General features: G+C 35.3%; 11 protein-coding genes across 14 annotated transcripts; 4 read left to right on the forward strand and 7 right to left on the reverse strand.

Annotated features, from left to right (window-relative positions):
- Positions 1-2,954: 2,954 nt before the first annotated feature.
- On the reverse strand, positions 2,955-10,565 carry LOC105213579 (synaptotagmin-4). Its single transcript, XM_011186497.3, has 4 exons — positions 9,403-10,565; positions 6,558-7,813; positions 5,873-5,947; positions 2,955-5,807 (listed from the first exon to the last, which is right to left on the reverse strand). Exons 1-4 carry the CDS (start codon positions 9,443-9,445, stop codon positions 5,688-5,690), a joined length of 1,494 nt encoding a protein of 497 aa, XP_011184799.1. The 5' UTR covers positions 9,446-10,565; the 3' UTR covers positions 2,955-5,687.
- A 6,711-nt stretch (positions 10,566-17,276) lies between these two features.
- Positions 17,277-61,016, forward strand: Gld_9 (glucose dehydrogenase [FAD, quinone]). 2 transcript variants are annotated; one of them, XM_054233876.1, is made up of 7 exons: positions 17,277-17,675; positions 17,759-17,935; positions 43,325-43,710; positions 44,503-44,623; positions 58,819-59,223; positions 59,397-59,728; positions 59,783-61,016. In XM_054233876.1, exons 3-7 carry the CDS (start codon positions 43,549-43,551, stop codon positions 60,593-60,595), a joined length of 1,833 nt encoding a protein of 610 aa, XP_054089851.1. In that variant the 5' UTR covers positions 17,277-17,675; positions 17,759-17,935; positions 43,325-43,548; the 3' UTR covers positions 60,596-61,016. The 2 variants fall into 2 exon arrangements, with proteins under 2 accessions (XP_054089851.1, XP_054089853.1); XM_054233878.1 differs by lacking the exon at positions 17,759-17,935.
- Positions 61,017-65,951: 4,935 nt separating this feature from the next.
- On the forward strand, positions 65,952-66,800 carry LOC105213577 (general odorant-binding protein 84a). Its single transcript, XM_011186495.3, has 4 exons — positions 65,952-66,249; positions 66,326-66,387; positions 66,448-66,574; positions 66,633-66,800. Exons 1-4 carry the CDS (start codon positions 66,021-66,023, stop codon positions 66,746-66,748), a joined length of 534 nt encoding a protein of 177 aa, XP_011184797.2. The 5' UTR covers positions 65,952-66,020; the 3' UTR covers positions 66,749-66,800.
- Positions 66,742-67,938, reverse strand: LOC105213576 (tRNA-uridine aminocarboxypropyltransferase 2). Its single transcript, XM_011186494.3, has 2 exons — positions 67,724-67,938; positions 66,742-67,669 (listed from the first exon to the last, which is right to left on the reverse strand). Exons 1-2 carry the CDS (start codon positions 67,819-67,821, stop codon positions 66,919-66,921), a joined length of 849 nt encoding a protein of 282 aa, XP_011184796.2. The 5' UTR covers positions 67,822-67,938; the 3' UTR covers positions 66,742-66,918.
- Positions 67,939-68,317: 379 nt separating this feature from the next.
- On the forward strand, positions 68,318-69,824 carry LOC105213575 (serine/threonine-protein kinase 16). The gene is made up of 3 exons (XM_011186492.3): positions 68,318-68,647; positions 68,720-69,314; positions 69,372-69,824. Exons 1-3 carry the CDS (start codon positions 68,535-68,537, stop codon positions 69,621-69,623), a joined length of 960 nt encoding a protein of 319 aa, XP_011184794.1. The 5' UTR covers positions 68,318-68,534; the 3' UTR covers positions 69,624-69,824.
- Positions 69,613-70,955, reverse strand: LOC105213574 (G patch domain-containing protein 11). Its single transcript, XM_011186490.3, has 3 exons — positions 70,751-70,955; positions 70,229-70,696; positions 69,613-70,173 (listed from the first exon to the last, which is right to left on the reverse strand). Exons 1-3 carry the CDS (start codon positions 70,792-70,794, stop codon positions 69,870-69,872), a joined length of 816 nt encoding a protein of 271 aa, XP_011184792.1. The 5' UTR covers positions 70,795-70,955; the 3' UTR covers positions 69,613-69,869.
- A 247-nt stretch (positions 70,956-71,202) lies between these two features.
- On the forward strand, positions 71,203-74,166 carry LOC105213573 (nucleolar complex protein 3 homolog). The gene is made up of 5 exons (XM_011186489.3): positions 71,203-71,359; positions 71,431-72,346; positions 72,404-73,103; positions 73,164-73,784; positions 73,846-74,166. The coding sequence occupies exons 1-5, from the start codon at positions 71,351-71,353 to the stop codon at positions 74,081-74,083; spliced, it is 2,484 nt and encodes an 827-aa protein (XP_011184791.1). The 5' UTR covers positions 71,203-71,350; the 3' UTR covers positions 74,084-74,166.
- A 457-nt stretch (positions 74,167-74,623) lies between these two features.
- LOC105213572 (uncharacterized) lies at positions 74,624-75,649 on the reverse strand. The gene is made up of 2 exons (XM_054230952.1): positions 75,408-75,649; positions 74,624-75,333 (listed from the first exon to the last, which is right to left on the reverse strand). Exons 1-2 carry the CDS (start codon positions 75,429-75,431, stop codon positions 74,836-74,838), a joined length of 522 nt encoding a protein of 173 aa, XP_054086927.1. The 5' UTR covers positions 75,432-75,649; the 3' UTR covers positions 74,624-74,835.
- A 4,584-nt stretch (positions 75,650-80,233) lies between these two features.
- LOC105213570 (modular serine protease) lies at positions 80,234-86,865 on the reverse strand. 3 transcript variants are annotated; one of them, XM_054228738.1, is made up of 7 exons: positions 86,622-86,865; positions 83,395-83,683; positions 82,801-83,321; positions 82,581-82,722; positions 82,277-82,515; positions 81,059-81,194; positions 80,234-80,997 (listed from the first exon to the last, which is right to left on the reverse strand). In XM_054228738.1, exons 1-7 carry the CDS (start codon positions 86,713-86,715, stop codon positions 80,484-80,486), a joined length of 1,935 nt encoding a protein of 644 aa, XP_054084713.1. In that variant the 5' UTR covers positions 86,716-86,865; the 3' UTR covers positions 80,234-80,483. The 3 variants fall into 3 exon arrangements, with proteins under 3 accessions (XP_054084713.1, XP_054084711.1, XP_054084718.1); XM_054228736.1 differs by having other exon boundaries at positions 80,234-81,006; XM_054228743.1 differs by lacking the exon at positions 86,622-86,865 and adding an exon at positions 86,312-86,565 and having other exon boundaries at positions 80,234-81,006.
- Positions 86,866-90,013: 3,148 nt separating this feature from the next.
- LOC128919935 (modular serine protease-like) lies at positions 90,014-93,442 on the reverse strand. The gene is made up of 4 exons (XM_054225772.1): positions 93,199-93,442; positions 92,675-92,698; positions 91,502-91,637; positions 90,014-91,450 (listed from the first exon to the last, which is right to left on the reverse strand). The coding sequence occupies exons 1-4, from the start codon at positions 93,440-93,442 to the stop codon at positions 90,946-90,948; spliced, it is 909 nt and encodes a 302-aa protein (XP_054081747.1). The 3' UTR covers positions 90,014-90,945.
- A 5,309-nt stretch (positions 93,443-98,751) lies between these two features.
- LOC128919938 (sushi, von Willebrand factor type A, EGF and pentraxin domain-containing protein 1-like) lies at positions 98,752-109,260 on the reverse strand. Its single transcript, XM_054225783.1, has 13 exons — positions 109,073-109,260; positions 107,990-108,660; positions 107,702-107,926; positions 105,712-105,939; positions 105,428-105,643; positions 105,167-105,366; positions 104,224-104,419; positions 103,913-104,161; positions 101,197-101,448; positions 100,977-101,118; positions 100,673-100,911; positions 99,354-99,489; positions 98,752-99,301 (listed from the first exon to the last, which is right to left on the reverse strand). The coding sequence occupies exons 1-13, from the start codon at positions 109,192-109,194 to the stop codon at positions 98,791-98,793; spliced, it is 3,387 nt and encodes a 1,128-aa protein (XP_054081758.1). The 5' UTR covers positions 109,195-109,260; the 3' UTR covers positions 98,752-98,790.
- Between the last annotated feature and the right edge of the window lie 4,736 nt (positions 109,261-113,996).

A 113,996-nucleotide genomic window follows, 5' to 3' on the forward strand; every position in this document is an offset into this window, starting at 1 on the left:
TATTTGGATGTGATTTTTTTGGGGAAGTGTGCGTGGCCCTGCCCCCAAATCGGTTATTTGTTTATATCTCACAAACCAATGGAGCTATATAAACCAAACTTTCTGCAGTCGGTTCTCTTGCGTATTCCACCACACACCATGAAAATACTTAAAATCGGATAATAACCACCTCCCATAAAAAGCTATGTTGAAAATTACTAAAACTGAGTTAACTCACTAACGAAAAACACCACAAACACTAAATTTTACAAAAGAAATAGCAAATGGAAGCAAAATGGAAAATTGGCATGACATCGCCCACTTATGGGTCAAAAACCATATCTCAGGAACTACTCGACAGATTTCAGTGAAATCCGGTATATAATATTTTCTTGACACCCTGATAACACATGTGAAAAATGGATGAAATCGGTTCATAACCACGACAACTTCCCATATAACTCAATTTTGAATTCCATCTGATTCCTTCACTTTATAATGTATACATAAGGAACCAATGAAAATAGCGGAAGCAAACTTTACATAAATAGTGGCTTCATTTGTGAAAAAATAGTCGAAAACGGGCTATAACTTTTCAAGGAACCAGAAATCGAACATGTTGAACTCAGCGCCTGAGGGTAAATTTTAAGCGAAAATATGGGTATATCTCTTAGATAATTTAATGTAATTCAGAGGAAATTATTTTCTTCTAATAGTGCTCTGTTCCAAAAATTTTTAAAATCGGGTCATAACATCTCCTAGCTACCATATACCTAATTAAAGTTGATCTCCTTTTTGCACGGTTAACTGGGACAGTAAATTACTCGTGTACAAAAAACCGTGCCAAAAAAATAAAATTTTTATATAAAACTCACTATTGGGACCAATTTAAGAAAAAAATCGTGCAAAAAATAGCAAACGTGTAAAAAAGATCTAATTTTACATGAAATTCTATCTATTCGTACAGTGAGAATTTTCACTGTTGTTGTTGTTATAGACTTTTCTGGTATTATATGTATGTACATATTACTGTTAGAAGCAACAAACAACAACTATTCTGGGAATGGTAAAAAAATAATAATTTTCAAAGTTCCGTCATTAATCGCTTCTTTTTTCTTACTTCTTCATACAGCTTCATTTATTTGTTTACGTATTGAAATTTTTGCAACCTTTTCACTGGCTTTCGAATCTAAGATTTGTATTTTTTATTTTAAACCTAATTTAGAATTTATTAAATTCTATTAACGACGATTTGTGACGTATTGACGGATGGCATTTTGATTTTATTGCAAAAAAGTATACAATTAAAATAAAAAATCCGTGGAAAAAAAAAAAAATAAAACCGTGTAAAAATGGTAACTGGGAAGTGTTCAAAAACACAACGAATGAAATCGGTTCAGGAATTACCTCAGCCCTCATATACTATATATTACGATTTTCGTTATTCTGGTAAACTTTATGCCGAATTTATGGCAAAAAATTTCTTCAATAAATTGCAAGGGTATTAAATGTTCGGTTGCACAAGAACTTAGCCCTTCCTTACTTGTTTATGTACAATAAACAACTTAATTCGATTCTTTGTACAAAAGAGTTACTCGCATTTTCCTTTCAATTGGCTTGCAAGTGTGGTGTGTGTGTCGAAATGTATGGAAATTCCATCATCGTTATTTCACGAGTAGCAAAGGATTAAAATGTGACGAAAGGATCACGTGTCAGAGGAAGCCACACTTCAATTTTCATCATCAACTTAGCTCTTACTTTTCTCAACACTCTCATGTTTTGCTTGGTGTTCTCATATATGTACATTGGAACTTTCACAACTCAAACTTCTATAACTCGAAGTTCTCCATAACTCGACCTCTTAAATTGGCAATTGAACTCAAATTTTATACAAATTTCCTCCAATAAATCGAACTATTCGACCAGGACATTGTACAAAATTTAAAATTTTACTATCAAGGAAAAATATGAAAGGATTCCCTATCTCCTCGCATGGAGGTGAACAAAAAATATGATATTACACTTATAGATTTCATAAATCGGGTAACGAAGGCATGAGATACAGACGTCAAGAGCCAAACAATTGCAAAGTGTAACTAACCAAATTACAGAATACATGTTTTAATGTATTTAAATAAAACTTTTTGCGAAGTAAATATGTAACTAAAACTGTGGATAAATATATATATTTTACAGCTTTTTGAAAAAATTAAGTTTTAATGAAAACTTCTATAACTTAAAGTCTCTCTAACTCGAAGATTGTTTGTGGATTATGGTGATTCGAGTTAGAGAAGTTCCACTGTATTTCCATTATTGTTGTGGACTTTTCGTAAAATATAGAATGCCGTTCATTAATGAAACATTTTGGGCATTGGTTTGTACTCTTCCACAGCCCAATAGAGACACATACATGTCACTTTCAACTTTAGAGGAATTTGATGAAAACCCCAGATGCGCCGTTACTCGCTTAAATTGAAAAAAAATATTTGGCAAAATTATTCTGTTTTTGTTAAGTTTATTATTTTATTTACTTAGGTATATAATATATGTATTTATGTAGGTGTTGTGTGTTTCTGTTTTCTGCAACTTCTCGCTATCAATACTGAATTCTCCATTTTTTATTGTAAACTCACATTATTTTGAATGCACATGCATTGCGTCTGTAGAAGTGAGCATGAGTGTGTGTGTGTGTGTGTGTGTGTGTGTGTGTGTGTGTCTGTGTACATAGATATACATATATAATACATATGTATGCATTTAGTGGTGCTAAGCATGTAAACACAAGTAAATAGTCTTAAACTAAGTAACATACAGGATTTTCAGTTTTCAATTAATGAATGCGTTTGGTTGGTTAGTTCTATTTTCTTTGATTAATTATGTTGCTTCGAGGTGGCTTAAATATAGTTCATTAATATATATATTTATGTTTGCACATATATATGTATGTATATAGTTTTCTACACTTATATGCATAGTCTGCAGATGTATGCAACGTTTTTGCTGTGGTATTCACATGTGTGTGTGTGTGCATATAATACGGACATGTAAATATATTTAAATAATGTAAATATTTTACTATAATTTACATCTAACAGAGTATTTGAGAGAAGGAGAACTATGAGTGCTTTGTAAATTATGATTTTTTTTTAGTTTCACTTTCCTTGTTTAATAACTTCTCTAAAGGTGCTTACCGTTCTTAGAAGCACCCATTACTGTACTTGCGAAAATAAGCTTTGATTTGTTAAGAGCTTTCAGAGCATCAGTCACTCAAATTGCTTTTGAACTTAAAGCTTTGAATTGCATCGGCGAATTTTTCACTAATATCTGTTATTCTAATTGCTTAGAAAAAAGATGCCAGTGCTTTCCCATGAACAGCATAAAAGCCAAAGATGTGCAGAATTTGTTACCTTAAATATGTAAGCATTCAAGTATGTACAAAGTCGGGATCAATGCTGTCGCCTACTTGCTTACTTGGTACTATAACCAAAACTAAAGCTTTATGAAAGTTCATTAGCCTGCCACATGCTATGTAAATTTTATCATAAATCCACCTGTCGTTTCTGTAGCTTCAACCGCAAAACTAAATAAAAGTTAAATTAAAAATTGAACTGAATCAAATTTGCATTGTATTAAGCTCGATTCGCAAAAATAAAAAAGTAGAGTTTATTAGAAATTGAGCTAAAATCTGTGTTTTATAAATACTTTTGTTTTTCCTTATTTTTTTTTCGTTTGTTTTGTTTAACACTCATTCTCTTCAATGTAATTTGTATCATTGTTTTTCTTTGATTTGCATTGGTGCGAATTAGTTGATAATTTTGTTTATTGTTTTTATTGTTGTTTTAGTAAATTTTATATTATTATATTGTATATTTTATATACATATATATGTATTATTATTTATATTCAAACTCATCGGAATTATTAAGAATTGTTATGCAACTATCCAACTACATACATACATCCATCTTTTTACAAACATATGTATCTACCAAGTGCATACGTACATACATACATGTGTATATATGGTATGCACATACATACGCATGGTTTCTTTGAGTTGTTTAGATATTATTTAACATATACATATAGCATTTATTGTACTGCTTACGGTTCGGTATCTGTTACGGTTTTGCACACTCACAGCTATTAAACTACATTTTAAGCTTATTTCTACGTACATATTATGTATGAATATTAATGGAACGAATGCTTCATTCTTCAACTAATCGATATACATACATACATGCTCAAATACATGTATATATGCATGTGCATAACTACTATTAAACAGCTATGTATTAAATGTGTTTGCATGCGTGTGTGAGAAAAATATAAATCTGTTATTTGAATGTGAATTTCTGAAATATTGTTGTATGCTTTCTTTTGATGGTATAGCGGTTGGAACATTACAGTTTGACAAGACTATAGATTTCATATTATGCTTACATATTTATTGTGCAAGTTTTGAGCTTTTAAAATTTTTTTAATTTAAAAATAAAGAGATTCTTTTATATGCGTATGAAATACATAAAAATGTATGTAAAGTATATATTTGTTTTAAATGTATGCATATATATAAAATATATATAAAAACTTACAATTTTGAATTTTTGTTAATTGAATCAACTAAGGTCTTACAAAATCAGTTTTATGTGTCCAAATTACATAAAAAAAATATTTCTGTTATCATCCACTTTGGGTTTAACCTTAACATATCTACGCCCTTCTCAGTGTCTCCATTCTAATTGAGTATTCATTTCTTACAGCCTGCTAAATATTCATACCTATACATTTTACACAAGCATATTTTACATATTATGAGTTTAATTTGGTGTTTTCGTTGCGAAACAAAAAATATATAAATTTAGTTTATATACAGAAGATATAGAGTAAGCTTTACTTGTTGAGCAGTGAAAAAGCTTGAAATTATAAAAATTTTTATAATTATTTTATTTTTATTTTTTTTTTTGCTTTTATTTTCATTTTCACAATTTTAAATCGGCTGTGTTCAATTTGTACTTAAATTATATGCAAACAAATACATTTCAATTATAGTTTATGTAATTTAAATTGTCAGCGTCGCGATTGTTGCAAAACATAAGAAGCATATAGGCATCAAAAATAATCATTGTCCGTTACATATTACCGTAAAATTACATTAAATTTGTCTACTAATTGAAATCTTTTGCTAACAAATCCACACACTTCTAGTTTTATTGGGATTTTCTTCATAAAATATGAGTGTGTGTTATTTTTTTTATTTTTCTTGTTTCTCTTTTTTTAATTCAACATTTGATTGTGTGTGTGTATGTGTCTATGCAATTTCTCTGCGATGATAACACACTGAATTATATGCTTATATTACAGTTATAAGTGAGTATGCTGTTGCTCTTTGATAAACGAAAGCTTTTTTTTATATGTAAGTTCTGCAATAATGAGCTTTCGACATTTGGTATAATGGATTTCATTACTTTTTTGATCAAATTACTTTGCACACATTTCCCTTTATACATACATATTTACTTGCGCTTGCATTTATATATGCACATATGCCTAATTGCTTTTGCATTTCTTTAACAAAAATTAGCAGGTTTTTTTATTTCCAGTACAAAATCTGCCCCCACAACAGAAAAACATTTGCAACCGAAAATAGTTTTCGTCTATTTTTCCTTAATTTTTCCGTTATTTGCATGCAATTTCTTGTTGCCTTACTCGTTGAGCTTGTGCCATTCGGCAATTTGTCTTCGTGGTGAATTACACACTTCATTCCAATGGTTCAACGCTGTGCCACCAGAGTTCGGACCGCCAAGTTCCAAACGACCAATTACCTGCCGAACATGAATGAATGTTTCAATCAGTTAATTTGATTGTAAAAAAAAGTTTGGAAGCTTACCTCATTTTTGGTAACACGATCCCAGTCTAAAAGCATCAACTCCAGTGAAACACCATCGAGTGTGGCGCCGATACCCTGAAAACGACAGCAAATTATTGATCCATCACTACTATCAAGCAATGAGAATCGGTATTTTATAAGAAGAAAAAAACTAAAAATATCAAATGATTATTTTTTTATAAAATCGCTTCCCATGTTGACTGACCACTTGTGGCGCGTTCGCTCAATTAGAGCATTTTCATTATACATAAAATTTCCTTAAAATGCGATGATTTTCGGCTGAGATTTTCTTCATATTAAAGTAATGAAGAAGAACTTCTCTCGACAATACTTTTTTATCAAAAAGTTCGACAATTTTGTGTGAATAACTTTTTTTAGATTTAAATGAATGAAATATACTACAAAAGACGCACAAGGACGCCAGCTTTCCTAACGTATGATCCGATTATTGGAACAATGGAATAATATGAATAATTGGACTTTTATAAGTGGCTTTCGGTTCGGTTTTCACATTTTCAAATGAAAATTCTAAGGTGAAAAAAATTCAAATATAATCTTTAAGGATAAAAAATCTCATATATTTCGTATTTCCTGTCTACTTATTCAATATTTGTGAGTTCTTATATTAAAATTAAACATTATTTTTGGATCAATCAATCCTTTGGTCTACGCAAAAAGCACTCACCTCTGCAGCGGGTATGTCGAACGCGAAACTTTCATTGAATACTGGACTCAGTGTGCGCTTCTTGACATGTGTCTTCTTCTTCGCAATGCGTTGTCCATTATACAGCAAATAGATCTTAACATATGGGTCGGCTAAACCGGTCACGTCCATGCGGGGTAAATTGCGGGCCTTTAATAGAACCACAGTCAAACGGCCAGCAGCTGGTTGCCAGCAAAGTGAAATCAACAGCTCGCCACGTCCTTGGGCACGAATCTTCAAACTGCGTGGCTGTATTTCCTTGCTAATAGAGAGTGCCTCTTTGGAGATGTCACCGATTTCAATGGATGATAATGGGCAGACTACCTCACCGATGACGTCATCACGAGAATAACGATCAAAGCTAAGGATGACAAAATGCAGAGACATATTCTGTAGATCACTGATGTTTAGCCCATAAAATGTGAAATCCTCATCGTATACTGGATTGCGAGTATTGCGTACAACGCGAGTCTTCACCTTATGCTGTTTATCGGGCAAAAGTTGAAGTTTCACATACGGATCGGTGGCGGTTTGTGTGCGTCCATTCAAGCCAGTCGGTATTTCATTAGAACCGTTTGCACCGTTTTTATTGCTGTTACTGTTACCGCCACCATCACCACCGGTGCCGGCACCAGAACCGCCTCCACCACCACTCTTACATGGTAAGCCACGGCAACGTATAATCGACACCATCAGAGCATTGCGTTCGGCTAAATAGCGTAGCTTAAAGTAAATTGTGCCCAATTTTCCATACTGCTCGATAGTCAACTCCTTGGCTGTGTCTTCCATAGCACTCATGTGATGGTGATGATAGTGATTGTGGCCATTATTGTTGCCATTACCTACCGGGGTCTGGCCCACAACTGTTGTGTGTGTCTCAATGGTGGGAGAATGCTTTTGCTCGCCATTCATTAGTTGGCGATTGTGTCGGGTCGGTTGTATCTCATCTTCCTCCATGTATTTCATGGTTTGCGGTGCAATCGGGGAGGTGGTCTGATCTTGCATAGGTTGCAAAATGCCCAATTGTTTGGTGCCAGTCGGTGATGGTGATTTCTTCAGATAGTGCGGTGGTTGGCCACTTGGCGAGCGCACAGCAGTCGGTCGCCGTGTTGGCTGAAATGGAAATGATGCGTCATGCTGATTCTGCTTACGGTTGCGTGCTCGTATTCGCTTAGCGCAAATGTACACGACAGCTGAGAGCGCTGCAGCGGCAGCAAACCCCAAAATCGCTGGAATTACTATAGGAAATAATGTAAATAATATGATTTTAATTGGGATCCCTTGATGCTATGTACCATTAATATGTAGTTATGATAAAATTAAGATAAATTTTGTTATTTCGAAAAAAAAAAATCTAAAAGCAATTTCGTTGAATATTTTCCGAGCTTTAAATCCCACAAAATTAAGTTGATCGAAATAACGTGCACTCTGCAGAAGGGTCGTATTGGAATATATTTTTCATAGATATTGTGGTATATCAATGAAATGTGTATTACACCAGTAGCTGCCACACGAGCTCACAATCAAAACAAATCAATGGAAAAAATACTTTAGTTAAGATTCGTACTGCTTGCACAGCTATCAACAGATATAAATCGCCGAAACTGAAACAAAACCAAATACTAAACATACTAAAAAAATTATCTAAAAAAGTTGAAAGACCCCTATAATCGGTGCAGCGTTCTCGATTTGTGTACATATGTTGAAAACAAAACAGAATTTGGATAAGTGCTTTTGCTGCCTATCGTTATATATAAAATTCTTCTACACCTGTGTATGTTACTGAACTCCACCTAAACGGCTAGGCCGATTATACTTTTTTTGTGTATCTTCTGGTTGATACGAGCATGATTTGTAATCATCATTTGGTCCAATTTATATAAATTTTTATATATGCCAAACATAGATAGCGCCATTGTTACTTTATAGAAATCGCCTAAAGGTATATAAAATTGGTTTTGATTGGGATATGTTTTATAATTGTATGTCTCTACTATCGGTGTACCAAATCTTCAATCCAATTATACAGTTGAACTTCCATAACTTGAACTTCCTTAACGCGAAGTTCTCCATCACTCGAAATCTTGAATTGACAATCGTGTTTAGAAATCAAATATCATAAACATTTAACTTCCTTAACTCGAAGTTTTCCATAACTTGAACCCTTGAATTGGCAATAGAAGTAAAATTTCATACAAATTTACTTCCATAAATCGAACTATTCGATCAGTGCATAATACAAAATTTAAAATTTTACTATCGAGGCAGAATTGTAAAAGAGTCCGACCCTCTATACCGTATGGAGGCGAATAAAAAATTTGATATTACACTTATGTATTGCACAAATCGTGTAACAAAGGCATGGGATACAGACGTCATCTGCCGAACAATAGCAAAATGCAACAAACAAAATTACGGAACACAAGTTTTGATGTATGTACTTAAACTTTGTGTGAAGTAAATAAGTAAGACTATGTTTTAATCTATTTTCAGCTTTTTGAAAATTCTATAACTCGATGTCTCTCTTACTCGAAGTTTTTTTTGTGGATTATGGTAATTCGAGTTAGGGAAGTTCAACTGTATAATGAAAGACTACGTATGTTACTAGTTCTAAATATAATAAATAATTAATTACATTTGCTGCTTAAAGCATTGCACTGTCAGTGGTTAAAAATATGTCTATACTATTAACTATCATAAATAAGTAATTTATTGATTTACATAAGACTCTGTCTAAATGTTTAAGATTAGCCTAAAATGATTATGGCACGGCGTAATATTACGGTTGTTTATGCTAGGATTCTTATCTGCATTATATTGCACTTACTTGTCTCCATGGAGCTCACATCTGGGCTGTATTCGTCGCCCATCTTGCTTGCAATAATCTGCTAATACGTCGATCTCAAGTTGTAGTTGTTGTTGTGCTGAATGTTCACCACAATTGTGTTGACGTTGTTGAACAATACGAATTGTTGAACAATACACGAATGTCTGAGCAACCCAAAGCGCAACTACATTTATTCGCAATGAGACTAACTTTTATGAAATTTTGCCTTTGCTTAGTCGCAGAAAATTTGCTTTATAATTGTTGTAATTATTAGTTCTGAGTTTGACTGTGTTAATGCGTGTTGCGTTTGAAAAATTCAACAAACCTAATCGATTTTTCCCAATATGGTACGCACGCTAAACAAGCAGCTGTAATTACTATTCGCTGAATCGAAGAGGTTTGTCTTCGCGAACCCCGAAGTCACCGTCGTCTATGTCGATGTCGTATTTACCTACGGTGTTTTGGGGAACTGCTGTTCCCGAACGAGTGCTAAGTGCGCTCTAGCGTGTTCTTGCAAAATCTATGCTGTGTGTACACTTAGTGGTAGTACTCTTATTTTTTGTTGTTATTGGTGAGGGTGGTTTTATGTCGCGAATGCGGTTATGCGGTTACGCGTTGCCTGCAGGTAGCAAGGATTGTATGAATCACACTTTTTACTATAGGCCGCTTCGTCGCCTACTCCTCGCCAACCAACTCAATGACTTTGTGAGTAAGCCAAGTTGATACTTTTTTCTTCGAAAAAAAAAAACACAAATAGTTTCCTATATTATTATGCTTCACACTTGTTATTATACGGAAAACTGTACTTTTTTTGATTTTATTTTGCCGTTACTCTCCAATTTTTGTCGTATTTGGACTTTCACTATCTAATATGTATGTTTTTGCGTATTACGCGTAGGTGTTCAGCCTACGCAGTTAATAACTGTTTTTACGATTCAGAAATGTTTCCGCACTGTTGCATATGCGGTTCGCAATTCAAAATCTAAAATTTGCACTTTTTTTTAAATACCTAGCATACTTTTAGGATGAATGCAAATGCATATAACAATTTTTAACACTTTGCAAAATGCGTTGGCACAGCGCGCGTTAGCGTCGATATTCCGATTGTAGTCGTCTTCGTCTGCTGCGAATTTACGAGTATTCACTGGTACTACTGGCCGTTGACTTCGTCTTGCTGTGTAGCATGCAGCGAGTACGAGTTCATAAAATCATTAAACTGACACATGCGCAGTGACAGCGCTTACTAGTTAACTAATGATAAGTCCGTTAGCTTTTAACAGCAACGAACAAAACAAATTTAACCGAGTTGTAGCATTTTGTTTACCTAACAATCATTGGCAGCCGATTTAGCACCGAGTAGCCATAGTTGTATGTAGTGGAGACTACAAATCTCTACACAAACCAACACCAATGTACAGTAGTTTTCCGAAATAACGAACACATTAATTGACAAGCCTGTTCATTATATAGAATTTTTCGTTAATTCGAGTACTCATTCTGGGGTATGTTTTTCATTAAAAAAGGAGTTAAATATCCGTAAATTGCAATTTAATACATTGTTTTATTAATTATTTGTTGAAAAATGAAAAATCATAACAAAACAATTTAAATCCAATAAATTCTTCCAAAATGGACCAATTCTGACTAGGGAGGGGCATATTTGGATGTTTTTTTTTAGGGAAATGGGCGTGGCCCGTCCCGAAATCGGTTATTTGTATATATCTCGCAAACCAATAAAGCTATATAAGCCAAACTTTCTGCAGTCGATTATCTTACGTATCCCACCACACACCATGAAAATATTTGAAATCGGATAATAACCACGCCCACCTCCCATACAAAGGTTATGTTGAAAATTGCTAAAAGTGAGTTAACTCACTAACGAAAAACGTCAGAAACACTAAATTTTACAGAAGACATAGCAGAAGGAAGCTGCACTCAGACTTTTTTACAAAATGGAAAATGGGTGTGGCATCACCCACTTATGGATCAAAAACCATATCTCAGGAACTTCTCGACAGATTTCAATGATATATAGGTAATTCGGTATATACATAATATTTTCTTGACACCCTTATAACACCGACAAAAAATGGGCGAAATTGGTTCACAACCACGACTACTTTCCTTATAACTCAATTTTGAATTCCAACTTATTCCTTCACTTTATAATATATACAATGAAGATAGCGGAATAAATCTTTACACAAATAGTGTATATCATCTTGGCTTCATTTGTGAAAAAAATTGTCTAAATGGACAATAACTTTTCAAGGCCCCAGATATCGAACATGTTGAACTCAGCGTCTAAGGGTAAATTTTAACAGAAAATATGGGTAAATCTTAATGTAATTCAGAGGAAAATGTTTTCTTCTTATAGTGTGGTGTTCCAAAAATTATGAAAGTCGGGTCATAACATCCCCTAGCGCCTATATACTAATTATAGGTTTTTCAAAAATAAGGTGGGATTTATTCTGCATATATGTATGTATGGGTTAATATGTGAGATATCTTAGCAAAATTAAGTGAGCGTATAGTCTTGGATATAGTGTACCTTGCTGGTGAAAATGAATGAAATCGGTTCAGGAATTACCTCAGCCCTCGTATCTATTATATTATATATATGACGATTTTCGTTATTCTATTCAACTTTATGCCGAATTTATGGGTAAATTTGTGGGTTATGTAAATAAAATTTCTTCAATTAATTGCGAGCGTATAAATGACTCGGACCATTATCTAGTAGCAGCAAAGATACGCACTCGCCTCTGTGCAGCAAAGAACGCCCGTCAACAAACACAAGGAAGGTTCGACGTCGAAAAGCTGCAATCACAACCGACAGCCGAACGATTTTCTACTCGACTTGCACTCCTGCTCTCGGAGAGCACTCATCAGCATCTCGATATAAGGGAGCTGTGGAACGGCATCTCAAACTCATTGCATACCGCTGCAGCCGAAACAATTGGTCTCCGGCAACGCCAAAAAACCAGTTGGTACGATGAGAATTGTCGTTCCGCAGTGGAGAGAAAACAGACTGCCTACCTCGCAACGTTGCGATCGACCACAACACGTTCGGGGTGGGATAGATATCGAGAACTGAAGAGGGAAGCGAGACGCATTTGCAGACGTAAAAAGAAAGAGGCCGAAATGCGTGAGTATGAAAAGCTTGAAAAGCTGGCCGACATGGGTAATGCTCGAAAATTTTATGAAAAGATGAGGCGATTAACAGAAGGTTTCAAGACCGGAGCATTATCATGTAGGGACCGAGAAGGTAATCTGGTAACGGATGTCCAGAGCACACTGGGATTATGGAGGGAACACTTCTCCGACCTGCTCAATGGCAGTGAAAGTACAACACCAGGAGATGGCGAACCCGATTCCCCAATCGATGATGATGGAATAGATGTTCCATTACCCGACCATGAAGAAATTCGAATAGCAATTACCCGCTTGAAGAACAACAAAGCGGCGGGGGCCGATGGATTACCGGCCGAGCTATTCAAATACGGCGGCGAAGAACTGATAAGGTGCATGCATCAGCTTCTTTGTAGAATATGGTCGGAAGAAAGCATGCCTGACGATTGGAATCTTAGTGTGCTCTGCCCAATCCATAAGAAGGGAGACCCCACAATCTGCGCCAACTACCGTGGTATAAGTCTCCTCAATATCGCATATAAGGTTTTGTCGAGCGTATTGTGTGAAAGACTAAAGCCCACCGTCAACGAACTGATTGGACCTTATCAGTGTGGCTTTAGACCTGGAAAATCTACAATGGACCAGATATTCACCATGCGCCAAATCTTGGAAAAGACCCGAGAGAGAAGAATCGATACCCACTATCTTTTTATCGATTTTAAAGCTGCCTTCGATAGCACGAAAAGGAGCTGCCTTTATGCCGCGATGTCTGAATTTGGTATCCCTGCAAAACTAATACGGCTATGTAAGCTGACGTTGAGCAACACCAAAAGCTCCGTCAGGATCGGGAAGGACCTCTCCGAGCCGTTCGATACCAAACGAGGCTTCAGACAGGGTGACTCACTATCGTGCGACTTCTTCAATCTATTGCTGGAAAAAATAATACGAGCTGCAGAACTAAATAGAGAGGGTACAATCTTCTACAAGAGTGTACAGCTCCTGGCGTATGCCGATGATATTGATATCATCGGAAGCAACAACCGCGCCGTTTGTTCTGCGTTTTCCAGACTAGATAAAGAAGCGAAGCGTATGGGTCTGGTGGTGAATGAGGACAAGACGAAATATCTCCTGTCATCAAACAAACAGTCAGCGCACTCGCGTCTTGGCTCCCACGTCACTGTTGACAGTCATAACTTTGAAGTTGTAGATAATTTCGTTTATCTGGGAACCAGCATTAACAACACCAACAATGTCAGCCTTGAAATCCAACGCAGAATCACTCTTGCCAACAGGTGCTACTTTGGACTGAGTAGGCAATTGAAAAGTAAAGTCCTCTCTCGACGAACCAAAATCAAACTCTATAAGTCGCTCATTATTCCCGTCCTGATGTATGGCGCTGAAGCGTGGACGATGACAACATCCGATGAGACGACTCTTGGGGTTTTCGAGAGAAAGGTTTTGCGCAAGATTTATGGTCCTCTAAACATTGGCAACGGCGAATACCGCAGACGATGGAACGATGAGCTGTACGATTTATACGACGACATTGACATAGTTCAGCGAATAAAAAGACAGCGGCTACGCTGGCTAGGTCATGTTGTACGGATGGAAGAAAACACTCCAGCTCTGAAAGTATTCGATGCAGTACCCGCTGGAGGAAGCCGCGGAAGAGGACGACCTCCACTCCGGTGGAAAGACCAAGTGCAAAGTGACCTGGCTTCACTTGGTGTTTCCAGTTGGCGCCAAAAAGCAAAAAGGAGGAATGAGTGGCGCGCTCTGGTGGATTCGGCTATAATCGCTTAAAGCGGTTCCTACGCCAAATATATATATATGTATAAAATGTTCGGTTACATTCGAACTTAGCCCTTCCTTACTTGTTTCAATTTGCACATTTCTTTTGAATTTTTTCAAATTTTGTTTTTTAATACTGTCATGGTAATGCATCATGGTAAATTTTATTTGATTTTTAACTCTTTCCCCATTTATCTTCTTCACGTTCTTCGTTAAACCGAGTACTAACAAATTACGTTATTTAAGATACTCTTTGTTAAAATGTTGTTCGTTATAAGCGGCTTTCGTTATCGAAATCGTTATTTCGGAAAACTACTTTATTAAGCTCGTTCATATTGCGGCTTCAAATAATTTATTTGATATAAAAAATCATAGCTAACTAAACTAAGATCGCTCATACGCGCAGTTCTTAATTTGTTTTTGGCACAAAACCTGGTCAATCTATTCTCTTTAGATTCCATAACCGTTAAATTCATAAATACTTTATATGCTGATTTAGTATTATTAATTAGAGAACTTGTAACTAAGGAGCTCACTACACTTTCTTCGATACACCCAATTTAATTTCTAGGCATAGTCTCAAATGTCAATCGAACTGGAAATCGATTGTAAACCAAATATCGATCTGAGACAAATTTATATTCGGTTTTTTTACATGATTTATAATACAATGAAGGTTAATGAAAATAAGTATCACTATAATTTTATCAGAGCATTGATAGAACTCTATTTTGTTAGTTAATGATTCTCTTGATGAATTACATGTGTTGCTGCATTTGCATTTCTAGCAAAGACTTCAACCAGTGTTGAAAGCACTAGGTGAGGTGAAATTGGGAGTAAACACAAGTTACCGCACACATGTATTGCTTATTCGTTAGTTTAAGGGATTAGGCGGGTTTCAGAGGTTGAAAACAATGGTATTTTCTATCTCATAAAATTTTCCTCGGAACGATGTGAAATTGTATTATTTAATAAGAGACAATTTTGTTTTTTTTTTTTCAAATTTTGAAACCCACCTGTTTAAATCAAAGGAATAATGAAAAAAAGATTACTTGGCAATATTAAAAATTATATTGGGTCCATCAGCAAATTGTTGGTTCACTGTATACTAACCTCCAAATAAGGTATTAATTCAATCGAAAGTTCGAAAGTCATCAGTTACCTGGGGGCTATGATAAATACTGAACCGATTCCTTAAGGGTTTCTGACAAATTTATCGATTCTTTTGATATACATTCATCAGAAAATGGAGCTACCTATTATTTCAACAATTTTCCTAACAAAAAGTCTTGCAATATGCACTATAATTAACGTTAAATATAATACTTTTGACGTCTAACTGAGAAAACAAGAAATAAAAACAAGTAAGAAAGGGCTAAGTTCGGGTGAAACTAGGCGAAGTTTTGACCCGATTCTGAGAGACTTACATATATGTATTTTCAGTAATTTTTTTTATTTATTATTATGGGGCCTTGAAAAGTTATGGTACGATTTCGTCGATTTTTAAAAAGGGCGATTCCTCTATTTTTAGACTGTATAAGGAAGTACCTGAAGGAAAAGACTCCACAGAGTTTCGTTAATATAGCTTTAGTAGTTGACGAGATACATATGTTCAGAAAACTTAGGGGGGCCACGCTTGCACGTACGAACAGACAAACTTCCGGTCAAATTTACCCGTATCACTTTGGTATATATAACACTATATCTAACTCGTTTAATTTTAGGTGTTATAAACAACCGTTATGTGAACAAAACTATTATACCCTCTTAGCAACTTTTTGCGAATTTTGTTAACAAAAATTAAATAATTCTCAAATATCTCCTTTCCGCGTTTTTGCTCTTTATTCCATGCTTTATAAAAAGTGTTACAGTGATCGGATTTAGTTCAAATATGCGCCGTTTAAGCGCCGAGCAGCTCATAGTGGATGATTCCTTTCCAATCCCACCAAACTCACAGCAAAACCTTTCTGGCCGTCAATCCCGGCTTGGCCACTGTTTGGGACGATTAACCGGCCTTCAACGACGACCGTTTTCGTTTGATATTGTCGTATGTGATCCATTTTTCGTCGCCAGTTGCCATCCGCTACAAAAATGGGTCGAGTTCGTTCCGTTTCAACAGCATATCGCAAGCGTTGATTCGGTCCAAACATCAAGCTTTGTTTGTGTGTATTCAGCCATCCGCAGATGGTTTAAAATGATTTTGTGACTAACTCCCTTCTCATGGGCGATGTCACAAGATGCCACATGCCGGTCTAACTCGATGTTTTCCATGATTTGATCGGTATTCGTCGGCACCGCTCTTCCGCCGGCTAGCTTATCCATGGTGCCGTTTTAAACCGCTCTGAATCGTCGAAACCATTCCTCCACAGTTCGAAGTGATAGAGTAACATCCTGCCTTTAACGAAGGAAAACTTTAAAATAGCACGAATTTCGGCGTTAGTGAACTTTATGTCTATAACTGTTGAACGCAATATCCATACTAATCATGCATAGCGTCGTTTTGTAGATTATATCAAGACCTTTCAAAGATGTATTGTATTGCCAGATAGCCGTGAAATTCAAAAGACAAAAAGGCGGAAGGGAGATATTTGCCAACCAATATATTGTCTAAGATTTATTTATCTTTGCCTGCCAGATGAACCTCATGATCTGCAGAACTCGGTTAAAATTACTTATCTGCTTAATATATACAAGATAGTGCAATAGAAACTCGTTAATCATAAAAATGTAGTATATTTTAGTGCAAATTATTTCAATACAAATGCATAACACCAATCCATGGTCAGTGTTGCAAGTTGCGCACAGTATAAATAGTAGCAACAGCAATTAGTCGCTTGACTGAAAGACTGGCCACAGCTGAGCAAAAGACAACAACAGCAACGCTAATTCCCGCTGCGACGACGCTCTCAGCAACTTCGGCAATGCACACGCGAATGCGTGTTTATAAAACAGCGAAACGTACTGCAGAAGCGGTTGTTTGATGCCGAACGCGAACGCGGAGGTTTGAACAGCTGACCACGGAGAAGTGGCAAGCGAACGGTTTACAGTGCTTTATTCCGCGTTTCACAGAGCAATTTGAACAGAGATTTTACTGCAACTACAACAAAGGTGAAGCAATTGTGCAAAGTGTTCATGCAATAAACAGTGTGTTTAAGGAGCTCTTAAACTAAGCCACATTTTCGGGCATAAGTGAACAGTGCCGCATTAACGGGTCGCGTATTTGGGCGCTAAAATAAAAATAGAACCAAAAAAAAAAAAACAGTTGCAACCAACGATAAACTAAACACGCTGTCAATAATTGCTAGTTAGTTGCAAGGGAGACCATGAAACGGTAAATCGAAAATACGGTAAGACCAAACACACTCATACACAAGAACTGTGCGCACATATATACAAAAGACTAAAGCAACAAACTCGGTTGGCTGTGTAGCATACAGACATACACCGATAAGTGGCAGTTCGAAATCAACTATATCGACAGGTCAACGCATAAATGCCGAAAAGTGGGTGATGCCTTGAAAGAAGCGCTTTTGGAAGCGAAACACATAAAACGAATATACATATGAACACAAGAACAGTATTAAGCAGCGATTTCCTTTTCCTTTAAGTAAGTACCAACAACAAAAACAAATCAAATTTACGCAAAATTACAGTTACAAGGCGAAGAAGCACGGAGTAAACATACATACATATATACAAAAACAAACTGTATTTGTGAGTGCAAAAGTGTATGTATATCGTTTGAAGGTTAAACTAAAATAAAAAGAATTAATTGCAGCAGCAGCTGGACAGTGTTACACATAAGACACGAAATACCCATGTATACTTGCTTCTTACTGATTTCACAAAATTTTGTGAAAAATAGCCAAAGTCAATGTGTCAAAGTTGAGCTTAAGCGTATGTTTTGCAATCAGCGAAGTTTTTTTTTCTTGTTTTTTGGTTGCATTTTGCATTTCCGCATTTACACTGCTCTGTCGATTTTGTAATGAATATCTTGCAGAATCGTATGCTATACGGATGATTTTGTAGTATTCATACCAACAAAGTGTTTAATTTAGCTAAATTGATATTAGCTCTTAAAAGAGTTTCATCACTTACATCGCGTTAAAAATAAAATAAAATGGAATTATAGCTGCAATATTTGATAATGTTGTATGAAAAATTGTCGTACTTTGTGTGTAGAATTAAACATTTACTATTTGAAACCGGTTGGGATACGGGAAATCCGCTGAAACTTGCATTATAAAATTTACAATACTATATGTAAGACATTAAAGGATTAGATAGCTTGAAAATGTATAAAGAGATCTATCAGTAATAGCAGTCGTCTATTTGTATACCCTCACAACAAACGTGGCTTAAGAGTATTATAGTTTTGTTCACATAACGGTTATTTGATCAGGGTGACGAGACGAGTCAAAATCTGAATGTCTGTCTGTCCATCCGTGCGTCCGTCCGCCCAGATTTCAATTAAATTCGGTATATAGCATTTTCTTGACATCCTGAAGACACGTGTGGAAAATGGATGAAATCTGTTAACAACCACGAAAACTGCCTATATAACTCAATTTTGAATTCCTTCGTATTCCTTCACTTCTTAATATATACATAAAGAACCAATGAAGATAGCGAAATAAATCTTCACACAAATACTGTATATGATCCGTGGCATCACTTGTGAAAAAATTGTCGAAATCGGAACATGACTTTTCTAAGGGTTATAAACCGATCGATAAATGGCAAAAATTAAGTTGTGGCATTGACGGAGAGTGGGATAGAACGAAATTAAAGTGACAGCCATATATAAAGTTATAAAAGTAAAATTTGGTACAAAGGCCCTAGTAAGGGTGGCCCCGCCCCCAAATAGGTTATTTGTATATATCTCGGAAACCAATAAAGCTATATAAACCAAACCTTCTGCAATCGTTTCTTTTAGCTACTTCTTAATGCAGTTCAAAAATGAAAGAAATCGGTTAATAACCACGCCCATCTCCTATACAAAGGTTAGGTTGAAAATTACTAAAAGTGAGTTAACTCACTTATGAAAAACGTCAGAAACACTTAATGTTACAGAAGAAATAGCAGAAAGAAGCAGCACTCAGATTTTTTTTTACAAAATGGAAAATGGACGTGGCGTCGTCCACTTATTGGTCAAAAACCATATCTCAGGAACTACTCGACCGATTCGAATGACATTTTGTATATAATATTTTCTTGACACCCTGATTACACGTATGGGAAATGGATGAAATCGGTTCCCAACCACGAGAACTTCCCATAGAACTCAATTTTGAATTCCATCTGATTCGTTATTATAATATATACATTAGGAACCAATGAAGATAGCGGAATAAAACTTACGGAAAAATTGTCGAAATCGGGCCATGACTTTTTAAGGCCGCTGATATCGAACGAAAATATTGGTAAATCTCTCAGGTATCTTAATTTAATTCAGATGAAATCTTTTTCTTCTAATAGTATGTCTCTGTATCAGAAATGGTTAAAATCTGGTTATAACTTACCCTAGCTCCCATATACCTAATTATAGGATTTTCAAAATTCGTTGGTCTTAATAGCTTATAAATCGGTTAATATGCGTTCATAAAGACATCAATTAGTTTCATTAATTTCGATATTTCACCAAAATTTGATTGAGCTTAAAGCATTTTTGAACCAAATAATTATTCGTATGTATTTCTTTTCAACTACTGTGTTATTTTATGTTTATGACTCTAATGTATATATTCCCCCTTTCATTCGTATTTTGATAAGTATAAAAGCTAACTGGGTTGAATCACATTATTCTTTCAATTTATTTAGCTTTATTGTATCGAAATAAGTTTAGGGACATTAATATATTGTTAAGAAAAGGTGTTTAATATATATCGCCTTAGCAACTACAGTGGAAATTCTCTAACACGAATCACCATAATCCACAAAAAACTTCAAGTTAGAGAGACTTCGAGTTATAGACATTTTAATTAAAACATAAATTTTTAAAAAAGTTGTAAAATATAGATTTACCCATAGTTTTAGTTATTTACTTCGTAAAAGGTTTAATTTAAATACATTAAAACATGTATTCTGTAATTTTGTTTATTGCACTTTGCTTTTGTTTGGCTCTTGACGTCTGTATCTCAAGCCTTTTTTTACAAGATTTATGAAATCAATAAGTGTAATATCAAATTTTTTGTTCGCCTCCATGCGAGGAGATAGGGACTCCTTTCATATTTTTCCTTGATAATAAAATTTTACATTTTTTATTATTCTATTGCCAATTCAAGAGTTCGAGTTATGGAATTCTTCGAGTTAAAGAAGTTTGAGTTATGGAAGTTCTACTGTATTTTCAGTAGAATTATAACTTCACATTCGAAAGCTCTCGAAAAGTTCAGCAAGTTGAAAAGAAGAAAACGCTCAAAATCGTGTAAGTTGAAAAATTTAAATTGTGAACCTTAAAATAGTTTTATATTTGCAATGCAGACTATTACAGTGAAATAAATACAATTTCACGATAAAGAATCATAACCAACTGTATCGGCACATAATAACTTTCGGGGGCAAAGCTCGTTTGTGTTACTATTTTAAATAGTGAAAACAGATATTGTATTTTATGGATATAATTAATTGCATAAACTTTTTAAAAGCAGTATAAGAGGGTGAAAGTTCTAACATCTCCCACTCTAAGCCTCATTTGAACTCAAGGTTTTGAAACAATCTCCCATACAAGGATTCATTTAAAAAAAGGCAAAATGATTTCAGAACAATTCAAGTAATAAAATAGAACTAAAAATTGAAAGCCTTGTGAATAAATAATATTTTTGTATAATGTATATGTACATGTACGTACACACTTATATACTAAGGGTATTATTCAAATTGGCATTAATATATTCTGCGTACATATCAGAATTTAGAGCATTAGAGAGTAAGTAGATATGTTTAACACCCATTAGCTATCAGTATGTGTCGAAGTCGTGCATTCAATATGCTAGAGTCGAGCAACCAGACGCTGGTCTGAGACCAAACTACTAGCAAACGCCTGTGTAGGATACATAAGTGTATACATATAGTTAAGTACACCACATGGGTGTATTTCAAGAAAACTAAACATTACAGCTGAAATTGCACACAATTAACGGCATAAAAGCAAGCGCAACCATTATATAATAGTCAGTCATTTTGCACTTAATGCCCGCATACATGCATATATATATATATGTGCAATATGTTTTCTCTTAAATGTGGCATGATTGAACTTAGCGGACAATGAAGTTGCACATTTGAGCGTTCAGTAAAAATCATTAAAAAGAAATATATTTCTTTGTATATAACTAAACTGAAGATATAAAACTAAACACAAATTGCAAATAAAAATACAGTATGAATTGAGTGTGAGTGATAAGCTTGGGTACTCGTGGCGCAAAGCATGGAAAATCATGAGCTATTATGAAATAAAGATATTAATGTGGAGTAGAGCGTGAAATTTGACGTATAAGCAGCAGATCCGTTTTTAATTGTCCGTTCAAGCGAAAGCTGCTGCGATGCGACGCATGCCATGAAAGTTCCCTCCGTTTGAGTTTTATATGTGTCAAATATGTGTATTATGGCTGCGCTAAGTATTCTTAATAATTATTAGCGTTTCCCATAGTGAACTTATTTTAGTGAGAAAAGCAAAAAAATATAGTTTATTTAAGCCCCACTGCTGTTTGTTAAGCAAATTGATATTTTGCATCGACCAAAATGCAAATTGACCCACCCTAATAATTAAATATACACTTAATATACAATCGAAAATCAATATATACATATACATTTTTATATGTAAAACTCGACAAATTCAAAATATGCGTTCAGTCAACACTCTGCAAATGCCAGTCGCTTTATAATTGTGCGATCAGACAATAGTTCAATAATAAAAGATCCATCAGTGCAACCTCAATTTCGCCAAACAAAAATCAATAGCTTAAAACGCCAACGAGTGAAGACTTTGAACGGAAATCGCCGATAGCGAAATAAGTTTCACACAAACAATAAAATGCCCATCTACAATGTGTAAAAATGAAAATAACAATAATAATAACAAAAGGCGAATTGCATTCGTAACACCGTTACGAATATAAGCTCTTCAAAATGACACCAACTCATTGCAATGAGTTGACGAAATAATTGCCGTTGAATGGAACGTCCCAAAAACGCTCAAATTGATGACACACCATTTCTTTAGTGATGCTCGATTTTGTTTGTTCACTTTTATCGTTTGATTTCTCTTGCAGATTTCAGTTTGGTAATTTCAAATGATAATTAAAATGAATTTTATTATATTCAAATGTAAATATAAATTGAGTCAATTAACTAATTACTATATAATTAGCAACTTTAATTTCTTTATTAGCAGCGAATACCTCAATTATAACACATAAAAAATTAATCAGTTGTAAGTTTCGTTGACTCACCATATAAAACCACACTTGATGCGCTCTAGATATGATTATGTTGTGTTCAAAACCATTTTGGAAATTAAGCGAGTAGATGCATTAGCTTCACAGTTATCTAATCCTCAGCATAACGTGATTTACTCGTGTAAATAATTTACATAAAGGCTAGTATGATCTCAAGAAATTTATGCTTGTCTATTTGAAATTGTAACAAATTTGAGACTTTCTTCCAGAATCAAAATTGGGTGAGAATCCTGTATGGTAAATTTGAAACTTTGTTCGAGAATCAAAATTGGTGCAAAATGTTTTACCTGTTTACAACTGGTGTGTTGAAAATTAGAGTAAAATTTAGTTGTAACAAGCAAGGAAAGGCTAAGTTCGGGTGCAACCGAACATTTTATACTTTCGCAATTTATTGATGTAATTTTATAAAGATAACACAATTCGACCCATATATGTATTCGGCATAAAGTTTAATAGAATAACTAAAAGCATCATAAATAGTTAATGGGGACTGAGGTAATTCCTGAACCGATTTCACTCGTTTTCGCCACCAAGATACAATATATCGAAAACTATACGCTCACATAATTTTATATTACCTATAATTAGGTACATGGGATCTGGGGTAAGTTATGATCCGATTTTAACCATTTTTGGTTCAGAGACAAACTGTTATAAGAAAAAAATTCAGAGGGAATGAATTACATTAAAATATCTGAGAGATTTAAGACATGGTCCGGTTTTGACAATTTTTCCACAAGTGATGTCACAGCTCAAATACAGTATTTGTGTAAAGTTTTATTTCGCTCACGTCATTAGTTCCTAATGTATATATATATTATAAAGTGAACGAATCAGAAGAATTCAAAATTGAGTTATATGGGAAGTAGGCGTGGTTGTGAACCGATTTCGCCCATTTTCCACACTTGTCATCAGGGTCAAGATTGTGTTATATACCGAATTTCATTGAAATCGATCGAGTAGTTCTTGAGATATGGTTTTTGACCCATAACTGGGCGACGCCACGCCCATTTTCAATTTTGTAAAAAAATCTCAGTGCAGCTTCTTTCTGATATTTCTTCAGTAACATTTAGTGTTTCTGACGTTTTTCGTTAGTGAGTTAACGCACGTTTAGTCATTTTCAACCTAACCTTTGTATGGGATGTGACATGGTTTTTATCCGATTTCTTTAATTTTTGGACTGTATAAGGAAATGGCTAAAAGAACCGACTGCAGAAAGTTTGGTTTCTATAGCTTTATTGGTTTGCAAGTTATGTATAAAAAACCTATTTTTGGCGGGGCCACGCCCACTTTTCAAAAAACATTACATCCAAATGTGCCCCTCCTAATGCGATCCTATGTTCCAAATTTTTCATAACTTTATTTATGGCTTAGTTATGACACTGTATAGGTTTTCGGTTTTCGCCATTTTGTGGGCGTGGCAGTGGACCGATTTTGCCCATCGAAAGCAACCTCCTCAGGGTGCCAAGGTATATGTGTTCCAAGTTTCATGAAGATATCTTAATTTTTACTCAAGTTATCGCTTGCATGGACAGACGGACATCCGGATTTCAACTCCACTCGTCATTTATATCGTATAACCCCATATCTAACTCTTTTATTTCTTGGTGATACAAACAACCGTTATGTGAACAAAACTATAATACTCTGTGCAACATGTTTCGAGAGTATAAAAATTTCTAGTTAGAATACGAGGCAGAATCATCTTAACACTTCTCACTTGGTCTTTCTTGAATGTTCGCTAATCCAACTTAATGTAATTTCTTGCAAGTAAAAAAGTTCTGCTAATTTCTCCGATATTATCTTTTCCAAAAAAATGTAGAGCTTATATGAAAATAAAGGTAGAAGCAGCTTTTCATAGTTATGACAAAACATGATTCAGACCAGAAATGGTCACATACGCAACACCATTAGCTACAACAAACAAATTGACTTACTTTCGGCAATAATCTGAATCAATTATTCCAATCAACCACTATCTAAAATTTATCTATTCAATAAATGTCAATATTTATACCAATTTGCATATTTATATGACCGACATATTAATTTAGGCAAAACTGTGAAATATCACCCATCCAAAAACTATTCAAATAAGAAACCACATTTATGCTTTCACCCATGCACATAAATCGCATAATCCATATAGAACACAAGAAAAATACAACAATTGTCCCACATAAGTGCGTATGTATGTACTGAAAGTGACGTAAATAAGCATGAGTGAGCGAAAATTTCAAAAGGTGCAAATCAGTTCAAATCTTTAGAATCCAATGCTTTGATTACCGAACTCAGCGACAAACGTTACCAACGATTTCTAAAAGAACAAATGTTTTTTTTTTATTTGCTCCAAAGACATCATTAGCTTTGTCACTTTATTTGCATTTTGTATTCTGCATTGTGACATTTTCTAATTAACGAACCAACATTATTTATGCTCTTTCCGCTGAAACGGTCTTTCACTGGTCGTTGTGCTTTCTTATAACAAGTCTTTTTGATGTCAATTAAGCATGTTTATTAATGAAATTATAATTGAAGAAAGTTCTAAAACTTATTCGCAATAGCCTTTTGTCTGTTAAATAAGCGAAATTTTCCAAAAAGCGAGCTCTTTTATAACTTCACATTCTATTGTATCAGTATAGATGTGACAGGCTATTAATTTTGATAGCGTTAGCTTTACTACTTGTTTAGCTCGCTTTGTCTACTTTATTTTGTTTTTTTCCGAACATTAATTAAGTGAAACCTCGGCACTGTTTACTTGCTGGGCAATTATTTTTACAAATTTATTACACGCTTACTGAATATATGTATGTCATCTATTTAAGTATGTGCACTAATATAAAAAATACATTAACGGCTATACAGCGAGTTGAATAATTATTATTCTCTTATAAATAATATTAATTTAACTACATACAGTTAACTCTTCAGCTGGGAAAACGTCAAATTATTGTAAAGGGCTAAAGTAAATATTTATTAAAAACACATTTTAGTTCTTTTCGGTTACATTACAATTTTATTTTATTATACTCTCGCAACAAAAGTTGCTAAGGGACAAACTATAACTAAAACTATAAGTTCACATAACGGTTATTTGTAAGTCATAATACTGTCAAAATGATCAGGGTGACGAGACGAGTCAAAATTCGAATGTCTGTCCGTTCGTCCGTGCAACTGATAACTTAAGTAAAAATTGAGATATCTTCATGAAACTTGGAACACATATACCTTGGCACCCTGAGGAGGTTGCTTTCGATGGGTAAAATCGGTCCACTGCCACGCCCACAAAATGGCGAAAACCGAAAACCTATCCAGTGTCATAACTAAGCTATAAATAAAGTTATGAAAAATTTGGAACATAGGATCGCATTAGGAGAGGGCACATTTGGATGGAATTTTTTCTTGAAAAGTGGGCGTGGTCCCGCCCCCAAATAGGTTTTTTATACATAACTCGCGAACCAATAAAGGTATATAAACCAAACTTTCTGCAGTCGGTTCTTTTAGCCATTTCCTTATACAGTCCAAAAATTAAAGAAATCGGATAATAACCATATTCACCTCCCATACAAAGGTTAGGTTGAAAATGACTAAAAGTGCGTTAACTCACTAACGAAAAACGTCAGAAACACTAAATTTCACAGAAGAAATGGCAGATGAAAGCTGCACTCAGCTCTTTTTACAAAATTGAAAATGGGCGTGGCATCGCCCACTTTTGGGTCAAAACCATATCTCAGGAAGTACTCGGCAGATTTCAATGAAATTCGGTATATAATATTTTCTTTCTTTTTCTTCACTTTACATAAGGAACCATTGAAGATAGCGAAATAAAACTTTACACAAATACTATATCTATATATAAAACTAAATTGTCGAAATCGGACTATAACTTTTCAATGCCCGGGATATCGAATATGAAGAACTCAATATCCCATGGTAATTTTTCACAGAAAATTTCGGTAAATCTCTCAGATATCTTAATTTAATTCAAAGGAAATATTTTTCTTCTAACAGTGTGAAGTGAGTGAAATCGGTTCAGGAATTACCTCAGCCTATATACTATATATGATGATTTTCGTTTTTCTATTGGACGTTATGCCGAATATATGGGTCAAATTTTGTGTTATCTTAATTAAAATATAGCAATAAATTGCGAGAGTATAAAATGTTCGGTTGCACCCTAACTTAGTATTTCCTTACATGTTTTCCATAGTTTCTGAGTATACATATGTATGTATTAAACGTACTAATAAGCGTTTTTGTGACACGCCTATAGTAAAGTTTTGAGCAATTAAGTAAAAGTCGTGCCTAAAAATGCATCTTTAATGATGTGTTTTCCTACAACTCTGGGTATTTACGTCTCGTTTTATGTCATGTCTCTTTGACTTTTAGATGTTGGCGTTAAAAAATCTACAAAAACTATAAATAACAATAAATCATTGAACGATAGTTGCTCGCAATTCCCGTGAATCAGTAAAGCATGGATTGTCAAATGCATGTAAAGAACTAAGTACCTTGTACAACAAATTGATGACACTGATATTGTATAATATAAACAAATTTAAACATCATTATAATTAAAACATTATATTCTGTTATGACGACATACACTACAATTTCCTCTCTGAATCACTCTGTGGCCTTTGAGAAATTTATCAACTCAAAAAGTTGTATGTGTCAACCTTCAACATATCGTCGAGAAAATCGTGTTGCGATTACAGTATTTTCATCTTTTACTTCTTGACAGCTTCACTGATAGCTCTAGGCATTATTTAACTATATTAAAGGAAATACTTAGGGATTTAAGTGATTTCAAAGCCCCTTGGCTGTATGTAAAAAAATATATGTTATCTCTTTGTCAACGCGCGAAGGCTTTCTTTAACTGCAGTAATCTCTGATTTAAAGACGCTGCAGCTATCTGGTAGTCGGTAGACGACTATGGTATCTAATTTTTCTGAAAAGATACCACCTCACTTCTCCCACTTCTCCCTAATAAGGAAGTCAAAATTGAGGAAGTATTTAGATTTAATTCTAATGGATTTCGGAAATCCGTGGTATAGGGTAGAAACGGGAATTTGCTGAGGATATTAGAATGTCCCTTATTATAAGTGACTAGTAGGGAAGATTTCCTCAGTCGAACAGCAGACTTAGCTGCCATTTGGTTATTAAACAAGTCTATAGGCAGTAAGTAGAGAATATCAGTTAGTGCCTGACTTGGCGTAGTTCTAAGAGCCCCGCTGATATATATAAACTTTCCATACGCTTTATGGCATATTTCCTTTCCATTATTGGCCACCAGACCAATATGCTATATATCATGATTGGCCTTACCACTGCTGTGTAGAGCCAATGAGTTACTTGAGGTGTTAATCCACATTAAAGTCCCTACATCCTTTTACAGGTATAATGTGCACACAGCAGTTTTCTTTATATATAAAATAGTGCATAGCTTATGTTATGAGAGTGTGGGAAAATGAGAGACAACCGCCAGTTATCTTCTGCTGATTTCAAACTACTATTTCTCAATTTCAATTTTCTATAATTTGCATAGAAATAGCTGAGTGGAAGGTCTAATCTCAATTATATGTGCAGTTAAAGGTCAAGAGGGGCAAAATAAAATGCAAACTAAGTTTACTCATCGCTACAATTCATTATGTGGGAAAACAAAAACTGATTTTCATCCATTCACCTAAAAAAAATCGCTGATTCGTGCTTTGGTAAGTTGCAGAAATGGCGAGAAGCATTGCAGCGACGGAAGCAAGCGCAACTGTTGCTTCACCTGGTTGGTGGAGGCGACAATTTGATAATTGCAATAATTTTCGCGTAATTTTCGCTTCAAGTCGGCGGCAAAGCAATTATGCGCAATTGCTTTCTACTCAAATGCAAACTTTTGGCACTTATGCAAATGCTTGATGATATATTAAAATGGTCACGGAATTTCAAATTAAAGTCAGTTAGTGAAATGTAAAAACAGTTAAAATTGCAAAGTAAGCAACTTTTTTCTTGAATTGTTTCTCCCTTTTCATTGATGCTTCAAACGCTTTACCACTTTTCAACGCGCCTTCAGCTGGAGGCCCGAAATTTCGTTACCGAATAATTCGAGAATCGCTTTATATTAACATGATGACAGATGTATATGGTAGAGATATAAAGATATAATTGAGACTTTACTTTGGCTTTATCGATTTCTTAGAAATATGGAAAGAGTTTGTAGATGGACACTTCTAATAGCACTCGTTGATTTTGGAGGTGATATTATTATCTTACTAAATTAAAAAATATAAGAACTTTAATAAGAACTTTCATTTTTTATGAATTCAACTCGCAACTTTTTTGACAAGAAAGACCACATTATATCCAATATTACAAGTTCAATTAATTTTGCCAAGCTATCTCACATATTTCACATAAAATTTTAAATTTTGTATTACGCCCTGGTCGAAAAGTTCGATTTATGGAAAGAGATCTGTATGAAATTTTACTTAGTTGAAATCGGATAATAACCCCGCCCACTTCTTGTACAAAGGTTAGGTTGAAAATTACTAAATAAATAAAATCACTAAAATGTCAGAAACACTAAATTTTACAGAAGAAATAGCAGAAAGAAGCTGCACTCAGATTTTTTTACAAAATGGAAAATGGGCGGGGCATCGCCCACTTATGGGTCAAAAATCATATCTCAGGAACTATTCGACAGATTTCAATGAAATTCGGTATATATTATTTTCTTGACACCCTGACGACACGTGTGGAAAATGGCTGAAATCGGTTCACAACAACGAAAACTTCCCATATAACTAAATTTTGAATTCCATGTTATTCCATCACTTTATAATATATACATAAGGAACTAATGAAGATAGCGAAATAAAACTTTGCACAAATACTCTAGCTGTGATATGATCTGTGGCATTACTTGTGAAAAAATTGTCGAAATCGGACTATAACAATGCACTGGATATCGAATAAGAAGAACTCAGTGCCTTATGGTAATTTTTCAACGAAAATATCGGTAAATTTCTCAGATATCTTAATTTATTTCAGAAGAAATTGTTTTCTTCTAATAGTGTGCCACTGTACCAGAAATGGTTAAAATCGGGTCATAACTTCCCCTAGCTCCCATATACCTAATATTAGGGGTTGCAAACTTTCAATGGACTTTATACTATATATAGTTGTATATGCCGAATATGTGAGTCAAATTGTGTGTTATCTTAATAAAAATATAGCAATAATTGGCGAGAGTATAAAACGTTCTCTTGCACCCGAATTTAGCCTTTCCTTACTTGTTTATACCAATCTTATCTCTCTTCTCTACTATCTTTATCAGAAAATTTAGGAGTTCTGTCATTTTTTTTACGGGAAGTGGGCGTGGTTATAATACGATTTCATCCATTTTCATGCGGTATAATAAAGTGCCTACGGGACATGACTTACTTAAATCTAATTGACAAACAACCAGTTTGTTAACAAAACAATTACACTCTCTCTGCAATCTGTTGCGAAAAAATACAGGTGATAGCTACATATGTATATGTAAGTTTTGAAGTAGTTTGTAACTAGCAGATAGGAATACAGGGTTTGGAATAATCAGTTTACAAGTTGACAAATCTCGAGAACGCTTATATATAATGTCTGAAAAATTTTTCACTGAATTTTTGGAATCGTCTAATACTTTTGTCTCCCTTTTGATGCTGGCTAGCGAATTAAATTTTTGAGTTATGAGTAATATGGATTTATCAGATACTCAATGCACGTTGTAATAAACTAAATACTTAAAAGTACTAAAAACCAATGGTTGCGCACTTATTTAAGCACACCTTACATGTTTCTATTTTCGTCTACATTGTTTAGTTGATATTATAAGCATCCAAAATTGAGGTTGCCATTTGCGGTTTTTAGAGAATACGTGAGCAAATAGTGCGAATCAATAACAATTAAATAAGCATCAGATCATTTAGCGAACGCACTTTAGGCGCTGTAATTAAATTTTACCTTATTTGAACGATTCAAAAACATGCCTGTGATGTACACACTTCAAGCAAACGCGCTTACAATTCAGCTTATAAGCATCCAGCATAATCGTGAATTAAAAATGTGGCTATCCAATGCCGACAAACGACAAGAGTCAAAATGTTGTTGCAAGTTGTTTTAAGCGCGGCATTTGCGATTGGTTTGTGTGTGACATACGCGCACATCGTAAGAGGTTCTGAGTTCAATACGGAAATTTGAACGAGTAGTATTGAAATTGTTGGTATTTTACATTAGTGGAATGGTTCTAAGGCTTTGTATAATACTGATTTTTGTAAACGATTGCCAAAATCACTCTTCCCTTTAATTAATTTTTTAATACATTATTTTTCAATTATAATTTTCAAGAGCCTTTTGCTAATGCTTCCTTTGTGAATACTGATATTATTTTATTTTTTTTTTTTGCCACTTACTATGTTGTAAATTACATGTATGTATGTATGTATGCTTATGCATGAACATATTATATTTTGTGGTTGCATATTTTATTTTTGTTGCACATTGTCTTCTGCCGTTCACTTGACATTTGCAAAAGTTAAAAGTATGGCAAAAAACTAAAAATATAACATTCAGTTCAGAAATAAACTAAGTTCTCTATGAACAACTAAGAGCACATACAAGCGTACACACACTAAATGCCCAAAACAAAAAATCATAGGCATTAAAATGGGCAACAAGAAAATATTTTTGAAACCGAAAACCGCAGAGTTGTTTACCTCGTCGATTCGACTAAGCGCATACTTTAAGGCAGTTATTGCAGCGAGCGGTAACTCGCTAGCTAGCTAACGACTTCTTTAATCTACTATTTCGCTTTGCTTCGTCTTTTTCCCATTTGCGGCTTGTGTTACATTTCATCGTGGAATGAAGTCGTTCACTTTACTTCTTCTGAGAAAAACGTTGCAATGCAAAATAATTTGGCAATTTCGATTGTTGAACAATCAGAAGATTCGCCTAGGCGATCAATTGAGGTGAATTGTTGCATATCTTACGAAATGTTGTGGCAAAAATAAATACACAAATGCAGATTGGTTAGAAGTGGTTTCAACTAAGTTACCATTTAATATATAATTAACCTATAAGTATATGCTTAGTTTTTGGCATAACATCGCAAACTTGTGTCATGCTTAAGCTCCTTATGTATTAAAGTTATTTTAAGACTATCAGAAGTAGTCGTAACGTTTGTATATAAATATCGAGATCGATTATGAACGAACAATCCGTTCATAAATATTCTTTTCGTTCTGTCCGTCTTCAGTACCCAACTTTAAGCTGAAAAGCATTGTTTAAATTTAAAAACCTTTTTGCAAAACGGTAACGCTGCATTACTTTAGGTTACTTCATACACAATTTTTAGGTATGAGCAATTACGACAGTTCTCTGATTCTAGATACATTTGCCTCATAAACGACAAATTCCATTTGATGGTTATATCTTCCTGCACTACATTTTCCATGATTTCATGTTTGGTACTTTTCCTTGCATATGATCCGATATTCCAGCAGTACTCTATTCCCGGAGCCCCTAATTTTTTATTATTCTCCAAACTATCGAGTGATCCAAGTAGAGGTACTTTTTTCAATAGCATATTTTGACAGAGAGAAAGTGTGGGTCGTGTTAAGCTGTCATGTTATTTTTGTTCATGTCATGTTACTTTTTACGCAGTGAAGAAAATATAGCAGCCGTTGCTGAGAGTGTACACGAAGACCGTGGAGAGTCGATTCGGCGCCATTCGCAGCAATTCGGACTGTAGTATGGAACGACTTGTCGCATTTTACGTCGAAATCTTAAATTGATGGGTGTGGTTTGTGTCTCCGTGGAAATATCGGTTCATATTTCTTCAAAAATTATGCCGGCGAGAACGTAAACGTCAATGGCGACCGTTATCGCGCCATGATAACCGACTATTTGAAGCCTGAAATTGAAGCTCGTGATCTCGGCGACATTTGGTTTCCACAAGATGGAGCCATTTCCCACACGTCGCATCAATGAAATGATTTATTGAGAGAACACTTCGGTGAGCAGATAATTTCACGATTTGTGCCGGAAGATTGGACACCAAGATAGTGGGTTATCATAGACCGTTAGAGTTTTTCCTCTGGGTATATGTAAATTGTAAAGTCTATGTGAAACATCACACGTGGAATTGGAAAAATCATTGGAAAAAAATTTAAAATTGGACTCATTGGATGGACCATCTGAGACGAGCCGTGGCCAAAGAGATAATTTTTAATGATAATAAACATTCCCCATTAAAGTTGAATTTTCTGTGTTTTTTTTTCATTCAAAAAGTGGCGAAACTCGAAATGGATCTCCCCTTAATTTAAAACCATCAAATCGCGCATATAAATACCAGTGCTATTCCGAAAATTAAATAAATTCACAGAAAGCACGTCAGCAAGCTAATCGGTCTGTCGCTTTGTCACTCAGTCATTAACTAATTTAATGTGGACAATTTGGCGTTTTAAATTTTATTTGGCCGCACTCATTGAAGCACTGAATACATGAATGAAAGCTGCAAGTGGTCGCATATTCAGCGCCAGACTGTCTAATTGACTGACTCCACGCACCGTCGGCCTTTTTTAGAATTGTGTGCGGGTAAAGAGATGCTGAGGGGATGTATGCAAGCGAGGAGTAAAGTAAGAAGCGCAAATGATAGACCGAAATCAAAACAATTCGCATTGTTGCTACATCAACAGCGGCTGCAGCAGCAACAGCGATTACAACAAAAACATTAAAGGCATTTGCCAGCAGCTTATTACGAGTGCATTTCTGTTCAACATTTCGTTGTGCCGGCGAGGAGCGAGGAGCGAGTAGCTGCAGATACGTACATATGTACATACGTTCAATGGCAAAGCGTAAATGTGACTACAGAGTCATATATATATATACATACATATACATAGATGGATACACATATGTACTAAGTATATAATTTGCTCACTGTGCTGCTGCTAACAATATGTCTGCGCCGCCGTGCAGTTTTGCAGGGAAATTGGCAACATGTCTTGTGTCTTTGTATGTTATTTTGGTTAGTGCCACCTTTTGGCATTCCGTTGCATTGCCAACTTGTCACACATATCTGCACAGCCACGCTCTTTTGGCTAAGTAAAAATTTACCGCGCGTGAAAAAGCGGAAAGTGCGGTAATTAAGTGCGTAGCCGTTAGTTTTGCGTAACTATTTTCAATTCAAAAAATAACAACAACAAAAAATTAAAAAGCAAACACAAAATGCATGAAAAGTCGAACCCCGCGAAAAGACTGAAAAAATGTAACCGCTTTTTCTAATTTCATTTGGCTCCGTTTTTATTTCACCTCCACTTTAAATGTTTTCACTTTCAATTAAAGTTCGAGTTGGCCGGTTCGTCTGCGGCGTTTTTCTTGCTACGTAAATTGAATTTTTGTGTAATCGCTGTTTGCGCGCTGCACACGCATAATTTCTATTTTACATATTTACCACATAAGCCAACATTTGGGGCATGTCTATGCCGTGTTTTCTCGATATTGTAAAATGTAGCTTATGTTCGGTGTCGTTTTATCATTTTCTCATTTACGCAAGAGCCATTGCGTGTACAATGAATTACAGTAATGAATGTCTAAATGTAAAGCAAGGCAATTATGTGTCGTTGTTCGTGTAAAAATTATTTTAAATTGACATTCGCATAAAATATAAGAATGACGAATTTTATACACATTAGTTTGAGACACTTAAAAGACAATGAAATAAACGTATAATTATCTAAGAGCAATGCAACTCGACATTGGTGTTAATTGAAGAGGAATTATTTGTAGAAATGTGCCCGCAAAACGAATTCATATATTTAATTATGATAATATTGGTCGTTAGCTTTTGCTTAATATCAGTGATTTTTCTCTTTCACGCACTAAATTTCTTTCTGGCGAGCCTTCTATTGAGACTGGGGGTTTGAAGAAAACTTTAAGAGGTCAGAACTGTATAATATAATGCTTCCGAAAGCAATTCTGAACCCTTTCACATACGCAAATATCCATGATTGATATGCGCCGTAAGTGTTTTCAATCATTTAAAATAGTTGAAAACCATTTTGTTTACTGTGACCATTTCTGGGTGCCTATATTGGCTTCTTTGCAAGTTTGAATTTTTTACCAATGGCTGCTCCGCATGTCGGAGAACCATGATAAGAATCATTAAGCAATTTTTGTAATCTTCGCGTGAACATCAAAACAAAAACTAAGTAGTTATAATATTAAGAGTAATTGTGATTTAATTTCATACTTTATTTGCCTAAGAACTCAGTTCTCTCTTTGAAAACATGAAAGAGGCGTAGCATATGAAAAGTGAACTTAATTATATAGTAATAGTCTAGCTATTTATATACTTTTTACTAATAAAAACCATACAATGAAGAGAAAAGAAACATCAGCAATGAAAGCGGTAAGATTGTTATACATAAGTCAGAAGTGTTATTATTTTTATACTCTCGCAACAAAAGTTGCTAAGAGAGTATTATATTTTTTTTTCACATAACTGTTGTTTGTAAGCCATAAAATTAAAAGAGTTAGATATAGGGTTATGTATATCAAAATGATCATGGTGACGAGACGAATGTCTGTCTGTCCGTCCCTCCGTCCGTCCGTCCGTCCGTCCGGGCAACGGATAACTTGAGTAAAAATTTAGATATCTTGACGAAACTTGGTACACATGTTCCTTGGGACCGTGAGAGGGTTGCTTTCGAAAAATGGCAAAATAGGGCCACGCCCACAAAATGGCGAAAACCGAAAACACATTAAGTGTCATAACTAAGCCATAAATAAAGTTATAAAAGTAAAATTTGGTACAAAGGATTATCCTAGTAAGGGGAATATTTGGATGTAATTTTTTTGGGGAAGTGGGTGTGGTCCTGCCTCCAAATAGGTTTTATGTATATATCTCGCAAACCAAAAAAGCTATATTAACCAAACTTTCTGCAGTCGATTCCCTTATGTATCCTACCACACACCATGAAAATAGTTGAAACCAGATAATAACCTTCCATACAAAGGTTAGGTTGAAAATTACTAAAAGTGCGTTAACGAAAAACGTCAGAAACACTAAATTTTACAGAAGAAATTGCAGAATCAAGCTGCATTCAGATTTTTTTTCAAATGGAAAATGGGCGTGGCATTGCCCACTAATGGGTCAAAAATCGTATCTCAAGAAGTACTCGACCGATTCTAATGAAATTCGGTATATAATATTATTTTGGCAGCCTGATGACACGTGCTAAAATGGATGAAATCGGTTCACAACCACGACTACTTCCCATGTGACTCAATTTTGAATTCCAACTTAAAGCCCCGAATATCGAATATGAAGAACTCAGTGCCTTATTGTAATTTTTCACAGAAAATTTCGGTAAATATCTCAGGTATCTTAATTTAATTAAAAGGAAATATTTTTCTTCTAATAGTGTGCCTCTGTACCAGAAATGGTTAAAATGGGGTCATAACTTCCCCTAGCTCTCTTATACCTAATTATATGATTTTCAAAAATACGGTGGGCTTTATTCCGCATATATGTATTGGTTAATATGTGAGATATCTTAGCAAAATTAAGTGAGCGTAAAGTCTTGGATAGTGCACCTTGCTCGTCAAAATGAATGAAATCGGTTCAGGAATTTCCTCAGCCCTCATATACTAAATATGACGATTTTCGTTATACTATTAAACTTTATGCCGAATTTATGGGTAAATTTGTGTATTATGTAAATAAATTTTCTTCATTAAATTGCGAGAGTATTAAATGTTCGGTTACATCCGAACTTAGCCCTTCCTTACTTGTTTGAAAATATATTCGATAGATAGAATTAAATTTTTCTTAAAAGAAAAATATAGAATCCGAATTACACGGACTTAAATAAATTTAATATAATTTGTTTTCTATTTCTTTAAACATTATCTTTATATTCATTTTCATCTTTACGTTTATCTTTACCTTTTCCTTTACCTTTACCTTTATCGTTATATTTATCTTTGTCTTTATATATACTTTTATCTTTATCTATATCTTTATATTTACCTTTAACTCTATCTTTATCTTTATCTTTATCTTTACCTTTGTCTCTATCTTTTATTTACCATATTTTCTAACAAAAGACTTAAGTAAAGAACTTCGCTGCCTATGAAAAAGACCTATTGCCACAAATGTTATATTCACATTCCCGCAGAAAATATGCATGAAAATGGAATAAAATAAACATTATTAAAATCACTTACTTTTAATGGCAAAGGGTCAGCCAAAAAAGAGTCAACAAAACAAAGCAGTTGGCATGCAATGAGCAGTCATGGCTTTAACAAGCACTGTAGCGCCATTAAATGACGAAAACAATAAAAGCCAACTACTACAAAAGTGACTCCTCAGCGATAACTTACAGTGTCGAAGAAGTATTTACGGTTGTTTAAAACATCCGCTGTGGCAGTAACAGCAAGCAGCAATAAATGAAAGTGAAAATAGGAAGTGGCCACCACATACGAAACGTACTGTCATTATGGCAAGCGCCAGTAACGGTGATTTAGAAAACAGCCAAGGTACCTTAATATTTTGCAGCGGCAGCTGCTTGCGTTTAAGAAAACGCTGAGTACCTTAGTTGGCAGCAGCAGCAGCAGCTGTTCGCATTGCTTTACTGTCAACAAGTATCTGAGTTTGCCAGCTTCTTGAACGACATGGCAATTTGTACCGATGGAAAAGCATTTCTTTCGCAACTGTTACCTGTTGTCTTGCTGCAAGAAATGCCATTTCACTGCATGCACTTATGCACTACTCGTATGTTTGTCTATTTATGCATTTATAAACTGATGGCTAACCATAATGGCCAGTTGTTACGGTTGCTGTTGCAATGATGCAGGAATCTGTACCACATTTGTTGTACATGCCGCGAATAACTCAGTCGATTAGCATTTAAAGTTGGCGATTAGTTGCATTTTTGTACACCTATTGTGTTTGTTGTTGTTGTTTTTGCTCTTTTAGTGGTGAGTGTTGCTATCAGTATTACTCTACACATTTTCTTTGTGCCATAACTGCAAACATAATTAATCGAATAGATTTACGTGCAGTTTGATAGCTGCTTATTTGCCACTATGCAAGACAATGTCTCCCCTTCACGACTGTTTATTAAATATCTGCCTTTGCAATAGATTTATATTGTTTAAGTCAATTATGCGATGTGTTTGTATTTGATAATTTTTCACTCTTAGACTTACGAGACAATCACGTTTATAATTGTGGGGCAGCACATGCCCGGTAAATCAAAACTTCCCCTACCCCCATACAGCTAAGATATTATACTAATTTGCAAACTACCGATGGGCTTTATATCGTATTTATGAAAATATAAAGGATGATCCAATAGGACCCTGGACCCTACTTTTTAATGAAAAATCACAGATAATTCAAATTTAATTTTATCTTTGGAAAGAACATTATTTTCATTAGCTTCCGATGACTTTTTTTAACTTTCCGCGAAGAAAATTAAAAATTTTCTAAAATCGGGAAGTTATTGGTTGTTGAAGTTCAAACCGATCTGGCTAATTTTAGTCTTGAAATATTCGTGGAAGGCCGGAAAAAGATTAGAAAGTGAGTAAATATGGAAAAATTGCGAGGAAGATATCAATAAGAGAATTTTATTCGAGTTGACAAGAAAAATATAAAAAGAGAGAAAAAAAAAATAATATTTTGAAGGTTGTCATTGTTGCTTTGTTAAAATATTTTTGTTATAGTTCAATTGTATAAGGTTGTGTCGATAGCCCAGGCTAAGTTCGATAAGAAAAGGCTAAGTTCACGTCCAACCGAACATTTTACACTCTCGCAATTTATTGATGTAATTTTATTAAGATAACGCACATTATGACCTATATATTCGGCATAAAGTCCAATAGAAAATCATCATATATAGTATATGAGGGCTGATGTAATTCCAGAACCAATTTCACTCATTTGCACCAAGGTTCCAAGGTTTCCAAGGTTAACGGGAATAGGCACCTGTTAGTAGGCAAACAAACGGCACATTCGGCCTTGAAATTACTCCTAAATTGCAAATGAACGAAACACCAGTCGGCAAAATCGCCAAAAATAGCGCTTTAACGAAGATTTTCCAAATATTCAAGAAGTCGCTGGAGGTACTGCACAGGACTTTAAAAGATCTTGATTGTCGATAAACGTTTTTGGTGGAGCCAGGATTCTGTTCACAGGTGATTTACGCCAGACTCTTCCAATTATTCCTGGATCAACTGTTACTGACGGGCTAATCGCATGCCTAAAGTCATTTAATTTGTGGCGACACATAAAGAATCGCCAATTAACAACTAACATATGAGTGTTTTTGCAACAATATCAAATTACGATTGTAGAAGCAGTTGGAAATGGTAGGGTCACAGTTGACACCTCGATGGATTAATAACATTTCCAACAGATTTCTGTCACTTTATTGACTTGAAAGAGAAGTTTTCCTGACATGAAACCTCAATATGATAACCATAAATGACTGATTGAATGACCTATATTGGTGGTAAAACAAAGATATCGATGATCTTAATGCGACAATTTAGAATTTCGGTCCAGGAGAGTTGACACAGCTACAAACCAGGATGGCGTAGTCAATTATCCCAAACTATTTAAAATTGTCTGTACTATCACCACTCACTGCAATTAAAAGTAGTGTGAGTTGTCATCATGCTGCGTAACATAAATCGACCTCGAGTAATCAATATCGTCGCCGAAGCCAAGATTGGACCAACTTAATTTAATGTATACCTTAGCCACAACAACGTGTGGCCGGGTCTGCTAGTTTTTATATAATTCCTCACTTTCTTCAACAACTTTTATCACTGCTGCAATATTTTTGTGGCCCATTGTTTATTGCTCGAATGCGGATGTTTTTAATATTTTCGAGTTTAAGTTCTTTCTAAACACAAACGTAGTTCACGGAAAGTGTCAAAACTCTCAGCAAACACTTTATTCCTACGAATCAGTCTGCATAAGGCATGTGATATCATTACTACAAACGCATGCTGAAGCTACATTGCAACTCATTAATCATTTACTTTAACAAGTCAAATGCTTATTATCCGAAGTTTTTCAAATTAAAAACACATCAGTTTTAATGGAAATTTCGCCAAAATGAAGGAGAGTAACACTAATAGCGGCGCTTGCAACAGCCACAAATTCAAAACGCATAAATATAATTTGGGCTGCGTTTTATTGGACGCAATGTTGTTGTTGTAACATACAGCAAATTTCGATTTCATTACGATGAATTATTCATAGTTTTTCGCTTTTTCGCTTTTTCATTGTTTTGTTTGTTTTTTGCTTTTTCTGTGGCCTTGAGCCAACAGTAAATTAGAGCTGAAATTGTGGCTGCCGGTAGACATTGTAGCGTTGCCCACAAAAAGCGGCATTGCCAGAGTTGTTGCGCTGCTGCTTTTTATTAATGGTCGTTTTGTGTGTTTATTTTTACGATGCGCCTAGTTTACCGTTAAGGTCATTCGAACTTTAGGAAGAAAAAAATTAATGAATTTCAGTTGATTATTTATTATTTACTCATACAGATTTAGTTTCAATTAAAGCATACTTGGCACGGCACAACTATCTTGTCTTGATGTTAGAGCTGCTTAAGACAAACCTTTTTGTGATCCTCAGAAAATCTCATCAACATTTCCACTTAAAAATTGATTGGCGTTGAACCGTTTAGCCGGTTATAGCCGAATCGATGATAGCGCGCCACTCCTCCCTTTCCCTCACAGTTCGACGCCAGTTAGAGATCCCAAGTGTAACCAGGTCGCTCTCCACCAGTTCCCCTTCCTCGATTTCCTCCGGCGGGTACTGCATCCAACACTTTCAGAGCTGGAGTGTTTTCGTCCATTCGGACAGCATGACCTAGCCAGCGTAGCCGCTGTCTTTTTATTCGCTGAACTATGTCAATGTCGTCGTATAACTCGTACAGCTCATCGTTCCATCGTCTGCAGTATTCGCCGTTGCCAATGTTTTGAGGACCATACATCTTGCGCAAAATTTTCCTCTCGAAAACTCCTAGTGTTGTCTCATCTGATGTTGACATCGTCCAAGCTTCTGCACCATAAAGCAGGACGAGAATGATAAGCGACTTGTAGTGTTTGATTTTGGTTCGGCGAGAGAGGACTTTACTTTTCAATTGCCTACTCAGTCCAAAGTAGCAGCTGTTGGCAAGAGTGATTCTGCGCTGGATTTCGAGGCTGACATTGTTGGTGTTGTTGATACTGGTTCCCAGGTATACGAAATTATCTACGACTTCGAAGTTATGACTGTCAACTGTGACGTGGGAGCCAAGACGCGAATTCGCCGACTATTTGCTTGATGACAGGAGATATTTCGTCTTGTCCTCATTCACCTCCAGACCCATTCGCTTCGCTTCCTTATCCATGCGGGAAAAAGCAGAACAAACGGCACGGATGTTGCTTCCAATGATATCAATATCAGCGGCGTACGCCAGCAGCTGTACACTCTGATAGAAGATTGTATATTCTCTATTTATTGATTCCAGCATCAAGTTAAAGAAGTGAGTCACCTTGTCTGAAACCTCGTTTGGTATCGAACGGCCCGGAGAGGTCCTTCCCAATCATGACGGAGCTTTTGATGTTGCTCAACGTGAACTTACACAGCCGTATTATTTTTGCGGGGAATTGCAGTGGCGAACGCAGGAAAAAAATTTGGGGGGGGGGTTTTAGGTAAAAAGACAATGTTTCATGTTTTTATTCTAATCTTCTTCTACTTTGGGCCATAACATTTAAAATCTCTTCCTTCGTCACGTCTATATCTCTATGGATATTCAAGAGAGCCATTCCATTCAGGCGTGCTTCTCCAGTTTTATTTCTTAAATATGTTTTAAGCCTGCGAAGTGAGGAAAACGAGCGTTCACTTGAAGCGACAGATATAGGGATTGTTGCTCCAATCTTTAAAAAACGATGCACTGTTTTGAAAATTTTTGCATCGCAACAATTCAACGCGTCTAAAAAAGTTTTGTATCTCTCTGTTTGATTTAACCAGTTCCTGAAAATATATTCAAAATTTTAGTTAGAAAATATAATCTGAAGAAATGATTTTTAACATTTTCCACATTCTAAATTCAGCAACGAAATCATCGGGATCTTCTACATCAGCGGACCATTGCTTTTCTAAAACACGAACAGTCTCCTGCATCTCAATAACGTCAAGATTTATGCATTTATTTGGCAAAATGTTTTCAATTTTGGAAAGCAGCTCTCGATATTTTAAAAATCGTTCATTGATTTGGTCCAAAAAATGATCTAAAAACGGTATATAAATTGATCTGCGGTAATATTCTACCGGTTCGCCTTCGAATGCAAAAATATAAGGAAAATGCAAAAACGGCACAAGAACAAAACACACTTACGCACATAATTCATTTGTTCTATTCTTATTCACGCTCTAATCATAAGTGACAAGTGTTGCCGCGAGCTAAAAAAATTAAGTATATGTTACCAAGCAAAAAAAGTATCAAAAAGTATCAAAAGCACAACCATTGTTTTTAAAATTTTCATTTGAAAAACAAATAATAAGTAAAGTTGTGTATCTAATTCAGACCAGTTTTTTCTGGTTGTTTTTATTAAAAATGTAGATATTTTAGTTAAGGCACTCAAGTATTTTTTTGCAATTAGCACAATTTTTTTAATTTAAATTTATTTCACAACAGTTTGCTCATGGAACGAAAACTGAAAGTCATAATAAATGAGTTTTTATTTTTCCTGTATTATAATTCACAATAAACTCTTAAAAAAATAATAGAAACCTTATTGGTGACTTTCCAGTTCAGAACTCATTTTCAAAAGAAGTCCATTTTCGACTCACAATTCCCCTTAAATCTAAAAAAATCCAGTTCAGCAGGCACAGAGTTATAAAGCAAACTCATTACTTTGAAGCAAATTTAAAAAAATGTCTCTGTCCAGTTTATATTTTTCTGGGTTTTTTAATTGGCCTACATTCCCACAACTTTTTAATACTATCCAGATACAATAGGTTTGTTTTTAGTTTAACATTTTCATAGTTTCAAAAAATTAAATTCTATCAGCAGAAAAGTATCAAAAGTATCCGTTGTGTGGCTTTTAACACACCAAAGTTGGAGAGTTCTTTACTTAAAAAAAATATTTTATAATTGAGTTTGAAAAACATTACGAGGATCATGTACATATGAATATAATAATGAAAATTGTTCGAAAAAATACTTGGAAAACAGAGACAATGGATCATCTTTGGCCTATCGAAAAAGTAAGCTGCGCAAAGCCTTACGAAACATGGAACACTTATTTCAAGTCTGAGAAAACCTTCTGAAAAATTCGAAATATTTGATTTGTTGTTTATATGCACATAAATAGCGCTCAAAGAGCGAATTTTGAGCATTACAGATGCAATAATATAAAGCACTTTATCTCTACTCGACAACTACTCTATAACCACAATTTTAAATTCATATTAATTCTTAATTTATTTACGCTCTTATTTGCAGGTCAAGCAACAAGAACATTCGAACGAAACTGGATCGTGCAGAATTGATCAGACTCGTGCAGACAGACGCTTACAACTAGTAGCAGAGCAATAACAAGTGTGGCATAATAACAACAAATACACACAGCGTAGAAAAGTGCAACATTCGTTTTTACTTTCAAAAGTAAGATACTAAGCTAAAACAAACATATCTAAACTCGACGATAACAACAACAAATCGTAAATATGTCAACCGGCCGTTGTGATTGTCTGGTGAGCGTGCCAACCGGTCCCACATTAGCATCTACGTGTGGCGGCAGCGCGTTCATGCTCTTCATGGGTCTGCTAGAGGTGTTCATACGTTCGCAATGCGATCTCGAGGATCCCTGCGGCCGTGCCACGCCAAGGGTAAGTCAGTCAAAACATGCTACTCAAATGAGCAATAACCATGAAATATAGATGTTAACACACACGTACTATTCAAATGGTGAATATTAACTTTTTGTACTATTAATGTCTCTTTCGTTTGGATAATTCATTGATGGAAACTCATGTTTTCTAATATTCATTGAACATATATAAGAGACAATTGATTGTAGGTATAAGACTTTGGATGTTATCGGTAAATCCAGCAGCTAAGTATAATGCAATGGAAATAGACTATTTATTAGCATTTGAGGTTAGAAAGACTGATTTGGTTTGTGTTAAAGATGAAAGATATGTTTAAGATGATTTTTATAGTCAGTTGCTTGAGATGATTTCGGGGAAATTCAATAGCAAATAATGGATTTAGGTTGGAAAACTCTGCCGCTTTAGTATGCTGCAGTTTCGGTATCGTGTAATTATTTTAACAAATAATAAAATTTCAGGAAATATATGGGGTGAAACTATCATACATACTCTATCATACTATTATTTAAAAAGTTGGTACAACACATATGTTCTATGTTACTCGATGATTTAGAGTGGCGCTCGAAATAGCCATTATAAGTAAATCATATTTACTGGCATCCATCAGCTTCCATGTACATACTTACTATAGATGCGATGTAGCTGATAATACCCTGAAAATATAATAATAATATTCGAATAATATTAAATATTGCATGTTATGTTTATTTATGCGATTTTATAATTTTTCCACTAATAACATTTGAGTGTAATAAATATTTATTTTTTATATGATTTCCCATACGATAGTTTCGTTCGGAGCCAGATTATGACTATGATTTTATTGTGATTGGTGGCGGTTCAGCTGGTGCGGTTGTAGCCTCGCGTCTCTCAGAGGTACCGCAATGGAAAGTGTTGCTCATCGAGGCGGGTAAGTGTTGACCAATTTATTGCTCAAATACTATTATAACGACACAATGATGACAATATGAATATGAAATTGTTGTTTTAACATAAAATTTAGTATTTACATTCGCAAATGTCACTTGAGTGAACGTAATGTGATGGTAATTTTGTTATTTATCGCATGAATTTTAATGGTTGTAATCATTCTTGCATTTAAAGCCTAACTTTTGGCGTTATACAATACTATTTAACACTGCCGTTACTTTGTAGTATAATAATATTTAAAGAAACTTTTTGACTTAATATTTTTTTATACTCTACCAACAAAGTTGCTAAGAGAGTATTTTAGTTTTGTTCACATAACGGTTGTCCGTCCTTCTGCCCGTCTGTGCAAGCTGTAACTTGAGTAAAAATTAAGATACCTTAATGAGCTATATAAACCAAATTTTCAGCAGTCGTTTCTTTATACAGTCCATTTCCTTATGCCTTCCTTGAGTCCAAAAATGAAAGAAAACGGATAATAACCACGTTCACCTCCCATACAAAGGTTAGGTTGAAAATTACTAAAAGTGCGTTAACTCACTAACGAAAAACGTCAGAAACACTAAATTTTACAGAAGAAATAGCAGAAAAAATCTGGAAAATGAACGTGGCATCGCCCACTTATGGGTCAAAAACCATATCTCAGGAACTACTCGACAGATTTCAATGAAATTCGGTATATAATAATTTCTTGACACCCTGATGACACGTGTGGAAAATATATGAAATCGGTTCACAACCACGACAACTTCCCATATAACTCAATTTTGAATTCCATCTGATTCCTTCACTTTATAAGATATACATAAGGAACCAAAGAAGATAGCGAAATAAAACTTTACACAAATACTGTATATGATCTCAGGCTTGTGAAAAAATCGTCGAAATCGGACTATAACTTTTCAATGCCCCGGATATCGAATATGAAGAACTCAGTGTCTTATGGTAATTTTTCACCGAAAAAATCGGTAAATCTCTCAGACATCTTAATTTAATTCAGAGGAAATTTTGTTCTTCTAATAGTGTGTCTCTGTATTAGAAATGGGTAAAATCAGGTCATAACTTCTCCTAGCTCTCATATAGCTAATTATAGGATTTTCAAAAATACGATGGGCTTAATAGCTTATAAATCGGGTAATATATGAAATATTTTAGCCAAATTAAATGAGCATATATCTTAGATATAATGTATGTTGGTGATGAAAATGAGTTTAATCGGCTCAGGAATTACCTCAGCCTATATACCATATATGATGATTGTCGTTTTTCTATTGGACTTTATACTGAATATATGGGTCGAATTGTGTTATCTTTATAAAATTACACCAATAAATTGCGAGAGTTTAATATGTTCGGTTGTCCCCGAACTTAGCCTTTCCTTACTTAATTTTCAAATTCGATTACAATTTTTTTGAGAAGTTTAATGAATTTGTCCAAAATTATCTAAAATATATATTTAAAATTGCATGTCACGTTGTGTGTCCGGGATGCATGCCTCAACCACAGATTCGATTTTAATGAAATTTTGCAAACGTGTGCAGTTTGATCCAACTTGAGAGATGGGATAGTTTATATTTAAAATATTAGTCGCAATGCCCTTCCGTCTATCTTAGAAAGACCGTATTTTGTTTGGCAACAAAAATTGTTGATGTTGACTAAATTAACTTCAAGATACAACAGTTCCACATACATTCAGAGATCTAATGTCTTTTAAATCAATCGACACTGTTGTTGATGAAAATTTAAACTTAAATTTTCCATCAACAAGATCATCGGACATACATATTATTGAAGCAAGAAAGGATGTTTAAGAGGTTAGGTGGATTCCATAATTTCAAAATTTGAATAAAAAAAGAGATAAACCCTTTGGAAGTTCCTCCTCAATTTCTTAAGTCGGTGGACACGATATCTCGAAAAGTTATAAAGCGATTTTTTTTTTTAATTTTGCATATATTTTTGAAATAACATTATAACAAATACAACTATTTTTGTTGTTAAAATTCTGTCAAAAATTCCGAATTTTTTTGCATATTGCACTAATTTCTTTGTTTTCTCAGTATGTATGTGATTGGCTTGAAAACCGTTTAACCGGTTATAGCCGAGTCAATGATAGCGCGCCACTCCTATCTTTCCCTCGCAGTTCGGCGCCAGTTGGAGATCCCATGTGTAACCAGGTCGCTATGTCAATATCGTCGTATGATAAAAAAAAATTTCAAAAATACGATTGTGTTCGACATTTGAAAGCCATCAAACCCCTTAAAGAATGAACATGTATTTTTGTCATGTATTGCAATGATACCATCCGATTTTACGTTACCCTTCTAAACGCTACAGTTTTCAATTCGTTTAGCTTTCACTAAACTAAGTCTATTAACTAAGCCGATTAGTATTGCATTAATTTAGAAGTGAAAATGAAATTATAATTCGAAATACCAAATATAAGTATTATTGTTAGAAATCAGTTAATATCTAATCTACCTATCTCAACCTAATAATAATATTATATTCTAATATTCATATAAACTTGATTAAAAGATGATTTGTGATTGACATAAAGTTTATGAAAATGTCTACCCATCATTTTGAAAAACAAGTAAGAAGTGACTTACAACACTTTCGATTATACATATATACTTTTCCTTTTACGAGTATATATAATAAATTGTGGATTATTTATTGTTACTATTTATGGCTTTAATTTTGTGGAAATTGATCGTCGTGCTAGCATACATAACTGCTTACTCCACATGCAAAAAAAACAAAAACAAGTAAGGAAGGGCTTAGTTCGGGTGTAACCGAACATTTTATACTCTCGCAATTTATTTATTTAACTTTATTTATATTATATAATACACAGTTTGACCCACATATTCGTCATATATATTGTATAAAGTCCATTGAAAGTTGGAAACCATAATAATAGGTTAGAAGCACCGAGGTCCTCGTGTTCGATATATGGGGCCTTAAAGACCTATGGTTCGATTTCGGCGATTTTTAGAATGGGGCTGCCACCCTATAAATGTAGTATTTGTGCAAAGTCATCACTAGTGCTTACTTTATATATTGTAATGTAAACGATTCAGACCGACTTCAAAGTTCTGGTATATAGAAAGTAGGCGTGGTTGTGAAGCGATTTGGCCTATTTTCAAAACATATCATTGGGATGTAAGGAAACTATTACAAACCAAGTTTCATTGAAATCGGTGAAGTAGTTCCTGAGATATGGTTTTTGACCCATAAGTGGGCGACGCCACGCCCATTTTCCATTTTGTAAAAAAATCTGAGTTAAGCTTTCATCTGCCATTTCTTATGTGAAATTTAGTGTTTCTGACATTTTTCGTTAGTGAGTTAACCCACTTTTAGTAATTTTCAACCTAACTTTTGTATGGGAGGTGGGCGTGGTTATGATCCGATTTCTTTCATTTTTGGACTGTATTAGGAAGTGGCTAAAAACAATGACTGCAGAAAGTTTGGTTTATATAGCTCTATTGGTTTGCGAGATATGTATAAAAAACTTAGTAGGGGGCGGGGCCACGCCCACTTCCCCAAAAAATTGCATCAAAATATGCCCCTTCATAGTGCGAACCTTCATACCAAATTTTATTTCCATAGCTTTATTTATGGCTTAGTTATGGCACTTTATGTGTTTTCGGTTTTCGCCATTTTGTGGGCGTGGCTGTGGTCCGATTTTGCTCATTTTCGAAAGCAACCTTCCTATCGTGACAAGAAATAAGTGTGCCAAGTTTCATCAAGATATCTTAATTTTTACTCAAGTTACAGCTTGCACAGACGGACGGACGGACGGACAGACAGACATTTGGATTTGAACTCCACTCTTCACACTGATCACTTTGGTATATATAAGCCTATATCTAACTCGTTTAGTTTTGGGTGTTACAAACAACCGTTATGTGAAAACTATAATACTCTCTTTAGCAACATTTGTTGCGAGAGTATAAAAAAACGCACCAATGCTGATAATGTGGGCCAGCTTAAGCTCTGCAATTGACAATTGTCATCAGCAATTAAAAGTGTTAAATCATACGAAAGTAAAAATGAGTATAATTGTTGTTTTTGTGTATGTGCATATGCATAATCGGAATGTTGCACATCAGCACCCGTTATAATGAAACACATAATATGCAACAGCGCACTACTACCGCTAATTGTATGTTAGATAGCGTAATTAAAAATTAGTCACAATCATTGCATATGGCCACAACGAGTGTCTACATTGGTACTTGCACACACATGCATACATGAGATGTAACAAATTAGGACACGGATTATCTATTATGTTTATGCATTCGCTGTCATTGAGCTGCATCTACATTGCGTTCTAGTAGCTTTTGCTTGTAAAAACTTATCTTTGAATAAGCAGAAGAACGCTACTTCTTCCTAGCGCAAGGCAAATTTATTTCAGTGTTAATAGCTAATTGCATGTAAGTTGATAAAATTATCTGTAAATATTATTATAAAATATACCGATGAATTGGGTTTAGTATTACTGATATACTATATTCAGGTAACTATGAAATGAGTGAATTTAAGAAGGAATATCTTATATCGTGTAACAAACTTGATACAATAAAAGTGTGGGATGTGTTATCATTCTCATACATACAACCAATAACCATTACACCTTATGAAATGTCATTAAGACATGTAAGGAAAGACTAAGTTCGTGTGCAACCGAACATTTTTACCCTCGCAATTTATTGCTATATTTTTATTAAGATAACACACAATTTCACCCATATATTCGGCATAAAGTCCAATAGAATAACTAAAATTCCTCATAATATATAGCATTTAGGCAGAGGTAATTCCTAAACCGATTTCACTCATTTTCATCACCAACATACATTATAACTAAGATTTAATTTGGCTAAGATATTTCACATATTAACCGACTTATAAGCTATTACATACATAAGCTATTAAACTCAACGTATACTTGAAATTCATTTCTGATACAGAGACACACTATTAGAATTTATTCCCTCTGAAATAAATTAAGATATCTGAGAGATTCACCAATATTTTCGGTGAGAAATTACCATAAGTCACTGAGTTCTTCATACTCGATATCCGGTGCATTGAAAAGTTATAGTCCGATTTCGACAATTTTTTCACAAGTGATCATATACTCTATGGGCGCTAGAGTATTTGTGTAAAGTTTTATTTCGTTATCTTCATTGGTTCTTTATGTACATATATCTTATAAAGTGAAGGAGTAAGATGGAATTCAAAATTGAGTTATATGGGAAGTTGTCGTGGTTGTGAACCGATTTCACCCATTTTCCACACGTGTTATCAGGGCATTAAAAAATATAATGTATACCGAATTTCATTGAAATCTGTCGAGTACTTCTTGAGATATGGTTTTGATCCATAAGAGGGCGATACCACGCCTACTTTCCATTTTGTAAAAAAATCTGAGTGCTGTTATTTCTTCTGTAAAATTTAGTGTTTCTGACATTTTCCGTTAGTGTGTTAACGCACTTTTCGTAATTTTCAACCTAACTTTGCTTGGGAGGTGGACGTGGTTATTATCCGATTTCAACTATTTTGATGGTGTGTGGTGGGGTAAGGGAACCGACTGCAGAAAGTTTGGTTTATATAGCTTTATTGGTTTGCGAGATATATACAAAAAACCTATTTGGGAGCGGAGCCACGCCCATTTCACCAAAAATATGCCTCTTCCTAGAGCGATCCTTTGTTCCAAATTTCACTTTCGTAGCTTAATATGTGGCTTAGTTATGACACTTTATGTTTTTTCGGTTTTCGCCATTTTGTGGGCGTGGTAGTGCTCCGGTTTTGCCCATTTTCAAAAGCAACCCTCTCACGGTCCCAAGGAACATTCGGATTTTGACTCGTCTCGTCACCCTGATCATTTTGATATATATAACCCTAAATCTAACTCGTTTACTTTTATGACTTACAAACAACCGTTATGTGAACAAAACTATAATACACTCTTCGCAACTTTTTTGCGAGAGTATAAATATACGAGATCAGCCCTTTTTATACTCTCGCAACAAAGTTGCTAAGAGAGTATTATAGTTTTGTTCACATAACGGTTGTTTGAAACACCCAAAACTAAACGAGTTAGATATAGGGTTATAATACCAAAGTGATCAGGGTGAAGAGTGGAGTTCAAATCCGAATGTCTGTCTGTCCGTCCGTCCGTCTGTGCAAGCTGTAACTTGAGTAAAAATTAAGATATCTTAATGAAACTTGGAACACTTATTTCTTGGCACCATAGGAAGGTTGCTTTCGAATGAGCAAAATCGGACCACTGCCACGCCCACAAAATGGCGAAAACCGAAAACACATAAAGTGCCATAACTAAGCCATAAATAAAGCTATGGAAATAAAATTTGGTATGAAGGATCACACTATGAAGGGGCATATTTGGATGTAATTTTTTTGGGAAGGTGGGCGTGGCCCTGCCCCCAAATAGGTTTTTTGTACATATCTCGGAAACCAATAAAGCTATATAAACTAAACTTCCTGCAGTCATTTGTTTTTAGCCACTTCCTAATGCAGTTCAAAAATGAAAGAACTCGGATCATAACCACGCCCTCCTCCCATACAAAAGTTTGGTTGAAAATTACTAAAAGTGGGTTAACTCATTAACGAAAAACGTCAGAAACACTAAATTTCACATAAGAAATGGCAGATAGAAGCTGCACTCAGATTTTTTTTACAAAATGGAAAATGGGCGTGGCATCGCCCACTTATGGGTCAAAAACCATATCTCAGGAACTACTCGACCGATTTCAATGAAACTTGGTTTGTAATAGTTTCCTTATCTCCCAATAATATGTTGTAAAAATTGGCCAAATCGCTTCACAACCACGCCTACTTCCTATATACCAGAAATTTGAAGACGATCTGAATCGTTTACTGTACAATATATAAAGTAAGCACTAGAGAAGATATCGATGCAGAACTTTGCACAAATACTACCTTTATAGTGTGGCAGCCCCATTCTAAAAAACGCCGAAATCGGGCCATAGGTTTTTAAGGCTCCATATATCGAAAACGAGGACCTCGGTGCTTCTAACCTAATATTATGGTTTCCAACTTTCAATGGACTTTATACCATATATATGACGAATATGTGGGTCAAATTGTGTATTATATAATATAAATAAAGTTAAATAAATAAATTGCGAGAGTATAAAATGTTCGGTTACACCCGAACTTAGCCCTTCCTTACTTGTTGTTTTTAAATATAATTAGTTCCTTTTTTCGCACTAATATAGTAATCTTTTGTGTTTTTTTTTTTGACACACCCATATTCGAAGTTTAAGTATTCGAAGTATTCCCAAAATCAAATTCAAATTCAAATATATGTTTCCGCCATTTTTTCAGGTTTGAGGTTTCATATAACAAGCTGCTTAAATCAAATTAGTCAGACAGGATACTAAATACTCAAAATACGCAGCTTTGGCGTAAATATGTATCCATTTGAATTTCGAAATTCCTTGTCGCCACTTATTAATGCTTGAAATAGCTAAACTACAGTGGAAATTTCATTTTGTACGTATGAGTTGTACTTGTAAAATTTATTTTGCAAATAACGGCAAACCAGTTGGTAACTATGTACAGAGTGCTAGTATTGCGTAAGTGAGTACTATACACATCACTTACAATTTGCTGAAATGGGTGACAAATGATGGAACTGCTGCGCTAAGTTTCCATAAAAGTGTATTTTTTTTTGACTCCGCTGAAATCGTTTGGTCACCGTAGATGTTACTATGCTATTTAGCTTTTTTTGTGCAGTAATTTCATTTTTCGAATTCAAATATTTCTTTTGTTGTATGTAGTTCTTCGACCGTCCGTGTGTAGTGAGCACATTTTCTACGATTTGTAAAATTAATCGGCAATTTGGCATTCAAAAACAGTTAGGACGTATTTTCATAGCCATATAAATGTGTTGTTATGCTGCGCCAAGTTCGTGTCTCAAGTCTTTGGTCAAGCGCTTGATTAGCGGCCGTTTGGTGTGCTGCACACAAGCGCTAACATTGGGACCCAATCAACAGAAAACTACATGGAAACAACTGTATATAACACAAAAGTCGCTAGCAAGCAAGTTAACCGTAAATTGTTAATTTTTTTGTGACTAATTTATGACTGAGTCGCTCATTAAGTTTGCGAATTTGTTACTCTCTTAACAGTGAACTCTTTTATTGCGCGTAAGATGCAGCAGTTCTTTTGTTGTTCTTTAGCAATTCATTTGGTTTATATTTTCAAGGCTTGCTGTTGGTATTTTACTACCGTTAAAAACACATACCGGTTTGGCTACATGCTTGTAAGGGTGAATTTCAGTACCTCAAGCGCAAGTACAAGCTTGTAATATCGTCTGCTAACTATTGATGCTGCAGCATTCGAGGCGGATTGCGGAGAAGTCCTTCTTCTCTTTAGGTTGTACGTAGGTACAATAGTTGTAGTTGTAGTGGCTATATTTGAAAACCTTCTCTAATGATATGATGAATATTTCATTAGCAAAAATATTAAATAAATAAAAATTAAAAAAAATTTACACAATCACAAAGCATCTAATGCTACTGCCATAATTATGTAAATGCGCCCTACATCTTTATCTTATCTTCTAATAGTTAAACACAACGAATGTTTTGAAAATTCAAAATTTCTTGTATTCAACATAATTGCAGCGAAAAATAAACTACTTAGTAAAGAGACATCTAACTACAGCAACAAATAACCACAAAACGCACATAAAGCCAACTTGCAGACAATTAAAATGAAAAGAAAAATTAAAAATTCAATTCTCATGATAATTAGTCTTGGAAATATTGTGTACATATTCGCGCACTAAATGAAGATTTTTTGTACTTGACCTTGTTATTGTATTTGTTTTCATAAAGAGGAAATATGCAAAGTGTGCGATGCGTGTGATACAGTTGGCATTGGAAATATATACACCCTCTCTTGGTAAAGTAGCAAAAAAAAAACAGAAATCAAATGAGAAGTGAAGGTGAGAATTAAAAGCTCATCTCTTCAAATTTTGTTTAATTTCAGTTCAGTGCGAAATTTAAATTGTTCTTTCCAAAGGGAAATCCATTTTGAGTTTCGCTACCTTTTTTTTAAGAAAAAACACAGAAAATTCAAATTTAAAATCATTCGAAAGATCATTCTTTGGCTTTTATATTTTAAAGATTATCTCTTTCAAATTTCGACCGCAGCTACATCTCGAATGGTCCATCCGTAGAGTCCAATTTTCGACTGGTAACTGACGTGATCTCTTGCTCCAAGGCCTGAATCGAAGCGGGATTGGCCACTTAGACTTTAGACTTTAGACTTTAGACTTTATTATCTGCTCACAAAAGTTTTCTCTCCGTAAATCCATTGATTGATGCTTGTTGAAACAAATATCGCCGAGATTCCGAGCTTCAATTTCAGCCATCAAATAGTCGGTTATCATGGCGTAATAACGGTCGTCAATGACTTTTCTCTCTGGATTTTCTGGAATCTCTTCAGGTTGCTCTTCGTCCCAAATGCGGCAATTTTGTTTGTTTACATGCCCATCATAGCTATGATATCTTTGATGATATTGATATAATCGGAAGCAACAACCGCGCCGGTAGTTCTGCTTTTTCCCGCCTGGATAAGGAAGCGAATGGGTCTGGAGGTGAATGAGGACAAGACGAAATATATCCTGTCATTAAACACACACTCAGCGCATTCGCGTCTTTGCTCCCACGTCACTGTTGACAGTCATAACTTTGAAGGTGTAGATAATTTGGTTTATCTGGGAACCAGCATTAACAACAACAAAAATGTCAGCAACTTTTGGTGCAACTTTGGACTGAGTAGGCAATTGAAAAGTAAAGTCCTCTCTCGACGAACCAAAATCAAACTCTACAAGCCGCTTATCATTCCCGTCCTGTTTTATGGTGCAGAAGCTTGGACGATGTCAACATCAGATGAGACGACACAAGGAGTTTTCGAGAGAAAGGTTTTGTGAAAGATTTATGGTCCCTTAAACATTGGCAACGCCGAATACCGCAGACGATGGAATGATGAGCTGTATGTGTTATTCGACGATCAGCGAATAAAAAGACAGCGGCTACGCTGGCTAGGTCATGTTGTTCGAATGGACGAAAACACTCCAGCTGTGAATGTACCTGCCGGGGGAAGCCGAGGAAGAGGGAGGCTTCCACTCCGATGGAAGGACCAGGTGGAGGTGTCTTCACTTAGTATTACCAATTGGCGCCAAACTGCCAAAAGGAGAGATGCGTGGCGCGCTGTTGTGGACTCGGCTATAACCGCGAAAGCGGTGTCTACGCCAGTCAAGAAGAAGAAGGTTTCAGAATATCATACGCGACAATTTTAACAGTGCTAAATATTTTACAGTATTCCCAGTTTGAAACTCGTTGACATTTTTTAATATTTCCGTAACATGTTAGAAAAACATGGTTAAAATGCGGATTCATTACTACAAATAAACTGGGTTACTCGGTCAGAAGTCCGGCAAGCAAGTGTTGTGTAGTGCCAATAGGTTACTGGACAATTTTCTCAACGTGTGCATGCGAGCAATCAACCAACGAACATTTGTTCGTTCAAACAATCAATTAATTAATATTTTTAATGAGACCCAAACTATGCGCCAATACAGGTTTGCGTGCGATAAATTGTCGTCAATTATTAGCAACAATTTGCTGGTGTCTAAGCTACAGCCGGCCGAATACTACAGTATACAAATTTCAGTAACTCTAACTACTCTTTGTAAATTACTTAAATTACTTAAGTACGTATTTAAGTAAAATACATATATATGTATGCAGTTATGGTTTTAGGTATAGCAATGTAACTAAATAAGTGTAAAACGAAGGAGCAGCAAAATAATTACTTGCAACGTTCCACTAAATCCATCAACAGCATTGATGAGCTGCGAGCGCTATTGTGTGTGTGTGTGTTATTTGTGGGTATTTAAATATATACAAATATGCTTATTTTAACCAAAACTGAATGATTATGAAAGTCATAATTTGTACACATTTTCTTTGTTCACTTAACTCTTGTGAAAAGTAATTATGTGATTTTCATTTGTTTATTTATTTCCCTGCCTTTTTTGTATACGTGTATATCGTGTTACAAAACAAGCCAAAGATAATGCATTTGTGGATTGAGCAATGCAAAAAATAGCTACTCGTCTTTACAATTTTTTTATTTAATTTTTTCTGGAATTCGTTGAGTTTCCCCACAAAAGCCAGAGGGCTAAGAGATGCCGCGCTGACGCCATCGCGCAATTAACCCGTGAAAATTGCGCCATTTAACCGCATAATTTGATGTTCTCCAAACAAAGCTGAAGAAAAGCAAAAACCAAGTAAAAGTAGCGGTAAATACGTTGGCTTTGAAGTGTCGCATTGCAATTGATTCACTGAAAATTGTTGTAAAGCACCTTTGAACTGTTTCGCCGCACGAACTAGTGGGCGTGAGATGAAAAATAAAAATAAAAAAATAATAATAATAATAACAATAAAAAAAGTTAAAAGTGAAAATAAAACAAGTAAGGAAGGGCTAAGTTCGGTTGGGACCGAACATTTGATACTCTCGCAATTTATTGAAGAAATTTTATTAAGATAACACACAAATTTACCCATAAATTCGGCATAAAATTCAATAGAATAACGAAAATCGTCATATATATAATGTAATAGATACGAGGGCTGAGGTAATTCCTGAACCGATTTCATTAATTTTCACCAGCAAGGTACACTATATCCAAGACTACACACTTGGTTAATTTTGCTAAGATATCTGACATATTAACCAATAATATATGCAGAATAAAGCCGACCGTATTTTTGAAAAACCTATAATTAGATATATGGGAGCTAGGAGATATTATGACCCGATTTTAATAATTTTTGAAACAGAGACACACTATTAGAAGAAAAAGATTTCCTCTGAAATAAATTAAGACATCTGAGAGATTTACCGATATTTTCGGTGAAAAATTACCATGGGGCACTGAGTTCTTCATATTCGATATCCGGGGCATTGAAAAGTTATAGCGTGATTTCGACGATTTTTTCACAAGTGAAGACAGAGATATACAGTATTTGCTTAAAGTTTTATTCCGCTATCTTCATTGGTTTCTTTCTTATGTATAAAGTGAAGGAATAAGATGGAATTCAAAATTGAGTTATAAGGAAAGTAGTCGTGATTGTGAACCGATTTAGAATAGTGTTTATCCGTGTTATCAGGGTGTCAAGAAAATATTATATACCGAATTTCATTGAAAGCTGTCGAGTAGTTCTTGAGATATGGTTTTTGACCCTAAGTGGGCGATGCCACGCCCATATTCCATTTTGTAAAAAAATCTTCTGCTAATTCTTCTATAAAATTTAGTGTTTCTGACATTTTTCGTTAGTGAGTGAACGCACTTTTAGTAATTTTCAACCTAACCTTTGTATGGGAGGTGGGCGTGGTTATTATCCGATTCCAACTATTTTGGTATGTGGTGGGGTACGAAAGAGAACCGACTGCAGAAAGTTTGGTTTATATAGCTTTATTGGTTTGCGAGATTTATACAAAATACCTATTTGGAGGCGGGACCACGCCCACTTCCTCAAATATGGCCCGTACTAGGACGATCCTTTGTACCAAATTTTACTTTTATAGCTTTATTTATTGCTTGGTTATGACACTTTATGTGTTTTCGGTTTTCGCCATTTTGTGGGCGTTGCAGTGGTCCGATTTTGCCCATTTGCCCACTTAACCGCAAGCTAAATAAATACACTCAAAATAAAAACAAAGACATTTGAATGCTCCTAAATTGGGTGAATAGCAGCGCTTTTAAGGCAACTAAAATGTGGAGACAGTCAACTGCGCAAAATTACAAAAAAAAAACATCAAACTTAATTGCGATGATTATTCGAACCGTGGGATAAAAAGCAATGAATGAAATGGAAGAATGTCGAGTTGGCTAACATTAAAACAATGTGAAGAGCTCATAAATTATGCAAAACCGTTAATAAATAACATCACAAATAGAATAATATATATTTAAATAAAGTATGTGGTTTGAAATTTCTTCCGCATCATCACATAAGCCGCTGTTGTTATTGTTGCAGTAACGCCTTGCTCAGGTCGTTGAATTTATGAGCTGTTATTTTGGGGGAAATCGTGGAAAATATAGGGTAGGAAAGCGATTTCAATTTGGTGGGTGGAATGAGTCCTTTGGTATCCGCTTAAAATATTAACAAGCATAAAAGCAAAAACCATAGGTTATGTCAACATTGCTAGAGGAATCCCATTCACTCTTAAACCTAATCGATAGGCAAAGGCCTTCCTATCAGCAAGGTTACCAGTTTTACAAATGCAACTATTAAAACCACCACCAATCGGACAGCATGACCTAGCCAGCGTAGCCACTGTCTTTTTATTCGCTGAATTTTCCTCTCGAAAACTCCTAGTGTCGTCTCATCTGATGTTGACATCGTCCACGCTTCTTCATTGTTGGTGTTGTTGATACTGGTTCCTAGGTATACGAAATTATCTACGACTTCGAAGTTAATATATGGTACTAAAAAATCAACTTTTATTTGCAATTTCATTTAATTTAAGACCTATTCAAATTATTCAGGTTTTAAATAAGAGGAGTGTGTAGTTCCAAGTAAAACTGTAATGCCATTTAGTACGAATTTATTCTTCTTATTCGAGTTTACAACAGCGCACCACTTGTTCTTCCTTCGCGATGTTTGGTACCAATTGGAAATCCCAAATGCAGCCAGGTTCTTCTCCACCTGGTGTTTGCAGCAGAGTGAAGGTCTTCCTCGGCTTCCACAAGCGATTACTGGATTGAACACTTTCAAAGCTGGAATGCTTTTGTCCATTCGAACAACATGACCTAGCCAGCTCTGCCGCTGTCTTTTTATTCGCTGAACTATGTCCATGTCATCGAATAACTCATACTACTCATCATTCCATCGTCTGCGGTATTTTTAGGGGACCATAAATCTTCTGCAAAAACCTTCTTTCGAGAACTCCTAGTGCCGTCTCATCGGATGTTGACATTGTCTACGAATAATGATTGTTAGTTGATTGAAAAGTTTGACTCAATAGAATTAGATCTAAATATTATACGCAGTATATTTCCGTTTTAAGAACGTTTTTAATAAAATTTTTCTCTTTTAGGCGGAGATGAACCGGTCGGTGCGCAAATACCTTCGATGTTCTTGAATTTCATTGGCAGCAATATTGATTGGCGCTACACTACTGAGCCGGAAAGTAGCGCCTGTTTGGGTTCGGAAGGACGGCGTTGTACTTGGCCGCGTGGCAAGGTCTTGGGCGGTACATCGGTACTGAACGGCATGATGTACATACGTGGCAATCCCGAGGACTACGACAATTGGGCTGCATTGGGCAATCCCGGTTGGTCATATGAGGATGTACTACCGTTCTTTATGAAATCAGAGGACAATCTGCAATTAGATGAAGTGGATAAGAGTTTGCATGCGAAGGGTGGATCGCTACCAGTTTCACATTTCCCTTACAATCCACCATTAGCGTATGCGATATTGAAGGGCGGCGAGGAGATGGGTAAGTTATAAATTATATTCTAAAAACTATTTTTCACAAAACCCCAATACTGTGGACTAAAAACGAAAAATAACAATAAATTTCACATACAATTTAATCGACAGCATCATTTACTTTACTTCAATATTTACTTAAACGTCACATACATGTATATTTATAATATCGTATTTTAGGCTACGCGGTCCAAGATTTGAACGGTCGCAACTCCACCGGTTTTATGATTGCCCAGATGACAGCACGCAACGGCATTCGCTGGAGTTCGGCGCGTTCGTTTCTACGTCCGGCACGTAATCGCAACAATCTGCACATTCTACTCAACACCACCGCCTCGAAGGTACTCTTCAAACCCGACAGTAAAACAGTGGTTGGCGTAGAAGTGATCGATCAGTACGGCAGCTCACGTAAAATATTCGCTAAAAAGGAAGTGATCGTCAGCGGTGGAGCGGTGAATTCACCACAAATACTGCTGCTCAGCGGTATCGGACCATCTGATGAGCTTACAAAGGTATAATATTAGCAATTAAAGTGATTTTTATTACTGTATTTTGATTTCATACAGGTCAATGTACGCCCCATACACAATCTACCCGGTGTCGGCAAGAATTTACATAATCACGTCGCCTACTTCACCAACTTCTTCATCGATGATACAGATACGGCGCCGCTGAATTGGGCCACTGCCATGGAATATTTACTCTTTCGCGATGGTCTCATGTCCGGCACCGGCATTTCGGATGTCACCGCCAAAGTGCATACACGCTACGCCGACGAACCGAATGTGCCCGATTTGCAACTTTACTTCAGCGGTTACACGGCTAGTTGTTCGCGCACTGGTCAAGTGGGCGAACTACTGTCCAACAACATGCGTTCCATACAGATTTTCCCCGCAGTGTTGCATCCCAAATCACGTGGTTCCATCACGCTCGCGTCCACCGATCCGCTGGCACCGCCACGCATCATCGCTAATTATCTAACTGATGAACGCGATGTGAAAACACTCATAGAAGGTATTAAATTCGCCATAAAATTATCGCAAACAGCACCGCTCAAGCAGTATGGCATGCGAGTGGACAAGACACTGGCAACGGGCTGCGAGTCGTTAACTTTCGGCACGGATGCATACTGGGAATGCGCAGTACGACGCGACACTGGACCGGAAAATCATCAAGCCGGTTCTTGTAAAATGGGTCCCGCCAGCGATCCAATGGCGGTGGTGGATCATGAGTTGCGCGTACATGGCGTACGGGGATTGCGCGTCATGGATACGTCTATTATGCCACAAGTGACATCTGGGAACACGCATGCGCCAGCGGTTATGATCGCCGAGAAGGGTGCGTATATGGTGAAACGAGCATGGGGTGCCAAAGTTTGACGGCTGGACGCAACGTGGACGCTGCATAGAGTAATTTAAAAGAAAAATTTCGATAAAGCATATATAAAAAAAATTTAAAACCAATTCAAAAAAAAAAGAAAATTAGAAAACAAAATGATATTATTAAAGTATTTTAATATTAAAATTATATATTTATTAGTTAAAACACTATTATTCCAAAACTTAAAATTACCATTTCCTGGCACATTAGTTAACTCAATCTATCCAGTTTTCGACCTAACCTAAAAACTATTTCGTGAATCACGCACAACTCTCTGCCGCGCTTCATCGTTGCCTGACCTTATTCAATACACTCTCCTACATACTTAAGCCTTCAACTCATCTTAACTACGCCTTAATAGTTAGCATAACTCCTCGCTTCAAAACCAACCAATTGCACTAGTATAAATTTTCATTAAAATACTCAAAAAAAAAAAATAATAAATCGTTCAAAGGACAGAAATATTGGACATTTATGGTAGGTGACTGCGAACTCAGCTGGTGTCGGACCCGCTCCAAGTAAATTTAATTTAATTGATGAGAGAATGACCCGACCAAAAGTATCAATTAATCCTAAATCTCAAATACAGAAATAAACAACATATTGACTGCAGCTTTTCAATAAAATATTTCATCTCAAAACGTTAATATTTATATCTGAGTAGTAGAAAAACGTAACAATATCAATCAAATCCTAACCTTCTCAAAGCAGGATTGCATGACTTTGACAGAAATATGTTGTGAAATTTTGTAATCAATTATGTGTTTGTTGTAAATCGCTTACGAGTATATGAAAATAATTATATTTATTATTATTATTTAGTTTAAGCATTTAATGTGAACAATTCTTTTTTACCTTAGCAGAACAGAATGAGTTCTTACTTGTATGAAAATACGTTGTATGTGTAACAGATTAAATACAAATAAATAAATATATGTACCTATAAATATTTAGTTGTTGTTGTTGTTGTAACGGTTATCTATCCCTGCCTGAAAAGAAAAGCATAAATCTAGGTTTCGTCGAAATCATCTAACGGGAGCCCCAGGAAACGTGCTGTTTCGACAGGGTTGGACCAAAGGGAAAGGGGCGTTAGATGAGTAGGGTTCGTAGGGCATGTAAAGAGGTGGTGGTTAGTATCATGCGGGGACTCATTGCATGGAGGACATGTATTTTGTATGTCGGGGTTCAGTCTGGATAAGTAGGGGTTTAACCTGCTACAATATCCAGATCGAAGTTGCGCAAGGGTCACTCTGGTTTCACGTGACAACTCGAGCTCTTCGTCTGCTATAGACGACATTCACTGGAATGGAGTCAGTGAAGGTGTTGATAGCTCCACTGTGAATGGCGTTTAGAGCGTGTCTAAAACTGTTCCGTCCGCAGTCTGGTCGGTATATGGATTGCGTAAGTAGAAACTGCTTTGTAAGTTTTCTTTGTCCTTTCCCGAAGTGCTACCGGCTAGCGACTTGAGGATTTTGTTGGGGCTCTGTACTTTAGTGACTATCGCAGTCGTATGTGGAGTGAAGGAGTGCAGACTGCCAAATGTGACTCTCAAAATCTTGGGATTGTTCACTGTCGGAATTGGTCTGTACTCCTTCGTCCAGTTGGCAAAAAGGGTCGCCGTGGATTTAGTGGATGGGAGTGCCAGGCTCCTCGCAGAGAAGAAGCGAGAAAGTTCGGGGAGGTAGCTGATCACTTTCGAACGCATGTCATCGATGCCAGTGCCCGACGTCATTATCGTACAATCATCTGCATAGAAGATAACAGAAATTCCCTCTGGTGGTTGAGGGAGTTTAGAGATATAGAAATTAAACAGTAACGGGGAGAGGACATCGTCCTGTGGAACCCCTTGTTTAATTTTCCTGAGTTTCGATGTTTTACCTCGAAATAATACAGATCATTGCCGACCGCTCAGGTAGTTCACAATCCATCTCTTCAGTCCCGGAGAAAGTGTTGTTTGCTCGATGTCTTCTAGTAGCGTTGTCAAGTTGACCGTGTCAAAAGCTTTTGACAGGTTCAACGCTACTAGGACGGTTCTCTTACAGTGTGGTTTTTGATTAAGACCATGAACGTGGCGTTTATGACGCTAAGTGCTGTTTATAAATATGGTACTGTGCAATTTACGGAAACCATGTAGATGTTCTGCTAGGTTCAGGTGGTACGTGAGTGTCGGGAGCAGTAAGGCCTCAAGTGTCTTCACTACTGGGGAAAGGAGAGTTATCGGGCGATAAGACTCTCCTTGGTTGGAGGGTTTCCCAGGTTTCAGTGGTGGGTATTTTAAGAGTGGTTAGCGCCAAATTAAATCAAATCGTGCTTGGCGATTTTAACGCCAGGGTGGGTAAAGAAGGTGTCTTTGGCACAACAGTCGGAAAATTCAGCCTCCATGACGAAACATCGCCAAACGGCCTGAGGCTGATCGACTTCGCTGGGGCCCGAAATATGTTGTCTGTAGTACCAGATTCCAGCATAAAAAAATTCATCAAGCAACGTGGCTGTCCCCTGATCGAAACACGCGCAATCAAATCGATCACGTTGTGATAGACGGAAGACAATGTCTCCAGTGTTTTAGACGTGCGTACGCTCCGAGGACCAAACATTGACTCGGACCATTATCTAGTAGCAGCAAAGATACGCACTCGCCTCTGTGCAGCAAAGAACGCCCGTCAACAAACACAAGGAAGGTTCGACGTCGAAAAGCTCCTGCTCTCTGAGAGCACTCATCAGCATCTCGATATAATGGAGCTGTGGAACGGCATCTCAAACTCATTGCATACCGCTGCAGCCGAAACAATTGGTCTCCGGCAACGCCAAAAAACCAGTTGGTACGATGAGAATTGTCGTTCCGCAGTGGAGAGATAACAGACTGCCTACCTCGCAACGTTGCGATCGACCACAACACGTTCGGGGTGGGATAGATATCGAGAACTGAAGAGGGAAGCGAGACGCATTTGCAGACATAAAAAGAAAGAGGCCGAAATGCGTGAGTATGAAAAGCTTGAAAAGCTGGCCGACATGGGTAATGCTCGAAAATTTTATGAAAAGATGAGGCGATTTACAGAAGGTTTCAAGACCGGGACCGAGGAGGTAATCTGGTAACGGATGTCCAGAGCACACTGGGATTATGGAGGGAACACTTCTCCGACCTGCTCAATGGCAGTGAAAGTACAACACCAGGAGACGGCGAACCCGATTCCCCAATCGATGACGATGGAATAGATGTTCCATTACCCGACCATGAAGAAATTCGAATAGCAATTACCCGCTTGAAGAACAACAAACTGCGCCAACTACCGTGGTATAAGTCTCCTCAATATCGCATATAAGGTTTTGTCGAGCGTATTGTGTGAAAGACTAAAGCCCACCGTCAACGAACTGATTGGACCTTATCAGTGTGGCTTTAGACCTGGAAAATCGACAACTGACCAGATATTCACAATGCGCCAAATCTTGGAAAAGACCCGAGAGAGAAGAATCGATACTCACCATCTTTTTATCGATTTTAAAGCTGCCTTCGATAGCACGAAAAGGAGCTGCCTTTATGCCGCGATGTCTGAATTTGGTATCCCTGCAAAACTAATACGGCTATGTAAGCTGACGTTGAGCAACACCACAAGCTCCGTCAGGATCGGGAAGGACCTCTCCGAGCCGTTCGATACCAAACGAGGCTTCAGACAGGGTGACTCACTATGGTGCGACTTCTTCAATCTATTGCTGGAAAAAATAATACGAGCTGCAGAACTAAATAGAGAGGGTACAATCTTCTACAAGAGTGTACAGCTCCTGGCGTATGCCGATGATATTGATATCATCGGAAGCAACAACCGCGCCGTTTGTTCTGCGTTTTCCAGACTAGATAAAGAAGCGAAGCGTATGGGTCTAGTGGTGAATGAGGACAAGACGAAATATCTCCTGTCATCAAACAAACAGTCAGTCGCGTCTTGGCTCCCACGTCACTGTTGACAGTCATAACTTTGAAGTTGTAGATAATTTCGTTTATCTGGGAACCAGCATTAACAACACCAACAATGTCAGCCTGGAAATCCAACGCAGAATCACTCTTGCCAACAGGTGCTACTTTGGACTGAGTAGGCAATTGAAAAGTAAAGTCCTCTCTCGACGAACCAAAATCAAACTCTATAAGTCGCTCATTATTCCCGTCCTGATGTATGGCGCTGAAGCGTGGACGATGACAACATCCGATGAGACGACTCTTAGGTTTTGCGCAAGATTTATGGTCCTCTAAACATTGGCAACGGCGAATACCGCAGACGATGGAACGATGAGCTGTACGATTTATACGACGACATTGACATAGTTCAGCGAATAAAGAGACAGCGGCTACGCTGGCTAGGTCATGTTGTACGGATGGAAGAAAACACTCCAGCTCTGAAAGTATTCGATGCAGTACCCGCTGGAGGAAGCCGCGGAAGAGGACGACCTCCACTCCGGTGGAAAGACCAAGTGCAAAGTGACCTGGCTTCACTTGGTGTTTCCAGTTGGCGCCAAAAAGCAAAAAGGAGGAATGAGTGGCGCCCTCTGGTGGATTCGGCTATAATCGCTTAACGCGGTTCCTACGCCAAATATATATATATATATATATAGCGACAAATTAAGTACCTTTGCGAGATATTCTACACCCGTTGAACCTAGGTGTTTTAACATTAAAGAATTAATTCCATCAGGGCCGATGGCTTTGGAGGTCTTGGTCTTCCTGATGACCTCCTGAGCCTCCCCACTGTTGAAAACAAGTGGCGCGCCGTTATTTCGCATTTTACGCAGCCGTCTGGTGACACGTCTTTTAGCCTTGTCAACCGGGGGGTGCAGTATAAATTGTCGATTTTTTATAAATATTTAGTAAATATTTATGCCCTCATTTGATCTGTAAAATTGCTTTGAAATATTATTAGCGTTGTTCCCAGTTCCCTAATGCTGTGGGGTATTTTTTCTCTTCGAAGTGGCGAGTTTTCTATGTTCCCTTATAATTTCGCAATCAAAAAGTTGCGAGTTAACATTTGCTCCTTCTTATTACATATAAGTTCTTTGCTATAACTGTAACAGAACCAATATTTTTACTGATATTTCTTAGCTAAAGTTTTATACGCTCCCTCCATATGAGTAAACGTATTATGTTAAATGTATTAAATTACAACAATTACAAATGTATACGTAAGTGGATCTTTGTCATATTAAATAGCGTAATCATTTCTTATTATATAGTACTTTAAATAAATAATATCGGCATGAAGTGCTTTAATATTACACTATCATTAACATATGATTAATTTAATAAACAAACTATGCGCTTTCACAATAGTTTACACTTCACTGATCTTGCCATAATGTTACTTACATATATAAAGCGAGTTGGCTCCAACAGCTACGTGATAGTAGTTCCGCAGTTAGAGTTTTTACAAAATCCTCAGTATAATGAGTAACTGTAATGCATTTGTGGCACTTCCGTATATGATAATGCTGCTTTATTGTAGCGTTCGTATGTCAATGCAGGATCGCGCCAAGAACAATGGTGATATTTTTGTGCAACACAAGGAGCAGCGAGAATGTGTTGCACCAATTCTTGTCCAAACGAATGACAGTATCAGTAATGAGGGTGCGGATGTCTTGGATATGTGCAATAGTAGTTTTTCCATACCAATGGGTGAGCGTACACACATGAACAAAAATGTATTTATATTTTCACAAGACAATTTATATTGCCACTATTTTCCACACAGACTATATTGTACAATTTAATACGAATGGCGCCTTATCAGAGACGGCCGATAAAACGGGCATGGTAATATATAGCTTGCTATATTTATGATAAGAAAGAACATTATTTTCATCTGCTATTTAGTGTTTCCTACGCTGCTACTTTGAAAAGATGGGGCTAATTAAAGCCTGGCAATTAAATAAAGACTTGATAATGCAAACTATGCGGCCTATAAAAGCTGATTCAATTGAGTTTTGTGAGCCAACAGCAAGTAAGACATTACTATTCCCCATTTTACACTCTTAAACGTATTGAATGTTCCCTTTTAGAGAAAGAAGTGAATGCTTGTGTACGTACTTATGGAATCGCAAAATGTTTGATGAAACGCGGTTTTGATGATACCTGCAATCAGACTGTTCCACAAAATAGTTTTAGAGCTTATTAGAAATGTTACTTTATTTATGACGCAATAAACTGTTTGCTTAGTAAATATACTACATATTTTTTTTTATTTATATATTATTATAAACTTGTTATGTGAAACTCAATAAATGCGTTATTTCTACATAATATGTGCGCATAGTATATTTCTAAAATTAATAGTTAAGCACTTTTTCACGTTTCTTGTTGCTGTTGTTGCAATGTTGTACCGATTCTATTTGCCACATTCTCCTCTGTCGCCTCGGGTCTACAAATCGTGCTATAATTGAGCAAACGATTTAGACGTTTACCGATTTGTTTGGGATATTGTTGATTTTTTATTCGAAACTCTTTCGACTGATGTTCAACAGCTCCGTTATCTAATTGGTATTTGCATAACGTATGGAGCGGACGTACTAATAAGTGTCGTAGCTCACTGCGTTGCTCCAGAATGGATAATGCTTGTGCAGCTGTTTCAAGAGTACTAAGACATCCTTCGGTGGGTTGTGTGCGTATAATATAATCACTATTGCCCGCAGCTATGAGTTTCACTTGTTGCATACGATGTAGCATGGGACTGCTAGCGTAAATAGCTTTTGCCTGAGGCCAGGTACCATCGATGAGTACTAATGTTAAATGCGCTTTATCAGACGATGTAATTGTTTGCGTGCAAACGTTTTCTATAGGCACAGAATCTTTACTGGGGTAGAGTAGTAAAGAATTTGGCGAGTTTAGTATGGGTTCAAGCTCAGCTTGATTTTTCGTTGAAGGAAAGCGTTTTCCTTTATATACAACACATTTTCCCGGTATTAATCCTAGTTGTAACATTAAAGCTGTGCGCAAGGAACGTTTCTCTTCGGCAGGATGTTGAAGTATAACAATAGAAGACGTAATGTCAATCGGTGGATTCGGTAACGAATGACACCAACAGACTACAGCGGGTCGCCTGCAAATATGTGGAATGTAATTGAGTATGAATTGCGATAAAATGTTAACTTACTTGCACTTATCACATTTATTACGCCTATCTGGCGGATCTAGGCGGATGCTAAATAAATCTTCACAACATTCATCCAACATTAGATTACAATTATCCATTATAAATTTAATACATTTAATAGTCAATTAACATTTACAAAATAGTTACTGCTTTTACAATACAAACGATGTAATACCGAAATAGCTTGACCATAAACAGCTGTTCGAAGTAGGGTGCACCAAAGTAATTAAATGTTCAAAGCTGGTAGGAAAAACTTTCAGTGACAAAAAATGGACTTTCAAAACAGACAAGTGTTCAGTACTCCAATTACGTCAATAAAATTAATTACCTACACGCATTCCTAAGGTTTGCTGATGAAAAGGAATTGTTTGACCACCATAAACACGCGGCTTATGATTCCGTTAATAAAACGTATTAATTCCCTAATGCACGAATCAGTTTTTTCTTTTTTAATTAAAATTATAATAGATTAATAAGATGCTAATTTTGAATTACGAACTAAGTTTAAAAATATTGTAATTAAACATTATCCCATAGATTTAATTGTAAGCCGTAAGTTCATTTATCCTGTCAACCCTGTGTTAATGTTGTGACAGCTAGTTTTGGTCAGCAGCTGAGTGTTTATTTTTTTCACTGTGATTTGTTATCGTCAATCTAAGCTGGTCAAAATTATACTTTTCCTGTTTTCTGTTAAACAATTAGAATTTATTTTTCAAGTAGATAGTCAAAATTTACCAATTTATTTTACAAGTTATTTGTTAAACTTCGGTTTCTTCAATAGTAATTTTCTACCATTTCCAAAAAAAACACTATGAACAGCTTAGGATGGACATTAATAATGAAAAGAGGCTGTCTCTTCTGTTCCAAAGAGACGGTAAACATTAAAGGTACAAAATATATTATACGCGATAGACTGGCTCAAGGGTAAGTTGCATTGCATGCAATAAGTTCAAGCTCAGCATATAAAATTATTGAATAATTTTTTACTCTATACAGTGGTTTCAGTTTGATCGATCTGGCAGAAAATGCCATAACACACAAGCTATATGCGGTGAAGCGCATAACTTGTCACAGTATAGATGATCAAAATATAGCATTGCGTGAAATTGAAAACTGCAGACGTATAGATTCAGAAAATGTAATTAAGGTTATCGATTATGAGCTTAAAGGATCCGCTGATATTGTTATCAATACCACCAGTGACCTATACATAGTACTGCCATACTATAAGAATGGTTCTCTTGCTGATCACCTGAGTATACGCGCACGTAAAGAAGATCATATGCCAGAAGCGCAGATTTTGCAAGTATTTCTGGGAATATGCAATGGTTTAAGAGCGGTACATGAAACTAAACCAGTGCCCTTGGCACATCGAGACCTGAAGACTGCAAATATATGTTTGTCTGACACTTTTGAACCAATAATTGTAGACTTGGGTTCAATGACAGAAGCGCGTTTACAAATTTGTGGACAAAATGAAGCGCAACGACTGCAAGATGAAGCAGAAGAGCGCAGTTCAATAGTCTATCGTGCACCAGAACTGTTCTCAGTGAAGTCGTATTCTACCATAGATGAGCGTACAGACATTTGGGTTAGTAACAAATGTATACAATTATCTGATAAAGTGAATAATTTTAGCATTTTTTAGAGTCTTGGTTGTGTACTTTATGCAATGTGCTTCTTCCATTGCCCCTTTGATTCAGTTTATGAAAAAGGAGATAGTGTTGCACTGGCGGTGCTGAGTGGTAACATCAACATTCCTGAAAGTTCTATATATACTGATGATATGCACGATTTGATCAAATATATGTTGCGTATGGATCCTATGGAACGACCCTTTATATATAGTGTAATTGAAAAAACCCACGATTTAATACATAAGCTTGATGGACGTGTTTAGCGAAATATAACGTATTTTTTATTGTTGTTCTTTTATGAAATGTGAATAATATTTTGACGTAGTTATTGCATTGTGTGAAAACTTTTATATATGATGAAACATTTTAACATTTATAGAAAATGATTTTAGTAAGTTTAGCTTAACGTAATTTTCTATATTTCTTAAAATAAATATAATTACATTTAAGTCGATAAAAATCAATTATTTTGTATTTTATTATTATTTATTTGATTTTGAGAAAATCATTCAATGATCGTCTCGCATTTCCCCTGGACAATTGCTGTTCATATCGTCTTGGTCTTTGTAACGCACCCCACACCAAAAGCAAAATTTGTAGGATGTGCGCAAATAACTCGTAAGCATTTCCAGTTTTTCCACTGTTGTAAATTCTTCCTCGTTGTCATCCACTACCTCACGTTCATTTGGTTCATTCACTTCATCCGGATCTTTCTCATTTACAATTTCATTGCGTTCAGGCCAAAACCAGCAAAGCTCAGCTTCATTGATATCATTCTCCAAATCCAGTGTTTCACAGGTTAACTGACAACGTCTGAAGTTTTATATAATTAGAAAGCATTGTAATTATTTATTAAATTTTTACTAACTTTAAAGCTCCAATTGCAAATCGCTCGTCAGCTTTCTCTTGTACGCGTTTGCGAAATTGTTCGACCGTGACGGTTTCTCCTCCAACTAGACGATTTCGCAGTTGTTGCTCTCTTATTTGTTGTCGACGTTCGGCTAAATCACGTAAAGCTGTTTCACGTCCTAGACCACCTCTATCAGACTTTATGCTAATTCCAATCGGTTCAATGAGTCGCGTTTCTTTATCATTACCAGTATTTTTCTTACCGAGCGCCTGTCCCGGCTTATAGCCCATTTTGGCAAGCATTTGAAAACCTTTGTTTTGGTCCTCTATTGGCTTTTTTAGAGATTCTTCCAAGATTTTATTATTAACAATCCCTTTACGTGTCATGGTTTCCTTCTTTTGACGCTTAATTTGTTCGTTTTTCTTCTCCTCCAATGAAATCTGTCTTTTCTTGTTGAGTTGTTGCACAAGGCTGGGTCGGACGTCACTGTAAGCACATCTTTTAATACGATTTTATATTTATCTAAAATCATGCACTTACCCACAGAGGTACTTATCAGACATATAATCATCTTCGTCAGACATAACGCAGTTAATAAATTTAAATTCAATAAATATTTTAATGTTAATGCAATCCTTGCAGCACAACCTTCACAGTTGCCATATTTTGCTAAAAAGTGTGTACTTTGCTAAAAAAAAACTTCAAATTGTATGACAGAGGCACCCTGCATTGCCCACAGTTGGCAGTAACGTTGTATAATTCCGTTTCGTTACGTTACGTTTGGCAACTATGAGAAATCAGATGTTACTTTTGTTTACAACTGAAACTGTTATAACAGCTGACTATAAAGAAGATGCCACATAATTCGAAAAGATATTTAATATTTTTTTGTTTTTCTTCTTTTAGTAAATAATTAAAATCAATTTATTTGATAACCACATTATTAAAAATATAGCAATTTAAAGTAAAATGCTGAATTATAAACGAATAAAATATAGGTCTATGTGGTATATGTGGTTTCTCACTTGCTAATGCACAATAGTCATTAATTACATAGTGGTAGCGCTACAGCATTCATTCCTGTGCACGTGCGATTATACTCAATTCAATAATTATTTTGAAAACTGATTTGTAAATAAAATGGGAACGGTTTGTATATAGTATAAATTAGTTATTATAGTGGTTGTTTTTTCATAAATATAATATATTTAAAATTTCAGAAAAAGGTGAAGATCAGTGCTGTGAAACGTAGTGCACATCTAAAATCTAAGAAGACCCCACTTACTAAGCAGCAACAACACAAATTAGCCCAACAAAAAGCAGCTAAGGATAGAAAGCAAAATATATTCCGACAGAAGGCGAAAAAACGTGAACAATTGCCACAAAAACGAAAACAAAAAGCTGATATTTACAATGATCCACTTGATAATGACGGTGATGATGAGGATCCATCTGAATTGGTTAATAACATAGCAGACATGTTGGACGGTGATGACTTAGAATATTTACATGAAAAAGGTTTAAATAAGCAACGAAAACGAAAGAATGCTATTGACGTTGCACAACAAAAGGAATCTGTTGGTTTGGAAAAAGCTTACACAAGCAAAGCAGTAGAGGATAATGAAACGAAAAAAGTCAAAATCAATTTATTGCCCATAAAAAGTCGTGATGGGCAAATCATAACTCGTACTGCCGAGGTGGACTACATACCAAAGGCAAAGATAAAACGTGGAGATGAAGAGGACGAAGCAGAAGTAGATGAAGACGATGATGATGATGACAACGTTGCTTATGAGGACAGCGACGATGATGTAGTACATGATATAGGCGAAGACCGTGCACTTCCTGAGCCAGAAAAAAAGCTGATATCCACTACTGATTTGCTAATAGCGCGTCAACAGGAAATTGAACGTCAAAAATACCGCATTGGTATAATTTGTTCCGGTTTACTAGAAAAACCAGAAGATAAAATGCGAAATTTTAACGCTCTCTATGAGCTGATGGAAGAGACAAATGCAGCCGGGACCCCAAATCTACTAACTGTACGAAAATTGGCCATACTGTCGGTGACGGAAATATTTAAAGACATTTTGCCTGAATATCGCGTAGGTCAAGTAGACACTAAGATGCAAACAGGTGTGTATTTTTACAACTTAGTTACTTTATTTCTATTATACCCATTATACTTTATAGTTCGCAAAGCCACTCTGGAACGTGTTACATATGAAAATGCGTTGCTTCAACAATTTAAAAAATTTTTGCAAAAACTTGAAAAGCTTACAGCTATAGTGAATAAACGTGGGCAGGGACGTGTAACCCCACAGGCTATTAAAATGGCTGAGGTGGCTGTGCAAAGTATGTGTGATATACTCAACGCGCATCCATACTTCAATTATGTGCAAAATGTTGCACAACTTTTGGTTTACATGTTGAACTGTAACTATGAGAACATGCGTGAAGCAATCAACAAATGCTTCCGAACATTTTTCGCAAATGACAAGAAACTAGATATGACACTTTTCATTGTGAGGCGCATTAATCATCTTATAAAGACTAAACTCCCAAATGTGCATGTTGAATGCATTACTTGCTTACTGTCATTAAAGATTAAAAACGTCAATTTGGACGCTGAGAAAGAGAATGAGTTGAAACAAAAAAAGTTAGAAGCGCATAGACAACGTTTGATGAGCTTATCAAAGAAAGAGCGCAAAAGACGAAAGAAATTGGTTGAAGTTACCAGAGAATTGGATGAGACGCGTGCCGAAGAAAATAAGCAAACAAAACATTACAAACTAACGGAAATTACGAAAATGGTTTTCACAATATACTTCCGAATTTTGAAAAACGATCCAACATCAAAAGTGCTGAGTGCCATTTTAGAGGGCTTAGCCGAGTGAGTAAACGCATTTTGTGTGTGCTCAAGTTAATTAACATTGTTGTAATTATTTTTTAGGTTTGCTCATGTCATCAATTTGGATTTCTTCTCTGACCTCATCGATGTGCTGAACCGCATATTGGAAGAAATGGATCTCGGTTATCGTGAACAATTATACTGTATAAAAACGATTTTCGTTATACTCTCTGGTCAGGGTGAAGTGCTGAACATTGATCCAATACGTTTCTATCAACACTTCTACAAAAATCTGCTCACTGTGCACGCCGGTAAAAATCATGAAGACTACCGCATCATACTCAGCACTTTAGACGAAGTTTTGGTGAAAAGAAGACGCAATATGAGCCAGCAACGCTTGATGGCGTTTATAAAACGTTTGCTCATGCTTAGCCTGCATCTCTTGCATCATGGTACACTAGCGACTCTTGGCACAATAAAAACGACTTTTCAATTAACATCGGTACTAGACGTTTTACTTGATACGGACACTAGCGTAGGATCAGGTAATTATGATCCAGAATTGGAAGATCCCGAGTATTGCAATGCCTCAAGCACGGCGCTTTATGAGTTGACCACGCTGTCGCGCCATTACCATCCAACGGTACGTAAGATGGCTACACACATTGCTAATGGCGTACCAGCGTCTGGAGAAGGAGCCCTGCCTACCGAAATTGGTAAACTGTGAGTATTAGAAACAAATTTAATTAGGCATATATTTCATTTTGCAACTCTTGCGTTTTAGCACCTCACATGAACTCTACGATCAGTTTAATAGCACACAAATGGTGTTCAACCCAGTTATACCGGTGCCGAAGAAGACTGATCCAAAAATTAAAAAAGGCAGATATCAATTTATCAATTCTGATTTCAAACCCTTTTGCAAAAGCTTTTTAGAAGAAGGAACATCATTGAATAAGTCAAAAAAATCTAAAGGTTATCAATGTTTTAATTTTTATGATGCTTTTGTCAGTAATTGTTAGATTATCATAAATTTAATAAAAAAAAATGGTTTTGTAATACACGGATTAATAAAAAATATCAATTACATAAAATGGTAGATTGATTCAGTTCACTTTTATTTCATTTATTGATGAAAAATGTGTTGAAATAAAATGTGCAAATTTCTACGTTAGATTGGACAAATAACTTCAGAATTATAACAATAAAATAAACGAAGGTTTCATAAAAAGAGTATACTAGTTTCTTAAATATATGTGTGCATATGTATATATGCATATATAGTAATAACATTTAATAAAAAATATATGTATATCTTTAAGTAAAGAAGAAAGTATAGTTATACAAATCCATAATATTCCATATGAACAATATTTTATAGATATTCCATGTTGTCAAAAGAAATTTGGTAGCTGTCCATGATTATGAAATTGTGCTTCTTCCAAACAGATGAAAAGTCTATTGCCATAACGGTACTCAAGCGCTATCGACGATATTTCGTCCACAAGGAATAGAAATTGCGTTTCACCTTGGTTATCTGTACATACTTTGCTGTTTGCAACAATCCAGTGATCAGTTCGCAATTTTGGCATGTGCAAACGGATTTGCAGCAAAAATTTCATTGGATCGTTTATAATGCCTGTATATATTACACTATAACAATACAAGCGGCCAGCACTTGCCTGTAAAGGATATAATGACACGCTGCCCAACGCAGTCCTGCAAACACCCAAATGCAGAAGCATCTTCACAAAGTATGTTTATGAATGTGTTGTTATGATTCATGCTGTAGAAGAGGTGTTGTGTTTTTCTGTTTTTGATATTTTTCAATTGTGTTGAGTATCACCGAACGCATAAATTGAAATGCTTCTTTTGTTATTGGACTATTATTCGTTAATGTTATTTCCGCAACAATAAATTCGTTCGCAAGTTTTTTATTTATTTTAACATTTTGTGGTGACTCCGATTCTATGAGCATTTGCAATAAGCATATCTCGGTGCGAAATTTTACGGCTAGATCGTACAGCATACCCGACAGTGCAGGTATCTGCGGAATATTTGTGTCGTTTTCGATAGATTTCTTGTCGGGCAAGGCTTTAACCTCAGGTTTAATTTTATTAACTGCCATAATAATTGCAGCGCACTGAGCTTCTCTTTCACGTTGACGTAAACGTTTCCTTTGCTTTCTGGACAAACCGACTGTATTAGTTGTATTAATTATTGATGTCCACTCCAGTTGACTCCAGTTTTGTGTTTCTACATGGGATTGTGGCTGTGAAAAAGGGAAGTATTTATTTTTAAAGCTAATAGAACCACAAATCATTTAATTAACGTACACTCCTTTACCTTTTGTAATTGTGAACAATTCATAATTCGCAATAATAAACAGTTTGTGAAAAAAAACGCAGATTTCCCGAAGATATTCTAGCGCAATGCAGACATCCATCCACGTAAAAATGCTTTCAAAATTGTTTTTGTTCAAAAACGGTTATTTCCAGTTACTATTCACAATAATGTGCTTTATATGCGTACCAAACGATCAAATTAAAAAAAAAATAAACTAACTAACTTTTTCAATATATGGCAATTGTCGAAAAAAAGAGATTATTTTATTTTTGTGTTTTAGTGTTATCAGCGTGGGTTTGAAATTAATTTTTTAACTGAAAAACATAAAAATTGACACATTTCATAATTTTTAAACTATAAAGCAAAATTTAAGTGTATGCTTATAATAAATAAGTATTTGCCTATAAGTGCATTTTTCTACTTTCGCCTTTAAATCTTATTAATTTGAGTTCAACTAAAAAACATCTTTATTTTAATAGTCCATAGTATTGCTCTTATATTTTAAAACTAAATGAGCCCCTTAGGCATAGAATTAACCAATGACTGTATAATAGTTATGTCAATATTGGTCCATTCTTGCTTTGTGGTGAATACGAGCAGAAAGGATTTCCCAGAAATGTCCAATCGGATTTATGTAGGTTCCAACCAAGAATAATAGTAGAAAAGACTACGACAAAGTGACGCGCTCACGAATGGGAATCGACAACCGAAGAATTATCAAATGGAAAACGGAAATGTAAAACATAGTCATCTATAAAATGATCCAATATAATAATGCGTATTTATAATTAAAATTATATGTTTTCTTACAAAAAGTTCGCCATTTTGCCAACTTTTTTGTTGGTTGGAAAAGTGAAAAAAAACTCTATATATACGACTTATTTGTACTATTGTTGTTTAATTCCGCCATAGCGGACTTCTTTTTCAAGTTAATACATTTTTCACTTAGAATTTTAAATAATAACACTGTCCAACAGCATTTTTGGAACAGAAGAGCGACCCTATAATTCTGAAAGGGTATGTTGAGTAGATCATTTTTGTAGAACAAACTTATGGTCCAGCACGTCTGAGTTTTTTTTTACAGTGGGTCAAAGTTTTCATTTTTTGGTCGAAGGGAGCATTATACTATATGAAAAAAATGTTGTAAGTTAATGTCTGAGAGAATTCTTATGGTCAGAGTTGTATTGTGGAATTGTATGAGGATTATTTTTGTGGAAGATCTTAACCCTCTAACTGGTTTCTTTATGGATCAGTTTGACCCTTTTTTCGAGAAAATAAAAAAATATCCTTTAAAAAATGACATTTAAGGATTAAAATATTCTACGAAAATGTTTGGCGGAAAATTTCAGTGGGGGTCACCAAAGACACCATTGTTGTAAATAAAGCTCTTTACGATTGATAAAAAAATTATAATTTTGTTTTAATAGTGGTTTATTATAATATGTACATATTTATTTTTTTGCTTCAGCAGTAGTAGGGCAATGGATTAAAGATTAAACTTAATATGCTTTCCTGTATTTATCTTGACGTGAATGTTCCGATGTGTCAAGGTTTCTGTACAAGCCCCATACGTATTCAGCAAGCATTACAGTTTGGGATTTCCCTTTGAATCTTTCTTCCAATACCTTTATATCCTGATGAAACCTTTCACCGTGTTCATCTGAAACCGCTCCAAGGTTTTCTTTAAAAAAATTGAGATGAGAGTGTAGAAAATGCAGCTTTTGTGACATCTTAACGCCAATATTATTAAAACCGATTAGCATGCTTTCAATATTTTCTGCATAGTTTTGTGCTTTTGAGTTTCCTAGGAATTCTGATATAACCAGCTGCATAAAGTCAAATGCTGTCTTTTGCATATCCGACAGATGACCATAAAATTCTTCATCTTGTAATAATTTTCTTATATCGGGTCCAACGAGCATTCCTAGAAAAGGTAGTTTACATTAAATGAAATAAATTATTTCTTAAAACCGTATTTTACCTTCATTTAATTTTGCTGCCGATAATCTGGGAAAATTGTTTGAATGCGTTTGAAAGCATATCCTTGTGTATTTAAGCTTTTAATAAAATTTTTCACCACGCCCAACTTAATATGCAGCGGTGGAAGTATGACCTTATCTTTTGGGACAAGAGATTCATGGATTACATTTAAGTCACCAATAATATTTTCTTTACGTTCTTCGAAATATTTAATATGATATTTAATATTTGTTGCGTCATATGTCATTATCGCGTAGTGCCTTTGGCTTCTACCAAATTTGTAATTTACGCAGAAATGGCATGTATCTGATTTGTGATTTTCAGGTTCAATCCATATAATAGGCGCAGAAAATGGCAGCGCCTTAGTACCGCCTTTGTACCAGGTCAAAAGACCACTTTCGCAAGTAGTACATACAGTTTTTGGTATCCAAGCTTCACATAAAAATCGTATTCCAAAGAAAAGAAAATATGGTTCTTCAATTATAGGGAATATCTTTCTTCTGCTTTGGAGGTGCGTAAAATGTCCACAAATAAAACAAAACCAATCTCTTAATTTGCAAACAGAATCCGCCGTGCTTATTTAAGCTTTAATTGTTCTTTTTTTATATTAATTTTAGTAAAAATCACACCCGATATGTACTGCTTAGTAAGTCAATTATGCTTAATTTTATCACACCCGATTTGTAAGTCACAGCTGACTAGACGCGAGAACTCAGTGTTTGGCCCGGCCGAACTTGACGATGTTTTCACCTACTTTGTATATGTTGGCGTGTAATTTTGCCAATTAATCGTAAAGAGCTTTATTTACAACAATGGTGTCTTTGGTGACCCCCACTGAAATTTTCCGCCAAACATTTTCGTAGAATATTTTAATCCTTAAATGTCCTTTTTTGAAGGATATTTTTTTATTTACTCGAAAAAAGGGTCAAACTGACCCATAAAGAAACCAGTTAGAGGGTTAAGATCTTCCACAAAAATAATCCTCATACAATTCCACAATACAACTCTGACCATAAAAATTCTCTCAGACATTAACTTACAACATGTTTTTTCATATAGTATAATGCTCCCTTCGACCAAAAAATTAAAACTTTGACCCACTGTAAAAAAAAACTCAGACGTGCTGGACCATAAGTTTTTTCTACAAAAATGATCTACTCAACGTACCCTTTCAGAATTATGGGGTCGCTATTCTGTTCCATTCAAAAAGTCTTCATTTGTTGGACAGTGTAATTAAACACTAGCCTTGACTTCAGCTCTTTGTTCTGGTTTTATTGTTTTGTACTAACGTGCAATTTGTCAGTTTTTCTTTCGTATTTTGTTTTGCTCGCATGTTTGGGGGTCTTGAGTGCGTCACTTAACAGGAAATTAAAACCCAAAAAAGCTTACTGTAAATGAATTGCGTACTTTTGTTTTCTATCATTCTTGGTTCCAACTCAATGCTAGCCATTGTAATACGGGAATTTTCGAGTCGTTAAAGAAGTTCTTCATATGGATTGAAGCGTTATCCTGCCGATATGTGCAGCTATTGCCACATGTATGTAAATATTACCAGCAAATTCAATACCAAGAGATCTACATACATACTAGCATTCATTTGAGTGAATATAAAATATGTAGATGTCTTTCCATTGCAGCAGAATGCAGCCCATATCATCAAAGTACCGCTTCCAAAGCATCGCTTGTAGCAGGACCGACATTCCTAATTGGAACAATTCTATTTCTTGTTATTTACAGTCTTAACTTAACTTTGAGCGCTGCTTATTGACTCCGCTACTGCTAGCCGTCGAATCATCCGTTTGCACCGATCATCAATGTTGTTTTCCGTCCGCTCCGTCGCATTGTAGATACCATAATTATTGGGGTTTAAGAAATTTTGATATCTCGGACATTGTGGAACCGCTTTAATGCATTTTTATGATTATTCCTATTATTTTATTTACTATGTAATACCCAATTCACAAGCATCTTAAGGGGTTATATACAGTTAGAATTTTCAAAAAATCGATTTTTTTTATTTCATTTTCTTAATGAACGTATATTTAAGAATACACACAGAAAATTTCATATCGTTCCGGTGAATATTTTCAAAGTTAGAAGCAAATTTGAAAAGGCGTTTCAGAGTGCTTGGAAGTACAAGTACAAACTTTAAACGCGTTTTTCTCAAAATGGTGTTTTCAAAGTCGGTGACCAACATTACTCGAAAACGGCTAGACCGATTAGTCTCTAATTTTAACACGACCTTCTTAAATATATTTTTTAGTAATTAATCAAAGATTTTTTTCTCCGATAAATATTTTTTTTATAAACAATTTAAGGCCGAAATTTCGGTGAAGAATCGATTTTTTTTTTGAGAAACCGCCATTTTGTCAAACAATTTTATTTTGCTTATTCCTTCGATTAATTACTAGATTTAACATTATTTTAACGAAATCTGCTTGGTTTTTTAATTTCAAATGATCCAGTTCCGAGATATAGTGGTCAACGCAAAACGTCTTTTTTGAGAGGAGTTCCTGGAGATCAGCTGTAGCTCTTTTTCAAATAAATATTTTTACTAGTACTAAGTCTTAAAATACAGTTAAAAGATACCATAATATGTGTATACATTTTTGGATCAATAAATTAAAAAGTTTTCTCAGAAAAAATTCTGGAAAATTCACTTTTTTTCGGCCGTCTAACTGTATATAACCCCTTAATGTAACAGTACAATGAACGAGAGACGGAACGAGTATGAAATAATTGTTGCATAGTCAACAACATATCAATCTTTTATTCTACATTCACCGAAATTCAAATACATAGTAACAGTAGACAATATGTATAAACATAAGAAAAACGCAACGATAATTATTTGTATGAGGTATTATTATTTTGTCAAAAAAATTCTAAACATTCTAAAAAAATGAAGTAGTTACGTTTACGTTTATAAATACTATGTCTATGTACATATGTATGTATATAAACATATCGTTGGAGTACAAAAATATTATATCTTAACAATAATTAAGTTTCGAAACGTAACATTGTGATGAATTTTGTAATAATTATAAAATGCATACTCCATGTACATGTGCTTAAGTGTGAACATAGTAAGTTTTAATTTTCAATCTGATCATTCTCTATGCTTTCCCGTATTTTAACATAATATTGCACATTCGTTAGCGCTATAAGACTATCTCTCGCGCAATCGACATTGCCCAATGGTGCATGACTTATTACTCCCACCAAATAATATTGTCCACTGGTACTTTTGACGAAACCTCCACCGCTATCGCCTCGACATAACTCGCCTGAGGTGCCTTTGCGGACAACACAAAACTTATCATATGCCAAGTCAAATCGTTGTGTTGCTTTGCCGTTTAACTTATCATTGCATGAGTTATAGGACAGCGTAGTTACTTCCACTTTCTGAAGGACGTCGGTTCTGTTCTTAGTAGGATCCGGAACACCCGTAGGACCCCATCCGACTATGAAACTATCTCTGCCAGTTTCCACCGTGGCGGCTCCTTCGGTGAGATATTGAAAGCAAATCGGTTTGACTGCATGATTGAATGTGAACGGCTTCTGTAAGGTGATAATCGCCATATCACCGTAATAATTATTATAGGAACTATTGTACCTAAGAAAGATGCAATCAGTTTTTGTACCTTTTTTCTATTAAGCAATCTCACATTTCGGGTATATATATATTTGTTACATCGACACCATCCGTGTTGTAAAACTCGAATTTCTTTTTCGCTGGAGACACCTTAAAAAACCTATTTTCATACGGTTTTGTAATGACTACATCATAGAAACAATGGGCGGCTTTATACAGGAAGAATGGAAATGAGATTATATATTTACATGAATAAATATATTTTAACAAATTGTATACATATAAATAGAGTAATTTCTAAAGTAATATCTAAAATCTAAAATAATAAATTTCTACTACATATCTAAATAATATTTAAGGTTTTGTAAGTTAAAACAAGGAAGGAAGAGCTAAGTTCGGGTGTAACCGAACATTTTATACTCTCGCAAGTATATATTGTTAAGTGAACTAGTCAGATGGGCCTCAAAATCGTGGTATAAGGAAAGCTGGCGTGGTTGCGAACCGATTTCCTCCATTTTCAAATTATGCTATTGGGATGTTACGAACCGAATTTTGTTGAAATTGGTCGAGTAATTTCTGAAATATGGTTTTCAATCCATAAATGAACGGAGTCACGCCCATTTAAATCTTTGTATAGACGTTTGAAAGCAGACCTTTAGTACCATCTTTGCCAAGAAATTTAAGGTTTCTGGTGGGTTTCCTTACTGAATTAAAGCATTTTTATTTCTCATTCATAGCTTTATTTGCGGCTTAGTTATAGCACTTTTATAGCTTTTCAGTGAACGTCATTTTGTGAGCGTGGCCGAAGTCCGATTTAGCCTGTAGTAACAAGGTGTACCACGGTTCAACAAGATATCTCAGCTTTTACTCAAATTACAGCTTGCACAGACGTACGAACAGACAGACAGACATCCTGATTTCAAACGTACTCTTTACCCGATCACTTTGGTGTATATAACTCTATATCTAACTTGGTCTCAGTTTTAGGTGTTACATGCAACCGTTATGTGAACAAAACTAAGCTCTGTGTAACATGTTGCGAGAGTTTAAAAAAAACGGTACCGAAAAACCAAGTGAAATATGTTTTTTGTTTTTGAAGATATAGCTTAGATGGGAATGTTGGTTTATTTAAAGGTTAAGACCACTTCAATGCAATATTTTTTCCGAGAAGAGTCGGCTTATCATTTTCGAAATGGGCAAACTCTCACTAAACCATTTTACTGATAATCGAACATTTCAGATCAGCACTTTTCTCCTACTATACCCGTGTGTCTTCATTTTATAAATTTACCTGACACTACGACGCGATAAGACACTATGGATCCGCCACAAATATGTTTAAAATCTCTTTCATTTAGGTTACTATAAATGCCCACATGCCACGGAGCCTCACTAATTTCAATCGGTATGCCGTTACGTGCAAACGGTGTCGAATATTGTTGCAGCTCTCCACATTTTATTTCGCAGGGTGTTATCGGGTAATTCCACTTGTACTCGTTTGTACAGCTTAAAATTGTTTTTTGACGGACACTAAAATGACAAAGAAATATAGGCTGAGTGGCAGAGAATGACGACAAAATACGAAGAACATATACTTTTTTTGCTGATATCCTATCGCACACTTGATTACAGCAATGGTGTTTGGTTTGATTTTTTCACAAGCTACTGCCGCACTTTCAAATAAACAAGACGCTGTGATCGATTTATCTTCATTCAGCACCCGTGCATCGCAATAGTCTATGAATTAATAAAAAAAATTTTTTCGCAAGTAAGAGATTGTGAATCTACTTGTCAAGAATTTTAAAATTTACTCACTGCGACTGTAACAAACTGGCACCTTTTTGTTCCAACCATCGTCTGTACAGAGCAACGTTTCGTCTCCGTCTAACTGGTAGCCAGGTTGACATGCAAATGTAACCAACGTATTTGTTGACACACTGGAACCGGCGTCGATATTCGTCCTAAAGTTGTTATTCGTGATTATTACGTTGCTAAGATTAGCGGGTATTTGACACTTCTTTTTAATTGGTCGTGTTGTTGGTGCTGTAGGTTTCTTCGTAGTTTTCGGCGTTGGTCGTGCGCCGGAAGCTTGCTTCCGTACTCCACCGCATAAAGCGTACGATTCGTCTGAACCATCATGACATTCTTTGGTGCCGTTACAGGCGGCTTTACCCTCAATGCAAGCACCGTAGGCGCATCTATGGGCGAAGGACTGGCATGAAAATGGTGCACATTTTTCTAATGTCTCGTCATCTCCCTCGGGGCAGTCAGGTACGCCGTCACATAATCTGTCACTATCTATACATTTACCACCGTTGCACTGCATTTTCGAATCACTGAAATATTTAATATCTAACTACTACGTCTAAACGTGTCTGATGTGTGTATAAAGTTTGGTTAAGTACTTACCCACATTGGCCGCGTATTGCCAAATTCATTTCCGCACTCGTCATCTGACAAATAGAAGACAATTCATCTGAGTTATCCGCGCAGTCCTTTTTTTGATTGCAACGATTTTCCCCTGCGATGCAGGCCCCATAGGCACAACGGAATGCAAAAAACGGGCATGTCGTTATCTTACCGTAACAGTTCTCTATAGTCTCATCAGAGCCATCGGCACAATGAATCATACCGTCACAGAGGTATTCGCTATCTAAGCACTCGCCATTATCACAACGCCACTCGCATTCTGTATTCTCTAAAGTTATTAGATATAGTGGGCGTTATTCAGGCAACTATTTGGGAAACTAACATGCTAGCTATGTACATATGTTGATAAGATTGGTTTTCAGTGTAAGTACATAGTTTTCTTTACGCCCGAATTTGAGCTCTTGCACTGAAAAAATATTTCACACTTAAAGTTGTGAAATCATTAGTCGATACTAGTATTCCTCAACGGCATTTCTATAAGTTATAAGACTGGGACAATCAAGCACATATTCAACAAACAAGAATCTTTACAACTATAATTATTACCAAAATACAAAGACTTTTCATTGCGGTATTGATCTCAAGCACCAAAAACAAAATTGCTGTTCATATTTCCGATTGGTTGAGTGTTAAGAAGAGCGTAAGAACTGAGCTTCGGGGCCCATACTAAATTTTTTGTATTTATCTCGTAAACAAAAAATTCCAGAGTCGCTTCTTTAAAGTAGTACCTTATACAATCAAAAAATCGGAGGAAATCGGATTATACAAGTCTTTACAATATCTAAATATCTTTACAATATATAAAGTAATCAAGAGTGAAGATATCGGAACAGAAATTTAAACAAATACTGCATTTATAAAGTGACATCGCCTTCCAAAAATCCCCGAAATCGGACCATAAGTTTCTAAGTTCCCATATATCGAACATGAGGACTTCAGTGCCTCTAATAAATTTTTTACCGAAAATATAAATAAGTCTCTCAGATATTTTGAAGATATTCAGAGGGAATAGTTTTCTTCTAATAATATGTCTCCGTGCCAAAAATGGGTGAAAACGGGTTTTTGAAAATTTCAATGGACTTTAAAACCTATACATATATGACGAATTAGTGGGTCAAATTGTGTATTGTATTAATAAAATTAGATAAATAAATTGCGAGGGTATAACATGTTCGGTTACACCCGTACTTAGCCTAGCTACTTAGCATACTTTTTTATTATATAATATAATTTTTTCAAAGATCCTATTTCGGCCGCTTAAATCATCTGTCATATAAGCGTGTTCGAAAATTGTTATACACCATTTAACTAAGAAGGTTGATTACGCCCACTTTTTTTTGGTAACAGAAGAGTATATTTTTTCGATGAAATAAAACGAGGCGTTCACCGGAAAATCGAAAATCCGAATAATCGATTTCAAAGCAAATCAAACGATATTTAAATTTTTATAAATTTGTATTAACTAATGGGTTTCACATGCATCGTTTACATAAGACGATATATAAAACAAGAGCTATAGCGATAGTTAATTACATGGGAGTAATACTGTAATGTAATTAAAAATTTCAGTAGAAAACATCTTGTGATTGATCTTTGGGAATAGATTTACCGTAGCATGTCTCGTTGCGCTATCTACATATTTTTAAATTGGCAAATAGAGCCGAGAGGAATACGCTCGGATAATGGATTTTCGTATAATCGGGATTCTACTGTATATTGGATGCACATCAGAGGATCAAAGAGTCTTGTACGCCAGAAACACCGTTTTCAAAGATGTGTTTTATATGATAACAAACGATCAAACGGTGTAGTGAAGTCGTATATTGATAGATCTCAAGGGAGTACTTATTCTGTATCGAAGTATTATGGATAACTACAACAAATGATGATATACGTTTTATAATGGTCGGAGAGCTGCAACAGAAATGACATATTTACAATATGAATTCCGAAGACTTTCGCTGAATTGTTGCTTGACTGCATTCCCCAAAGGTAAGGATTATCAATATACACCCTTAATTGCCAAAGTTTTCAAGCTCATTCTCAGGATCTCACAGAAGCAGTGATACGAAAATCAAACATTGTGCTGTTGGCCAAAACTTGGTTAGACAAAGATGAGAACGTCAGCATATCAAACTTCACTTGTGTCGTCAAATATAAGCGACCGAACATTCGAGGAAAAGGTGTTGCAATCTGTTATAATGAATGCGATACACTAAACATTGGCAATCCACATTTTCATATGAGTGCCATAAATTCTACCAAACATAAGTGAGTTTGACTTAAATTGGCGATATCAGCTAGAGTAAATGTAATCAAATCAAATCAGATGGAAAAGAAATTGTCATCGCAGCGATCTACATACATATATTACATACATTATAAGCTACTATGTTTATATATAACACATTGAATAGCTAAACATTTATTGGCCAGTCCCAAATAACGGCATCAAAAGATACTTTTACTTTCAATCCAAATCAGTGGTCGGCACTACTTGGAGCACTTTCAGACGGGTCAACTCCTATTGCGGCAAGTTTAGTTTATGTGAGAGGGGGCGACGAAGAGAGGAGAATCGCCGACTCAGATCACAAGTAAGCTTAAGCTCCATCGTTCAGTCGTTGTCGAACCAGCAATGAATGAGCATCACGCATGGTTGTGACATTTTCCATAAGCCCTGCGCGAAATGTCTTACTGTTATGAATGTCGTTTGATGTTATGTATTATATTTATGGATTTAGGCTGTTTAAAGACAGTAAAGTTCAGGCTTTTATGATCTAATATAACTAAAATGAATAAGCGAGTACGAAAATTCATGTTTTATGAAAAAATGGAAAACATTCTCAAAATGGAAAGTTACAGAGTTCTCTCTGGGTATCCTTTCTTTCGTGCTCACCTACACAGTCACAATTCCTCTCGTGCCGACCACTGATCCAAATATTTCATGTTTGGGAGACCATTTTATCTGAATTTTTGCTCTCTTTAAGAGGTTGTTTCATCAAATGTCCACAAGTACATACGTATGTAGTATGCACATTCAAGACTCTCTTAATTCTCTTTATAATTCTCAAGAATTAGAGATTCACACAAAGGCATAGTAAAACAATGCGCCACTAATTTTTATAAATTTCATTAATATATTTAGAACTCTGCACAAGATAGCAAACACAATCGATAGATTTTTTTTTTACTTAATTTTCACTTACGAAGGTGGCTGTCACCGATAAGTGCCAAGAAAACAATCAAATATATATTCCAATGCCTATTGAATGAAAAATCAACAGCGATAAAGTCGAGCATGATTTATAATTTAAAACACAACTGCTCCGTAATATATGTATGTATGCCAATTCTTTGGAGCTCTCTCTGTTTTCGCACGATAACTTTGAACTGCGCTTCGCATTCGCGACTTGAGACATCATCGAGATCTCGAACACTACTGAAGCTCAGCTCCATTCTCAAATGTACGAAAGTGATTTTTACAATAATATACATACATATGTATATATATATCTATAATGCAACTGCATATGTATGTGTCTTGATAAGCGGCGATATTAGCTTTAGCTAAGAAGGCGCCGTGAGATTTAAGAGAGTCCGGTTGAGAATTTGCACATGCAAATAATTGAGACATATTTCTCTTTTTTGTCTGTGTTTTTGTATTATTTTGACAAGCCAATTGTTTGAGTAAAATAGTATAAACAAGTAAGGAAAGGCTAAGTTCGGGTGCAACCGAACATTTTATACTCTCGCAATTTCTTGAAGAAACATACAAACATACAAAATTTACCCATAAATTCGGCATAAAGTTTAATAGAACAACGAAAATCGTAATATATACTATATGAGGGCTGAGGTAATTCTTTCATTTTCACCAGCAGGGTACACTATATCCAAAATTCTACGCCCACTTAATTTTGCTAAGAAATCTCACATATTAACCAATACATATATGCGGAATAAAGCCCACCGTATTTTTGAAAAACCTATAATTAGGTATATAGAAGCTAGGAGATGTTATGACCCGATTTTAAAAATTTTTGGAACATAGCACTATTAGAAGAAAACAATTTCCTCTGAATTACTTTAAATTATCCGAGAGATTTACCCAAATTTTCGGTTAAAATTTACCCTTAGGCGCTGAGTTCAACATGTTAGATATCTGGGGCCTTGAAAAGTTATATTCCGTTTTCGACAATTTTTCACAAGTGAAGTCAGAGATGATATGTACTATTAAGTTTTATTCCGCTATCTTCATTGGTTCCTTATGTATACATGATAAAGTGAAGGATTCAGATTGAATTAAAAATTGAGTTATATGGGAAGTAGGCGTGGTTGTGAACCGATTTCGCTATATATTCCACCCGTGTCATCAGGGTGTCAAGAAAGTGTTATATATCAAAATTCGAGTAGTTCCTGAGATATGGTTTTAGACCCATAAGTGGGCAATGCCACGCCCATTTTTCATTTTGTAAAAAAATCTGAGTGCAGCTTCCTTCTACTATTATTTCTGTGAAATTTAGTGTTTCTGTCGTTTTTCGTTATTGAGTTAACCCACTTTTAGTAATTTTCAACCTAACATTTGTATGGGGTACATTTGTGGTTATTAGCCGATTTCAACTATTTTCATGGTGTATGGTGGGGTACGTAAGAGAACAGACTGCAGAAAGTTTGGTTTATATAGCTTTATTGGCTTGCGAGTTATATATAAATAACCGAATTGTGGGCGGGGCCAAGCCCACTTCCACAAAAAAACTACACCCAAATATGCCCCTTCCTAGTGCGATACCTTGTTCAAAATTTTACTTTTATAACTTCATTTATGGCTTAGTTATGACGCTTTATGTGTTTTTGTGGGCGTGGCAATGGTCCGATTTCGCCCATTTGCGAATTGCCACAAGGAACATGTGTTCCAAGTTCATTAAGATATCTTAATTTTTACTCAAGTTACAGCTTGCACAGACGGACGGACGGACAGACATCCGGATTTCAAATCTACTCGTCACCCTGATCACTTTGTTATATATAACAAAGAACAAACAAACTCTTTATCTAACTCGTCTAGTTTTAGGTGTTACAAACAACGGTTATGTGAACAAAACTATTATACTCTCGTTGCAACTTTGTTGCGAGAGTATAAAAATAAAATACGTAAGGAAGTGCTTAGTTCGGATGTAACCGAACATTCTATACTCTTGTAATTACTAGTAAGACACAAAAGCAATTAAATATACATATGTAAGTGCTGGCAAAATTGTGTATTAAACAAGTAAGGAAGAGCTAAGTTGGGGTGTAACCAACTCAGGCACACTATTATAAGAATTTATTTAGAATATCTGAGAGAAATACATTGCTTATGCAAAGTTTTGTTTCGATATCTTCACTACCTAAGTTATATATTGTAAAGTGAACAAATCAGATGGATTTCAAAATTGTAGTATAAGGAAACTGTGGGCGTTGTTCAGAACCGATTACCATTGGGATGCCAAAAAAATCTTACGCACCGAATTTCGTTGAAATTGGTTGAGTAGTTTCTGTGATATTGTTTTCGACCCATAAATGATCGGGTGTTGCTCTCCTGTACCACTTCTATCATTGAATTGACGACTTCTGTTGTTTTATGGTGTTTGTGGTGTATAATTTGTATCGAAGTCGTCGTTTGCGTGGACAATCGGACGGTAATTCCGATCAAATTTGATATTAAAAATTCTGGAATAATTGGCATACGTACCAATGCATGTAGGCATAATGCCATCCCATTTGTTTCTTCTGCAAATTAAATAATCTGTGCCGTGCAAAATATAGCCATTTTCACAATTTATAAGTAAATATTTGGGGTTGGAAAAAGAGGTCATATATCCTACAATTTAGCGTAAAAGTGCAGTAATCAATAGACTGACAGCACAATTAGTTTTCTCTTATTTATAAGATAAGAATAAAATCACAAGTGCTTACTGCAGGTAGGAACCCCTTTACTCTGTCTATTGTTCGTACATTTTATGACCTTTACCCCATCTAATTCATAACTATCTTCACCAGCAAAGGATTCATATATATCTGAGTAAGGTATGTCTATGTCAGCCCTGTTTCCAAAGTCATAGAAATATCTTCTGTGGTTTCGATGACAGAGTAACGGCGTTTTGCACGGACTAATCAGACTTAGATTATACAAGGGAACTATTTATTATATAGAATTTAATTGATTTCAAAACTCGCATTATTTTATAACAAAATATAACACATCTTACTACAATTAGGTGCAGCACTACTCCAGCCATTATTCGAGCAAATTGGACTATTCTCGCCATTCAATTTATATCCATATTCGCAGCTACATGTATTCAAAATAAGAGCCTGATTTGGTCTTCTTGTTCTATATGGAATATTGATAGTCATAGAAATTTCATATATTTGAATCCAACAGCATTTGAGTGGTGAACTGAGAGTTCTCAGATCGAATATATCGCGTTGAAAAAAATATTTGTGAAAAATGAAGAATTTTGAAAATGGTTATGAAAAATGGTAGGAACGTTTGGATTATTGTGTGCGCATACTTACCACTAAATGCAAAGTATAAACAAAAGCTAAAATACACATGTAATTATTTGTATGAGGTAATATTTTTTAGTCAAAAATAAAAATTTAAGAAAATTATAACCCAAAACCATTACTGCAATGTATAAATACATATACATAACGCTCATTCACATGAATAGGGTCATAACACAACAACACGATTTTGGAGTTGAGTATGCAGAAATGTGCGCAATTTCGTCGTCCATATTGTATAAAAATTTCATTCCGATGTGTAGAAAAATAAACCGTGAATTAAGAATGTGCCGTTATTAAACTTGGCATGTTGCAATATTTTTTAAACACAATAATGACACATTTGAGGTGTACCAGAATTTGGCATGGTGTTTCTTAAGACAGAAAACATATATTGTGGTACAACACATATTGTCACAGGGTGAATTTGGTTTTATTTTCAGAAAGAACGAAACATTTTGTGTTAAAACGAGATTTGTGAAGAGGACATTAAATTTTTCATGTTGCTTTTTCAGCAATAACGACACATTTAACTTATGACAGCGAAATTGATTTATATTTTTCTCAAATAACATATGTAATTGAAAGTGGGTCACGTTTATGCCTAAGAAAAAGCATTAGTACACTTTATTCGGTCCATTTATGTTCAACATTGTATTCAATATATTACAGGTCACTAGATTTGTCAATAAACTAATGGCATTTTTCTATATTTGCTAAATAAGAGACAATTGAAAACTTTAAATCGCTCTCCTGAAAAATTGACTTTTTTGAGTTGTGACACTATTCAAGTAAATGAGCGATATGCAGTATAAAAATGTTGTTTTTGTACAAAAATATTATATCTTAACAGTAATTCAGTTTCGAAACATAACTTTGTGATGAATTTTGTAATAATTATAAAATGCATACTCCATGTGCATGTGCTTAAGTATGAACATAGTACAAAGTTTGTCACTTTCATTTTCACAGCGGCAAGGTTTAATTTTCAATCTGATCATCCTCTATGCTTTGACGTATTTTAACATAATATTGCACATTCGTCAGCGCTATAAGACTATCTCTCGCGCAATCGACATTGCCCAATGGTGCATGACTTATTACTCCAACCAAATAATATTGTCCATTGGTACTTTTGACGAAACCTCCACCACTATCGCTTCTACAAATCTCGCCTGAGGTCCCTTTGCGGACAACACAAAACTTATCAACTGCCAAGTCATATCGTTGCGTTGCTTTGCCGTTTAACGTTTCATTGCAGGAGTTATAGGACAGCGTAGTTACTTCCACTTTCTGAAGGACGTCTTTATAGTGACTGCTCTCAGTGGGACCCCATCCGATTATGAAACTATCTCTGCCAGTTTCCACATTAGCGGCTCCCTCGGTGTGATATTGAAAGCAAATCGGTTTGACTGAATGATTGAATGTGAACGGCTGTTGTAAGGTGATAATCGCCATATCACCGTAATAATCGGAACCCTTGTATCTAAGAAAGATGCAATCAGTTTTTGTCCTTTATTCTATTAAGCAATCTCACATTTCGGGTATATATATATTTGTTACATCGACACCATCCGAGACGTTATACGAGTATTTCACGTTTGCTGGTGACACCTTAAAAAACTTATTTTCGTACGGCCTTAAATTAGCTTCATCATAGAAACAATGGGCGGCTTTATACAGGAAGAAATTAAATGAGAATTTGTATTAACATAAAATATCTATAATTATATCTACTGCATATGTAAATCATATTTAAGGTTATGTAAGTTAAAAAAATAAGGGAGGGCTAAGTTCGGGTAGTTTATATATTGTAAAGTAAAGTTATGAAAAAAGTAGGCGTGGTTTTGAACAGATTTCGCCCATTTTCAAAATACATTGGATTGAATGCCAAAGATGCCCATTTCAAATTTTATATACTCATTTGCGCAGCTCTGCCCAAAGGAATTGACTCCAGACTCCAAGTTTCGTCAAGATATCTAATTTTTACTTAAGTTACAGTTTGCAGTTTGCAAACGGACAGACATTATTTTGGTAAATACTAAGCTCTGTGCGACATGTTGTGGAAGTCTAAAAAAAATGGTATCTAAAAACCAAGTGAAATATGTTTTTATACTCTCACAACTAAGTTGCTAAAAACTCTCTAGATTCGTTTCCTTTGGACATTTCCTTTAACAGTATAAAAATCGAGAAAAACTAATTATAACCACGTCTACCTCCCAAACAAAGGTTATGTTGAAAATTACTAAAAATGATTTAATTAACTAAGGAAAATCATTAGAAACCTTAAATTTCATGGAATAGATAGAGGGGCTACACTAATCTCTCTCATTAGGAGACAAAATTTGACATAGGTGTGGCTCAGGAACTTCTCGACCAATTTCAACGAAATTCGGTTTGAACCATTTCCTTGGCATCCCAACCTATAGTTTGAAAATGGGAGAAACCGGTTCACAATCATGCCTACTTCCCATATACCACAATTTTGAAACCATCTAATTCCGCTTCTAATAATGCGCGTCTGTGCCAAAAATTGGCACAATCATGACAATATTTCCTCTAGCCTCCATATACCACATTCCCTATATTCGGATTTTCAAACTTCCGGTGGACTTTATGCTGTATATATCGGTTAATATATTAAATATCTTAGTACAATTAAGTGTTTTTTATTGTTATTAGTATGTCCCTAATCATTTTATAAATTTACCTGACACAACAACGCGATGGGACTCTATGGATCCGCCACAGATATGTTTAAAATCCCTTTTATTTCAGTTACTATAAATGCCCACATGCCACGGAACCTCACTAATTTGAATCTCTATGCCGTTACGTGCAAACGGTGTCGAATATTGTTGCAGCTCTCCACATTTTATTTCGCAGGGTGTTATCGGGTAATTCCACTTGTACTCGTTTGTACAGCTTAAAATTGTTTTTTGACGGACACTAAAATGACAAAGAAATATTGGCTGAGTGGCAGAGAATGACAACAAAATACGAAGAACATATACTTTTTTTGCTGATATCCTATCGCACACTTGATTACAGCAATGGTGTTTGGTTTGATTTTTTCACAAGCTACTGGCGCACTTTCAAATAAACAAATCGCTGTGATCGATTTATCGTCATTCAGCACCCGTGCATCGCAATAGTCTATTAATTAATAAAATAAATTTTTTCGCAAGTAAGAGATTGTGAATCTACTTGTCAAGAATTTTAAAATTTACTCACTGCGACTGTAACAAACTGGCACCTTTTTGTCCCAACCATCGTCTGTACAGACCAACGTTTCATCTCCGTCTAACTGGTAGCCAGGTTGACATGCAAATGTAACCAACGTATTTGTTGGCACACTGGAACCGGCGTCGATATTCGTCCTAAAGTTGTTATTCGTGATTATTACGTTGCTAAGATTAGCGGGTATTTGACACTTCTTTTCAATTGGTAACGCTATTAGCGCTGAAGTACTCCTCATCGGCTTTGCTATAAGTTTTAAAACTGGGTTAATCAAGCGCAAATACAACAAGCAATAATTTGTACAACAATCATTTTTACAAATACAAAGAATTTTGATCTCAAACACCAATATCAAAAACCAAGAAGAGCGTAAGAACTGTGCTTCGGGGCTCCGACTTCTTTGCCCTAACCTAACATACATCAATATTAAGGAATTCTTCATAAGGATTTTCATCCATATTGTCAGTGTAACTAGAGAACCTTTTGGATTTTGTACTTTTCCAGCGAACTAATTGCATTTAATGACCGGTTTTCTGAACGTCACACGACTTAAGCTGACGCAGCATCATATCAGAGGCTGGCAATCGCTTTATGCGATTTGAGCGGAGTTTAGGTTTCTAAATTGAGATCCAGTTTTCGACCAGAGTGTCACTGACCTCAGCTCCAAGTTTGCAATTTTCCTCTTTTAAGTGTATTTTAATATTTTTGAAACTGAATGCAATGATTATTGCCAAAAGGTAAATATACATGGGCATTTCCGTCATGTCGAAAGTGACAATCGCACACATTTCAACTAAAAAAATTATGAACTAAAATGTTTTTTAAATTTGACAGTAGGATTTTTAACAGCTCCTTCTTAGCCCTACATTTAGTGTTAAAGTTGATTTTTAAACGATTTTCATTTTCAAGATAAATCGTTTTTCCAGACAACGATTAAAACGCCGATTTCAGCGAATTGTGAGGCAATATTCAAATGTTTTTGATTGTAAAACGTTGTGCATGGATGCCTTTAAAATTGGTATGAATTTCTCCCAAAAATAATTTAAAGTTTTTTTTTAATTAAATATTAACATTAGTAGTAAATGTACCTATTTTTGAATAACATCAATCGAGAAAAACAACAAAAATGTTCAATAGTATGAAATGAAAATGGTATTATGGATATGAAGCAGCTTTTACTTCTTGACTATCGCAATAAAAGAAGTATAACCATTTTTTATCTAAATTATATGATTCTAAGGAATGATTTTCAATCTGATTACATAAAATTCATTTTAAGCACAGTAATATTTGTAATATTTTGTTTTTGAATAGCATTTTAATTTTTTTTTTGTAAAATCAACCCGGCTTGTTTTTAATATAAAAGCAGTTACCATCTAAAAAAATAAATATTTTAGGAAAGCTACTAAAGGATTGCTCAATTTTAGTTAAGAGATCAATCAAGAAATAAAAATGTTACGCGCAGCTTATCACATATAACAGTAAATGATTTTCTCCTGACGAACTTGTTACAATGAGCACTCTTCTTTTGATTCGTAAACCTATAATTTATATTTAATTTATTCTATAACAAGTAATACATTTTTTTTTAAGTCGAGGCCATTTTGTTATTTTTCTTTTTTTTTGAAAATGGTCAACCCGATAACGACATCCTTACTAATGAAGAATCTTCTTGTTTTTGTGTTTTAGACAAGGGTTGAAATCACGTCTACCATCGTCGAATTTTTTTTCTTGCAATTTTTTTACATTATTGAAATGTTAATAAAAAACATAAAAAACATATAAAAAATGGATAGTTAAAATGTTTTTCATTTTTTTTTATCTTAGTTTAAACAAAAAAAACGTTAACTTCGGCTGTACCGAATATAATATACCAGGTGCATTTCTTTTAGTAACTCTTTGCTTAAAGACGTAAGAAAGAGTATGTAAAAAAAAGAAAACATTTTACGGCGGGTTGTTTGCTAGAAACATTAAGGTTATATAGTTAACCGATCTGAACAATTTCTTCGGAGATTATATTATTAGCTTAAGCAGTAATCCATGTGAAATTTCGTGAAGATACCACGTCAAATGCGAAAATTTTCCATACAAGCCCTTGATTCCAATCGTTCAGTTTGTATGGCAGCTATATGATATAGTGAACCGATCTGAACAATTTTTTCGGAGATTAAATTATTTCTATGAGCAATAACTCACACCAAATTTCGTGAAGATATGTAATAAAATGCGGAACTTTTCCATACAAGCCCTTGATTCCGATCGTTCAGTTTGTATGGCAGCTATATGATGTAGTGGTCCGATATCGGCAGTTCCGACAAATGAGCAGCTTCTTGAAGAGAAAATAACATCTGCAAAATTTCAAAACCATATCTTAAAAACTGAAGGACTAGTTCGTATATATACAGACAGACGGACATGGCTAAATCGACTCAGCTCAACATACTGATCATTTATATATATACCTTCTGGGTGTTACAAACTTCGTGACAAACTTAATATACCCTGTTCAGGGTATAAAAATGCCTAGAATTCATGCGTCTAGACCAGAATACCCCCTTAACAATTTTGACTAAAACACAAATGTTGTAGAAAAATCGAAATGAGAAAAGTAGCTCCTCTGCGACTTGGCTTTCGTATATCTCGTAATTGGTTATGAATAAATTTTAAATTTATTTAATATGAACAAATTTAAATATTTTTCTATGAAAAAAATGCAAAAACTTTGTAATTCTAATAATATTTTTTCTGTGGTGGACTTTCTGGCGGAAATGCCCATATACATTGCCAAAGTTTTCGAGCTCATTCTAAGGATCTCACAGATCCAGTGATACGAAAATCAAACATTGTGTTGTTAACTAAAACTTGGTTAGACAAAGATGAGAACGTCAGCATATCAAACTTCATTTGTTTCGTCAAATATAAGAAAAAGAATTCATGTTTGGGAGACCATTTTATCTGTAGTTTTGGTCTTGAAAAATTGGCTTTTTAGAAAAGGTTGTTTTGTCAAATGTCCACAGGTATATATTTAGTATGGACATTAAAAATTCTCTTAATTCTATTTTTAATTCTCAAGAATTAGAGATTCACACAAAGGCATAGTAAAACAATGCGCCACTAATTTTTATAAATTTCATTAATATATTTAGAACTCTGCACAAGATAGCAAACACAATCGATAGACTTGTTTTACTTAATTTTCACTTACAAAGGTGGCTGTCACCGATAAGTGCCAAGAAAACAATCAAATATATATTCCAATGCCTATTGAATGAAAAATCAACAGCGATAAAGTCGAGCATGATTTATAATTTAAAACACAACTGCTCCGTAATATATGTATGTATGCCAATTCTTTGGAGCTTTCTCTGTTTTCGCACGATAATTTTGAACTGCGCTTCGCATTCGCGACTTGAGACATCATCGAGATCTCGAACACTACTGAAGCTCAGCTCCATTCTCAAATGTACGAAAGTGATTTTTACAATAATATACTATAATGCAACTGCATATGTATGTGTCTTGATAAGCGGCGATATTAGCATTAGCTAAGAAGCCACCGTGAGATTTAAGAGCCGGACTCTATCTTTGAGACATGTTTCTTTTTTGTCTGTGTTTTTGTGTTGTTTTGACAAGCCAATCGGTTTGAGTAAAATATTATAAAAAATAAAATACGTAAGGAAGTGCTTAGTTCGGGTGTAACCGAACATTTTATACTCTTGTAATTACTTGTAAGACACAAAAGCAATTAAATATTTGTAAGTGCTGGCAAAATTGTGTATTAAACAAGTAAGGAACACAAACAGTTGGAGTGTAACCGAACTCAGGCACACTATTAGAAGGATTTATTTAGAATATCTGAGAGAAATACATTGTTTATGCAAAGTGTTGTTTCGATATATTCACTGCCTAAGTTATATATTGTAAAGTGAACAAATCAGATGGACTTCAAAATTGTAGTATGTATAAGGAAAGTGGGCGTTGTTCAGAACCGATTGCGTCTATACCATTGGGATGCCAAAAAAATCTTACGCACCGAATTGCGTTGAAATCGGTTGAGTAGTTTCTGAGGTATTGTTTTCGAACCATAAGTGTTCGGGTGTTGCTCTCCTGTACCACCTCTATCATGGAATTGACGGCTTCTGGTGTTTTATGAATTTAAGGCATTTTTCAGAGAATAGAACGGAACGACAGACGTCCGGATTTCAAATCTCCTCGTCGCCCTGATCACTTTGCCAGTATATCACTACATATTTTAGTCGTTCAGTTTTAGGTCTTACAAACAATCGAATACTAACCTCCTAGGAGTGCCAAACAACACGTATACCAAGTTTCATCAAGATATCAAGTCGGTATAATTTGTATTGAGGTCGTCGTTTGCGTGGACAATCGGACGATAATTCCGATCAAATTTGATATTCAAAATTCTGGAATAATAGCATGTAGGCATAATGCCATCCCATTTGCCTCTTCTGCAAATTAAATAATCTGTGGCGTGCAAAATGTAGCCATTTTCACAATTTATAAGTAAATATTTGGGGTTGGAAAAATTCTGGACGTCCCCTTTGTAGATGCTCTTGTAGATTTGTATTGCTGTGTCATATATCCTACAATTTAGCGTAAAAGTGCAGTATTCAATAGACTGACAGCACAATTAGCTTTCTCTTAAAATAATGATAAATTCTATTATAAGATAAAAATACAATCACAAGTGCTTACTGAAGTTAGGAACCCCTTTATTCTATCCATTGTTCGTACATTTTACCCTATCTAATTTATAACCATCTTCACCAGCAAAGATTTCATGTATATCTGAGTAAGGTATGTCTATGTCAGCCCTGTTTCCAAAGTCATAGAAATAACTTCTGTGGTTCCGATGACAGAGTAACGGCGTTTTGCGCGCACTAACCAGACTTAGATTACACAAGCGGACTATTAATACAGAATACAGCCATTATTCGAGCAAATTGAACTATTCTCGCCGTTCAATTTATATCCATATTCGCAGGTACATATATTCAAAATAAGAGCCTGCTTGGGTCTTCTTGTCCCATTTGGAATATTGATAGTCATAGAAATTTCGTATATTTGAATCCAACAGCATATGAGTGGTGAACTGAGAGTTCCCACATCGAATATATCGCATTGATTAACTGTGAATTTGTGAAAAATTAAGAATTTTGAAAATGGTTATGAAAAATGGTAGGAACGTTTGGATTATCGTGTGCGCATACTTACCACTAAATGCAAAGTATAAACAAAAGCAAAAATACACATATAATTGTTTGTATGAGGTATTATTTTTTAGTCAAAAATAAAAGCTTAAAAAATTATAGACCAAAAAAAGCAAATATAAAGGACATATACATGTGTATATGTCTACTATTGCTTCAAATTATGAATACATATACATGTGTATATAAAAATATTGTTTTTGTACAAAAATATTATATCTTAACAGTAGTTCAGTTTCGAAACATAACATTGTGATGAATTTTGTAATAATTATAAAATGCATACTCCATGTGCATGTGCTTAAGTACGAACATAGTACAAAGTTTGTCACTTTCATTTTCACACCGGTAAGTTTTAATTTTCAATCTGATCATCCTCTATGCTTTGACGTATTTTAACATAATATTGCACATTCGTCAGCGCTATAAGATTATCTCTCGCGCAATCGACATTGCCCAATGGTGCATGACTTATTACTCCAACCAAATAATATTGTCCATTGGTACTTTTGACGAAACCTCCACCGCTATCGCCTCGACATAACTCGCCTGAGGTGCCTTTGCGGACAACACAAAACTTATCAACTGCCAAGTCATATCGTTGCGTTGCTTTGCCGTTTAACGTTTCATTGCAGGAGTTATAGGACAGCGTAGTTACTTCCACTTTCTGAAGGACGTCTTTATAGTGACTGCTCTCAGTGGGACCCCATCCGATTATGAAACTATCTCTGCCAGTTTCCACCGCGGCGGCTTCTCCGAAGATATATTGAAAGCAAATCGGTTTGACTGAATGATTGAATATGAACGGCTGCTGTAAGGTGATAATCGCTATATCACCGTAATAATTATCATCGGAACCCTTGTATCTAAGAAATATTCAATCAGTTTTTGTACCTTTATTCTATTAAGCAATCTCACATTTCGGGTATATATATATTTGTTACATCGACACCATCCGAGACGTTATACGAGTATTTCACTTTTGCTGGTGACACCTTAAAAAAATTATTTTCGTACGGACTTGAATTGGCTTCATCATAAAAACAATGGGCGGCTTTATACAGGAAGAATTGAAATGAGACTACGTATTAACATAAAATATCCTAAAATATCTATTACATATGTAAATCATATCTAAGGTTTTGTAAGTTAAAAAAAGTAAGGAAGGGCTAAGTTTGGGATTTCAGATTTCGCCCCTACTATTGGGATTGAATGCCAAAGATGCCCATTTCAAATTTTATATACTAATTTGCGCAGCTCTGCCTAAAGGAATTGACTCCAGACTCCAAGTTTCGTCAAGATATCTAATTTTTACTCAAGTTACAGTTTGCACAAACGGACAGACAGACATTCGGATTTCAAACCAGTTCGACACCCTGATCATTTTGGTATATACATATGTATGTATACCTCTCTATCTAAATTGCTCTTAGTTTTAGGTGTTACAAACAACCGTTATGTGAACAAAACTAAGCTCTAAGCGACATGTTGCGGGAGTCTAAAAAAACGGTATCTAAAAACCAAGTGAAATATGTTTTTATACTCTCACAACAAAGTTGCTAACCCAAACAAAGCTTATGTTGAAAACTACTAAAAAAGGTTTAATTAAGTAAGGAAAAGCACTAGAAACCTTAAATTTCATGGAATAGATGACAGAGGACTACACTCATCTCTCTCATTAGGAGACAAAATTTGACATAGGTGTGGCTCCGCCCACTTATGGGTCAAAAACCATATCTCAGGAACTACTCGACCGATTTCAATGAAACTTGGTTTGTAATAGTTTCCTTACCTCCCAATAATATGTTGTGAAAATTGTTAAAATCGCTTCACAAGCACGCTTCCTATATACCAGAACTTTGAAGACGATCTGAATTGTTTACTTTACAATATATAAAGTAAGCACTAGTGAAGATGTCGGTGCAGAACTTTGCACAAATACTACGTTTATAATGTCCATTCTAAAAATCGCCAAAATCGGACCATATGTTTTCAAGGCCCCATATATCGAACATGAGGACCTCGGTGCTTCTAACCTAATATTAGGGTTTCCAACTTTCAATGGACTTTATGTAATACATATGACGAATATGTGGGTCACATTGTGTATTATATAATATTAATTAAGTTAAATAAATAAATTGCGAGAGTATAAAATGTTCGGTTACACCCGAACTTAGCCTTTCCTTACTTGTTTTATTATTATGAGTATGTCCTTAATCATTGTATAAATTTACCTGATACAACAAGACGATTAGAAACTATGGATCCGCCACAAATATGTTTAAAATCCCTTTTATTTAAGTTACTATAAATGCCCACATGCCACGGAACCTCACTAATTTGAATCTCTATACCGTTACGTGCAAACGGTGTCGAATATTGTTGCAGCTCTCCACATTTTATTTCGCAGGGTGTTATCGGGCGACTCCACTTATACTCGTTTGTACAGCTTAAAATTGTTTTTTGATGGACACTAAAATTATAAAGAAATCTTGGCTGAGTGGCAGAGAATGACGACAAAATACGAAGAACATATACTTTTTTTGCTGATATCCTATCGCACACTTGATTACAGCAATGGTGTTTGGTTTGATTTTTTCACAAGCTACTGGCGCACTTTCAAATAAACAAGACGCTGTGATCGATTTATCTTCATTCAGCACCCGTGCATCGCAATAGTCTATGAATTAATAAAAAAATTTTTTTCGCAAGTAAGAGATTGTGAATCTACTTGTCAAGAATTTTAAAATTTACTCACTGCGACTGTAACAAACTGGCACCTTTTTGTTCCAACCATCGTCTGTACAGAGCAACATTTCGTCTCCGTCTAACTGGTAGCCAGGTTGACATGCAAATGTAACCAACGTATTTGTTGACACACTGGAACCGACGTCGATATTCGTCCTAAAGTTGGTTTTCGTGATTATTATGTCGCTAAGATTAGCGGGTATTTGACACTTCTTTTCAATTGGTAACGCTATTAGTGCTGAAGTACTACTCATCAGCTTTGCTATAAGTTTTAAGACTGGGTTAATCAAGCGCAAATACAACAAACAATAATTTTTACAACAGTCATTTTTACAAATACATAGAATTTTGATCTTAAACACCAATATCAAACACCAAGAAGAGCGTAAGAACTGTGCTTCGGGGCTCCGACTTAAGGAATTCTTCATAAGGATTTTCATCCATATTGTCAGTGTAACTAGAGAATCTTTTGGATTTTGTACTTTTCCAGCGAACTAATTGTATTTTAAGACCGGTTTTCTGAACGTCAGACGACTTAAGCTACCGCAGCATCATATTAGAGGCTGGTAATCGCTTTATGCGATTTGAGCGTAGTTTAGGTTACTAAATTGTGATCCAGTTTTCGACCAGAGTGTCACTGACCTCAGCTCCAAGTTTGCAATTTTCCTCTTTTAAGTGTATTTTAATATTTTTGAAATTGAATGCATTGAGTATTGCCAAAGGGTAAATATATATGTATATAAAAACGGTTTAGGGTTTACCCCAGCCACATATACTACATATAGTTATTATCGTTATTCTATTGGACTTTATGCCGAATATTTGTGTCGAAAGTTTGTTATATTAATAACAATAAATAAATAACTTGCGATAACAAAAAAAAGTGGATACACCCGAACTTAGCCCTTTCTTACGTGTTTTTAAACGAGTCTTTAAATTTTACCGTATACGATGGGAAGAGAAGATAGATAAAAATGATATCATTCAGAAATAGTGTGTGACGAAATACGCGTCGCCTGTTGTGTTAGTTACAGAGGAAATCGTAGCAATCGGTTTTGTTGTGCTTTTTTCAAGATAAACGAACAAATAATCAGGGACAAATTTCCAATGACAGTGGTGGACGAAGCATTAGACAGGTTACAGAGTGTAAGGATCTTCACCACATTGGATTTGAAGAACGGATGTACTAATAAAACCAGGTTTTCGAAAATGCATATCTTTCATAACTCAGAACGGCTCGTACGATTTTGTGCTATTTGGAATTAATTCGGCAGAGGTATTTTGTCGATACATACGAGCGATATTCCAGAGCATGCTTGCATATCAATTTACACTCTATACGACTGGCTTCCTAATGTCTGAAACCTTCGTTACATCAAATAAAAACAATAAAGAGGCAGCTTTCACAAATATCAGGGTCACACAGAGCAGCTTTGGATAAATAAGTGAGATATAGGAAAAGAGAAAGGTAATGAAAAACAAGTAAGGAAGGGCTAAGTTCGGGTGTAACCGAACATTTTATACTCTCGCAATTTATTTATTTAACTTTATTTATATTATATAATACACAATTTGACCCACATATTCGTCATATATATTGTATAAAGTCCATTGAAAGTTGGAAACCATAATATTAGGTTAGAAGCACCGAGGTCCTCGTGTTCGATATATGGGGCCTTAAAAACCTATGGTCCGATTTCGGCGATTTTTAGAATGGGGCTGCCACACTATTAACATAGTATTTGTGCAAAGTTCTTCACCGATATCTTCACTAGTACTTACTTTATATATTGTAAAGTAAACGATTCAGATCGTCTTCAAAGTTCTGGTATATAGGAAGTAGGCGTGGTTGTGAAGCGATTTGGCCAATTTTCACAACATATCATTGGGATATAAGGAAACTATTACAAACCAAGTTTCATTGAAATCGGTCGAGTAGTTCCTGAGATATGGTTTTTGACCCATAAGTGGGCGACGCCACGCCCATTTTCCATTTTGTAAAAAAATCTGAGTGCAGCTTTCATCTGACATTTCTTATGTGAAATTTAGTGTTTCTGACATTTTTCGTTAGTGAGTTAACCTACTTTTAGTAATTTTCAACCTAACTTTTGTATGGGAGGTGGGCGTGGTTATGATCCGATTTCATTCCTTTTTGGACTGTATTAGGAAGTGGCTAAAAAAACCGACTGCAGAAAGTTTGGTTTATATAGCTCTATTGGTTTGCGAGATATGTACAAAAAACTTAGTAGGGGGCGGGGCCACGCCCACTTCTCCAAAAAAATTACATCCAAATATGCCCCTTTATAGTGCGATCCTTCATACCAAATTTTATTTCCATAGCTTTATTTATGGCTTAGTTATGGCACTTTATGTGTTTTCGGTTTTCGCCATTTTGTGGGCGTGGCAGTGGTCCGATTTTGCTCATTTCAAAGCAATCTTCCTATGGTGCCATGAAATAAGTGTGCCAAGTTTCATCAAGATATCTTAATTTTTACTCAAGTTACAACTTGCACAGACGGACGGACGGACGGACGGACAGACAGACATTCGGATTTGAACTCCACTCTTCACCCTGATCACTTTGGTATATATAATATACCAAATATCTAACTCGTTTAGTTTTGGGTGTTACAAACAACCGTTATGTGAACAAAACTATAATACTCTCTTTAGCAACATTTGTTGCGAGAGTATAACAAGATTAAATAATTGAGAAATTAACTCACTGCATTGCGGTAGTTTCAGACTTTGCTCATGACTCCAACCATTCGAATCACAAGTGGTTTGTTCCGCGCCTTTTAATTTGTAACCGTATCCACAACTGAAAATAATTTGCGTATCTAGAGTATAATTTGTGGACTGAATAATATTATTATTAATTATCTTCTGCTTGGATTTTGACTTTGCGTCGAAAAGCGTGCAAATAAGAGGGTGTTCACAGATGGGTATGAGATGACCGCTGCAAGAATGTGCTACTGAAATGATGTTAGTAAAACTAGTCATATATGTAGCTTATTTGAATAGTTAAAATACGTACCAATACATTTGGGCAGATTGTGATCCCATTTGCCATCTGTGCAAGTTAAAGAGTTTCCGCCATCCAACATATAACCATTTTCACAACTAAACTTTACTTTTATAAAATCACTGAACTCTGACTCGAATCTCTCACAAATCATTGGATAAATGCAGTTATCTAATATCTCCTGCTCACAAGTTTTAGAGATTTTCTCTTAAAAGAAATAATTGTAATTATATAAGAAAACGATGAATTGTCTCCCAACCCAAGAATGATAGAAGACAAGATTACGACATAGTGACACTCTCACGACCCACGAAAGGGAATAGGCAACATAAGAACTGTCAAATGGAAATGTGAAACATAGTGAACCAAATTGAATAATGTGCAGATAAAATATCACAATGAACGTGGTTCCTAAAATCGTCATCTATAAAATGATCCAATATAATAAAGCATATTTATAATTAAAATTATATGTTTTGTTACAAAAAGTTCGCCATTTTTCCAACTACGACTTTTCTGTACTATTGTTGTTTAATTCCGCCATTGCGGACTTCTTTTTCAAGTTAATACATTTTTCACTTAGAATTTTAAATAATAATTAAGCACTAGTCTTGACTTCAGCTCTTTGTTTTGGTTTTATTGTTTTGTACCACCGTGAAATTTGTCAATTTTTCTTTCGTTTTTCGTTTTGCTCTCGTGTTCTGGGATCGTGAGCGCTCAACAGGAAATCAAAATTCAAAAAAGCTAACTGTAAACGAATGTCGTAATCTTGTATTCTATCATTCTTGTCCCAACCGAACTTAAATATTCGCTCCAAATATAAAACATAAACGGTGTAAATCAGAGTTTTTCCACATTTCGGCAACAAATTGACCCTAAATGATGAGAAGTGCATGAACAATATGAACCATACCAAATACATACCAAAGCATTTAGGCATAATGCCATCTCATTTTCTTCCCCTGCAGGCTAAATATTGTGAGCCTTGCAGAGTGTAGCCATCTTCACAATTTACATATAAATTTTCGTTATTTGATAATTCCGGGATGTCTCTTCTGTAGATACTCTTATACTTTCGTAGCGTTCGATCATATATCTTACACTTTAACGGATAAGTGCAGTCCGCAAATATACTAACATCACAAACAGTTTCCTCTAAAAATAAAGGACGATATGTAAATTAGAAAATAAAACCAAAATCTCGAGCGAAAATTACTGCAAGTAGGAATCCTATTACTCCATCCATTGTTCGTACATGTTATGAACATTGCCCCATCCAGTTCATAACCATCTTCACAACTATAGTCTACATGTACCCCTGGAAGCACCACGTCAGCCCTGTTTCCAAAGTTAAGGAAAGATGTTTTGTGATTGTGTCGACAGAGTAATGGCGCTGTGCACGGACTAACCAGACTTAGATCACACAAGGGAGCTATTAATATAGAATTTAATTGATTTAAAAACACGTGTTATTTTGTAACAAAATATAACACAGCTTACTGCAAGTAGGTGCAGCACTACTCCAGCCATTATTCATACAGGTTGAACGATTCTCGCCATCCAGTTTATATCCATCTTCGCAGGTAAATTCAAAGTAAGAGCTTTCTTTGATCATCTTATTCCATGTGGAATATTGATAGCCCTCCAAACTTTGTATATTTGAATCGAACACATTGTATTTGAGCGGTGAACTGGGATTTCCCAGATCGGATATATCGCAATGATTAACTGTAAAGAACATTTGTAATAAGTGAAGAATTTTTAAAATAATCTTCTATAATATAAAAATGAATCGCAAAATGTGTTGCTAAGCGCATAACTCGAGAACCGCTGAACCGATTTCGCAAATTCTTTGTTTAGAATGTTTTTAGAGGTACCAGGATGGTTCTTACGGAGAGAAAAATTAGAAAAATTGCTTGAAAAAGTCTTACATCCACAATTTTCTAATCACCCATGCAAACAATGTGTGTCGTTAGTCTCGAAAAAAGTCAAGAAGAGCCAAACCGATCTGGCTAATTTTAGTTTTGAAATATTTATGGAAGGCCCGGGAAGTATTAGAAAGTTAGTATATATCGAAAAATTGTGAGGAAGATAACAAGAAGATGATTTTATTTGAATTGACAACAAAATTATAAAAAAAAAAAAAACAAAACAAAAAATAATAATATTTTGAAAGTTGTCATTGTTGCTTTATTAAAATATTTTTATCATTGTTCAATTGTATAAGGCTATGTCGATAGCCCAAAACAATTTGTAACAAGTAGGGAAAGGCAATCAAACATTTTATACTCTCGCAATTTATTGATGTAATTTTATTACACACAATTTGAAATAAAGTCCAATAGAATAACAAAAATCAGCATATATAGTACATGAGGGTTGAGGTAATTCCTGAACCGATTTCACTCATTTTCAACGCCCAGTTATAATGGGAATAGGGGCAACTTGGCACCTGTTAGTAGGCAGACAAACGGCAATTCGGCCTTGAAATTACTCCTAAATTGCAAATCAACCAAACACCAGTCTGCAAAATCGCCAAAAAAAAGAGCTATAAAGAAGATTTTCCAGATATTCAAGTCGCTGGAGGTACTGCACAGGACTTTAAAAGATTTACGCGACAATGAAAATATTTTTGGTGAAGCCATGATTCTGTTGGCAGGGGATTTTCGCCAGACTATTCCTGGATCAACTGTTGCTGACGAACTAATCACATTCCTAAAATCATTTAATTTGTGGCGACACATAAAGAATCGCCAATAAACAAATAACATACGAGTGTTTTTTTAACAATATCATACTGCGATTGTAGAAATAGTTGAAAATGGTAGCGACGCAGTTGACACCTCGATGGATTAATAACATTTTTAACGGGTTTCTGTTACTTCATGGCCTCGAAAGAGGAGCTTATTCATCGTGTTTTTCCTGCCATGAAACCATAATATAGTAAACATAAATGGCTTATTGAATGACATATATTGGTGGTAAAAAAAAACAAGGATCACTTAGATCTTAATGCGACAATTTAGAATTTCGTTAAAGGAGAGTTGACACAGCTACAAACCAGGAGGACGTATTCAATTATCCCACAGACTATTTTAAATTGCTGTACTATCCCCACTCACTTGCAATTAAAAGTAGTGTGAGTTGTCATCATGCTGCGTAACATAAATTCTGTGAAGAAGATAATCAATATCGTCACCAAAGCCAAGACAAAACCAACTATGAAATTTAGTAATTTGTTACTGTTATCGTATATTAAGATTAAAAAAATCAAAGTTATACAAATTATGGTGATTTACGCTTAACACAGATCTACAATAATGTCTATCAATCATTTTAAAATTTATCGGCTATAACGTTTTCGTCTTTATGCGTAAGAATTTTTTCTCTGCATTGAAAGATTTACTAATTTAGCCACAAAACGTGTGGCTGGGTCTGCTAGTTATAAGATATGGAAGTCATGTTTTGACTAACGCTTGCACGTACTTACCACATCTAGGTATCTCATTTGACCACCCTCTTGCTGTACATTTCCTCATTGTCGGACCTTCAAGCAGATAACCCTCATCGCAGGCAAAACTAATTTGGGAATGTTCTCTAACTCTTTGTGTAAACTCTTTTGTTATGAAGATTTTTGATCTACTATTGGGCTGTTCAAATAAACATTTGAGTGGTGGTCTGCAGTTATGTATGAAGTCTGCGTCACAGTAGGGTTCTGTAGGATAACAATTAATATCATCATTACAAGGATATTGAAGAGACGAATTTGCAAACTTACTGCAACTTGGACTGCTGTGGCTCCATCCTCTCGGTGTGCATGTTAAACGATTTGCACCTACTAAATAATAACCTTCGGCACAATTGAAAATCACTTGTGATCCCTCTATAAGAGATAATCGTCTCTGATAATGAATTGCATTAGAGTTGCGGGATCCTGGTATTGAAATCTTACAAAAGAGTGGATAATCACAATTGCGTAAAACACACTCTTTGATGGGTTTGGTGGTTGTAGTAGCATGTGTTTTATATCTATTGAAGACTGTTTGTTGACGTTTTGTTGTCACTTTATTTGGTGGTAGTATTGTTGTTGTTGAGATGTTGTACTGATTCCCAACTGTTTGTGGCCATTTTGTTGCAATTTTAGTCGGTGGTAATATTGTTGTGTCTCTAGTAATGGTTCCAACCGTTGTTTGTATTGATGTGATATCGATTTCGTATCTACAAAGTTTCTCATTCTCATCCGTACCATCCCAGCATTCCTGAGTTCCATTACATTTGGCTTCGATAGGAATGCACGCTCCGTAATGACATTGAAACTGTTTATCACCACACAACATTGTCTCACACAAGGAAGACTGTTCATCACTTCCATCTTCACAATCTTTTATACCATTACATTTAACAGTTATGCTAACACACTGACCCGACCAACACTTCATTTGTTCCTCGCTAGCCGTTATAAAGGGAAAAGAAATAGGTAAATACAATTGAACTCAAGCTTATGTAGGTCCAGTGCTTTGAACCCATCATACACCTCTTTAGAAAATTTATATAGAAAGGAAAGTGGTGTTTACTTTTCCCAAGGTCATTTGTGCCATGGGCATTTATCTACCAATTTCTTGTAGTAAAAAAATATTCTTTAATGGTAGGCACAAGCGCCCAAAATAAGTCTTACGTAAATTACAATCTTTTTATCGAATCTCAATAGAAACATTGTAAAAATTATTGTAATATCTATATATATATATATAGAGAGTAGGATAGAAACCACTATTTAAAAATTATTATGTACACATTTTTTTCTTCTTCCTTCAATCACATATATACATATTATTCAAACTCAAAAAATATATTATTTTACCCATTACATTTCTGGCGATTTGTTTCCACATCAAACGTATTAGAACCATGGGCGTTACCACCACCTTTCGAACCTATATATATAGTAATGCTTATAAAACATGTTATTACAAATCTAAACATTTTAGCATGTGCTTAAAAATACTTCTTAGTACGTTGGTTCACGAAATACTGATTTTAATAATGATCTGCAAGTCCCAGATGTGCGTTGTAATTATTTATGCTGAATTCTTATCAGGTCTACACTTGGCGAAAACAATAAAAAAACAAGTAAGGGAAGGCTAAGTTCTGGTGCAACCGAACATTTTATACTCTCGTAATTTATTGATGTAATTTTATTAAGATAACACACAAATTTACCCATAAATTCGGCATAAAGTTTGATAGAATAACAAAAATCGTCATATATAGTATATGAGGGCTGAGGTAATTCCTGAACAGATTTCACTCATTTTCAACACCAACATACATTATACCAAAGATTATATGCTCATTTAATTTGGCTAAGATATATCACATATTAACCGTTTTATAAGCTATTAAGCCCATTGTATTTTTGAAAAACCTATAGTTATGTAGATGGGAGCCAGGGGAAGTTATGACCCGATTTTAGTAAGTTTTGGTACAGAGACACACTATTAGAAGAAAAAGATTCCCTCTGAATTAAATTAAAATATCTGAGAGATTTACCAATATTTTTGGTGAAAAAGTACCTTAGCCACTGAGTTCTTCATGTTTAATATCCGGGGCCTTGAAAAGTTATGGTCCGATCTCGGCAATTTTTCACAAGTAGTGCCACAGATCATATACAGTATTTGTGTAAAGTTTTATTCCGCTAACTTCAATGGTTCCATATGTATACATTATAAAGTGAAGGAATCAGATGGATTTCAAAATTGAGTTATATGAAAAGTAGTCGTGGTTGTGAACCGATTTTAGCCATTTTCCACACGCAGGGTGTCAAGAAATTATTATATACCGAATTTCATTGAAATCAATCGAGTAGTTCCTGATATATGGGTTTTGACCCATAAGTGGGCGACGGCACGCCTATTTTCCATATTGTAGAAAAATCTGAGTGCAGCTTCCCTCTGGTATTTCTTCTGTAAAATTTTGTGTTTCTGATGTTTTTCGTTAGTGAGTTAACGCACTTTTAGTAATTTTCAACCTAATGGCTTTGTATGGGAGGTGGGCGTGGTTTTAATCAGATTTTCTCCATTTTTGGACTAGATGCCTGCAAACAACGACTCCTGAAAGTTTCGTTGATATAGCTTTAGTAGTTTACGAGATATGTACAAAAAACTTAGTAGGGGGCGGGTCACGCCCAATTTCCCAAAACAATTACATCCAAATATGCCTCTTCCTAGAACAATCGTTTGTATCAAATTTTGCTTTCATAGCTTAATTTATGTCTTAGTTATAGTTCTTTATGTGTTTTCGGTTATCGCAATTTTGTGGGCGTGCAGTGATCCGATTCCGCCCATCTTCGAATTTAACCTTCTTATGGTGCCAAGGAACACGTGTTCCAAGTTTCATTAAGTTATCTCGATTTTTACTCAAATTACGGCTTGCACGGACGGACAGATGGACGTACAGACAGACCAGACAGGCATCCGGATTTACCGGAACTTTGTTGCGAGAGTATAAAAAGATTATGTGTGAATTATGCAGAAACTTAAAGGAAACGATACTTACTTTGTGTATATCCTACATATATGTACATTCTTATCATAAATGTATATTGTTTTGTGAGAACTGAAAGCTAATTTGATGGATTTAAATATTTTATATTCGTTGTTGATAAGGAAAGCAGAAACGAAAGCCTTTTAAACAAGCTTATATTTAAATTTATTAATAAAACAACTTTTTATAGGGCTATCACGAGATGAGAGATTTAACGATATTTTCGGTAAAAATTATACGTCGACACCTTGATAAATTATAGTCCGTTGGTTCTTGATTTGTGTATTGTAAAGTTAACGAATCAGATGGAATCCCAAATTGTGTTATATTGAAAGTAGGCGTGGCTTTTAGCCGATTTATCCTATTTTTCATCCGCACTATCATGCTATCATGAAAATATTATGTGCCAAATTTTTTTGAAATTGGTCGTGCAGATGAGATATATTTTTCACCCTAAAATGGACGACACCACATTTTCTATTTCGGGCAGCAATCGTGAATGGAGCTTTTCTCTACCATCTTTTCTGTAAAATTTAGTGTTTCTATCGTTTTTCGTTGGTGAGTTAACGCACTTTAAGTAGTTTTTAATAGAGACCGACCGATTAATCGACCTTGGTATCGGCATCGGCCAGTATCGGCCACAAAATTCTGCATCGGCATCGGTATCGGCATCGGCCATATTCGGCCGATTCTTTCTACTTCTTTCGGATTACTCTAAAATACATTTTTTTACTTTTTTGATTCTTTTAAAGCATAAAATTTTAATTCTTCTGTTTACCACATAAAACACAGTGATTCACATTTGACTAAACTAATAAATCACCACCATGATTATTTAAGTCTAATATAAAGAAATTGAATAATTTTGCATGAGATTGAAGGTTTTATTCAGCACTGCTAGAAAGATTCGATTTATGTCAAATATTCACAGTTTTGTTTAACAGCTTGTTGAGTTTTTGAAGCTACTGTTATAAAGCCACTATTGTAGAAGCATTTGTAACTAGGTTAATTTATTTTTGAAAGTTCGCCATAGACAGGATCCCGTAATAATGACTTGGTGCTGTCCTGGACTATAAGGTGCATGCAAAAGAACCCGCCAAACAAGCTTCCAAAGTTTATATCGAGTCACTATCACTATGTAACGCTTTTCACAATGCGAGATACAAATGACAAAAGTTATCTCTTTGAATATAATGGAATATTTTTACTATACCTACTATTTTCGAATATTGACCTTAGTGCTCATACTTGTAATTAAGGGAATAAATGGCCTATTTTCATTTCTTTTTCCTATGTAAACAATTATTTATATAATTCAAACTTTTTTCTGTCTATAAATACATATTTAAAGAATAATTTCTGAAATTTTCCAAAAAAAAAATTAAAACTCCTCCATTGATCATCCAAAATGAAAAAACCAAATGTAAATGTTCTAGGTAACACCATAATCTCGTGCTTGAACGAAGGAAAGATAAAACAAGTAAGGAAAGGCTAAGTTCGGGTGCAACCAAACATTATATACTCTCGCAATTTATTGATATACAATTTGTCCCAATTAGAAAATCTTATAATTATGAGAGCTAGGGGAAATTGGACTATTAGATGAAAAATATTTCCTCTAAATTAAATTAAGATACTTGAGAGATTTACCGAAATTTTCGGTGAAAAATTACAATCGGGCCCTGAAGTCTTCTTATTCGATATTCGGGGCTTTGAAAAGTTATAGTCCGATTTCGACAATTTTTTCACAAGTGATGCCACAGACCATATACAGTATTTGTGTAAAGTTTTATATCGCTATCTTAATTGGTTCCTTATGTATATGGGGCATTCTCTGGAAAAAAAGCCACTTGAAAAAAAAAAAGTTCTTTATTTTCTTTGGCAATGATATATCTTATAGTACATGTAAAACCTAAAATAAAACATATGCTGTTAGGTCTGTGTAACGCGGGGTTGCCATATTATAAGGGGCCAAAGTTTTTTGTAAAACAATTTTCGAACCGCCATAACTTTAAAACTAATGAACAGATTTTAAAACACCATGTGACTTTTTTGTACAAAATTTCTCAAACTCTGAAACTGTACATCGTAAAAATTTTTAAAATTAATATTTCATAGCAAAAAATGAAAAACATTTTTTTTTGAATTTTTAACAACTTATGCCTCCTTCGATTTTTTTCCAGAGCTAGATAAACTCAACCTTCAACAAACATCCAGCCTGTTAAACAGTTTTTCATTCCTCTTTTTACAGACCAACTGACGTCAATTACAAATCAATTTTAAACTCTCACAACAAAAGTTGCTAAGAAAGTATTATAGTTTTGTTCACATGACGGTCGTTTGTAAGTCATAAACCTAAACGAGTTAGATATTGGGTTATATATATCGAAATGATCATGGTGACGAGACGAGTCAAAATCCGAATGTCTGTCTGTCCGTCCGTCCGCCCGTGTAACGGTTAACTTGAGTAAAAATTGAGATATCTTGACGAAACTTGGAACACATATTCCTTGGGACCGTGAGAGGGCTGCTTTAGAACATGGGCAAAATCGGACGACTGCCACGCCACAAAATGGCGAAAACCGAAAACACATAAAGTGTCATAACTAAGCCATAAATAAAGTTATGAAAATAAAATTTGGAACAAAGGATCGCACCAGGAAGGGGTATATTTGGATGTAATTTTTTTGGGAAAGTGGGCGTTGCCCCGCCCCCAAAATCGGTTATCTGTATATATCTAATGAAGTTATATAAACCAAACTTTCTGCAGTCGGTTCCCTTACGTACCCCACCACACGCCATGAAAATAGTTGGAATCGGATGATAACCACGCCCACCTCTCATACAAAGGTCAGGTTGAAAATTACTAAAAGTTGGTTAACTCACTAACGAAAAACGTCAGAAACTCAAAATTTTACAGAAGAAATTGCAGAAGGAAGCTGCACTCGGATTTTTTTACAAAATGGAAAATGGGCGTGGCATCGCCCACTTATGGGTCAAAAACTCGACCGATTGAATAAATTCGGTATATAAAATTTTCTTGACACCCTGATAACACGGACAAATGGATGAAATCGGTTCACAACCACGATATCTGCCCATGTAACTCAATTTTGAACTCCATCTTATTCATTCACTTTATAATATATACATAAGGAACCAATAAGATAGCGGAATAAAACTTTACACAAATTCTGTATATGACCTGTGGCATCTCTTGTAAAAAAATTGTGGAAATCGGA

The sequence above is a fragment of the Zeugodacus cucurbitae genome, chromosome 2, assembly GCF_028554725.1.
Source record: "Zeugodacus cucurbitae isolate PBARC_wt_2022May chromosome 2, idZeuCucr1.2, whole genome shotgun sequence".
Lineage (NCBI taxonomy): Eukaryota > Metazoa > Arthropoda > Insecta > Diptera > Tephritidae > Zeugodacus > Zeugodacus cucurbitae.

Coding starts and splice junctions, on each gene's coding strand:
- LOC105213579 (XM_011186497.3), bottom strand. CDS start 9,445: ATGGGCGACGAATACAGCCCAGATGTGAGCTCCATGGAGACAA. Junction 7,814..9,402: donor TGTGAGCTCCATGGAGACAA/GTAAGTGCAATA, acceptor TATTTCCTATAG/TAATTCCAGCGATTTTGGGG. Junction 5,948..6,557: donor TCGACATACCCGCTGCAGAG/GTGAGTGCTTTT, acceptor TGTCGTTTTCAG/GGTATCGGCGCCACACTCGA.
- Gld_9 (XM_054233876.1), top strand. CDS start 43,549: ATGTCAACCGGCCGTTGTGATTGTCTGGTGAGCGTGCCAACCGGTCCC. Junction 44,624..58,818: donor AGTGTTGCTCATCGAGGCGG/GTAAGTGTTGAC, acceptor TTTCTCTTTTAG/GCGGAGATGAACCGGTCGGT. Junction 59,224..59,396: donor GAAGGGCGGCGAGGAGATGG/GTAAGTTATAAA, acceptor ATCGTATTTTAG/GCTACGCGGTCCAAGATTTG.
- LOC105213577 (XM_011186495.3), top strand. CDS start 66,021: ATGAGTAACTGTAATGCATTTGTGGCACTTCCGTATATGATAATGCTG. Junction 66,250..66,325: donor TAGTTTTTCCATACCAATGG/GTGAGCGTACAC, acceptor TTTTCCACACAG/ACTATATTGTACAATTTAAT. Junction 66,388..66,447: donor CGGCCGATAAAACGGGCATG/GTAATATATAGC, acceptor TCTGCTATTTAG/TGTTTCCTACGCTGCTACTT.
- LOC105213576 (XM_011186494.3), bottom strand. CDS start 67,821: ATGGATAATTGTAATCTAATGTTGGATGAATGTTGTGAAGATTTATTT. Junction 67,670..67,723: donor AATAAATGTGATAAGTGCAA/GTAAGTTAACAT, acceptor ACATATTTGCAG/GCGACCCGCTGTAGTCTGTT.
- LOC105213575 (XM_011186492.3), top strand. CDS start 68,535: ATGAACAGCTTAGGATGGACATTAATAATGAAAAGAGGCTGTCTCTTC. Junction 68,648..68,719: donor CGCGATAGACTGGCTCAAGG/GTAAGTTGCATT, acceptor TACTCTATACAG/TGGTTTCAGTTTGATCGATC. Junction 69,315..69,371: donor ATGAGCGTACAGACATTTGG/GTTAGTAACAAA, acceptor AGCATTTTTTAG/AGTCTTGGTTGTGTACTTTA.
- LOC105213574 (XM_011186490.3), bottom strand. CDS start 70,794: ATGTCTGACGAAGATGATTATATGTCTGATAAGTACCTCTGTGG. Junction 70,697..70,750: donor TCTGATAAGTACCTCTGTGG/GTAAGTGCATGA, acceptor ATGTGCTTACAG/TGACGTCCGACCCAGCCTTG. Junction 70,174..70,228: donor TTTGCAATTGGAGCTTTAAA/GTTAGTAAAAAT, acceptor ATAAAACTTCAG/ACGTTGTCAGTTAACCTGTG.
- LOC105213573 (XM_011186489.3), top strand. Junction 72,347..72,403: donor AGACACTAAGATGCAAACAG/GTGTGTATTTTT, acceptor TATACTTTATAG/TTCGCAAAGCCACTCTGGAA. Junction 73,785..73,845: donor CCTACCGAAATTGGTAAACT/GTGAGTATTAGA, acceptor CTTGCGTTTTAG/CACCTCACATGAACTCTACG.
- LOC105213572 (XM_054230952.1), bottom strand. CDS start 75,431: ATGAATTGTTCACAATTACAAAAG. Junction 75,334..75,407: donor ATTGTTCACAATTACAAAAG/GTAAAGGAGTGT, acceptor CCTTTTTCACAG/CCACAATCCCATGTAGAAAC.
- LOC105213570 (XM_054228736.1), bottom strand. CDS start 86,715: ATGCTCGACTTTATCGCTGTTGATTTTTCATTCAATAGGCATTGGAAT. Junction 83,322..83,394: donor GCAATACGCGGCCAATGTGG/GTAAGTACTTAA, acceptor TAAATATTTCAG/TGATTCGAAAATGCAGTGCA. Junction 81,195..82,276: donor TTATCGCGTCGTAGTGTCAG/GTAAATTTATAA, acceptor TCCTGTATAAAG/CCGCCCATTGTTTCTATGAT.
- LOC128919935 (XM_054225772.1), bottom strand. CDS start 93,442: ATGAGGAGTACTTCAGCGCTAATAGCGTTACCAATTGAAAAGAAGTGT. Junction 91,638..92,674: donor CCATCGCGTTGTTGTGTCAG/GTAAATTTATAA, acceptor TCCTGTATAAAG/CCGCCCATTGTTTCTATGAT. Junction 91,451..91,501: donor AATATATATATACCCGAAAT/GTGAGATTGCTT, acceptor CATCTTTCTTAG/ATACAAGGGTTCCGATTATT.
- LOC128919938 (XM_054225783.1), bottom strand. CDS start 109,194: ATGTTTAGATTTGTAATAACATGTTTTATAAGCATTACTATATATATA. Junction 100,912..100,976: donor ATAGGATATCAGCAAAAAAA/GTATATGTTCTT, acceptor TTATAATTTTAG/TGTCCATCAAAAAACAATTT. Junction 99,490..100,672: donor TAATCGTCTTGTTGTATCAG/GTAAATTTATAC, acceptor TCCTGTATAAAG/CCGCCCATTGTTTTTATGAT.